Raw genomic sequence first — 131,156 nt, forward strand, 5'->3', positions numbered from 1 at the left:
TCGAGGCTTCTCCATTTATAGAGCTTCTCCAGCAGCGACTGTTACAGTAATCCCAGCTCTGCTCTCAGCTGCGGTTCACTTGAGCAGGAGCTAAGGATTCTCCACAGACTTTATTCTTTATAAAGCACAGAGAGAAATTCCCGGAGACTTCTGTATCTTGAAAAATCTAAGCTGCGGTAAATGTTTTGCTTTTTGGCGACAGGCTCTTTGAGTTCACGATTTTCTGTTTCATTTGGGGGGGATAATTTTTCACCTGGAATTTAAATATCACATTTATGTGACCGTGCACAGGGCATTTTAAAATGAGGTTCTGACTTGGATAGCCTGTCATCAGAAGAGTTGACAACTTCAGAGCAAAGGCCGATGGACCTGAGTTCAATCTCCAGGCCCCACGTGGCGAAAGGAGAACTGACTCCCACAGGTTTTTCTCTGGCCTTTACATGCATGCACGTGCACACATGCACACACACACACACACACGCCCCAAATGTAATTTTAAAAATTCAAGACTATTTAAGGCTCTTCTTGTCAAAACTTAAGAATGTATTTTTTAAGCCCAGAAGCTCCGTGCCCTTGTGCTACATCAAAATGTCAGTCGTCTTTAGCACTGTTTGATCTCGTTGTTTACAATAATCATTACTTATAAACATTGTAAACCATGTTGTTTGCAACTACTTAATTGTGTATATTTACAGCCACAGAAGAAAGGGAAGTCAATGCCAAACCCAGTCTTGAACAGTTCTTTCGTTCTACCAAATGTGCTCCTTGTTAATAATGCCTGCTGAAGCCAGTCCTGATGTGTTTTATTCCACCCTGAGTCATTAATACGATATGAAGTACTTAAAACTATAGGGCCCGTGCCAGTGGAATGAAGTTATGTACTACCTTCCTCTGTGTGTCATTTGCTCATGTGCTGGGTCGTTTGGAGCATTCTGGGTAAAGAGCTAGTATGCTACAGGGAGAGACACAGGAGAGAGGATTTGTTTACAGAAATTGTCTCCTATGATTATGGATACCAAGACGCCTACAATACACCATCTGTAAGCTGGAGAACCAAAGAAGGTGGCAACACATCTCAATCTAAATTCTAAGGCCCAAGGTGGAGAAACCATGATGTAACTCCATCAGAGGCCTGGGGCTCAGATGTCCAGTCAAAAGATGAGTGTCCCACCTCCAGAAGAGAGGAAATGTTGCCTCTCCTGTATTGTCCTACCTTAGCTTACTCTCAATGGATGGGATAATGCCATCCCTGGCCCCGAGTGAGGGTAGGTCTTCCTTTGTCCACTGATCCAAATGCCAGTCTTCTGGAAGCATTTTCATAGACAAACCCAGGAGCAATGCTTTACCACATACATGGGCATACATTTTTTTTTTCTTCCAGACAGGTTGACCCCTAAAACTTAAACCTCACAAGTATCTACCAGGTGTCAAATGCTGGGGATGGGTCCTTTTCCCAGATAAGATTGGATGACCAGACACAGTCTTGGCATAGCAATTGCTTGCCCGTTTCAAGTGCACTTGTGAGATACAGAAGCAGGACAAAATGGAAATGAGTCTAAGAAGATGTTCAAATGTCTACAGAGCCAGTTCTTGGACTCCCAACTCCCCCTATCAGTGCTCCTTCCAAAAAGAAGCAGAGAATTGACTGGATGTGGGGATGGTCCTAGTGTGCTGTACAGAGATGGGCTGCTCTCCAAGAGTACGTTGGCTATACTTTGCTGGTTGCATTCAGTTCTCAAGTGTCTGGTGAAGTTTCAAAGTGCAGTGATGCTCAGAACTTGGAAAGTCATGATGTCAGGGTACCAGGCTGTCTGTCCTCTTCTCCCTTAGTTCTCCCAACTCCACCAGCTCTACTGTCTCTCTACACAATACACAGACACACACACACACACACACACACACACACACACACACACATATACACACACACACTGCCCCTAGCTGACTTCTGGAATCAAATCTGTTTGCAATCCCCAGAAGGGAAATGTTCCTCTCATCTTTTTTAATGTGTAGACTTTTCCCTTGTGACATATTTAAGCCAATGAGTCTGCAGGCCTTGTCTTCAAAAATATCAATTTTCTGAAAGCTCTTTTTCCTGGAGGGAAACTGGGATCCATTTAAGATACGGAGACTGCTAGGAAAATTATAGGCCTGCGAGAGACTACTTTTACTCTGTAGACGTGGTTGAGCGAATGATTTACCATAGATTAGATGCCACACTGAGTTTGAGCAAGAAGCTGGCTGCAATTTTCTTAAAGTAACAAAATGGTAGACCTAGGGGAAAATGGAGCCAACTACCAGTGAAATAACTCTCTGTCACTTAATGAGATGGGAACTTTCAATTTTGCCTGGGACACTGGAAAATGAGACCAGACACTGACCCAGATATGCTAGATGCTCTCATGTCTTACTGGCCTATCAAGTGTTTGTCCCATGAAGTAAATAATGACAGGTGGCCTGGAAAAAAATTCCAGTCATCCAGAACTTTACAGAAGGGTTCAAGGGAGTATCCTTTATGCCTGTCACTTTGGTTGTTTTTTTGTTTTTTTTTTGTTTTTTTTGTTTTTTTTATGTTGGTGGTGGTGGTGGCTTTTTTTTTTTTTTTTTTTCCTGAAATGAAGAACTGAGTGACTCCTGAGTTTCATATGTAGGGGTTTGAAGAACTACAGTGGCGCCATGAGTCAATAGGGTACCAAACACTTCCTTCCAGGACCCATCACCGGTGACTTGTGGGAGAGATGAGATCTGGCTAAGCTGTGGGTGATAGCTGTGTTCTTAAATTTCCTGTGAATGTTGAAATGTTGTGTTCTCTGCCTACTGAGAAGATGCCACAGAGTGGGTAGCCATTACTGTTCTTTTTCAGACAGGATCTCAAACTCTATAATATAGCTGAGGATACCCTTGAACATCTGGGCCTATTGCCTCTACCTCAACAGTGCTAGGATTACAGCCATGGGTCACCATGCTCAGTTTATGTGGTACTGGGGTTTTGTGTACTAGGCAGGTACCCTCCAGTTACATCTCCAGCGCACAAAGCCCTCCCTGAAGACTCCCAAACTACTGTACTCTTAAAAGTGCTTATAATTTTTTTGATGTTATAATTATGTCATTTGTTCCTTTCCTTTCCTTTCCTTTCCTTTCCTTTCCTTTCCTTTCCTTTCCTTTCCTTTCCTTTCCTTTCCTTTCCTTTCCTTTCCTTTCCTTTCCTTTCCTTTCCTTTCCTTTCCTCCCTTCAGGCTCTCCCATGTGCCACCAGCCCTCCTTTCTCACTTTCAGATTTGTGTTAGAAATGTGTGTGTTCATACATATGTAAACACAACCTGCTTGGTGTGTATAATGTTACTTGTATGTATGTTTCAGGACTCATTGTTTGGTATTGAATACTGTGCTCTTCCTTGGGGAAGATTTTTCTCCCACACTCAGCCTTCCTCAGTTGCCTGTAGTTCTTGGTCTGGGGTTGAGAGTTTATTAGCTTTCCTCTGCCTCCATTAACCTGTCTGTTGGTGCCTTCCTTGTTCAGCTCATGTTTAGGCAGCCATGGTATTGAAGCTTCATCTCCAGGAGACAAACTAGCTTAGCAAACTTCCTGTACTCTGGCTCTTACTCTTTCTGCTCTGTCTTCCACAGTGTTCACGAAGTCTGAGATGTAGGACTTGTGTTAAAGTTGTATCAGTTGGGACTGGGTTTCAGAGCTCTGAATGTTTTGGTTTGGTTTTTGGTTTTGGTTTTGGTTTTGGTTTTGTTGTTGTTTTCTGTAATGGTTTCCTGTTGCAAAAAAATAATGTTTCCTTGATGAGGGGGGAGGTCTCCACTTATATGTGGGTATTACAATAGTATTTATGGTCTAGTTGGGGATAATGATTTAGTAAAGTAACAGTTGTAGGTTCTCCAAGACTCACAACATCACAACTACCTAGCCTAGGTAGTTGGCTATGTTTCCAGCACCAGGCATGGTTTGCCTCTTATTGAGTGGTTCTTAATTCCAATTAGAGAGCTGTTGGTTACTGTCAAGGTATGCCTACATGAGAACATTTTATTTATATATGTGGCTGGGCATAGTGGTACAGACCTTTAATCCCAGCACTTGGCAGGCAGACGCAGGTGAATCTCTTAAGTTCGAGGCCAGCCTAGTCTACAGAGAGAATTCCTGGACAGGCAGAGCTACATAGAGAAACCTTATCTCAAAAATAGATAAAAGTGGGCTGGAGAAATGGCTCAGCAATTAAGAGCACTGACTGCTCTTCCAGAGGTCCTGGTTTCAATTCCCAGAAACCACATGGTGGCTCACAACCCTCTGTAATGGGATCTGATGCCCTCTTCTGGTGTGTCTGAAGATACTGACAGTGTACTCACATACATTTAATTAATTAATTAATATGTATGTATGTGTGTGTGCAGATAGATAGATAGATAGATAGATAGATAGATAGATAGATAGACAGACAGACAGACAGACTCATATGTATTGTAGGTATTCTTAGGTAGCTAGAGAACAATGATTCCTCATAACCTTCAGCCATCTTTATGGTTATTTTACTCTCCCCCTTCTGTATTCATCTACCTCCCTCCCCTGTCTCTAAGTATCCCACCCCATTTCCCACTTGAGTTCCCCTATACCCTGCTATCGCCCTCTCCTCAGTCCATCTGCCTCCATTTTACTTTGCTGGTTTCTGCAGTTATTCCAGGTTATATATTCACATATCAATAGTTGGAGCCGGGAGCCTCAGATGACAGAGAAACTGCAGCGCTTGTCTTTCTGGGTCTGGGTTTCCTCATTCTATATGATTTTCTAGTTCCATTCATTTGCATGCAGTTACCTGTCTATGAGGTCATTTTCTTCCATCTGAATGGTATCCATAAAGTGCATGTGTATTTGCACCACATCTTTACTGTCCAGTCATTGGATGAAGGCCATTGTCTTCACTTCTTAGCTACTGTGAACAGAGCAGTGGTGAACATGGCTGAGCAAGTATCTGTGGAGTAAGATGTTGGTCCTTTGGGCAGATGCCCAGGAATGGTATAACTAAATCATATGGTAGATTTTATTTTTAACTTTTTTTGAGAATTCTCCACACTGATTTCCAGAGCAACTGGACCAATCTGCAATCCCACCAACCACATCCCCTTCAGCATTTGCCAAACCACTTTCCTCTTCTTTCTCTTGAGACTTGAGGAAAGATACAGATGTGATTTAAATGAGAAGCTTGCTAAATAGAAATCACAGTTCTTCATAATACCCACAAAACTCTTGATTAACACTTGCAAATGTGATTAACCGAATATATTATGTGTCAAGACAGAAGTGAACTTTCAGCAGTCCAGCCTTCATCTGGAGTCAGTGAGCCTAGCTCTAAGCTAAGAATGGGACAGGCTTAGGAACAGCCCTTCCAGGATTCGACAACTGTCTTAGAATCAAGAACTGAATCCTCGTGGCCACCCATCAAGGCTCCCCATAAACACCTCTATGTCTCAGTTCATCGGTGTGGTCAGCCAATGTCTCCTTTGTCTCATTAGCTGTAGGTCACTGTGAATGTCTCCAGACCTTTGTGATGTCTTGATGCAAAGGTACCTGTATAGAGGAAGCATCTTCAGCAAGCCATTCTCAGGTTTTAAAATAACCTTTTCTCCATCTGCAGATGACCTCAACTTGTCTGCAGAGAAAGGATAAGAATGAATCAAACTTACTAGAACACTTTGCAATTTTAATATACCATGACTCTGGCAAAAAGTTACTTTATGAATAATCAAGTCATGAAGGGCTTTCCTCAATGGCAGGGACAGTTAAGGCTATAGTTTTTAGTTTTCTCCCTTAATTTTTTTCTCCAAGGACATTTTTCTAAATCATTACTTTTATGTTGTTAGTGAATGTCAGGCACCTGAATACACAAGTATCAGTGGTAAATGTGAACACCAATGGAGCATTCCTTTTTCAGAAGTTTGTACCTGTGACTTACTTTTTTGTTGTTCTTTTGAAATAGGCTCTTACTGTATAGCCCAGGCTGGCTTTGAACTTGTGAACTTCTGGCCTCAGCATTTCTCATTCTGAGTGCTGGGATTCAATTCACCACAATCAATTTGTACTTTGTGATAAAGACTTTGGGGGAGAGGAGTAAGAAATGGAGAGGGAGTACATTGGAGTCTTCTGGAGTTGGTAGGCCTTTAACTTGTATTGCCAAAGCTAGCCTTGAACTCAGATCCGCCACCTTCCGGGTGCTGTGTTGACAGTCTTACAGTACTACTCCTGACCCAAAGCTTTTGACTGTATGAATTTTCTTCTGGCGTTGGCAGGGGTTGGAGGGTGTTAGTTTGCAAGATGAGAATAAATCAAGCCATCCTCAGTGTTCTTTTGAGAGCCATGGACTTTGTGTGTTCTCATACCCCAAGTGAAGAGTCATGGATCTCGGGTCTTCAGCTACAAGGCTGGTAGGTCTTTACAAACTGTGGATTGGAAAAATGGTACAGGATAGCTGAAAGGGACCGGAAACAGCAGACATCAGGATGAGGTCTAGAGAGCACGTGACGTCTGAGTGGATGCTCCAGGAGAAGAGTAAATACAAAATCTTTTAAAGTTTTTATTTTCAGCATCCCTGCAGTTTCCCCTTTTCCCAGTGAAAAGGAGAATGAAAAGCCAAACACATCCTGGTATCAACGATGATGTTGAAGTATGCACACATCAGATTCCTAATGGCAGCATCCTGAGGGGAAGCCTGAGGTGGACTAGCTCAGGCAGACACTTCCATAGAATTGTAAAGCTGTGGGGGGCCTGGAAAAGTCATGTGACATAATCATGTGCCTGTGTACACACACATCCTTTCTTTTCAAAGAAGAAGACAGTGGTCTCCACTAGGTTTGTGACATCCTAAGTTGTGCTGTAGGGCTGGAGCACCACCTTGTGGTCAAGTTCAGGCCAGTACTCTAAAAATAGCTCTTGTACCTTTCTTAACCAGACCTATATTTCTAGTACAGTCTCTTGTGGCTACCTAAGACTTTGAGAATAATGTTCTCCATTTTATGATGCATATAGTAAAACATGCATACATAAACACATATATGAATATTCAAAATAACATGACTTATGTATGTATCCTTAGAGGTTTGAGCTTCCATTTTTGGTGTAAGACCTTTCTGGCTTAAAAAAAAAATAAGAGTGAGAAAAGACAGGAGATGTATAATAATGTATAATAATATATAATAAGGTATAATATCTTTCTCCAATGCCAAACAAACACTGTCTTTATAGCTCAGTAATTCTCTTAATTCCCTTATGCTTGTAGGTTTTTGGTGGGGGTTCAAGACAGGGTTTTTCTGTGTAGCCCTCACTGTCCTGAAACTTGCTCCATAGACCAGGGTGACCTCAAACTCAGAGGAGTCTGCCTGCCTCTGCCTTCAAGTGCTGGGATCAAAGGCGTGCACCACTACCCCCTGTTTCCCTTACATTCTTATGATTGTCTATACAATGTGGATAAGGCATTGGTCAAGAAGCCAGCACTCTGGGTGAGCACTGGATAAACTTAGTCCCGTGCTCTACTCAGCATCCTTGTAGCCTGCATGTTCCTCTTGCCCATGTATAAAGTTTATTTTTCTGGGGTCAGGAAAAGTTGTGCAGAGATGGAGCCAACGTTTTAAGTGATTTCATTTGGAACTGTGAAAACATGCTGATTTTCCTACATTCCAGCCCATTGCTACATTTCAGTGGTTTAAAAAAAAAAAAAGATTTAAAAAAAAAAAAAAACATAGCCTAACAATTTGAGTTCAAAGATTTTTACTTAGAAGTGTGTTGAAAGTATATTCCTTATGAAAAATATGGATCTTTTTACTAACAGGCTATTTTATGTACTAAAGTTACATTCGTTCCTTGTGTAAATCTATCCACCCATATACAGGGTTTAGAAGCTTGAAAGCTGAAGGAGAGTGTCACAAGCCAGTTTTTACACCCAAACTGCTTCCTTTTGCCTCTCCCTGAATTCAGTCAGTATCAAGCAAATGGAAGTAAACTAGGAATTCAACTTCTCATCCCTAGTGGACTGGGAAGTTAAAGAACAGTGTGGTCTCAACCCTTCCTAATGCTGTGACCCTTTAATGATCCTAATGCTGGATCCTCATGTTGTAGTGATTCCCCCAAGCATACAATTATTCTCATTGCTACTTCATAACCTTACTTTAGATAGTTATGAGTCGTTGTGTAAATATTTTTGGAGACAGAGGTTTGTCAAAAAGGTCTCCAACCACAACTGAGAAGCACCGTTATAGAGCAAAGACCAGGGAGGGAGGCTAAGAGAAGAAATACCCAGGTGTTATTTGTTATGCTTTCTAGTCATCTCCATAGCCATTATCACTTGTCACGGTACCAGAAGACATGGCACTGGAAGCACACAGATGGGATCATAATGAAATTAGAGACGGGTAATCATTCCACTCTAAGTGAACAGAGATCCTGTACCCAAAGATAGGCAAGGTGAGTGTGGCTTAGAGTTCAGCAAGGTCACCAGGTGCTACTGGGGACTGAATTCTCCATCAGCCTTGTAGGCTAAAGTCTTGCAAACTTTCCTAAACAAGAAGTCAGAAAGGGATTACTAAGTTTGCCAGTGACATCGCCAAAGACTAAGAAGAATGTTTACTTAAAGAAACCCGCAACAGATTCTAGGTAGTCTGGCATTTTGCACATGCTGGGTGGGTGTTCAACATGCTTGTTGTCTTGTGTTACATGATAAAACTGACTCCATGGTGTTACTTTTGTGAAGCTTACTCATGGAGATGTCAAGCATAATGACATCTGCACTGCTGGGTTTGGTCTGTTACCCTTGTGGTTAACTGAAACTGAAGTTAAAGCTCAAAAAACCCCAAAACCAAAAACACTAAAATTAAAGAAAAACAGAAACAGTGAACCAGGAAGATGAGCTTCAGGCCAGCCTCAGCTAAAAACAAATTTAAAAATCAACATTTTTTCTAAACCTACTGATTTAGCCAACCAGATTCTTCTCAAGTGCCCTCTGGAAACAGTCTCTGTTATCCATGATACTGCGTCTGTTATATAAGACACAGGTTGTACCTTTCTGGCCAGTCTCAGCAAGAGGATTTTATTTTTCTGGTGGGTTGAGATGTGACTGAGCAGAGGATGAGGCTGCTGAGGCTTCTCCACCCCACTGTTTGAGACCTTCCTTGCTCAAAACAGACAGTGGCTTTAAAATATACTGTCTCTTGTCTCAAAGGCGTTTCTTTCTTGCTTCAGAATGAATGCTGGGTAGACTCTTTTGTCACAGGTTTGGGGACCCATGCTCTTATTTTCAAAGTGGGGCAGACCTACAGAGACCAGAAACAATACAAAACAAACTCAAGGTTTTATGAATTGGGGACAGAATGTTACTGCAATCCGTAGTCATCCCCTACCCTTGGAATCTTTGTGGAATGAATTTAGAAGAAACATAGGGCTTCACGTAGAAGACAGGGATTATCACAGAGTCACATATGGGCAATAACTCAAGTGGCTACTGAAGAAGAAAACACTGTCACAGGTGACTGGCTAATGAGACCACTATGGTGACACTATATGACACTGTATCACTTAAGAGGCTACATACTGTATTTTCTAGTGTCTAGAACAGTTTTCCTGAGGCGTGTTTTCCAGTTTATATGATCAACAGAATTAACTCTTGCTGTGTGTAGGGGAGGGGGGGAGGGAATGTTGTCTCTGTTCTTTGAGAGATCTCTGCTACATAGGAATCTTAGGACACTTAGGGCAGTGCAGAGTCATGTCTCTACCCAATGCCAGAGATAACTCAGATTCTATTTTTTCTTTTTAACCAGAAATCAAATAATAGGACAGAGGGAAAAGCAAGAAAAGGTTTTGTTGTGGGAGATATTTAAATCTCGAACCTGAACAGGACAGGTTAATGAAAACACAACTCAGTAATTATGAATATATTCTGTAAGCCTAGATTGGGCAGATACCCCTACACTACTCTGTTCCCCAGCTATGAGACCCTTATAACTTGAGGGTTTTCCAGACCCTGCGTCTGTCCTTCTACCTCCTGCTTCCCAGTCCTCTCCTCCATTGTCTTCCTCCCCTGCTCTCTTCCACCAACTTTTATTTCTCCACCTCCCCTTCCTCTGCCCAATCACTGGCTCCAGCCTTTATCTTACAAATTAAGATGGGCAGAAGGTTCACTAGAATTCATCTGTGTAAAGACTTCACAGGAAAGGGGAATTACCATCAAAATACAAGGCCAGGACTATCCTGGTTTTAAAGCCATTAGAACAACTGGGCTTTCTCAGGTGGAAATAGGCTTCTCGCTGTGGGCCCTGTCCAAGTACTGAAACCGATCCATGCACGGAAAACGTCCTCCCTTTCATAAAGCACTTGAAAGCCCACTAGTATTTCCCTCCCTCCTCTTTACCTATCAGTCTTTCTCACACAAAATTTGCAGTGTAGAGATACAGGTGGGCCTGGAAACTGATGAAGCAGGGGTCCTGCTGAGAGCAGGCTGTGTCCTGTAAATTACTCCATCTTGAGTAAAGCTTCAAAGACTGTACCTAGTCCTGAGAGACTCAGGTGTATTTTAAAAGATACATTCATTGTTTTAATGTATATGAACGTGTATATGCATGTATACTCAAGGAGGCCAGAAGAGAGTGTCAGACATCCTGGAACTGGAGTTACAGAAGGCGGTGAGCCATTACATCAATGCTGGGAACCAAAACGGGTCCTCTACAATAGTAAGCTCACTTAACTGAAGAGCACCCCTCCATGTTCTCGGGAGATACTGTACAAGCAGATTTCGACTGCATTTTGAGGATACAGTGTGACTACACACCTGTGTGAACATGAATAGCACCATCTGTCTGGCACCACCACGCACACAGAATAAGACAGCTTATTCCTGCAAACAGAGAAGTCACCATTGTATAATTTATTGGGAGTGAATTAAGACACTAGGGGCATATTGGCATATTGGAATTGTATCAGGGATACCAGACCAAGAACCTCCTGGATATACTGGAGGCAGGAGAGCCAACCTGGGATCTACTTGGGTGGGTTATGAACAGCCCCTCTCCTGATACACATGGTAGTCTAGTCTAGCCCCTTTACCTACTGTACTACCCACACACCCCTCTGTACAATGCACCCAAGCACGCCCCTTAGGAACTCAGCTCCTCCTTCTCTTGGACCCCTTAATGGAAAACTCCAAACAAGAATGACTACTGAGTATCATGTGGCCTGCTGCTCCCTGTAGGTTATTTTGATCTTTTCTACTGTTTTAAATAAAATTTCCTGTAACTTTGCAATCAAGGTGGGCTTTTACTTCAGTACTGAACAAAACACTAAGAACCCGGAAACAGGTAGTCCAGACAACAGCCTAGACTACTGGTACACACTAGACAAAGGAAATGGCCAGCCAGCAGGATTTACAGCCTTTTATACAGGCAGCCAGTCCATGGTGCCTAGGCCAGAAGGGAAGTAGGTGAACAAAAACCCTGATCTCATCCTGTTACTCTTCTGGGGCTCAAAGTAGCTGAAATCAACTTCAAGCCCAAAAGAACTCACCTGGACACTAGGAAGAGGCAGACACTTTTTGCTACAGTAGTCCCCATACCTAGCATCTGACTACCAAATATAGGCATCAAGGACCAATAGGCAGGACTCCCAACTGTCCCTGGGGCTCAGCTCAGTACACGATCATCATGTAGCCTGAGCCGCCACCTGCACTCACTTAGCTGTCTTGTTCCTCAGGTAGACCAGCCTGGCCCTCATCCTGTACCTTTGCACTCAAACCATAGCTGCTGCTTCAGCCTTTCTTGCATCAATATGAAAAGGAAAGATAATTCAAAGAATAGGTTTTTATTTATATTACAACAAACTTCACATATGATATATATTTGACTATACTTCAAAGCTGGAGGGGATAAGATACCTCTAGCTGTACAAATTATACACAGTAATAAAGCAGGATGTAAGAGAAACAGAAAAAAATGAAACAAACACCGGTCACCTGACAAACACCTGTTTAACTGTAGGGCACAGTAAGAGCAATGAGGCATTGCTCCCATATTCTGAGCTGTTTGCCTCTGGCCATATCTCATGACTTTGTTCACAGTGGTGATGATGTCACCCCCCTACTGCCTAGCTGGCAACACTGGTCTTCTCTGCTCTCGAGCTCTCTTTGGGCTTGGAGTAGTCCCAGGGCCGCCTGCTCTCCGTGAAGCCGTAGAGCTTCCTGAGTGCCACCCGTGCTGCTTCTTCCTCTGCAACCAGTACAGTTTCCCCTGGTCCCTCTGCAATCAGCTTTTTGTCACTAGGAAGAAAACAGACAGGGATCTGAACACCAGGAAGACAGAGCACATGAGGCAGTTATGCCTTCCATCTCATTACATATAAATACAATAACCTATGAGGCCCAGCTCCTCCAAGGCAAAGCACAAGGCGGCACAAGGATCAGGAGTTCACAAAGACTAGAGCTGGGTGGTGGCACACTCCTTTGATGGCAGCAGTTGGGAGGCAGAGACAGGCAGATCTCTGAGTTTGAAACAGCTAGATCTACACGGCAAGTTCCTTAGATGAGAAAATCTTCATACAAAGATTGGAAAAATATTTGCAGAAAATTTCATCTATTATCTTAGATACTCAATGTCCAAATCTACCACTCTAATTGAAGTCTCTGTCTCTTTGTGTCTGTCTCTATCTGTCTGTGTATCTATCTACTATCTATCTATCTATCTCTATGTATCTATGTATCTATGTATGTATGTGTATATATATATGTATGTATCTGGAAAGCATATCTATCTATCTATCTATCTATCTATCTATCTATCTGTATGTATGTATCTGGAAAGCATATCTATCTATCTATCTATCTATCTATCTGTATGTATGTATGTATGTATCTGGAAAGCATATCTATCTATCTATCTATCTATCTATCTATCTATCTGTATGTATGTATGTATGTACCTGGAAAGCATATCTATCTGTCTGTCTGTCTGTATGTATGTATGTATGTATGTATGTATCTGGAAAGCATTCTACCACTGAGCTACACTTCTACCCCACTTTAATCTTAAAACCCGAAATCAATTTCAGACAGGTTTATTTCTAACAAAACTGAAAGACTGTAAATGTGCTGATGCTTTGATAGACAGCAAAGCTCCTTTCTTCCACTCTGAGGCTCGGTTGAAGCTGCTGCCAAGAACAGATCAAGATAGAAATAATTTTTTTATATTTTTATATAAAAAATATAAGATGAGCTTATATCCCATGAAATTCTATAGCAAACCGCTGCCAAAAAGTGACTTAGCAGGAGCTGGAGGGAAGGCTCAGTGCTTAAGAGCACTGGCTGCTCTTGCAGAGAACCCAAATTTGGTTCTCAGGGCAAACCCAGCAGCTAACAAACATCTGTAACTTCAGTTCCAAGACTGACACCTTCTTATGGCCTCCACATGCATATGGTGCAGACATACACGCAGGCCAACACACATAAAATCTTCAAAAGTTACTATTAGCAAAACACAGATAACTTGTCTATTAGTAGCAGAAAGGGAAAAATAAAAAACCTACCACCACCATCAATAATAGAAACCAGATAATGACCCTATTCACCCTGATCCACCAAGGTCTCACTGTGTAGCTCTGGGTGGCCTCTCTATATAGACAGGCTGGCCTCAAGTTCAGAGATCTGCTTGCCTCTACCTCCTGAATGCTAGCCTAGGATTAAAGACATGGACCTTCATGCCCAGCTCAGAGATACAATTTTAATGCTATTAGAAGTAACACTTAAAAACTGGAAGTCTATCTTTAAGGCTTTCAATCAAAATTAAAAAGCGAAGAATGAATTTTTACTAACCAGTATAAGCCAACAAAATATAAAGGCAAAGCCGTTGTGCTTCCAGACTGCCTGGTGAGTCTAGACTCGGGAGCCGCAATGTTTCTCCTCTTCAGCTCCTCTACCAGGAGTCCCATGGGATTGACGACGGTCCACATCTCAAAGAGCTCTTTCCCCGTCATTTGTGTAATTAAAAAGTCCTGTGCATAAAATGAACGGTTATACACTTAAATTACAACAAAGAATATTATGGCCAGAATTCAAAATCCCTTTTTATCATAAAAACTGCAAAGAGAATGAATGAATGGCCAATGTACACATTAACCATGTACAGCCCGAAAATCTGAAATGCTCGAAAACTTGAAACTTTTTGTACTAAAGCATTGCTTGCAAAAGTGGAGACTATAGCGGATGTTCAGTTGCTGGCTTTGGAATTCCAGTTTGAGCTTCTCCCCACAGGCAAGGCCATGCACACACTTTACCAGAATTATACCCAAATGTCCCCATAGGCTGCCGTTGGTTTGTATTTTTAATAAAAACCATAGTAGAGTTTAAAATGCTTCAATTTCAAACCTCGAGATAATTATGTCAAGCAAATATAACCTATGAAAATTATTCAGGAGACAAACTCCTGCCTTAGAAATCAAGAGTCAAATTTAAATTTAAAATAGAAGAAAGCATGTATCTGTCTACTTACTAAGGACACACCCACGAGGACATGCCTCCCCTCCATGGTGGACTACATCCCCTTTTAAACCCTGAACTAAAATAAACATTTTCTCCTTAAAAATAAACCAAACCAAAACAAAAATCTTAAAAAGCTGAAAATAACGTAACTCTCCAGGACTCACAACCCCGCATTTATTCTTTGCTTTCAGGATACTGGCCAAAGAGAAGCGAACTAACAACCACCGATTACCATAAAGATAGTTTGGGTCTTTGTAAGTTTTGGGGTTAGGAACAGTCAGTTCTACCAAGATCTAGCAAAGGAATGCATGAGAAAAAGAAATTTCCCCGTCTATCCACATCAAGCATGTCTGAACAAGTGCAATTAACCATTACCCACCCTGATGAACAGTGCAGCCCTTTCAGGACCACTGCTCTGCAGCAGGGCTCCAATCACCGCAAAGAAAGTCCGACGTAATACGGGCAGGGGGACAGGAAACTCCGCACTGAGGGTCAACTGCTCCACAGCTAAGTTACTGGCCACGTGACAGACGACGGCCTCACTAGTAAGAAAGCTGACTAAACTCTCAATGCCTTCAGTGGGCAAGTCTGGGAACTCATCTTCAAGAAACTGTGTGAGGCACCGATGTGAAAAAGACAGCCCTTGTTCCGACAGTTCCTGATTGTCCTTAAGGTTCAGAAGAGCAGCTTCTTTCCCTATGCCGAGGTTCTGACGTTTCTCCTCTTCGCTTTTGATGTAGCAGCTATTGATAAATGCAGTTTTGAGAAGGTCCAACGAAAAGGTTTCTTGTAAGCGAGGTCCAAAGGCTTGTATCTCCGCATGGTAATCCCAGTTTGGCTTTTCTGAGCTGAGGAGGCAGAGACAGTAAGAGATGGTAAGGAGGATGGCATGGTACCATGTACGATGTGTTCTAACCTTATTACATAAAGGAACACAGTAAAGTTTGTTTCTTTTATTGTCAGGTTCTGACAGTTTAAATACAAAAAGTAATACAGGTGAACACTGGCAGTTCTTTCTTACAGTCTACATATAAGGTGTGGATTTCTTCCCTTTGGCATAACGGCCATATCAAAGAGATTGCTCACTTCAAATTAGGCTTCTCTTCTAGCTTTTAAGTTCCTTCTTTCTGCTCTAACAGTGAGATTATGCTTTCCACCTAAGTATGAACAAATTATAACTACACAAATCCAGGCCACAAACTAAAAGTAATTATACTTAGTTTATATCCTATGTATTTAAACCTCAGAAATGTCCAGTTGGAATTTCCAGTCATATAAGCTAGTATCAGGATTACGAGTGTGTGAAAATTTCATAACCACAGGCGAGGGTTGGGGCTGTTGTAATTCAGTGGCAGTGTGCCTAACTAGCAGACACAAAAGCCTGGTGTGTGCAGGTACACCATACAGACACACACACACGATTCCAGGAATTAAAATGTCTTTTCCTGGAGGAAAATAAAGCCACAATAAAACCCTTTAAAGTTAAAAGAGAGAGAAGAAAAAATAGAGATATCTAGGTGGAAAATCATAAATCTAAATGTGTTTTCTGTGGGGTTTTTTTTTCCAATCTTAATTCATGAATCTTAAAATACCCACCTGTCTATTGGGCAACGGAATGTAAATGAAGATATGATTCTGAATTTTGCTTATTAAGCCACAATACTTTGTAATAAAAGATGTGTTCTCACTGGTATTAGTGTGAACAAGATCAATATTCTCCTGGAAGGCAGTATTAAAGTAGTAATCAAAATTTCAGCTCAGGAATAACTAGCTAACTAGAGACAGCTCCCGCTTCTTTGGTGTACTAACAAGCTAATGGAAGTCAGAGTAACTGTATCTTGTACTTTGGTCCACAAAGACAGAGTATACAGAAAGTGCATGATGCAGGTTCATATAAGCATGATGCACTTTATCAAAATGTGTGGGTTTTTTGTTTTGTTTTAATTTGCCCTCCCACCTCAAGCAGCAGATTAATTAATCAAAAACCTAAACTTTTACCCTCTTACTCTGGGCAGTGGACACGAAATTCAGTTCCACACAGAACTAAATTTTTCTGCCCTGGTACGCAATGCTGTGGAATGAATGATCTTATTCCTCTTAAAGGTACCCAAATGGCCTGGGATTAGGAAGTGACAAAAGTGGGCCACGTCCAATCCCAAGCAGTTACCCTCTGGCAGACCTCATTTGTTTATTTTCGGCTAGTGAGATTCTGCAGGGGACAGCCCGGCCCCTGTCGCCCAGTTCCTCTACCCCAGGTCACTTGCGGACACGTCCCCACTGCAGCTGCAGTGCAGTGTCCTCACCGCCACCTTAGCCATTCGACCCTCCCGAGACGCCTACCGTCGCACGGGCGGCGGCGGGCAGCGTAGCAGGCGCCATCGCTCCAGCTCCTTCTGGAAGCGGAAGGCGGCACGGAATCCCTTCAGCACTCCCCGAACCGGAGGCGCCAGAATGGGGACGGCCGGAGCCAAGAGGCAGCGAGGGCCCGGCTGCAACAGCCGCAATACAACAGAAGCCATGGCGAAAACCAGGCAATGGGAGGCGGAAGGAAGACAGCCGGAGCGGTGTAGCCGGAACGCGGTTCCCTGGAAACTGGTGCAGCAGCAGAGAAAGGCCTGAGCACTAAAGGACACACAAGAGGGCTAGTCCAATGCGCATGCGCAAGCGCTTTTTTTTTTTTTTTTTTTTTTTTTTTTTTTTTTTTTTTTTTTCCTTTCTTCATTCTGTAAATGTGGGTGCAGAAATTACTGGGAAACATGGGAAACAGTTGCTTGGCCCTGTCAGTCTCTCTTGTGTTATTTCTCATTAAAGCAAAACAAAAACTAGTTTGGTTTTTGTTTTAATACAAAGGCAACAATGCCCCTGCAGTCACCCAGTTTAGACTCCAGGGTCTTTAATTGTACCTGCTTTCACAAATAGCTTGTTCTGGTTACTAAATTATTTTTTAATTTATTTCCATGGTAGGTATCACCTTTCCTCTCTCTGGTTATTGTAATTGGTTTCCAAACAAGACTAGTATCTCTCTTTCTGCCCAGGACATGCATTTTCACCTGCTATGAAATACAGATGGAGATGTGTTACTGCCTAGTTAGAACCTTCAATGCTAGGACTGTGCGGCCACTTTGAGCTTCTTCAAGACGAAGAATCTGAATGGCTTATTTAAACCTATGAAAGGGCTTCCAATAGATAACCGGTTGACGCAAATTCTCCAAAACAGATCAAAAATGGTATTAAAGGCATTGAAAGTTTGTGGACCATCTGATAAGTGGGTTTAAAGAAACCACAGGGAATTTTTCATTTCTGCAATGTTTCATTTATTGGTAGAAATAATCTGAAGCTGGTTGATGTAACTAATGAACCAGCCTGCCTACACCTTAGCCTTGAAAGCCATCTTATAGTAAACACAAGCTACTTTTGAACCTGTTTATGATTAAATCTCTGTTTCTCAAGGATGGGGTATGCCCCACCAGTCACCTTAACTACAAATGGTTCTGTACTGCCTGTTCCAAGGAATGGCAACCATGTCTTTGTTTCAAAAGGTTAGTATGACCACCTGTTGTTATGACTGCTTTGCTATGACCACCTTGCAACCATATCTTTGTTTCAGGAGGTTATTACAACCAATTTGTCATGCTCACGTTTTGCTTCTGTAACTCAGCCTATTTGCCTGCCAACCCCCCCCATTTGGAAACTCCTGGACTACAAAAAAAAAAAAATCCCTTATCTTCCCTAGATCTAATGCTGATCTCTTGAACCCCACCTTTATTGAGAGACAGCCAATGTACACAAATTTTTAAGGTTTTCTTTAATTAGGTGCTTTCTTTAATTAATTTGGCCATAATGGTTTGAGTTGGGGGTCTTTCGCCTCACATGTGTGGATTAAGAGAAATCTCAAGCCTCATAATGTTAATGAATGAGGTCCACACACAACAAGAGTTCCCCCTTCAGACCCCAGATCAGGAAGAAACCACACCCAAACACCTGCTCTCACAGAGAGATCCTTTATTAAGTGAAGAAAACTTAAAGTCGCTGCTTTCTGACTCAGGCAGAAAAACAGTAGCAAATGTTGTAGTTTAATTTTTAAAAAGAGAGGGCTGTGTTAGGATAGATAATACATTTTGATTGGGCATTTTAATTAGATGAGCCAAAGGGGGCTTATGATTACTGGACTTTAATAGTTAGGTAGCTGGACCCTGGTAGTCAGTCTCAGGAGGAGGAAGTGACCAAATTAGCTTTAGGAATGTAATCTAATGGTTTTTAGCAAGGCAGAGGGAATGGAGGAAAAGGCAAGGCCTGCTAGAGCCAGGCTGGTGACAGTCCTTTCAGTTTAAATGATGTCTCTATGTCCAGAGGCTCTCGGTGACAACTATAAAAATAACTTGTAATGTCTCAAGCAGTTTCTCCCACTAATGCCCCAAATGAAACTCAAAATTAACGTCTGCATTCAGCTTGCTGTCGTTCCACTGGTGTAATCACTTAAGACCTGTAAAGGCTAATCTGGTGTAACGGCTATTCTTGGTGGTCAACTTGACTACATATGGAATTAGCTAAAACACAGATGATTGGACACTTCTGTGAGGAATTTTTTTCTTAATTAAGTTATTTGAAATGAGAAATTCCACTTCTAATCCAGAGTTTTGAAGTGGGAAGATCCACATTTAATCTGTGCCACACCTTCTGCTGGCAGCCTATAGAAAGGACAAGGAAGAAGGAACCTCACTTTCTCTGTCTGATTGCTTTTGCTCTTGCTGGCAAGTCAACCTTTTCACTGGCATTAGAGCCCACTTCTTTGGGATTTCAGCATATACTGAAGACCAGCTGAGACATCCAGCCTTGTGGATTGAGCACCTTTGGATTCTCGGGCCTTCTGTTCATAGGCAGCTATTATTGGATTAGCTGAACCACAGCCTATAAAACATTCTAATAGATCCCCCTTCTTTATTATAGAGCGATCCATTCTAAGTTCTGTTGTAAGTTTTTGTTTTGTTTTGTTTTGTTTTGTTTTTCTTGAGATTTCAGTTCATGAACAGACACAACAATTACTTTTGAACCCATGGTAAGGCAGTAAGTGTGTATAATGGCACACTGCTTGTTCATTTCATGCCTAAGACATAAGAGAGAGTTTATTGAGGAGAAAAGGGCTGAGGACCCAGAATCTCCTTCAAAGGCCCATCCCTAATGATTGAAAATCTCAACAAATATAGGTTCCACTATTGTTTAGTAGTACAATCAACTACTGACCAAACTTTTATCACATAAGCTTTGGAGGAATATTACAAATCTCAACATAGAAAACTTGCATTTTTAAATTTTTGTTTCAATGAACATAGCAAGAAGACAGATACTTGGATCCATAATCCAATCCCCAAAACTTGAAAGGACAAAAAAACCCATTTTTTGTTGCATTTTTCTCTTAAAAACTTCATTAAGAAAATAATCTACTGTTGTTCCTAATTTTTAAAAGATTTATTTATTTATGCACTTTCTGTGTTCGGGTGTTTGGTGTGTATGCACATTTGCACAGCAGAGGAGGGCATCAGTTCCCATGGGAATCCAGTTATAGATGGTTGTAAGTCACCATGTGGGTGCTGGGAATTGAACTCAGGGTCTCTGGAATAGCAGCAGCCAGTGCTTTTACATACAAAACCATCCCGGCTTGATCCAAGCTTTACCAGTGTCAACACTGATTTCCAGTTGGTCAACATCAGGTGAACAGTGGGCAGAGTCATATTGAGGAAGAAGAGGGAGTGAGGTAATGAGAATTCACTTTACCCTTTGGTGTTGTTATACTGGGGACCTTGCTCACTCGGTCCTTCAGTGATGGTGTAGGCAGTTGGTACACAGTGCACAAAAAGATAAAAAATAACAAAGGAGGTAATGTCTGTAGTTGGCTTGCCTGCAAACTAGCAATCTCAACCATTTGAAGTCAGTAAATCCCTTGTATCAGCTAAGGAATCAGATCCAAAATGTTCTTTAAACTCCTTCATGAGGAAAATTGCAGATAGATATAATTGCCATAAAATAAAAAAAGACTGGAGTTAAAACTGCTTAAAAAACAAGAGTAACTCAGTCTTGATAAGGAATTAAGTCTATTCTCCTTAAGTTATGTTTGTAAAATCTAGTTTTAGGAAAGTTAACTCTAGATACAGTAGCCAAAGTGGAAAACGAATAAAGCTCACTAGTGAGTGGTTCACAATGATCTGGAACTCCATTCCTAAGGGATCTGATGCCCTCTTCTGGTCTCTGCAGGCACAACCATAGTATCCAATACACATAAAAGGATAAAATAAATAAATCTTTTAAAACCTATAAATGTCACTATAAATCTGATGTAAGTGTTTTAATATATAATTATACTGCAAAAGTCTTGATGTGGTAGCAGTTACAGAGACCTTCTGAATGAAATAGCTGTGTTGAGGGAACCCTTATTGACAGGGTGGGGGGTGAGGGGGTGGGTGACCAGTGCCAGGTAATATCCTGAGTAAAACTGCAGGAGCAGACACTCTGCTCTTACATCCTAGACTTTCAGAGGCTATGTTTTACCTCATACATTTTAGTGTAATTTGTTACTTGGGGTCAAATCAATTGGGTGAAAAGGCAACATAACAAATATTCCACATGGTATGTATCAGCTGGCTATACCCTGTGCTGAGTGACAGCTGTGGTAACATGTCAGGGGCCAGCTGAGTCCTCAGCTTCCTCCCACTCAGGGTGTTCATATGTGGCTGCGCACCAACTGGAAGGATGAAGGGGAATCTCGAACAGGTAGGGTCTGCAGGATCACTGTTTAGCTGGGAGTGAGTGCCTGAGTGCTGGGGGGGGGGGGGGGCGCAGGGGACACAAGGGGACAGGGGACAGAACTGGGGGTGGGATTCTTCTCTGAGAATCTTAGTGTTAGAGCTCTTTTAGCCTTCTCCAATGATCTCCAATGAAACCGCTCCCTTAGACAATCTTAGCTTGTGTGCATATCTTTATTTGGGGTGGGCTTGTACACATACTCCTTATTTGGAGTGAACCAGTGCTATGTATGAACCTTGGAGAGTGGACCAGGGTTCTTCTTCGGGTGAAGTTTCATTGGCTAGAGTTTAAAGTACTAGGACTACCTCCTTTGTATTCCAGTAATCCCTGCTGGGCAGGTTTTTATGGTGTTTAGGGGGAGGAAGTTGAACTTGTAAGTCTGCCAAGGTCTATTTTGGCCTTGCCCAGGTAGAAGGTATGGGGGATGGAGCTCCCAAAGGAGGTCAAAGAAGGGGAAGCCATGCTGGTAAAGGGAGTCCTCCATTTTGTACTGAGCACAGAAGAGCTGTCTGGACCTGGTAGACTTCCACCTTAATTAGCATGGTTTCCCCACAATTCCATATTTCAGAAATATATTGAAAGGTAGGTTCTAGATGGATACAGATTTGCTAAATGTGGAAGAGATGAGAAAAGAAACAAATGTTCTGTAGCTCGTACAAAGTCACAAAGGCAAGAACTATTAAGACTTGGTGGAGCTGAAAGGAAGGTTAAGTGGAGTGAACTAACAGTGGACATTCAACAGTTGAGAGGGCACGCAAATTTATTATGTTCATAGAAGCAAATCACAAAGCATAATTTCCCACTAGCCCAGCATGATTCAGACTGTATGTCCCTTCCCACCAGGAATACGCACAATCACAACTTTAGGGAAATGTAGATGTTGTGCAGGGGAATTCCCTGGGTGTAGAGAAACATAATGGCACAGGGTGAAGTTTCTTGAGTAGGAAATGAAGACAAGAGAGAGCAAGTGGCTCTCTTTGGAATAATGAGTGGTGCCCTGGAAGACAAGGACCTACGAGATCTGCCTGTCCAGGTGTGTTACCAGACTTCAGTCTTTCCCCCCAGAGATAGGCATTTAATGAAGGGCCAAAGGTAAGTATTTATTTCATTGGAGGTTCAGACTTTAGGCAGACAAGGAAGTCTCAGAGCAGTTTCTCCCACCATGTATTGAGGCGCCCTCTTGCTCTCTTGGTAGGGTAGAGTGTAGTTTGAGATGGAAGCCCTTGGATTATTAGTAAATCTCCATCTATATAGTGAAATTAGTGCTGCCTTTCAAGTCTCTATAGTTGCAGATTCTATTTCCTATTATTAAAAACATTCAAGAACTAAAAACTCTAAAAATAGAGAAATAGGGGATGTCGGGTACAGTGTCCCCACCTTCTCAATACTTCTTTAAACAGAGCAGGATTTGCACCTGAGTAAGAGGATCAACAATGGCTGTGACAGGAATCCCAACAAGAAACCAAACCAGGTGGCTGGAGAGATAAACGAGGAGATGGAAGACCATGTTGGCTATAATCTCAAAGCTCCCAACTCCATTTATGCTGATTTCCATTTTTAGTAAATAAACATGTAGAAGTGGTTTGAGCTTTAGGCAGAGTACAGTTTATGAACAGGCAAAATGGGTAGATAAAATCAATTTCTTTTCCTCTCTGGGACAGACCATGATATTAGGTCTTTGGGTGAAGCTAAGACGTGTTCGCCCAGGGATAAGATGACTTTGAGATTCTGTTTTCAGTTTGTGCCACAGATTTAACATGCTTCGAACAGATAAAAGTTTATTGGTCCATATAACAAATTCAGGGGGCTGGAGAGATGGCTCAGCGGTTAAGAGCATTGACTGCTCTTCCAGAGGTGCCGAGTCCAATTCCCAGCAACCCCATGTTGGCTCACAACCATCTGTAATGGGATCCAGTGCCCTCTCCTGGTGTGTCTGAAGACAGAATACTCATATACATAAAATAAATGAATCTTTAAGCAAACAAATTCAGGGAGATGCTGGTAATGCTAAACATTTCCTCTTAACTACCCAGATTATAGCCACTCAAATGACAAACGACCCCAATGCTTTATGCAAAGGCGCTTTCCTTTAGATGCCCGTCATTTATATGAATTGCATTGTTTATAAATACTTTAATACTTAATGTATTATAATGAAAACATATGCTGTCACAGTTCAGTGTCTTTAACATATAGTCCTCATATGCTATTGGTAATTCATTAGTATCACAGTGTTGATTCCATTTTGTCTTGTTTTCATTTGTCTCTCCTCCCCTCTATAGTGTGTGTGTGTGTGTGTGTGTGTGTGTTTTGTTTTGTTGTTGTTGTTGTTGTTTCTTGAGACAGGGTCTTACTTTGTCACTCCAGTTGGCCTCAAACTCATGGCTTTCCTTCTGCCTCAGCTTCCCAGTGCTGGTAGTACTGGGTTAGCTACCACGCCTATACCATCACAGTAATTGTATCAATTGGGGTTAATCATCGGATAAAAAGACCCATATCAGATGGCTTCATGGAGGAAATTAATAAAAGGAACTCATTTCATTTTATTTTGGTTGGGGTTCAAAAGTTGTTAGAAGAACCAAAAGGTCTGTAGGAGATCACAGGGGAGCTAGAGATTGGCTACAGCAGGGTTGGAAAGAAGAGGGGAGAGATGCCATCACAGCACTCTAGGAAGCCTGGAATCCTAGCCAAGACTGCCTGCCAAGAGCTAGGACAAGAGATGGAGCTATATCCAGTGGGAAGGAAAGACTTCTCCATGAGCAGAGAAAGCAGGCGAAATATTCTGGTTTTCCCTTTCTTCCCATCTTCTAGTCTTCTACAGCTGCTTGCCTCTGTACAATCATACCTGGTAGCAAAGTCACAAGAGTCTAGGAAGACTGTTTGCAGAACTAAGCCTTCTACGGCACAGACTGAGCAGGGAAAGGGTGGAGAGCAAACTGGAGAATGACCCTCAGGGAATTATACTCAAGAAGCAAAGATATGAAGGTGAAAGCCAAGACCAAAGGAGCATGCTGACCTACTAAGCCAACACATGTTTAATTCATCCAAATGTAAAATGTAGAGACTTTTTAAAACTGGCAGTCTTTGATAATTGCACCCATTTGTACCACTACCATTATAATAAAACTATCAAGACATTCCCTCAAGGAATCTAGTGTAAGACCTTAGAAAAAGTGATGATAAAATGGATAACTCATGGTGAGGTCCAAGGTCAGGAACCTGGGTTAACCATGGAGACTTCTGTTACATAATTTCTGCTTCCTACGTCAGCAGAACAAGTTAATACTGTTTTCACTGTAGAAATGCAATTCCTTGAAAATCGATCTTGCTTGCCAAAGATGTCTCTGTCACTGAACAGCAGATCTGATTCTAAAGATTGGGTTCTTTTTGTCTCTGGGATAAAGTGACAGCCAGGAGCACATGGCTGGCCATCAGTGGTAGAACGTTATTAACAGGCAATGCTAACTCAACAAGGCAACTCAGAAATCAATTCCTCTTGTGTATCCAGAGTCTGTCAGTTTCAAGAGACTGTTAATTGTTGCCTAATGCCACCTCTTGAACCCATTTTCTTCTGGTCTTGCCTCTACATTTCCAGAGGCTTCCAGCCAACTTTTTTGACTAATCTTCATCATTGGCCACAGCCAATCATTCCAACCTCCTTAAACTAAATGTCTTCTTCCATGGGCTCCACACTAACACACATTTCACCTAGTTTTCTCCTGAATCACTGGGCACACCCCTCTGTTCTCTTTCTGGGACCCCTATCTCTTTGATCACCTCTAAATGATGTTGTATACAACTATCTTCTTCAGTTAATACAGTTCTCAGCCTTCCTTATGTTACAACCCTTTCATATACTTTCTTATAGTGTGGTGAACCCCAACCAAAAATTGATTTTATTGCTACTTCCTAACTGTAATTTTGTTACTGTTATGAATTGTAATGTAAATGTCTCATATGTAGGATATCTGATATGTGACTCCTATAAAAGGGTTGTTTGACCCTCAAAGGGGTCGTGACCCACAGGTTGAGAACCACTGACTTACACATATATATAGAATAAAATTTTTTCTGGACTTAATTATAGTCTCATATCCATAGAAACAAGATGTATACTTCCAAGTTCGTGTGAATTTGAACACTGATTTTATGAAATATGATATAAAGAGGAGCTAAAATTAAAACTTAATTTGTTTGCATAAATTGCTTTCAAGGAATAATTAAAATGCTTTAAGTGCACATAAGCAAATGAAAAATAATAAATTGGAAAGCTTTGAACCCAACATGGCCTGAGTCTAAACAAAGAATCATAAATGCCAAAGAATCATAAAAAATGGTAAGTCATAGCTCTTAAGTGGCCTTGTTTGATCTGTCCCACTGGGAAGATTCTAGTTGTATAATTACAGTCTTGTTGGCTGCTTCTGATTGGCTGAGCTTAAGTTTTGTTTTCCTGTACTACAGGCATGAGTCATGTACCACAAGAAATGGGTCAAGTTAAGTTTCATGTTTACAAATCAAGAAGGGTTAAGGTCTTCGAAAAGGTTTAACTGGCTTCATGTCCTCTCATAGTCTTCAGGCCCAAGTAAACATTGGTCTCATGTAGCCCCAGCAGGGTTCAGACTCACCATGTAGTTAAGGATGCTTTTGAACCCTCCATTTCTCTACAACTGGGATTGCAAGTGTGTGTGCCACCATAGCCATTTTGTGAGGTCCTGGGCCTCATACACACTCACTACTAAAGAACTCTGCTGCCTAAACTACATCCACACAGCAGACTTAGAGACTAACTAACTGCCTTTCTTACTTACTTTTGAACCATCTCACTGCCCTCAGAACAGGAATAAACTTGGTTCCTCTTGCTTGCTGCCAACCACTTAGCAACTCTGGCCCTGCCAGTGTCTGCAAGACACACTCCATCCGTATGCCTTGACCTTCTGAGGTGGCATCTGTGGGTCAGGAAACAGTGCCACTCTTCCATACCGTGTGGACAGCCTGTATCTGTCCACTTCTTGCCTTCGCCTGGAGATCCAAATGATATCCTCATTCATTGTCCTGTAAATGAATGTAAACTGAAGCCCACACCAGTTTCTTCCTCATCTTTTCATCTTGGAAGGTGGTAACGTTAGCCAGTCTTCTAGTTATGAGGCCCTCGTTTTTTGATCTTTCTTTCAGAGTCCATGGGCTGTCCTAACTTGCTGTCTGTTGCTGTGATAAACAGCATGACCAAAACAAACTTGGAGAAGAAAGGATTTATCTTTCACTTCCACATCACAGTCTATCACTGAGGGAAATTATCAAAGCAGGAGCTGAAGGAAGGAACCCAGAGGCACAAAGTAAAGCAGAGGTCATGTACTGCTTACTGAGCTATCCCACCTGGCTCACTCACCTATATTTCTTGTATCACACAGGACTATGGCCAAGGGGTGGCACTATCTACAGTGTGCTTGGCCCTCCCCATCAATCATTATTCACACACACACACACACACACACACACACACACACACACACCAAAACCAGTTGTCTACAGAACCAGTCTGATAGAGGCAATTCCTCAATTGCTGTTCCCTCTTCTCAGATGACTCTGACTCGCACCAGATTGACAACATGTGAGCCATCACAGTGTCTAAGAGATCTCACTGGCTTCCCCTTGTAGATACATCTATCCTCTGTTGTCTATCTTTGGAATACCATTATCTCCAAGTTAACCTATTCCATTAACTTTCTGGGGGACAACCTTGCTACTATTCTTTCTTTTAAATTTTTGAAGTCGCTAGGCTTGGTGATAGAGGCCTAGAATCCCAGCTGTTGAGTCAGGAGGGACAATAAGTTGAAGACAGTGTTGAGTGATGGAGTTGGTTCCAGGCCAACCTGGGCAGGTTATGGAGCACCAGTCTCCAAATAGAAAGTAGAATTAAAGAAGTTGAGGATATGTCTGAGTGGTAGTAGGCATGACTGACATGTTCCACATATACACATGTTGTCCTACATATTGGTTTTATAACATAAAACCAATCATCAATCAATCAATCAATCAATCAATCAACCAACCAACCAACCAATCACTCAAATTAGAAGTAGCTGTACATGATGGCACACACCTATAATTCCAGCACTAAGGAATCTGAAGCAGGAGGACTGTGAGTTCAAAACCATCTTGGCTATTTAACAAGATTATCAAAACCAAAATCTTTACGAGGTCTCCCTGCTGAGTATTATCTATTCTGTCTGTTTTATCTTTCTTCCTCACACATAACAGATTGCTGTTCCAGAGCATAACAGGTTGCTGTCGGGTCACCACAGAACTCTGCTCACCTCTGGGGCATAGCATGTGCTATTTCCTTGTCTAGGAGAGCATTCTGCCCACATTCCACAGGGTTTACTGTTAGGTTTACTGTTACTTCAAGAATCGCTTGAAGGAAGACACCAGACTCAAATAGTATGCACAGGCAAAGAGCGTTTATTCTGCAGAAATTACCAGCATGCAGAGTCAACCACTCATCAAAATGGCAACCACTAGAGGGACTCGTAGACCCCCTTTTATGTAAGGCTAGGGGAATTTTCCAGAAAGATTAGGTAACCTCTAATATGATTGGTACAGGCAAAGCAGAGAGATTGGTACAATTTCTATTGGTTGCTAAGTTCGTTTCATTATAATTGGTGAGACCATGAAGAATTTTGGAAACCAGCTCAGCTCTGGCCTTGTTATCTTTCCCAACTAGGTGTCCTAGGAACTGACTCAGGTCCACACTTATCCTCTCTAAGTCAGAGTCATCACTGACTAAAGATCCATTGTCAGTGGCTCCCTCCAAGGAGCACAGTATGCTTCCAGGGGAATTGAAATTTCTTATTTCCAAGTCTTTCAAGGTTCTTGGATCTTTCATTACTTCTTACTGACATGGGAGGCCTGGTCACCTGTCTCAGATTGTATTCTCTCCAAGCAGAAACTGAGCTAGAGGTTGCCACCCAGGATGTTCAAGCCTAATACCTGTGAAGGGAAGGGTGGTAGCATTGTTAGGCAGGGATAGTTGTCAGTAATAGAGGGCTGATCAATCCCTACCCAGGCCAAGCTCTGGAGACAGTGTTGCCTAGCGATGTGTCCTGATGGCCAGTCGGATCTTTACGTTCTCGTCTTGATCAGTTTGTGAACTGCAAGGTACCCTGCGAAGGACATGGCTGGCACCTGGGGCCTCTCAGCAGCTGAAGCAGAACCAGAAGCACCTGAAGCTAGAGACTGTGGTCCTACTTCTTCCCTGAAGGTGGTTCCCTCTGGTCATCTATGCATTCTCCATCCCACCCTAGTTTGAATTCTAACGCTCTTACAGTCTCTGCTACCTCTCGTTTTCTTCACTGCACCTGAAATTATCTAATGTAAGGTATGATCTAATTTATTTCACTTATTACTCCTTTCCTTCAGTGGAATGCCAGCCCTTTCTTGCTCTGTTCTGTCTCTGATTCTCTGTTATTACTGTAGCTAGAGCTCTGTGTTATAGGACACATGAACAAATGTCTAAATACCCCAGATAGGGAACCAACAACACAAGAAACTAGAGACGTCACTAAAATCCAGTTTGATGAACCAATGAGTTTTATCAGGGTTACTTACAAGAACATATAGATAAGGGGTTATTTTCAGGAGCAGAAATGACTCAGAAGACAGTTTTATCACCCCAAAGTTCACTTGAGCACGGGTGACAGCTCACGCAAACTGGCACCCTGGAGCTCACTGCATAGCCTGCAGACAGCTCCACAGGTGGAGAGTGTGTCATCCTCAGGCAGTTTAGTTGCTATGCACTCTTCCAGCACACAGTCTCTGCTTCTTCTAGGCACCATCTTGCCTGATCTCTTTCTTCCAGGCAGCTAGGTTGGTCTGGGCTCCTCCCAGTCAGCTTGGCTTATCTGACAGTCTCTCAGTCATTCTTACTGCTTCTACACGCTTAGGGAAGAGACTAGATTATCTGGTCAGTTTCAGGAACTTCCTCGAGCTATTTTGAGTTGTACACTTCCTGAGCTCAAGGAGCTTCCCCAAATCAGCAGTGTATTAGCCTTTTCTTAGGACACCCTTTTCTACCTCCCCGTAAGGACCCTCTGTCTTACAGAGCTTCCTTCTCAGATGGACACGTTTAACCTTGGAGAAAACTGCTACCCAGAGCTCAGGACCTTGTAATTTCTAAGTAAGAATTTTACCACTGGATTAGTTACTTTTTTCATTGTTGTGACTCAAACTACCAGACTAAAGGCAACTGAAGGAAGAAGGGGTTGTTTTACCTCATGGTTTGTGGGTCATGAACCCATGATTTGTGTGTACTACAGATTAGGTAATAGTGGTAACGATGTGTGGGGGATGGAGGCTGAAAAGGGAACTGTCTGAAATTATGGCTGGGTCTCTCATTTACGGCCCTTAAAACATACTATCAGTGTAGTCCAGCCCAAACCCACCAGGAATCCACCTGCAGTTAGTTGAACGAGTGACCTTGGCTGTGTGTTGGCAGAGGGTGCCTCATGGGGAGGGAGCCATTTGGCATCTGGGTACAGGGCAACTGTAAAATATGGGTTGGTATTCGGTGATTTGGAGAAGGTTTAAGGAAAAAAAAGCCTTTCTCTGGACAGAAAGTTGGCAGGAAGTGATGGTGGGGGAGGTAAATACAAAATTGTATATTCTATCATCTTACTAGATGGAGGAGAAGCTGTAACGGGTGTGGGTGGAGTGGGATGGGGATGGGGAATGGGGAGATAGTCACAATCTCCGGGACAGGAGAGTGTTGCATCATGGTAGTTTGTACAATGTAGTACAATGATCATAGAGTAGAATTATGCACAGGCTATGAGCGTTTGGATGATGGTACCAGCCCCAGCTCCCAGGAGTTATAACTGCTTGTGTGTGTGTGTGTGTGTGTTTTCCACCTTTTAACAGGCCTAGAATTGGGGTGTGTCTTTCAAACAATGGCCTCTTAGGGTGGATGCAGTGTGGTACTGTTTGAGAGGCAGGTGCTTGTGATCGGCTACTGCTCAACACAATCCGTTTCCGGGAGGAAGATTTGGCTTTTTAACCTTCACCAAGGTCCGGGTTTTTCTTCTTCTTTCCCCCCCCCCCCCCCGGGGGTCACAGAATTATAACTGTGCGGCTTCACCAAGGAATACGGGAAGCTGCGGTGGTGCTCGCGAGTTTACGGCGGCGTGGCGCACACGCGGCCGGGTTGCCACAAGCAACCGGCGCGTCCCCGCCCGGCGGTCAGCTGATGGGCCGCCCGCGGGGGAGGCCGCGGCTCGAACATGGCGGCCGAGATCCATTCCAGGCCGCAGAGCAGCCGCCCGGTGCTGCTGAGCAAGATAGAGGGCCACCAGGACGCCGTCACCGCCGCGCTGCTCATCCCCAAGGAGGACGGCGTGATCACCGCTAGCGAGGACAGGTAGAGTCTGGGAGCACGAGGAGGCCAGGGCGTGAGGTGGTGACGACCACGAGGCGTGGGGATGGTGGGGTCCGCGGCTCTGCCTCCCTTCTTGTTGTCATCCCGGATCTAGCCGCCACCCGCTTTCCCACGTCCCCGTAGTCCACCGAGATCCTAGTGCTGTCAGGCGGATCTGTCTTACTCCTGTCGTCTGAGACCTATCCCCCCTCCGCGCGCCTTTCGTCCTGGGAACCCCAACAGCCCTGGACCGTCCCCCTGCGCCCTTTCAGTTCGGAATCTGGTTCTCCAGCGCCCCCTCTATCACGAGACCCTGAACCACAGACTCTTCCGTCCCTGGACCCTGTCCTACAGCGCCGTAAAACACTACTCCCCCCCCCCACCCCCCCCCAGGTCCCCTCCAGTCTCGGGACCCCGTCTCGAGACCTCCAGCCCGGGACCCTGACTCTCAGGGCTCGTCCAGCTCAGGCATCCACCCATCCTAGGATCCTGGATCTCACGGGACCTCTCTAGTCCAAGGTCTTCCTCTAAACGTCTTTAGTTCAGGACCTTCGCCACACCTTTCTAACCTGGGACCTAGTCCCTCCCTACCCCATCCAGACAAAACCCCTGTTCCCACCGCTGGCCTGCAGTCCAGGGTTCTCAGTGCACACCCCTACAACTCGGTACTTTAGTCGTCCTGCGTTTCTAGCTAGCCTCTTGCCCGGTTGCCGCCTGAAACCTGTCCCATAGTGCTGCTCCAAGACCTTTGCCTCCTGTGTCTTCCTCGCTGGAGTTGTCCTGGTGCTCCAGAGTTTCTTGAGTTCTCCTGGGTCCGTTCCAAGTCCCAGAGGACTAGAAGCTGATTACCTTGGGACCTAGTGTGGCTGTTTATTCCTTACAAGGAACCCCAGGGGCATTCACATCATCTTTCTAATTTGTTTGGGGGTTGAGGTTAGGGTGTATATTTTCCAATGCTTCTCCTCCTGGCCTCAGGATCAGTTTTGTTTTTTCTTTTTCCCACAGCTGCTAGAACTATCTGAACTCTTACTGACCAAATAGTTTTCAATTTTTTTTTTTATATATATAAAAGTAATTCGTTCTTTAAAAGGCCAGGCGTACTTATTCTAAAAGGACAATTTATTTACAAGTAAGTAATTTTATTTACAAGTAATTTATCTCCACAAGTAAGAAACAGAATGTCATTTACCACAAGACTAAAACAAGCCGTTATCAATGTTCCTACGGTCTGCCGGGTCACTTGCCACACTTTGGAAAAGATTTGTTTGGTCCAGTGATTTCATTTTACCCAAGAGGGACCCAAAGCCACAAAGGTGTTACTAGTTTCTCTCAGTCAAGGAGATAATGAGGAAGACATGACTGAAACCAGGACTTGTCATCAGCCCTCTGATTTTCAAGGCAGCTTAAAGTGACTGGAGAAATAGCCCTTGTTTTAAAATTGTAGCAAGTTTGAAACCTTGAAAGGTTTAAAACGCAGTTGAGGGAAACAGTTTCCCTGTCTTAGGCAGTGATAGGCCCAAACTGGAAGGGGCTTTGGGGAGCATATTCTACTTTGCTCTCTAAGCTGGAGGTAGAGGCCAGCCTTTTGTCTTCATACCTTTTGAAGGGAGTGAAATTGAGGGCCTGCCATGAATGGGAAATGGAAACTTGAAGCCCCAAGCTCCCCAAGAGCAGGGGGCCTTTGTATTTGGCTTCTGAATGAGCTTTGTTAGGGCCTTTTTCCCAGGTAGTGAGCTTCTTTTTTTTTTTTTTTTTTTTTTTTTTTTTTCCCCTCCAGTTTACATGTAACTGACCTGGAGGTGGTGCGGAACTGCTAAGATCCTTGTCTGGCTATGTGAAACAGAAGTGGTCAGGGAAGAGTGGCAACCTGAGATTAGAGAGCAGGGAATGTAAACAGGGAAAATGGCAGAATAGTGTTTGCGTGATACAAATGGGAATTGAGACAACAGCTTATTAGAGTGATCCAGCTTTATTTGGTAAAATATTTTATTTGTGACTCATGCATATTGGGTAAATTGCCTAATATCTGAGATTTACTGGGTAGGAACAGTGCTAATAAAGATTTTATGGATCATGATTACTAAGCTGCTTTTCCACACAGATGTTCAGGGGAGTCTCCAATCAGCCCCCTTTTTTTTACTCCTGCTCAGCTTGGACCACCAAGGAGTTGCTACTGAAGGCTTCTGATGTGTATTTTAAACTTTTTTTTTTGTAGGTACTACAATTCATGGGATTTAATGCAAGTATGAGCTATGAGTTTTGCTCTTGTTGGTCTTTTTCTCTAAACTGTCCTTAAATAGGATAAATTCATACTTGTCATCCATCCATCCATCCATTCATCCAGGAACACTGTATATTGAGTGTGAGGTCCTGGGGATAAAAGAGGGATCAAAAGCCACAGTTCCTATGCTCATATAACTTCTGATTTATTGTTCCTATGGCCCTTGACCTAAAAAAGCTTGTATATATACCCAAGGACTTAGAACACTGTTCTACCTCATTCAGGCAGGAATATGTCAGACATGCCCATTCATTCGTCTCCACCATAAACTGTAAAGGCAGCTGGCATTAAACTAGCTCTTTGCACGTGCTGAGCAGTTTACCAAGGACATGGCCCTGTGTGTTCAGCTCCCCAGATTCTGGGAAGACACAGAAAGAAGAAACTCCCTGGGCTGGATTCAAGAAGCATCTCTAGAGGGGGTCCTCAGGCATGAAGGGGTGGATTCTAGAAGGGGAGGTGCATGTATTGCTTCTAGGCAGAAGAAAGGACAGAAGGGGATGTGAAACCATCAAGAACTCTCTACTGGTTAAAGTGACCAGAGCGGAAGGTGTCAGGCCATGGCAGTAAAGGGCTGAGCCTGAAAAGGGCAGTGTCTGGTTTGGAAAAGAATTCTGGTGTGGCTCTTACTTAGGAACTGGATTTTGTTTTGGAGTCAGGGACAACGTTCTAAAAAGACAGGTAAATGAGATGATCAGAATTTATGTTTTAGAAATGGCAATGGTTAACCCTTAGAAAGCCCTTCCCTACCAGTGCAAAATTGGCCTCTGTGTGTGTGTGTGTGTGTGTATGTGTGTTACTACATCCAAAGTCATATCCCCCCCATGAGAACAGTGCAGTCCATTTCCCTCATCGGCAGTTCCAAAACTCAGTACATTTTCAAAGTAAGAAGTGCCTGGGTATGGACGTTTTCTCAAAGCTCTTTTGGTGCTAAAACTTGATCTGAATAGATGGACTGTTCGTACGGTCTTTATTTATCCCGTGCACTGTGGCTATTTGCCTTTTTTACTGAAAAGGTAGCAGTAGCTGAAGATGCCCTGTCAGGTCTTGCCAAGAACATTATGGAACATAAAATTAACGTAACATATTCTGGTGGCCGTTGGACAGGTGAGAAACCGGAGGTGCAAACTACACTGAAGTAATTACCAAGACCACAGAGCTATTAAGTGCTAGGACTGCGGTCTGAACCCAGTTCTACCACTTCAGGCCCAAGTTCTTTTAGTCATACAGCTCTGTGTGTTAGAAGAAACCAGCCAAGGCTGTATCAGTCAGCAGGTGACCAGCAGCGAATACAAAATGACAGGACTTCCTTTTTGCCTCCATGAATGAGCCTTCCTTCTTATTAATTTTCAGGATTAAAATAAATGGCTTGCCCCTTTGTAATGAAACTTGGCAACTTGTGCTTCAGTACTTACAAAAGTACCTTTTGTATACTTTTATTTGTATGTACAAATAATTTGTGTATGAGTGTAGATGCCTGCATTTGACTGTGTGCCTGGGGCAGGTGGATGCCTGCATTTGACTGTGTGCCTGGGCCAGGTGGATGCCTGCATTTGACTGTGTGCCTGGGGCAGGTGGATGCCTGCATTTGACTGTGTGCCTGGGCCAGGTGGATGCCTGCATTTGACTGTGTGCCTGGGGCAGGTGGATGTCTGCATTTGACTGTGTGCCTGGGGGCGGGGGTTAGGCAGGCTGAGCTTCCTCATCAGCTCTTTCTTCAGTTTGCTTTTTACTCAGGATTTTCTGTAGCCCAGTCTGGCCTTGAATACACCGTGCAGCTACGGGGAGATTTTAAACTCCTAATTCCCCTGCCTCTACCCCCTAAGGCTAAGACTCTGGGCATGTGCTGCCTTATTTTTTAATTTTTTTTGTTTGTTTGTTTTTGAAACAAGGGCTCTACGTAGCTCAGGCCAGGCCAGAACTGATGGTCATTTTGCCTCAGCCTACTGAGTGTTCAGACAGCAGTTGTCTCCTACCACAAATCTGCTTAGGAAAAGTGACTTTGAATATTTATAGCAGGATGCAGCTAAAGTTATTTTATTACAGAGAGCCAAGGGAATGAGGATGTCCTGAAAGGAAAAGCTAAAGAATCAAGGGGTTTCCTGAAGTCGAGGCCCACTTTTCCAAAGTCTCTGCCAGCGGTTCTACTGTCAGTAGCAGTCCCTGGGCAACATTTGAAATTATGCACAGTCACTTTGGCAAGGCAAAAGATACTGCTGGCATATGGGCCCACTCGAGGCCCACAGCTCAGCATCCTTCAATGCCACGGTGACTGCTCAACATCCTGTGGTACACAGACCCCAGTCTCTAGTCTTTCTGCTCTTTAGAAAGTGGTTCTCAAACTTGAGTGTTTATCAGAGTTACTTGGAGCTCTTGTGAAACAGTGGCTATTGGGCTCCACTCCAATGTTCTGAGGAACCGCCAGACTGATTCCCAGAGTAGTTGTACCAGCTTGCATTCCCACCAACAATGGAGGAGTGTTCCTCTTTCTCCACATCCTTGTCAGTATCTGCCATCACCTGAGTTTTTGATCTTAGCCATTCTGACTTGTGTGAGGTGGAATCTCAGGGTTGTTTTGATTTTCATTTCCCTGATGACTAAGGATGTTGAACATTTCTTTAGGTGCTTCTCAGCCATTCGAGTTTCCTCAGTTGAGAATTCTTTGTTTAGCTCTGTACCCCATTTTTGTTGTTGTTGTTTTTTTTTCGAGACAGGGTTTCTCTGTGTAGTCCTGGCTGTCCTGGACTCACTCTGTAGACCAGGCTGGCCTTGAACTCAGAAATCCACCTGCCTCTGCCTCCCAAGTGCTGGGATTAAAGGCGTGCGCCACCACTGCCCGGCCCCCATTTTTAAATAGGGTTATTTGGTTGTCTGGAGTCTAATTTCTTGAGTTCTTTGTATATATTGGTTATTAATCCTCTATTGGATGTAGGATTGGTAAAGATCTTTTCCCAATCTGTTGCTTGCTGTTTTGTCTTATTGACAGTGTCCTTTACCTTACAGAATCTTTGCAATTTTATGAGGTCCGATTTGTCAGTTCTTGATCTTCGAGCATAAGTCATTGGTGTTCTGTTCAGGAACTTTTCCCCTGTGGCCAGGTATTCGAGGGTCTTCCCCACCTTCTCTTCTATTAGTTTCAGTGTATCTGGTTTTATGTGAAGGTCCTTTGTCCACTGGGACTTGAGCTTTGTACAAGGAGATAAGAATGGATCGATTTGCATTCTTCTACATGCTGACCTCCAGTTGATCCAGCACCATTTGTTGAAAATGCTGTCCTTTTTCCACTGGACAGTTTTAGCTCCTTTGTCAAAGATCAAGTGACCATAGATGTGTGGGTTCATTTCTGGGTCTTCAATTCTATTCCATTGATCTTCCTGCCTGTCTCTGTACCAATACCATGCAATTTTTAAAATCACTATTGCTCTGCAGTACAGTTTGAGGTCAGGGATGGTGATTCCCCCAGAAGTTCTTTTATTGTTGAGAATAGTTCTCACTATCTTGGATTTTTTGTCATTCCAAGTGAATTTGCAAATTGCTCTTTTTATCTCTATGAAGAATTGAGTAGGAATTTTGATGGGGATTGCATTGAATCTGTATATTGCTTTTGGCAAGATGGCCATTTTTACTATATTAATCCTGCCAATCCATGAGAATGGGCGATCTTTCCATCTTCTGAGATCTTCTTTGATTTCTTTCTTCAGAGACTTGAAGTTCTTGTCATACAGATCTTTCACTTGCTTGGTTAGATTCACACCAAGGTATTTTATATTATTTGTGACTATTGTGAAGGGTGTCATTTCCCTACTTTCTTTCTCAGCCTGTTTATCCTTTAAGTAGAGGAAGGCTACTGATTTGTTTGAGTTGGTTTTATATCCAGCCACTTTGCTGAAATTGTTTATCAGGTTTAGGGGTTCTCTGGTGGAGGTTTTGGAATCACTTAAGTACAAGTTCAATTTGGGGGCCCTGAGAGAGCTGTCAAGTTCTGAGGGTTGCTGCGGATCCAGGGACCATGCTTTAAGCATCATTGGACAAGAAAGGGGGGCTGCACATCAGTCACTGGAGGAGAATGCTCTTTATTCCTCCCCTTTAAAATAGACTTGTTTTTAAATTGCGTGTGTACCATGAATGCAGGTGCGCTTGGAGCTCAGAAGAAGATGTTGGATCCATGTGTGCCGAACTCCAGTCCTCAGTATGTGCTCTTAATTGCCATCTCCCCCTTTTCAGCATTTTAGATATATTTCTCTAGAGTTATTTTATAGATACCCACACCCTAACAAGAACTCTGCCCGTCACTGTGACAGAATACCTAAGGTAGACAACTTGAAAGAAGAAAAGGTTATTTTGGCTCACGGTTTCAAGTTGTGGTCACTCAGCCTTCTTGCCTTTGGACCTTTGGCAGGGCAGTGTGCCATTGCAGGGAAAGCATGACACAGGAAACCGAGAACTCCAGTGCAGAGAGGAAAGTACAGAAGACGCAGGGATAGGTCTCACTGTGCTCTTCAAAGGTACACCCCCACCTTCAATGGCTTCCTCCAGCTGCATCCCAAGACCTCCAGCACCTCCTAGTAGCATCACCAGTTAGGGACTAAACCTTTTAGAAAAGTACCTTATGGGGGACATTCAAGTTATAAACTGTGGGGCTGAAGAGATCTCTTAGCAGGTAAGAGTACTTGCTCTATAAACCTGAAGGTCTGGGTTCAAATCTCCAGCTGGACATAAAAGGCTGGACATGATGGTCTGTGCCTGTAACCCCTGGTTGAGGGGCACAGACAGGTGGGTCTTGCACACCCATCACCCATGTGTATACAACACACACACACACACACACACACACACGCACACACACAGCCTGACACCCAACCTGCTTTCCCATAAAATCAGACCACACCTAGCAGTTGAATATGATCTACCTCTGAAGAGTATTAAGTCAATGTGGATAATAAGGCTTAATTGGGGTCCTAAACAGTACTGCATTCCTATTGAAGAAATGAAAGGAAGACCACCATCAAAGGAGGTTCAGTGGTAAATTCAAGAACTGTAGTCACAGCAGTTACAGTCTGGCCAGGCAGGCCTGGGATAGGGTAGGGTGACAGAAGAGATCCCTGCAGGGCAGAACTGAATCGTCTGAGGCAGGAGGGGCTGATTCCCCAGACACACGGCTGGTTTTGGACTCTGCTAGGGCTGCACAAAAACTCAGACAGTCAGCTGGTGAAATGATACAAGTTCTCAAAGATGCACGCGATTGCTGTAAAGCTTTCTAGCTAAGCAAAGGCTACAGACCTGCTGTCTTCATGTTGACGAGGTTAAAGATGAGCCTCCTTTGTTCACTGCTGCCACTGGAGCCTGCGAGGCTAGCATTGATTTCTGCAGGAAACTTGGGTTTCTTTGGCCTAAGTCAAGCAATTACAGATCTGTGTTATCAGGTGCAAAAAAAAAAAAAAAAAAAGTAAATAAAACAAAAACCCAGAACCCATCACCTCCAAGCTCCACCCTCCCCCCCCCCCCAAAACCCCACTCCAACGTTTAGATATTCTTGTAGTATTTTTCTTTTTCAACTTACCAGCTCTCTTAGTGAATTTGTTGCCTCTTAGACTCTTTAACCTGTTTTTTTTTTTTTTTTGAGACAGTGTCATGTAGCCCAGGCTGGCACTTAGCTCTTATGTAGCTGAGGAACTACTGACCTCTGGCGTCCACCCGAGTTTGTGGATTACAGGCATGTGCCAGCAAGCCAGGTTTCTGCAGTGCTGGAGATCAAATCCAGGCTTTTGCGCATGTCTCACAAGTACTCTACCAACTGAGCTATGTCTCCAAACTTTTTTGAACACTTATAAACATATTAAGATGGTTTGCAGAAAAATTTCTGCATTTCCTAATTATTTATGGGGACCAACTCTAAACCCAGTTTTTAGGTAAAATGCTTAGAAGGGCAATCTGTTGTAGATGGAAGCTGTTCCTTATCCAGAGCGGCTGTTGTTCAAGACTGAAAAGTAGATTCCTTAGTCTGTGTTATGTGATACATTGAAGAGGGAGGCGGCCGGAAGTGCAGGGACTCTCATGTCAGAGCGACCCTCGCTGGGGTAGTCATTCTCTTTTTATAGTGTAATTAAGAATGGAGGCTCCAGAGATAGAGTGCCAGAGTTGAAATCCAAGTCATGTGACCTTGGACAAGTTACTTTAGCCTCTTTGCATCATGGTCTCCTCAGCTGCAGAGTGCAGATGTAGTGTCTACCCCGTTGGGTCTTAGGAAGGGCTGACAGCTTGATAACATGAGGGAAAGAGCTTAGAGCTGAGCCTGGCACAAGGGCCAACAGCTGGGAGCTCACTCCTACTGAATTTCTTTTATGTCATCAAAAGCTAAAAACATTCCTGCCTTGTGTGTGTGTGTGTGTGTTACTGTGTGTATGTTCCTGTGTGTATGAATAAAGTGAAAATTTTTTCTTGCCCTAAATAAGGCCTTTGGGAGTCAATTACACATATAAACTTTTATAACTGACTTTGAGTCATTCCTTGTGTTTAGTTCCTTATTTGGTCAGGTACAAGCCTTTTCAATCATATTCATATCCCTCGTAGATCTCTCTCCTGCTGTGTCAGAGAAACCCAGGATCAGGACTCACACCTTACAACCATCCCCTAAGCCATGGCACGGTTGTAGTCTTAGGACACAGCATATGTGTAACATATGCAGGGAAGACAAGAAGACACCAGACTAAGCTTCTGAGAGTCCTCTGTGGAGTAATACAAGATGTCTAAATGCCTCCACTGCTGAATTATGTGACCCCTTGTGTTCAACACTGTTTACCAGGAGTTGAGCAAGATGGTATGCCAAGTATGCCAAGGGCTGGTTACATGTACATCCTCTTCATGTCATGTACCAAAATTTTGGACTCTTGAAAAAAACAAGTGTCAGGCATAAACTATATATTTTGTACAAACACTAAACAGCATAAGCCTCTCTTCTGAATAAGGGGATGTTGGGAACCTTCTAGAAATTCAAGGTCAGAGACACCAGCTGAGGGCCATCCTTGAAGGCAGGACAACTGTCTCAGGCCTGACTCTGCCTGTCCATTTTCGCCCCTGGGCTTGTCCTCGTCTCTTAACCACTGTTAAACCTTGATCACTACAGCAGCCTCCACAAGGAATTCTTGAGCCTTGGGATTCCCTGCTTGAATCTGTCTTGCCAAACTGGTATCCTCAAAATGGCTTTTTATAATATCATTTTCCTGTGTATGATCTTTCATTAATACTGTGAGGCATCATGTCTGTAATAGGATGTGGGGAACCTTACAACTGTTCTGTACCCAGCTTTCTTTCCACACCTATTTCTCACTTCTCAGTGGTTCTTGCCAGTGTGTTCTCTGTCCCATTAAGGTCTGACACCTTTCCCCACCTAGATGCTGTGGTTCACATGCACCCTCCTTAAGCCACTTTCCCTCTCTGCCTCCCACATCCTAGCCTTTTAGGGCTGCATCTGCTTCTCTTTCAGTTATGGAGTAACTCTTGTGTCTACCATCTCAGCCTTTCTCAACCCCTGCCCCCCACCCCCCACACTCCCACTAGCAGGTGCTAGCTGCTGTTGATTGGATTCATTCATCTGATCCTCCCACATGGCCAGTACCTCCAAAGAGCTGGGCATACAGCTAGCGACTAACTGGCATCATTGTGTTGGTGGACAGAGACTCACATCGCTGTCGTAGGCCTTTCTCCCTCTGGTTGACTTTAAACACCTGCAAGCTCTTCCATAGGAACAAAGTGGAATTGTAACGAATGATAGTGGTTTCTAGAACCCAGCTGTTTATCCTTCCTTCCCTCTGTAAAATGCACTTAGAAAATTATTTTCAAAGTCAAGAGGGCATGAATGTGGACTTACTTTATGGAGTGTTTTTTTTTTTTTAAATAATTCATGATGAAATAATCTCTTTTTATTTTTTGAGACAGGAGTTCTCTCATATAGACTAGGCTGGCCTCAGACTCATTGTTTACCCCAAGGATGGTCTAAAGCTTTTAGTTTCCTTGGCTCAACCACTTTGGTATTGGGATCACATGTGTGAGCCACCACGCCCATGTATGTGGTGCTTCAGCTGGGACTCAGGGTTTGCTGCATGCTAGGCAAGTGATCTCAAAACCATCTGTCTGATTACTCCTTTTCTTCATAGACAAACAACTTTATTCAGAACTGTTCCCTTTAAGATCAAAGTGAACTTTTGCTGCTGACTTTCTTGTACAGACTTTGGGTGAAAGGTCACCTGTCAGGGCAGCTTCCTCTTCTTATCTCATTTTCTTTGTTTGCCTGCAGGCAGGAGCACCTGAAAAGGCTTCTGGGGAGATTGGGGATGCTTGAAGTCATTGTTGATGGGTGTACTAGGTTATGATTGGATTGTAGAAAATACCACTTGGCCGGGCTTTCCTGAGGTACCTGGGTACTCTCAAAGGGCCTCCTTACTATGTTCCTCTAGCATTTCCTTCCTTGTGTGCTTAACTGATTTCCTCATACTCCCCGGGAATGGTGTTTGAAGGTCTGGACTTTGAGGGGTACAGTTTTGTGCCATCCATCCTGCTCCTGCATCCTGAGTTTCTGGATGTCGGCCCACCTTTCACCATCCCCACAGATTCAGCCTCATGACATTCTTCCCAGTTAACATGCTTGTCTTTACTCATCAAGTGCTGGCCTCTTAAATTCTTCCAGTGTTTAAAGCATTGTAAAGCTTATAGCAATGTGTGTAGTGTTGGTTTGATTGAATCATTAAATAAACCAATAAAGGAGCAGAGAGCAGAATTTAACACTAACTGTGCTTACTCAGGTTAGTTTATTAGTCTTAGGTTTCCAGAGAGCTCTGCTGGGCTATGGGAGAGCTGAAGATTTCTGTTGTTTGTATGTTTAGTTTTTTTTTTTTGTTTGTTTGTTTTTGATTTTGTTGGTTTGTTCTTAACCTTAAGAAAGAGTGTTCCCTGGACCCCATGCTGACCCCAGCCTGTCTAGATTATCACTGCCTTCTGAAGTTTGGCATTTTCCTTAGCACAGGAGTCACACAGAATCATTTTAAAGATTGCATCTAGACTGGTTTCTCCAGTCTAACAGAGAACCCATAGGAGGCATTTCAGCCAAGTGTCCATGGATTCTTGGTGGTGGGGGATGCTACTGGCTGGGGTGGTACAGGGACCGAGGTCCCTGAGAGCCGTCTTCTCTGGATGAAATGAGCAGGCTGTGAGACTGTGCCCCACAGACCCTTGAGCTCTTCTTACTCGTTCCTTAGTACAGGCCAGTAAATGCATTCTTCTTTGCCTCAGCCAGGCTAAGCCCTGTGAAAATGAGGCCAGTTCCTAGACTTTTGGTTTTGAGATCCACTCAACAACTGTTCACTGTTTTGCTTCTGTTACCAAAGGAGACACTTTGTTCTCCCTCAGAAATGAAGAGGTCAGAGTTCTAGGGACTTGGTTGGAAGGAAATTGCTATTTATTTGATAAAGGCAGACTGAAGTGATGATGCTATCATTCCCTCTTCCTTTCAGGCTAACATCTTAGTGTTCTAGAAACCATCTTAGGTGCCAGAATTAAACATTTTTATTTGTATCCTCCGGAAGTACAGTCAGACTAGGACGTGATACCCTTTGTCATAGTGGCAGAAGTGTTTAGAGAGTCCTAAGTCTCAGAGAACCAGCATCTCTTGTAGAGGTCACAAAAATCAGCTTTCTACCTAGTTACTGTTTATCTGGTGTTTAATACAAATTGGTACCTTGGACTAACTTGTATATACTGAAAATTGCTTTTTAATTAATTGGTTGAACACTACCTAGTTATCAGCATAAAATTAGAATTTAAAATGGTTAAATCGCTTTATCCCTTTTGTCTTGGGAGGAAAATTGGTGAAAGACACCAATTGGAGGTGGGGTGTGCTTGACTTCGTCGGCCTTTTCAGAAACGCCTAAGTTCTGTTGGAGGCCACAGATGGGCACGTGCTCTTCAAGGTCACCGTTCAGGTGTCATAATGTGTTCTGGAAAATATGTAACACACCGAAATGTATGTCCTCATGGCTGTTGCCACATTAAGAATCATCCTAATTAGTTCTACTAGATGCTTCCTGGAGTGAGAGTCAGTGCCTTGAAGAAGAGAACCATGCTTTGTGTCCATCTTTATTCTTACTCCAGTGTGGCTTACAAGGAGGAAAGTTCATGGGCTGCATAATTCCCTAATGTATATTTTAACCTTGGTTGGATTAAGTCTTTGAGAGCATTCGAAGGAAAGAAAAGTGAGCCCTCCTCTCTGATCCTCAGGTGTGCCTTTCTGTAGCTCCTACGTTGATCTCCATGGTATGAATGCTTAGTTCTGACTCAGGGCTGTGGCGTTGAGTCTGCAGTTCACAGGAAAGTAACAAAATGCACATAAGCCTTCTCTTGGCTAACAGGTATTACGAAGTGCTTTCCTGTGTCCTCTTCAGATGTGAGAGAATTTAGTTTGGATGGGTACAAAGTGGGGATTCTGTATTCCAGTGAAGAATTAGCTTGAGATGCTGGCACACAAAGTATGTTTGAATCTTTTTTAAATTTCGAAGTGTGATTCCTAAGTATTTTGAAATATATTCTGTCCATCTATATTAGTTAGCCTTTGGTATGCACAGACCTCCTCAAAACAGCTGCTTAAAGCAGCAGTTGTTTCACTGTCATGAGATGTGGGTCAGTGGCATGGTTTCTCTGACTCAGGCTCACTCATGCTTGTGACCAGCCTGGTGCCTCAGCCACTGAGGCTTGTTCCAGGCATGGCAGGGTAATTCAGCAGGACACCAACCTCCGCTCCCAACACACACTTCCTGTTATCTGTCATTGCTCCTCTGAGGCAGGCTATACCAACCCTCACCCTAGCAGGAAAGGCCTTTCTCAGAAGAGCTCCACCATCACTTGAGATAACCCATCAGCCATTATAGACAGCAGGCAGCCTACCAAGAGGAGTCAGAGAGAAAGGTTCAGTCCCCATGGGAAAGGCTGTGCAATCAGCGAACAGAAAGGGGTAAAAAGTGGAGCACACTTCAAACACAGTTACCTGTCACAGATGTCGCTTCTCATGCTGGGTCCAGCTCAGTCCACACCTTGAGGTAGTGAGGATTTTATTAGAATCACCATTCCTGTTTATCACAAAAGTCAGATTTTTTTTTCTTTGAGATTTGGAGCTCAAGCCTAGTTCAACCTAGATCTTTCTGTGCCCTGAATCTCTTTTAAAGGGGACCCCCCCCCAAAAAACACACACACTATTTAATGCTTTGCTGAGGGTCATGTAGGAGGACTCATGGAATTTGGCCCACCAGTTAGCACAGCCACGATGGGTGCAACCCTGAAGACCACATGTTCTGAAGACTTCATGCTGTTACGGAGTTCTGCTCTGCTCTGCTGACCTCACATCCCTCTTAATCTAAGAATTGTATGGAGACTCTAAGGGGCTTCCAGCCACTCACTAGGCAGTATCTCTGGCACTCACAGTAATAATGCTTGATCTCTTTCAGGCATTGTTGCTAGAGCAGATTAATGATTCAGTCACCACCCTAGGAAAGAACTTACAGATGTAGATTGTCAGCAGTGACCACCTTAGAAAACATTTGGAAAAAAATAAAATGATAGTGAAGTCAGATTAAGATGTTTTTGCTACTGGCTTCGATGTAGAAAATCTTAGGAAACAATATGAAGCTCAGAAAGGCACACTCTTTTTTTTTTTTTTTTTTTTTTGGTTTTTTGAGACAGGGTTTCTCTCTGTAGTCCTGGCTGTTCTGGAACTCACTCTGTAGACCAGGCTGGCCTCGAACTCAGAAATCCGCCTGCCTCTGCCTCCCAAGTGCTGGGATTAAAGGCGTGCGCCACCGCCGCCACCACCACCACCACCTGGCAGAAAGGCACACTCTTATTAGTTAAATTAGGGACCCTTTGTGGTCAGAGAACAAGAACAGTGGCAGCAGCCGACTCTCACTGAGACCAGACAGGTGATGATTGATTCCTTCTATCCATTTTGCCCGTAGCTTTCTGATATTATTTAATTGCTGATGAGTAGATATGCATTCTGAGGATTTAAAGTAGGTATGACTGATTTTTATATAAAAGTTTAGACTTGTGATTCTTTTAAGATTCTTATAAGATTACTTTTAAAGATAAATAATAAAATAATCCTTTCTTTGTAACTGCAGATTGCTGGCTACCAGTAAGAGAAATTGGTTGAGAAAACTACCTTGCTTGCTCACACTTTGTTAATCTATAACAAGTTGCTTAGTTATGAGTATACATGGGTTCTTGGGAATAATTTGTTTTCTTTACCTGTACTATATAATGTTATTTTTTGTAAAGGTATTGGGGAACATACTATTTTTCATAGTCATTCACTAGAAGAAAACTAGAGTGTGATCACATTGTAATTTTTACTGCTTGAAAGATTTTGCTGGGATATATAAGCCATGGGAGAAAGAATATAGTTGTTGGAACATTGTTTCTCCTACCCCCATCAACTATGTATGTATGTATATATGTGTAAGGTATGTATATGTGTATGTATGTATGTATGTATGTGTATGTATGTATGTATATGTATATATGTATGTATGTATATGTGTAAGGTTTATGGGAGAATGTGTTGGAACTCTGTTCCAGCCATCAAATCTGTGTATATATAAAGTTTGTTTTACATGTTTTTGTGTTGGAGCTTGTTCCATCCACCAACTGTATGTGTTTATGTATAGGTATGTATGTATGTATGTATGTATGTATGTATATGCATGCTTGGAGCCCACTTGTTGGAACTTTGTTCTATCTACCCACCAAATATGTGTATATATGTGTATATATGTATATGTGAAATGCTTGGAGCCTGCTTGTTGGAACTTTGCTCCAGCCACCCAGCGTGTGAATACGTATATACCTGTGTGTATGTGTGTGTGTGTATCTGTATCTGTGAAGTTGATGGAGCTTGTCTTTGCCTCAACCATTCTCTGTATATATGTGCGCATGCTTGAATTTTCTTCCTTTTCTTCTCTCTAATCACTGGCTGCCATCAGCTGCAGCCCTCTTTGGGTGTTATCGGCACTGACACCGTCAACTGCCATCAGCACTGACTCTGATTGTAATCGACATACTTTGGTGTCAAAGCTGGTCTTCGGCAATGCTTCATCTTCCTTTGTTTAGAAGTTGCTGCTTTAATGGAAAATATATGGAAATATATAGAAAGGCTTGTTTACTTTTTAAAAATCATGCAAAACTGCTTTTTAAAATTGAGTTGTATCTTTTATGAAAGATTTTGTACAAAAAGTTTTACATTGTGAGAGTTTTATCAACTAGTAAGAGCTGGATAAAACTGGACAAGGCAACTGGATAGTCAGACATATTGGCTTGTAATTTTTAAAGGTGACTTTCTGCTTATTTCTGTCCCCTAAAGCATAAATTGGAGGTAAAAATGTCCATCGTCTTTGCCAGGGTAGCTTGCTCTTTGCAGATCACGAGCTTTTTGGGAATATATGTGTGGATTTAGAAAGCAAGAAGTCTCTATCTACATAGTTGAGTGCTTTGAACTTACAGGAGCTCAGCAGAGACAAACAGGGTAGAAGCTTATTATCTTACATCTTTCAACCTTTTGGGAGAATCTATTGCCCAGCCTTCTTGCATCTGGTTTCTTAGGTTTTGTCTGTAGGCACTGTGTTCTGCTCCTTTGGGAGTGATCCTATCTGGGCCTCATCCATCCACAAACCTCTAGCTGTTCCTTCCATGCATGTCTTCTTGTGGAGGCCAGGGTCCCTTCCCTGACCTTAGTGGCCTGCAGGAAATGTAACCTCTCATACACTCGAGGGTGTCCCTGACTCCCAAGCCTGTCCTAGGCACAAGTTCACCTTGATGGCCAACAGACCACTGAGTTCTTAGTCCGACACATAGAAGTCTCTAGAGTAGTCTTGTTAGGAAGGGAAAAAGTATTCATCACTTACTTGAAGTTGCCTCTGATTCTTGTGTCTGAGGCTGCAAACAGCTTAATCCTTCTCTCAGTTTGTACTCCTCAGCTGTGTTTGCTCTTAACAGTGATGTTGACAGACACATCCTTAAGGCATGGAGTATTTTTGTGTTTGCTATTTTAGATAGCCACACTTGAATACTAAGCAAAATCCAATCCTGGCACTCCTTCCAAAGTGGGTACTTGTGAGTTTGCCAGAAGGTCCCGTGGGCTCTGTGTTGCTGTCTGCATATCCTAACAAGGATCTAGAGTCAGGGCTTGCTACTTCACAAGTGTCCCCTCCCTCGCTGTCTATCCCTCATTCGTCAACCTGATAGCTGCAGAGCTAAAGAGTGTGCTTAGCTATTTAACTTTAACTCAGCTCTTTTAAGGTAAACTGAGTCATTTTTCTCTAAAAGATGGGTCAGTAAATGAAAACACTTGGCACCAAGCCCGAGAAACCACTTTGGGTCTCCAGAATCCACATAATAGAAGGAGCGACCTAACTCCCATAAGTTGTCTACTTCTGACTTCCACCTATGTGATGTGTGTAGGGCGGTGGGCTGTGAGAAGCAGCTGGGCGCTTGGTCCAGAACGAGCTTGGAACCCCATTATTGGACGGTAGGAGTTCCCTCTGCTCCCAATCCCTGGTTCTTTTCACTTAGCTTCAGCCCTGCAACAACCCCTCCCACAGAGAGGTTGCTGACCATCAGTCAGGAGGACCAGTGCCTCAGGCTCTCCCACATGCAGATGAGGTATCTTCAAGCTCTCAGACTGAGCCAATAGACATTATCTGTTGTCAGACCCTAACCACCCCAAAACTGTATATAAGGGCTCTATTTAGGGGAAGTAAAGTGCGCTCAAGAATCATCCTGGTGTCTGAGAGTTTCTGTCACAAGAGCTGTAACACTTGGGGAGAGCTCTGCTCTCCCGGAACCTGCCTGGGACACTAAGCTGCCTCCTTGCCAGCTAGCCGCCTCCTTATCGGTCCAGCCTGGGCCTGGACCAGCTCAGCTCGGAGAGACAGGTGCAGCACCTGGGAGAGACCGGTCATCGACAGCGATGGTGAGAAGGCAGAGGCAGCCGTGGGGGCAGTCAATCTCCCCTCCTGCTCGCACTCTGTGTCCTTTGGCTTCCACCTCCCGCATCAGGCTGGGCCAGAGATCTACAGACAGTGGAGACATGGGGGGGGGGGGGGCAGCAGCACGGAGACAGTATCGAGTCCTCCGTGCTCTCACCCTGTCCCCAGTTGGCAGATCTTCGTGGGACACCCTCCAGAACAAGGGACCCACAGATGTACACACACACACACTTCAAATAAAAGTATTAAAAGAGAAAACCACATTTTATTCACATTTTCCCATACCTCCTAGTCTTCATAATTATTTTTAGCGACTAAACTATTAAATTACTATGTCATTTGCCAATACATTTCATTATTTACCTTCCCCCCCCCCCCCAAATCCTTGAGTCTGTTTTTTCAATTATTTCTTCATAACCAGTTATCAGGCCTAAAATCCTTAAGTCTAACAGTTTGTCATTTTTGAAAAGTAGTAAACACTCATTTGTACTGGTTGTTTCTCTTCTTCCTCTGTGTGAGTTCTGAGGACCAAACTCCGGCCGTCGGCTCAGAGGCAAGTCCTCCATCCAGGGATCCATATTGTTGATCCTGCCATTATTTTTTTTCTCACCTTTTATGATCGGGCCAAACTCTTGCTAAAAGATCCTAATTTAAAATGCTGACACAACCTCGGAGCCTGCAGTGGGCAGTCACTACTGTTTGAGTTGTTCCTGCTTTGTTCCCCACAGCCGTGGAGGACAGACACCTAGTGTGGGAGATTTACAGCACAGCAACGCAGTCTTGCACGGCAGTGGAAGGGATCTCAGGACTGCACTGTTCATCCTCTTCTATGTTGGTGGTAGAGCCCTCCACAGGGATAGGGCTGTGTCAACCTGTAAGCTGTTTGTATAGGCTTAGAAAGATGGACTTCCGTCCCAAGTATCTTTGGAAAAACAGACTATTGTTTGAAAACAGGCATTGGAAAAAACTCTTAATGATTCTGAGATGTTTCTTTGAGGAAGTTTCTCTTTTAGGCTCATAGGTCTTGGAGGATCAGAGGTGATTCAGCCACTAAATGAATAGAAAAGGTGTTGAGGAAAACAAGACCTGACTTTAGGTGTGGGAGTAGAGAGCTGTCAGGTAGTAAAGAAATATTCTGTTAGTTTAGTTCATTACAGGCGAGGAAACAGCTTCAACACAGGTCTTTCAGAAAGCACTGGGCTTACGGGCCACAGAACCATCAGATCTCAGTACTTAGTGCAGCTGGCTTATTATGTAGTTATAAGATTTTGAGTAATTCACATTTAGTAAAATATCACATAACTGTTAGTGTTGCCTGCAACTTATGGAATAGCAGGCCTTGCTTCTAATTTGCTAAGTGTTCACTTTTTTTTTTTAAAGCCTGGGATTTCTTAAGCTTTTAATAACTTGCACAGTTGACGCCTATTTTTTATATTCCTGTTAAGCCAAGGAGAACCACTGATCATAATATGGAACAAATTCCAAGGTAACTTGTGACATTGGAAAACTTGGTTTAACATGTAGATTCTTGAGAATCCCAGGGTAAGATTTAATGTTGGTTTGATTGAGCCAGAGATATGAAAGATTTTAGCAGCACAGGAAGTAAAAGGTGTGGTTTGAAGACAAGCAGTCTGGGTAAAGGTCATGAAGCTGGATCCTAGTCCCAGCAAGGTTGTCCTTTTCTGTCCTTACGTGATGAGTGGTTCTCAAAGTCAAAGTTTCAGTTTCCTAGCTTGCTGTTTGACCCTACCTGGGTCAGATTTGTACCAACCAAGTTGTATGCTGTTTGTTCTACAAAAAAAAAAAAAAAAAGATTCCATCTTCCAGATGCTAGAGTCTAGCTAAGTGGGATCTGAGTTTGACTTTGGGCTAGGTTAACTATCATTCTGAAGGTCGGTTTTGGTTACAGGGTCCAGTGATGTGTGGAAGAGATGGGCTGTTAAGATTATTTCCTCAACACTGGGTTTCCTGATATCTGAATGTTGCCCTTTCTGAGCACAAAGGGCAAAGTATATTCCACTAAATCCATGACCTTTGTGGCAACAGTTTTAGTGAATTACTAAAATCATCTTCTTCCTTAGGCTTAGAAATGATGTAGTCAGCTGCCAGAGTTAACCCTGTGGTGGTCCTGTTGCAAATAAAGCCAGTGAACTTAAAGCAGAGCAGCATGGAGCACCCTTGATCTTCAGGTGTGGCCTTTGTATCTTTAGGCAGGAACTCGGATAGTTGAGTGGACATTATATACGACTTGGAGTTGGCCTTTTGTTTATTACACTGCCTTGGTGACATCTGTTGTGCTGACATGTAGCCATAATATTTCTGCTTTAAGCAACTATATGGAGTCTAGTCAGTACAGGTAAGGCCCCTTTGGTGAATCAGATCTCAGGCTGATCCTTGTATGCTCCATTGCGTCTTTAAGAGAAGGATTTGTGTTGAAATAGTATCCACCCTATCATCTACCTAGAAGGACCAGTCTGTAGAGAGGAGTTCATGGTAGAGTGGTGAGGAAGAAGGGCGTGGGGCGTAACCTGAGAGGACCACATGGAGACTTGAGAGTCTCAGGGCCTGAGCTGGAACGTCATGGGATCTCAGTTTGTCACTTGGATCCTGGGTTTGAGATCCCCAGGACTGGATGCTGAGTACAATAGTAGTGGGCTAAGTGTGGCCTTTTGGGCTGTGTAGTTGGCATTGGGTATACCAGAGGTGAGCTCTGGGCTGGGAATGAAACCGAAAGACACCGTGAGAGGAGACTAGGGTGGAAGTGACAGGCCCTGACAGTGGTGGCCAAGCTGAAGACAGGAGAGAAACAACACCACGATGCTTAGGAGTTGCTCTTTGTTTCTTGACAAAACGTTAGCCAGGCATGGTGTACACACTTGTAATCCCATACCCCAGAGGCCGAGGCAGGAGGATCCTGACTGAGCCAATCTGAGTAACATAGTAGTAACAACACCATGTCAAAACAAAACAAAACAACCAACAACCTCCCAAACAAAAACCTAAACAGTGGCATAATTACAATTGTTATAATTAAAGAAAGATATAATTATTTATTAATTATTTTTAATGTCAGCAAATGTCTACTGTTGCTCACATTTCTGATTATTTTATGGATTATTTTTAGTTTTGTTTTTTTTAAAATCAGAATTAAAATAAGACTCCCACATTGTATTTTTGGTGTATTTCTTAAGCTTGCCCTTATGTCTTGGTTCGTTTCCCTTTCAAATTATTGTTGAGGGAATTGCATCTTTCCTGTGTAGACTTTCCCACAGCCTTGCTTTTGCTGAATTACCTTTGTTTTGGTGTTTAGCAGGTTCTTCTGTCTTTCTGTCCTCTCCATGTGCTGAAAGCAGTAGCTGGATCTAGCAACCTGGTCAGATTCCACTGGGCTTAGCACGTATATAAAATAAAATAGGGTTATGTGCTGTGTCCTCATGTCATCTAGGAAGTGAAGATCCCTTTAATCACACACAGTCGTCTGCAGATTTGAGAGTAGTCGGGCATGCTGTGCTGTGTGGACACAGCTCTAGTGACCATCCCCAGAGCCTCCTCAGTTTCTTTGGTGGCAGCTCCCTCACATCTCTACAGTCTGCCCCCTTCCACAGAATCCTAAGCCATTCCTGAGTTTTGTCTCTATGGAACAATTTTGTCTAGAACTTCAGAAAGAAATAACTAGGTAAATAGATGGAAATTTGGTCTAAACATTTTCAAACTGTTATGTTGCTGTTAGAAATAGACATTTATTTGTCTCTGTGTTTCTGTGTATGTCTGTGTGGGTGTGGCACAGGGATGGAGGTCAGAGGAGAACCCATGAAGTCAATTTTCTCCTTCTATTGGGTATCAAGGATTGAACTCAGGGCTTCATTTTTTTTTGTGGAAGCATCTTTATCTAGTGAGTCACTTGCCAGGCTGTTATTAGGAATAGAAACATGACAGTCTGAGAACAACAGTGGGTCATGAGAAGCCTATGGCAAAGCAGACACCACTAGAATGTCGGACCGCAGGAGACTGGGGAAGAAGAACCTGGCTTGGAGGTCCTGAGGAGGCTGGTGGGGCCCAGGCTGGCCCTGCTTGGCCCTGGTGCTCGTCTCTGCAGTCCATGTGCATGCTGCCCTTTGGCTCTGGTCTCCTTTGTCACTACTGCACACACACAGGATATCCTCAGAGCCCATGTGTGTTCTGATGAAAGAGAAGCCAGAGACAGTGCAGGACAGTTTCCTCCAGGGTAGGAGGCTGGGAATTGAGGATAAGCCAAGCCTCTCACTGACTGAGGCACTTACACCCCTGCCCCTTCCTCACCCCTGTTGCATTTCCATAAGCATAATCCTTTGTTTTTCTGTTTTTGCTTCTGTGAGACAGGGTTTTGCTACAGTGCCCTAGGCTGGCCTCTAAGCCATGGTGACCAATCCCATGCTCTAGCCCTCCACTACAGGGCTTGTTGGGCATGTGTCCCTGTACCCAGCTTTTCTTCTTTGTGTCCCTGATGCTTTCCCCAATGTCTTCTAGTGAGACTGACAGTGACTATGTTGACACAGTTTGTTTTACCCAGAAAAGTAGTTGAAAGTTCTGTTCCCTTTGTATGTCATTATACAATGAACATTTCTACATTATTAAAATTGTTTGACATCTTGACTTTTGGATATTATATAACTTAAAATAGTCATACTGTGTATAATTTATAATATACTACTGTCTGTATATATTTCTCTTTGAGTAACTTTGTAAGATCAATTAGAGGATGTTAAAATTTTTAATTAAAAACAAAATTGTACTAAAACACAAACAAAGACAGCTCAATTATATGCTGAAGAATCCACTGAGAGTGCCTGTTCTCATGACTTGGACATCTGTTATGCACATTTTGGAGAATAAGCCTTTCCAAAAGCATTGTGACAAACTTGCTCTACCGAAGTCGCCGTGCTTCGCACTGAATCTGTAGAGATGGGAATGCTGTGTGCGCGAGGTAAGAGCTGATGTGTGTGGGGAGCCCAAGGCCACTGATGGCGATGTTTAAAGACGCCATATGTGTCTGTGAGTCCTGGGCACAGGCATTGGCTCTCGTATGTGTCTGTGAGTACTGGGCACAGGCATTAGCTCTCGTATGTGTCTGTGAGTACTGGGCACAGGCATTGGCTCTCGTATGTGTCTGTGAGTACTGGGCACAGGCATTGGCTCTCGTATGTGTCTGTGAGTACTGGGCACGGGCATTAGCTCTCGTATGTGTCTGTGAGTACTGGGCACAGGCATTAGCTCTCGTATGTGTCTGTGAGTACTGGGCACAGGCATTGGCTCTCGTATGTGTCTGTGAGTACTGGGCACAGGCATTGGCTCTCGTATGTGTCTGTGAGTACTGGGCACAGGCATTGGCTCTCGTATGTGTCTGTGAATACTGGGCACAGGCATTGGCTCTCGTATGTGTCTGTGAGTACTGGGCACAGGCATTGGCTCTCGTATGTGTCTGTGCTGATTTTCAGTGTTAGAGTGATCAAGTCTGTCCAGTTCACTATTGCATGCCATTCAGGAGGGTTTAAATAAAGATAAAATGACTAAGCACACCCCTCCCCCCTTTTTTGTCTCCACAGAACCATCCGAGTATGGCTGAAGAGAGACAGCGGCCAGTACTGGCCCAGCATCTATCACACAATGGCCTGTAAGTCATAGACTTTTCCAATTAAGGACCTTGTTTCTGACACCTTGGATGATTTAAAATTTAAAAGACCTGGCTAAAAATTGCCACTGGATTTCAGAATGAGTTCCTTTGTTGCCCAAGACCTCTGATAGGCTATAATAAACCACAGGAAAACTCCTTTTACAGAGGCAGTTGGTCTACCAGCCTAACTGAAACAGGCCCAATACTAGAAAAAAAAGAATTAAAAAAAAAAAAACCCCAGGAGTATGTAGAGTACATAGGCCTCTTTGTAACTACCCAGTGGACAGCCACAGCTGTGGGGCTGCTTGAGGCACTGTTCCTTAGTGAGGGGTTTCCTTGAACTAAGGGCTTCCACTGTCAGATGACCCCCTAGGAACAGAAGACGATTTGTTTTGAGCTTAATGGTTTGTTCCTGAAGGTCACTGTGAAGTTCCTCTGTAAGAGGGCTTGTGACACTTGTCCTAGTCCTGGTGACACTGGTCACAGCATGGACAGTGGGAGTCATTCTTCCAAACACCTCTCCTCTCTCAGCATTCTCTCATGTATTCATTGTGTGTGCAGTGTTGGATCCTGTAATAATCTCTGCCAAAAGTCTGTGGTTTATCAGTGTTAGACTGTCCAAGAGCTTTAGACAGCTGGTCAACTTTCTTATGTTTATAACATCACTAAGTAAAAATGAAATCCTGCTTAAAGGTAAGTTTGCAATGGAGTACGGAGCCTATCGGAAGACTCCCTGAAAGGCTGCTCACAGAACGCCAGATAGTAGAACCTTCTCATTGCCTGTGTCTGCATGTGTTGTGGTTGTGTAACCTTGGTTTCTTACACCAAATTCTCCCCTTGAAATAGGAAGCACCTGATGTATTAAAGTACTCACGGAGCCTGTTTAAGCATCGGGGCCACAGGAGGTGATATCTTCTGGGCCTCCTTAGCTACAGCAGCCACCCAATAGGCTTCTTCTACTTCCCAGTGGCCCAGCCACAGATCTGATAGCTGGAAGGAAGCAATGGTCTGGGAACTCATCCCAGTACCAGCAATGCTTTGTCATCATGGCGGGACACCTCTCAGGCACTGTTGGTGTTATTCCTCCCACCTCCTGTTTTTCTCCATAGTTTATATTTTGGTCATAATAACCTCTTAGGTCCTGAACACTGGGGCCCATGCTCCCTAGAGCCATAGACTGAGATATTTTTGTCCCTCATTGTTGTTACTCTCTGTAAGTTGTATCCTTCACACCCACCCAACCCCAACTCTACTCGCAGTGTTGGGAAACTATGTTCCTAGCCCTCCAATCTTCAGTTATTTTTTACAACTTTATTGTGAATTACAAGTAATACATTTCATCTATTTATTTTGTGTGGAGGTCTAGAAGACAGCATGTGGAAATCTGATCTCCTACCATGAGACAGCAAGTGCCTTTAACCACTGAGCCCTTTGCTGGCCCCTGTTCTGATTAATGTCCCCCCCCCCAACCCCCCCAGGGCACCAGCACCCAAGCATGGCTGTTAGATCTTGAGCATGTGACCATGGTGCTCTTTGTCCCCATCCATCCTTTACTGGGCTTCACTGGCTTTTCTGAGGTAGTTCCCGGTTACAGAAGGAAGGGCTGAAAGAATAGTCTCTGAGCTCATGCTAGCTAGCACCTGCATGTCAAGTGTGCTTCTGTACATGGTCAGCTTGTTTTCAGCTGCTGCTGATGCAGTTTGTTGTTGCAGTTATTATTTGAGTCAAGGTGACACTCTGTAACCTGGCCTTGAACTCCCAGCGGTTCTTCTGTCTTTCCTCTCATGGCTGGGGTCTGAGTCATGAGCCTCCATGCACAACTCAGTCACTCTTTAGTGCCTATGCTGCAGTAGCAGCGCACTAAAGATAGAGCAAATGATTTATGAAAAGTAACTGCTATTTCAAATGACATTTCTTGCATAAATAAGTTCAAAATACAAGAAAAAATGTCGTTTCTACAAACTATCTGCAGATTACTGGATCTGAGGTGTTTAGTGGCCATCTACCAAGTTCAACTTTCCTGTGACCAAGGTAACAACATATTGCCCTGCATGGCCAGTCTTGCTCCGTAACCTTACTTCCCTCAGCAAGAGTCACCTTCAGAATCTGCTGTGGCTGAGGAAAGATGATGACTCAGTTTCTGTCTTACTTTATGCACCAGGCCTTTTTTCCTTGGCAAACATAATTTGATGATGTCATTACAATAGCCATTTTATGGATAAGGAAATTGAGGCTGAAGAGATTTGAGTCAATTGCTTGTGGCTGTAATTGTGATCCACCACTGCTTATGACTGTAGAACCTTGCTGCCGACCAAAAGAATGAGGTGGATCCACAAATGGCTTATGTACAATGTTGGTGGCAATATTGAGATTTCATGGACCAGACGGTCTATGGCAGCCACTCACTCAGCTCTACATTATAGTATGAAAGCCATAGTGACCAGTGAGAGGTTCTCCTGGCCTCCCCCACCACAGACTGTGGATGAACCTCAGTGGGTGCATCTGGCAGTCTGCTCTGAGCTTTACCTGTGTGATCTCAGACTCGCAGGTGCCTTTCATGTATATGTTGCCAGTAGTTTGAAAGATGGTCTTGTGTTTCTCCTTCTTGTAAAGCTGTGTGAGTAGTTGACCTATCCACCCTTGTTTCTAAACTGAACATTGCTTACCCCAGTAGAAACCTCAAATCCAGGAAAGATAGGTAGGTAGGTAGACAGACAGACAGACAGGCAATGGTATTACTATATCCAAACCAAACTAGGGAAGCTTTTTAATTCAAAAACTGTAGGTCTGTGGGATGACTGAGGGGATAACTATATCTCAAACGAGCCTGACCACCTGTGTTTGGTCTCTGGAGCTCTCAGTAGAAAGAGAAAACTCCTGAAGGTTGTCTTCTGATCTTTACATGTTCACTGCCTCACATGTGCCCCGAATTACTCACACAAGACAACAACAGCAGCAAACATAGCAAGTCTCTAGCGTCATAAAATTACTTAGCGTGACATTTTTACAAAATGAGGAATTTTACATATTTATGTGGTTTTATGACAGTGTCAGGCATCAGAAGAATTGAGCCTTGAAGCCAATACCAAAATTTATCATTAGCTGATAAGAAAGCAAAACTGGGGAATCTTAAATCATCATAGCAACTGCTGTTTTAATTGTGAGATGTCATGTATGTTTGTGTGTCTAGCAATGTATTTGTGTTTATAATTATCTTTTAATTCAGACAACCTAACTTAATACATGTTGCTGGCCTCAAACTCTCAGAAATTCTCTTACCTCTACTTACTGGATATCGGGATTAACGTCATGTGCCTCTGTGCCTGATAGAGACTACTGGTGATATCTGTCACCAATTTTTTTCTCTTTCTTTCTCTCTTTCTTTTCCTTCCTTCCTTCCTTCCTTCCTTCCTTCCTTCCTTTCTTTCTTTCTTTCTTCTTTCTTTTTTGTATAATGTCAGTATCTACCTTCACATACAGCTCTCCCAAATGCAACTGAAGTAGTCTTAAATGTAATTCTACAATTGTCTTTGGGTACAGTTTTGTGTTATATTTTATATTTTCGTGGGCAGAGTATGAGCTCAGGAACTGGAGAGATTGCTCAGCCTGTAAAGTGTCTGCCACACAAGTAAGACCTGAGTTCAGATCCCCAGAACCCACAATCTGGGCATAACGTGCTGATTGCCTGTAACATCAGCATTGCAGGGCATGGGATAGAAAAGTTGGTGGAAACAGGCAGGTCCCTGAAGCTCACTGGCTAGTTAGCCTGTGAGGCCCAGTGAGAGATGCTGTTTAAAAACATAAAGCTAGCCATCAAAGAACGACACCTAATGGCTACCTCTGGCATGTGCATACATGTATACTAAGAGGTATGTACTGCTGCTCCCCCTGGCCACCGTACCAGATAGACAGGTAGGTAGGTAGGTAGGTAAACAAACAGACAGATAGATAGACTAGATTAAAAAAAAAAAAAAAAAAAAAAAAAAAGACTATTGAAGTGAGAAAACTTCCTTTGAAGTTTTTTTTCTTTTTCTTTCTTTCTTTTTTTCTTTTTGACTTTTCCTTTTGGGCTTTGAAACAATGCTCTGCATGCAGCCCAGCAGGCATGGGACTTGCAGTGTATGTAAGCAAGTTGGCCTTGTGATCTTCCTCCCTCTGCTTTCCCACTGCTCAGTTACCAGCTTATACTTCCCAGCCCGTCTTTCTTTTATTTTAATTCAAGCCATGCACATCTAGTTCATTTCCTCCTGGCATGTGTTTTCGTGTGTGCTTCTTTCATTGTTAGCTTAAATTATTTATGCTGAGTGAACTCAAACAGTTCTGTCTCCAAACCGTCAGTTTTAGGAATCTCGTTCCTTCCAATTTTCAGAGTACAATTTGGAGTTTCTCTTGTTTGAGAAGTTGCCCATGATTCCTGGAAGAGAGTTGGGCTGGCTGCAATGGGTGTGTTTGTGAAGGAGGCCGATACTGGTAATACAATCATAGCTGTGCTCACTACGATGGCTGTGTGCTGTTGCAAAGGGGAGTAATTCTTTTTTTTTCTACTGGGAAAAAGTAATCCTGTGGTGGGTTACCTGGCTTGCTCACACATGCCACAGGATTGGAATTCAAATGCCAGTACCCTTCATTTTTAGAGTCCACTTAATCATTGGTCTTCTCTGGGGAAGGGCGGCAGGGCAGCGTGATGAAGCACCGGTTCCTGCAGGCATCCGTGCTGCGGTAGGAGTTCCACCCAGACAAGACCTTGTGCCTCCTCACTTCACCAGAACTCTAGAAGTAACTGTGAGAAGACTCAAGTGTTCCAGTTTAGAATTTAAATCATGGGGAACTTCAGTTATATTTTCAGTGTGCATAATTTATTTTTCATAAAGCATTTTTGTCTAGTTTTTAACCTAAGCCACATAACTCTTCTTAATAGCGATGTACTTTAAACAATGGTTTCCAGTGCTTAGCTTTTCTCATGATGTAGTCTTGATCTTTTCCACAGCTCCTTGCTCTTCTATGGCTTACCATCACGACAGCAGGCGGATATTTGTGGGCCAGGATAACGGGGCTGTGATGGTAAGTAGGGTCCATGTATTTAGTATGTCCTGTGTAAGACTACCTCATGCTTCCTTATGCTGAGCAGGTTGTTTGTCATGAGTGGTGTCTAATTCATTATAAATGTTAGACTGAAGATGGGTTCAATTTAATTAGGGCTTATAAATCAATTTCCACATGTCTCAAAATGCTCTCATGGTTAGAGTCTCAGTGCTTGGTTCACCCACAGAGCACAACCCTTTTACAGTGGACTAGAGAGACCTGTAGCTGCTGCCACCTTTAACACGGTGGGTGGAGAACCTCTGTGTATGTGTGTTTCTGCGTAAGACAGAGCTGAGAAGAAGGCTCAGCTATTCATCCAGGAACTTACGTGACTCTGGGGAAAAGCAGTGTACCTTGAACCACCTTTGGTGAAGAATGAGATATTTAAATTTTCAGTCTGTTATTGACTGGTGTTTTTTGAGTTGTGTGTACATACCTATTTGTTTCCTGAAAAGAAATATAACTCTGTATCACAATGACCATCATTCTACATGTACATTTTCATAGTCTATAGTGTTGTATATTCATTAGATCAAGTCAGCAGCACCACTTTGGAATTGCAGAACATCTGCCCATCCCCCAAGGAACCCTCGGCTCCATCAGCAGTTCCTCCTGGGAGCATCTCCCCCAGCCACCTGTCTCTAAGCTACTTTCTCAGCATGTTTATCCCACACATTTTATGTGAATAGAATCATGTGTGTGTAGCTTCTTAAGTGTATCTTGAGGAGTCTTCCCTGTTGCAGTTTGGATTAATTACTTCAAACCTTTTTATGGTGGACTAGTATTCTCCTAAATTGAGCAATCTCACTTTGTCCACTGATAAGTTGGTTGGCATTGGGATTATTTTCTTGTGGGACTGTTTCGAACATGGCTACTGTAGCATCGTGGATGTCTCTGAATCTGCGTTTTTCAGTTTGTTGACTCTATAGGAATGGATTTCCGGCTCATGAGGTGACTATTTAGTATTTCAGGAAATCTTTTATTCACTTTACTTTTATTTTTGAGATAGAGGATACATGCTTTATTGCCTAAGATACTCAGGAACTTACCACCTTCATGCCTTTACCTCCAAAGTGCTGACCCAGGAGGCAAGTGCCACTATCCTGTGTGCTGGGTTTACTTTCTAAGTTCTTGCTTAGTACTGGACACTAGACTCCAATCACATACACAATTTGCAAAAATCTCTCTTGTCCTAAGGATTGTCTATTCAGTCATTTTTAAGTTTTGTAAAGTTCAGTTTGTCTTCTTTTTTCTCTCTCTCTCTGTACTTGCTTGTACTTTGGCTACATTATCTATGAAGCTATTAATTACCAGACTCAAGGTCATTTTCTAGTTTTCATAGGAATACATTAATCTGTGGCCATATTACTCTGAATGTGCCTAATCCTGTCAAACAGATACTTTACGCTTATCTTTTCTTGTAAGAGTTTTCCCTTGAAGGCCCAGGTCTGAGTTGGAAGAGGGCATCTTAGATGAGTGGCACTGAATGATAGAGGAAGGACCCAGGCGTACCTAAGACGTGGATAGCGGCCCAGTCATGCAAAGCCTACGGATAAAGTTTTATATCTTATTATAAATTTAGTGAGAAGCTATCAAGAGATTTTTAGACAGGCCAATGCTATGGTGTATTTCACATCCCCCTCTACCTCTTTTGGATAGGATTTTACTCCATTGCTTAGGCTGATCCCAGAACCTACTGTGTAGCCCCCATTGGCCTCAAACCTGTAATCTTCCACTTTACCCTCTAGAGTAATAGTATTGTAGAGTGATGGGATTCTACAGTCATGGGATTCTTGTGCTTGGCTGTATTCTTAAAGGACTGACTCTGTGCTCTATGGAGATTGGATTGGATAACAAAAAAAAAAAGTCAAGTTACTATGTCAACCAGGAGTCTGGGCTCAGGGACAGTGGCATCAGAAATGGACAGAGTGGAGTACTTAACATGCCTCCTGGCATGTCTGAGAGGATGAAGGAAGATGTCAGATGACAGTAGATTTGGTGCTTGAACTAAGTGGGCTGTGGTGCCATTTACAGACAGGTCAGTAATTGGTGAAGGGAGAGAGGAGATGCTTGGCAGAGAAGGTTGAGATCAAGCTGTAATTAGCTGCCTGTGTTTATATATAAACAGATGTAAGAGCAGGTAATCTCAAAAAGCTAGAAAGGAGATCAAGATTGGCAAAGGGGGAAGGTTAGAGCCTGGGTACAAAGACACAACGGTCATGAGAAAAGAAAAGGGACTGAGGTCACAGAGGGGTGGCAAAATGCTGGAGCAGGGAGAACCATAAAAACACTGTGTGTTGGAAAATGTCCAAAAGATTATCTAGTATTTTACATGTTAATTAAAAAACAGATAAGTAAATACATAAGGCAGCCAGCAGGGATAGGAGGGAGCACACTCTCCTTGCAGACAGAAGCCTGGAGCACAGCGATAGGAGAGGGACCTTGGTAGGAAGCCTGTCAGTGGTTAGTGTAGCTGATCATAAGAAAAGGGTTTTACTGAGAAGGGACAAAGAGTCTTGTGTAGGTCAAAGAGCTTCATTGTTGTTTTGTTGATTTGTCTTTTAATGTAAAAATGCCTTGATTATGTCTAAGGACTAAGAAGAAAGCCAAAAGGAAGGGTATAGGCTGCTGCCCTGGGATTCATACAGCATTGGCTGTGGGTCAAGGGCTGCTCTACACAGAGTAGCAATCAGTGGCAAAGCTCTGCCTGTCTCTTTCCAAAGACTTTCTAGGGATGTCATGATGATGCACATGCTCCCGTGAGATAAGAAACCCTCAGGTGTAAGCTGCAGGCACCTTCTCCAGGTGGCGGTGTGTAGTCTCCGTACATCTTCTGAGGGATTCTTCGAGTCCTGCTTTTGGTTGAAGGGCAGGGTGCTGTTACTGCACACGGGGAGTTGTGACTCCAGCACAAAGGGACCGTGCAGATCTAATCCTGCTGTAGTCAGCAGTTGATCCCCAGGTGGGCCCGCCTCTGTCTAGATTCTCCAGATTCTCCTTTACGGTGCTCATGAACTTTGGTGTCCAGCAAAGCCAGACAGAGGACAGGAAGTCTGTCTTTCTTTCTGTGTGCTTTTCTCACTCTTGGTCTACAATTTATAATGCGTGTGTTTCATAGCACCTTAACAATTTAACATTGACCAGTAGGATTCCTAGTTAGTGCATACTCTTCTGACTTTCATTTATTCTTTGCATTACAAAAGTATTTGCTTTTTTTCCCTCCTAGTTATTTGGAGAATAGCAAAAGACCCTCCACAATCTCAAACTCATGTTTTATAGGGTATATTTATGCACACAACGTGCATATTTTCCTCATTAAATTGCTGAGCCATTCCCATGTCTATTCTGTAAGTCATCAGCTCTGTTGATAACAAGTCTTTAATGTTGTGTTCCTTATCCATTATTTTGAGGGGTTTATTAATTATTTTTGTAGAGCTGAAGCAGCAACATACACAAACATTTGCAGTTAGAGCGTGGCTGGTCTCTGGAGGAAGCACTGCACTCAAGTCTGAACTGGCCAGCCACAGTTTGTAGGAATTCAACTGTTGAAATCCTCCTTGAAGGACAGGGGACCTAGGACAGGTTCCCATCCCTCTGTAGCTCATCCTGAGCGCTGTGTCTCTTTGGACCTTGCTTCATTTTTCAAGTTGAGCTCCTGTCATTTTAAGAACTGTAACTTGTCTTTTTGTTGCGTATGCTTGCTTTTAGGAATTTCACGTTTCTGAAGATTTTAATAAAATGAATTTTATCAAGACCTATCCAGGTAATGACACACACTCTGGCACGTGTACACATTTAGATACATACACATAAAGCTAGAAATGTCCTCTCCTATGATACAAGGTAGGTTTCCATGCTAACATTTCCATTGTATTGCACTAGTTATATGAGAGATAAGTCATTTATCATCCTTTCCTGCTTCCTGGCATTTACATTTTTGTATATTGGGTTGTGGTGCAAGAGTTAATTTCACCATTGTTTCTATTATTGGAAGAAGGTATGCACTGTTTCCAGGTTTTGGTTAACATACAGCACAGTATACATGTATGTGTTTTTGTATACATGCACATATCTGTGAGTGTAATTAATAGTTACATGTGTAAATGTGTGTGCCCTCGACTGTGACAATGACTCTAGATGTTTAATCTTGATGACTTCTACTTAAGACCAATTCCTGCAAGCAGAATAGCCAGGTCAGACACTAAAAAGTTTCTTCAATGCTACGAAAATGTTTTTGCAAATTCTTTTCAAGCAAAAGTGCAGCTCCATGGGGAGCCCTCTTGCTGGATCTTCCCAACACTACTGCCTTATTATTTGATACCAGAGCGATAGAAAAGTTCACAGGTTTAAAATGGCCTGAGCTTTACTTAGTGTTGGTCATTTGTTTTCTGTGAATGTCCATTCGAGCTGTGTGCTTCTGTTCCCATGGAGGTGCAGTAGCTGTAGCTGAGTTAAAAGGTGTTCTTTGGAACAAATGTGACACACGTTTTATAAAGTGTGTATTAAGGTGGCAGAGTTCTCTGTGCGCTATATGTTTTGTGGTGGTTTTCATGTTTGCATTTCATTGGTGACTTATGACATCTTAAAAGCCATGTAGACGACTGAATATGGTTTGCCACATTCTTAATTTTACCCCAAGGGAGAATTTAGAAACTGTGGGTGAAGCAGATTAAGCATTCACCATCCTGTCCTAAAGAAAACATTGAAAAACTTCAACAACAGAAAGGATCTAAGCCTGTGAACAGGACAGCTCTTCCTGAGAGTCAGCCTGAGGTCTTGACTGTGAGCCAAGATACACCTTGTCTTTTCCCAGTTTGACAGCTACAGATCTAGTGGGGAAAAAGTGGGGTCAGTCAAATCAAACTCATCTTTTACTTAAAAGATTTATTCTATGAATAAAAGCCACGTCTCTCAGTGTTTGTATCTGAAATTAATAAGCACCCTGTGTTTGTGGAAATTAGAAATACCATTAAATCAGAAAAAAGTAAAACAAAAGCCACTCAGCCACCCAGTCACCTAGAGCTCAGAGCTGCAGCACCCTTGAAGTTTCGGGGTCTTCAGGCGCATGTGGTTTGTGTGCATGACAAAACTGATTCTCTGTGTTCCTCAGTTCTTCGGGAGCAGCTCACACAGCTGAGGCAAAGGTCGCCTGTTTTCTTTCTCGGCTCTAACTTCATTAACTAGAGCATTTATTAGATACCAACTGTGTGCAAAGTTGTGTGCCAGATGAACCAGAGTCATGCCATGGCCTGAGGGCGGCCTGGAATCAGCCAGAAATATTTCAGAGGCTGAGTTATAGAAAAGCTTTCTTCTTTCTCAGCTACTACATCAAAGAACTTTACAGATGGTCCGTCTTTACAAATAATAATAAAAAACTATACATAAAAATTTTAAAAAACTTACTGATAATAATTTGTTTTAAAATGGGTATATTTTATACTAGACAAGTACAAAAGATATTAGCCAGGTATATAATTTACTCTTCTGATTACAGTGACCAAAGACCTAACAAAAGACAAATTAAGAGAGAAAAGAGGGTTTGTGTTATCTTAAAGTTTGAGGGTACATCCATCCTTCATGGCAGGAAGGGTCATACATTGTAGTAATCACCAGCTACAACCCACCTTTGCTCTGCTGAGAAAACCCCATAATTGTCATATATACAGGATATTAATGTTGTCAGAACAAAAATTAAAATGTTCCTTTGAACATAGATGGGCAGATAATTTTTTTTTTGTTACTGGAATCTTTCTTGAGAACAGATGGTTCCTCAATGGTTCCTGGCTTCTGATAGTCTTCCATTTGGGGTGGTCCAGGGCTTTGGGAAGAGGTAGATTCTCTGGAATCTTCCTGGGATCATGCCTGCACAGTCACTTTCATGCTGGGGAAGCTGAGCCCCAGCTCTGTCCGCGGAGAGGTATCCTTCCTGAAGGGCACTGACCCTCCCTTTGTCTGCCTACAGCCCATCAGAACCGAGTGTCTGCTATCATCTTCAGCCTGGCTGCCGAGTGGGTGATCAGCACTGGCCACGACAAGTGTGTGAGCTGGATGTGCACACGCAGCGGGAACATGCTTGGCCGTCACTTCTTCTCATCATGGGCTTCCTGTTTGCAGTATCCTTCAGAGTGCCTGACCCCCTCCTCCCTGCCCCATCTCACCTTGCTGCTTAATTTGGAATTGAATTGTTAGCTGTTCGAAGACAGTGACCCCTGTGGATTTATCCTAAAATCTAAGAACCTCTGTGTCTCCTTTTCTTTGGTATAGAGCTTGTCTGTGAAAAATGATGACATAAATGTGTTTTCTGTGGGTGCTGTCAATTTTTTTATATATATATACAAAGTTGTAGGACCTGGCTAATGCAGGCCCTGCCCTTCATTTCTTTATTACAAAATGGAAGACTGTGCCTCACTCTGTGCTTTACAAGTGGCCGGTCAGGAGCGGCATACAAAACTTCCTTTTATGTTTGTAGTTATTTATTTATTTAATGTGAAAGGGGGCTTTAATTCTTACAGTACTCTCACAGGTGCCTCAGATGTCCCAGATGATGATAATCCTGCTTTAAGGTTCCAGCTTTACCCATAGTGCACCTGTGCTCCAGGTGACCTCTGGTTGCTGTGTGCACCAATGCTAACAGGAGATATACTGACCTGATGGATGAGGGTGATCAACAGCAGGCAGCTCCCTGGATAGTTCTCTCTTATAGTTGAATAGAAGAGCGAAATTCCTTCCCTCCCCTCCCTGCCTGCCCTGCCATCAAAAGTTTTCACTTAAAACATTTGTTATGAGCCAACAAGATGGCTCAGCAGAGCAGGTCTTTACAACCAAGTCTGACAACCCAAGTTTGATCACTGGGTCCAACATGGAAGAGAACTAACTTGCGAATATAGTCCTCTGACTTCTGCATGTGCCCCATGGATAGTACCCTGGTACACCTCTCCCACAAACAAATGTAGCATTACTTAACTAATTTTTGTTACAAATGAATACACAACATGAGATAGTTAAGATAAAAATTTAAAATAGCACCATACAGTTTAGGCTCAAGGGAGAGGTGCTCATCTATTATATTCTGTGAGCTTTTCTGTCTCGTATAAGACCTCTTATATTGGCTTTGCAGAGCACAGCACAAGATCACAGCCATGGCTGGCTTGTCGTTCTCCTGACCTGTGCTGTAGAACACTAGCCGTCACTGTGTTGTTTCCTAGCCAGTACTGGTGTCCTATAAGTGTCCATGGTTACAGAGTGAGAGAAAAATGAATTGCTACTGGTAATTAATATGCTTCAAGATGGCTGTCACAACAGATAGCTGAGTCCAAACTATGGAACTATCAACCCATAAAGTAAGCCATTGTTATCATTTAAATTTGGATTATCTAGGCAAAAAGGAAGATAAGTCCATATCCTGTACTTGCTGTCAGTATGACATCATTTTTATAGATATTTCATAAAACATCTGGTTCCATTGTGTGTGTGTTTGTGTGTGTGTGTGTTTTAATGGTTTCTTACAACTTGACTATCACTGCCTATGTGCCATCTCTACCGGCTCTCATGAGTTTTATTACTGGTTCCTATGATACTGCCCTCGATGTAACAACTGTTGGATGGATTCTAGCTTTGCTTGTGAATCTGATACTTAATTTTTCTTTCAGTGTATACCTATCACCTAATTATCATTTGCTCATTGCCTGTCACATTGTGATTTCAGGTTTGCGGTCTGTGGCTGGCTTTGCTTGCTGTGTGTGAATGTATTGAAATGGGTCCGGTTACCTTTCCTTGACTGCTTCTCCTCAGGTATGATCTGGATACTCAGCATGCCTTTGTCGGTGATTACTCGGGACAAATCACTCTGCTGAAGCTGGAGCAGAACACCTGTTCGGTTATCACGACCCTCAAGGGACATGAAGGTAGGCTCCACTCATGTGTTTTTCACCTAGGTCAGGCATCCAAATTCAGTCGTCAGCTCTGTGGGCTTGGGAGTGGTCCACTCCTTATGAGCTGCCGTAGTATTTCAGTTTGAGTTCCATGTGCTGAGATTGAAAAGAAAACTTAGGGTCAGGTCAGCTTCATACATCAGAAATCTTGTCTGGATTGTTCATATGGGTGCCTTGTATTGCTTACCTTGTTTACTGATTGATTGGTTGATTGATTGATCTGTTTTAAGGCAGATCTGATGCTAACCCAGGCTGACCCCAAACTTAATGTGCAGCTCAGGCTAGCCTCAGTTCATAATAATCCTCCTCCACCAGTCTCCTAAATGCTGGGATTACAGTTGTGAGCCACCATACCCAATAACCTTTAAAATTATTGTTTCCATAAGAACTTTTTTTGGGAAGGGTGGGCACAGTACTGGTTTTGATCTCAGGGCCTGATTCATGCCAAGTGAGGACTCTGCCACTAACCTATGCCTCCATCCCCAGACCATTTCTTTTAAACAGACCTTGGGAAGAATTCTCATTACTGCCATTCTGATTTTGGTAGTTTCTAGAGTGGTGCCATTAGAGAAACTTCGAGGGCTGGTCAGCCTTAGACTTGGTCACTGCGCTCTGGGTCAGGAGTAGATTCACTCATGGTAATGGTGGCTTTCTGTGGAGGAACGTAAAATTCCCGTTGGCTGAGTTGGGTGAACCTTCTATGTACATATGAGTGTTAAGTTCATTTCATTGACCACTGAGCTGAAATGCAGTGTGGTTTTTATAGAGGTTGTTGGATCCCATTTCTGTTGTGACACAGATTGGAACTTTGGGGGCCTATAGTTTAGACTGAATTGCTGAAGACTTGTTGAGGATTGTTGTGGATCTGTTTAAGATGGTACTTGTACTTAGTAACTTAGGCTTTCAAGTGCAGCAAGCTGGGTATATCACACACTTTAGCTAAACTGTTTAGATGACCTAGACTGTCCACCCACTATCAGGGACTCTGGGGAAAAGGTGAAAGGAAAATGAACTGTGCTTTGGAAAAAACTTAGAAACTCTGCTGCAGAAAAGCAAGGCTCCCATAGCAGCCCCCTCCCAAGCATGGCGGATTCTCTCATGAGCTCTGGACCCTCCAGGGTCTCTGAGCTTCTGATGGTGGAATGGGTGCTAAAACTACTTAGTGGTTTTCAGCGTCAGTGTGTCTGTGATTCAGGCTGCTCACTGACACATGAGGGCCATAGGACTCAACAGAACTCATGGGGAAAAAATAAGGCCACTAAGCTCATTTCGCAACTACTTTTTGTTTTGTCTTTCACTTTTATTCTGTTTTGAGAAAGTTTATGTGAGAAGCTGGCTTTTCTTACTTGCTTGTGCATGTGACCTCTTCACTTTCTGAATACCTCCAGGAGAATTATTAGCATATATCACTGGCTCAGAATTACTGTTGGTTAGCAGCTAGTGCCTAGATTAGTAGTACCAACTGAAGACACCCCTGCAAGAGAAATCTCTAGAAACAAAAGATTTCCCTAAGGGCATTCAATTTGATAAGTTAGCAGTGTGTGAAATATAAAGGGTGAGTCGAGTCTTTTCTTTTCTTTTCTTTTCTTTTCTTTTCTTCTCTTTTTTCTTCTTTCTCTTTCTTTTCAAACTTCTTTGGCATATTTACTTAATAAACTTACTTTTTTTCTTGAGGCAATAATTTTCAAAGCATCTTAGAGTAAATGTCTATACAGTCTCGTGGGTCAGGAGTAACCTAGATTTCTATCTTGCATAAAATGTGCACCACCAACTGTGCATGTTTATTCATAGAATATTGGGATTTTTTTCCTCTTCAGAAGTTTTGTGAACTGATGTTTTATATCTAGCTACTTTATAAATTTTGGTACAAAACAAGGAAAAACTTTGAAGGCCTTTGTATTCATAGCTGTGTGGCTCAGAAATCCTCAACTTCCAAGTTTGGATAATGGATTTACAGTGTGTTCTCCATGACACATGAGATTGTGGTTTGAATGACCCTTTGTATCCCAAAATAGATGTTTTACTCAAAGGCTCAGCTGATGGTGGGGTTTCCCACAGTCGCGCCTGTGTGTCCTGATACTGAGTTCTGTTTGACTCCTCTCTCACATCCCTAGGTAGTATCGCCTGCCTTTGGTGGGACCCTATCCAAAGGCTACTCTTCTCAGGAGCATCTGACAACAGCGTCATCATGTGGGACATCGGGGGACGGAAAGGCCGGACACTCCTCCTTCAGGGCCACCAGTATGTCACCATTTGGAGGGGGTTGGGGGTGGGGCGTCAGAGGCAGGAGGGGAGGGCATTGGTACTCTGTCCTGTTGTGTAAGATAGCAGCATCCTGATCGGGCTGAATTCACTTTTAATTGCTTCTGCCAGTCCTGAGTAAAAAGAAAATGGCATGTAAGGTGTTCTTCCTTCTTAGTCCAAAGAGGTCACTGCTCTTCTTTCCCCGTGAGTAACTACATGGATTCGAGACTGGACGTGAAAACTTTGACTGTGGCAGGTTGTGTGTACTAAAATACTGGGCTCCTCCTGCACTGGAGGCATGAGCATTTTATTAAACCCTAAGATGTAGTTCATCAAAAAGTAATGTGTGTGTTGGCAGCCATGGCCACTTAAGCTCTGACATTGGAATACTTAGTGTGTGTCCTCTAGCCTTTGAAAAGCAGCACCTCCTTTACCCCCTCACCCCGATTTTCTTTCTTCCTTATTGCTGGCCAGACCATAGCTGTTTACTGTAATTTAGAATCAAGTTGAAATTTAGCCAAAAAAAAAAAAAAACCTAGATGCCAAAGTTAATAGGTCAGGAGATTACTTTCCTGGCACCAGGAAGAGGGCAGAGTTCCCCTGTCTGTTTGTTCACGTGTATCACCTGTGGCTGTGTGTGCAGATGGCTGTTCATATGAACTTCTTCATATGAACTGAGTTTCAGTAAGAGTGCCATTCCGTCTTGGTTTTGAATAAGTAAATAGATTGTGGTGATGGACACACATATCTGCAGTTTTTTCATCCTCTCCAACTTGTTGCTTAAGTGCCAGATCCAAAAGGAGTGGCATTGTTTATTTCTCTCTACCCATGGTAATTACATGGGTAATGTGTTAAAGCATGCTGGGTGTGGTTCATGATACAGTCCTCGTTACCATACCAAATAAATAGTGATAAAGCAACAGCCAGTAATAGAAGGAAGGCAGAGTGCTGGGCTCCAGGGACGAGCTTCTGGTTTTTCTATGTTGACATGTGACTTGTGTTATTTGCAGTGACAGGGTGCAGTCACTGTGCTACCTGCAACTTACGAGGCAGCTCGTCTCCTGCTCGGCGGATGGTGGCATCGCAGTGTGGAACATGGATGTTAGCAGAGAAGAGGTAAGAAGCAAGATCTTGGTGGGTGGGCAGGAGGGTGGGCAGGTCAGAGGAGAGCCCACACTGGCTTTTCAGTTTTTCACCTTGCAGGCTGGAAGGTGGCTGAGGTGTGAACAGACACCGGCTTTCCCACTGCTCCACCTACGGATTATTGTCTAACAAAGTTAACTGTCTTTTAAACTTTTTCAAATTAGTTCTTTTACTTGTATGTGTGTATGTGTGTACATATCTATGTAAATATGATGTATGTATTGTGTTCATGTATATATGCATGGATGCAGGTTTCATGTACATGTGAAGGCCAGAGGTCAAAACTGGGTGTCTTCTTCTCTTGCTCTCCATCTTGGTGTTTGGGACACCAAGTCTGGTGCTCACTGATTTGACTAGACTGGTTGGCCAGCAACCCCATGGATTTACCTGCCTCCAGCTCTCCAGTACTGGGATCACAGGCATATACCACCATGTCTGACTGTGTGAGCACCTGAGATAGGAGCTCATAGGAAGAAGCACTTTGTTGACTCAGCCATCTCTCCAGCCATCTCTACTGTACAGTATTCCGTCCTAGGTGAGCGTTTCTGGCATTGAGAAACAGTCTAAAGAGATGGGAAACATTTAGATTGGATAGCAGCTTGGAGGACTCTCTGCAACCAATAGCATTCTAGCTCATGCATGGATTTGGATTCCTGGCGGCCTTCCGAAGTCTTCATGTAGCTCCAGAGCTTTGCAGCTTGGAAGCCCTGAGAAGGATGTCACAGGGCATTCATAGCCAGGCAGTTGTCTTCACAGGGAAAGTGCACCTCTGTTCTCTGCTTCTGGTTTGCATTGTGCTGTCTTCTACTGAGTCCAAACTGATACATTTTTCTTTAAAGGCAATCTGGTTTTTAAATTTCATTGAGCCACTAACTAGTGTGGATAAGTCTAGATAAGTGTTTTAATCTCTGAACATCTATTTCCTTTTCTATAAAGTGAAATCATTGCTTGAGAGGATGTCTAAGGTGCTCCCATTTCTGTATAGTCTAATCGTCTGCTCATTTGAGTGGCACCACAGTGACTCTCCTTGACCTTGCCATTATGAGGTTCTTCAATTATTCATCCCATGCAAATTTCTGAAAATAGATCTGCTAGAGGGATGTGTACATCCATAGGCTTTTTATAGCTGTTATCAGATGGTTTCCAGGCAAGATCTTCTACTCATCTCTGCTGGCACCTATGAGGTCTGTCTTTGCTCAGTGAAATCTATGGCTTGTAATGGTGAAAGCAGAAGTGGATCTAAAGACAGGTCCGCTCCAGAAACATTATCAGGCACTTACAGGGTGGCCATACTGTATGATAGCTTAGAGGAAAACACATGCTAAATGGTTTGGTGTTGAATTAAATGTGCGCACACACACGCATATGCACACACACAGATGCACACGCACAAGCAGGCATGCGCCCATACAGATGCACATGTGGAGGATAGATCAAGAGCCCTGATCTATCCTCTCTGCTTTATCCCTTAAGAATGGTCTCTCACTGAACCTAGAATTCACAGGTTTTGGCTAGGCTGGCTAGACAGCAAGTGCGAGCAATCCTGTCTCTCTCTTGATCACCTCTCACTGGAGTTCTGGGTGTGTGACTATGTCTGGCAGTTGTAAGAAATCTGTGGATCTGAACTTGGGTCTTCACGTTTGTATAGCAAGGCTCTTACATGCTTCTGGTAAATGAGTTTTGTTTTCTTTTTCTTTTCTATTGTTTTTGATTCTGTGTTGTTATAGTATGTGTTATATGGTGTCAAATGTATTCCCTGTACTGTCATATAGTCGTTGTGTGGTTTGGTGTGTCCTTTGTGCCATCACAGTGGGTGCTGCGTTAATCCAGAGTCCACCCTGTAAGGCTCTGCTTTGTGTTGCTTCATAATATCTATGATTCTCACTGAAGAAACTTTAGTTTTTAATATGTCCCATAAGTGCTAATCAGGGGGTTCAGTCTATAGGAAACAGTTTTCAGCTTCTTACCACAAGAAACTTGCCAACCTGTAAAGAAACTACCAGGTTTCATGGCAGCTTTGTGTGGTAAGCCAAACAGGAAACTCTGGATACATGGCTGCTGATTGACTTCTGGTTTTATATGTTCTAAAAATCTTTTGGTAGGGCTTGGAGTGGTGTGCTGCGCCACATCCTTAGTACCGGCTCTGTGTGGCTGCATGATAGGGCTTTCCTTGTAAGAGGTCTGCTAGGACTCTGTTCTCTGTTTCTCAGCCTCTAGCTATATGCACCAGGAATGGCTGGTGTGCCAATCTGTTTCCTGTTTCCTGTTTCCTGGGTTCTGGGTCCTGGGTCCATCATTCCCATCAGGGAGGATGCACTTCCTGCATAGCCAGGCATAGCTGTTGGGATTCTCTCAGGGGTTTAACTACTCTGCTTTCACCCACCTTTGTTATCCCTTGTACAATCTTTCAGAAAGTACAGTCAGAAAGTGGGAACAGTACCCTTTCTTCAGATTATGTAATGGTGAACTAACTATAATTGTACATTTAGGAAACGAAAAATATAATCCTGTCTATCAAGGTGCTTCCTGTGTGGCAGAAATGACTTCCTGTTAGTCATCTCTCTAAGAAAGCAGGGACCAAATTATATCAAAAGAGGCATTATTTTTAGTAGATACTAATTTTTCTTAGCTAGGGAAATGTCATGCAAAGGTGAGCAGCCTGCCACCTGTGAGGTCTGACCCTGTCAGGGACCTGTCCAGTGTCCAGGTCTTCCTTAGCCAGCGGCCAGAGGATAAAGCACAGTTCTCCAGCTCCACACTGCTCACCTGGAGTGTCTCTGGACTGTTTCTAGCCCCCTCCCACAATAGACCATATTTGCTTCCCTGACAGAGTATATTTTGAGCTGTTCCTTTTGGGAAGTATGAATGAACAAATAATTATAGTTATGGAGAATGTTTAAGCAAGCAGACTTCAGAATGTAGAATACTGTACTTTTCCATCAGTCCAGTGCAGATGAGTTAGCAGTTAGTGGCAATAATAAAGTGGGATTATTAATGTGTTCCCTCTGCTCATATCAGACAGATGGATAAGGATGTAGGAAAGAGAAGTCAGTGCTTAGTTAATATCCTCTTCTCTGGGCTGAGAATGCCACTGAGGGGTAGAGCATTTGCCTGGTGTGGGCGGCTGGGTCCTGGTCCACCATCCCCTCATTGTAGTCTCTGAAGACAGAAATGTAGTGCACACCAGCCTGGGACTCTCTATGTGGGCTGAGCATGGCCTTGGCCTCCTGGTCTTCCTTGATTTCACTGCCTGAGCAATGGAATTATCTACAGGCATGCACCACCACACCCGACGTCTGCAGTGCTAGGGACCACACAAACTCAGGGCCTCCTCCATCCTGGGCTAGCAGTTAGCAGCTGGGCTTTGTCCTCAGCTCTGCTTTGCTCTTCTCAGTGCAAACAACCCCTGTTTTCTATAGAAAGCACTCTCAGAGCCAAATGGCTCGTACTAACTTAGGGCTTAACAACAGCTTCTGAGTATTAACAAAATAAAATGATGAATTTTCTTATTTCAAAAATTTTCCAAAATACATGCTTATTTATGCATTGATTATTGTTTGATATCTCAACATATTAAAAGCATATTTTTTCCTTCTCTTGTGGTCTTTCTTCTGCCCTTTAGTTCAACAAAATAATATGCTATCTTTTTAACCATGGCTCTCTGAGACCAGAGCTCAGCTATCACTTCACAGTCCCAAGTTTTGAGACCCTGTGTCATAAAGGGAATAGAGCCTTTTTTCACAGGCTGTGGGGAGCATGGTGGACTGTCAGGAGAGATGGACCAGCCTCTTAGATTTCCTGTGGTCTTCAGCTTCTGTCTGACTGTGGACAGTTGCTCCAGGCTGTAAGCCACAGTTCCATTGCCTGAACAATGGCAGTCATGGTGTTCTAGATCCCCAGGCTCACTGCATAGATTCAGTGCGTTTAAGCACATGAAGTGCTGTGTATTGCTGGGACTTATGGCTCCTCTGTACATCAGACACTGTTGCGAACACATACACATTAATATCCTCTTAGTCATACAGCCTTACAAGGACTATACCAGATGAGGAAACGGGACACAGCTACCAAGTGGGATGCTCGGGTTGGCATGTTTGGGATCTGACCCTGAGGCTGTGCTATTGGAACCACTCTGACTGTGAGAAAGAAATGGAGAATTCAAATTGAGTCACTTGAAAGTACACTTAGATGTCTGGGAATCTGTTGACAGGTCGTTTGACTAACATGTGAAAGGAATATCCAGGTGACTAAGCAGAGCTCTTCAAATGCTGAGCCCTCCTAAGGGATGGATTTCGAGGGAAATGTCCGAACTGGACATGCCTCCCTTGTGCCTGCATGCTACTGTTTAACTCTAAGATTGAGGCTAGCCTGGTCTAGAGAGTGAGTTACAGGACAACCAGGGCTACACAGAGAAACCCTGTCTTGAAAGGAGAGAGAGGGAGGGAAAGAGATATACTTTTATCATTAATAGCCAAATTGGCAGTTAGTGCTAAGGAGAATGACAATTCAGCATGCTGTCTGTGAAATGAAATGAAGCAGGTTTCTGGAGCCTGTGAACAGTAGAAAGTCACCCATCAAAGCTCTTACCCCACTCAGCCCTTCACTAAGGAGGTTGAACATTGACTTTTCTGTAGCTTTCACGTGCACTTGTCCTGCTGTAACGGCTCTCAGACATACAGGTCTCACTGGATTTGAACATAGCTGTAGCGATAAAGCCAACGTTAACCACATCCACAACTGCAAGACCCGAACTTGACTTATGTTTGTACCTGCTTGTCTTCCCTTATTTTAAATGCTATGCCTCCCAGAGGAACACTGTCCCCAGACAGTGTCCCCAAACCTTACCCACTCTGTCACCACCTGTGTTGGTCATGCATACAGACGTTCTTCCATGTCCAGGTGGTGATCTCCCTCACACAGGCACACATCTGTCCATCATTCCCAGCCTTCCTCTCTCATTCCCAGCATCTAAAGACTGTCTTCTGTCTCAACTGCCTTTGGGTATTTGTACCCTCCCCTTCCTAAAGGCTGTTATATATAGAAACATTTTAGTGGCATATCTAGAATAATAACTGGGAGGCACAAAGTTTTGAAGAAGTAGGAAAAAAGATGTAAAAGGCTACCTGACTGAGGTCACCTTTCTCTAGGGCATCACTGTCACTGCCTCTCTCCCAGCAGCTGACATGGCTCAGGACCTGTGATGCTGTTACCCTCTCCTCTTCAAATATCTTTTTTTCTGGGGTGGTAACATTAAGATCAAGAAAATGATTTTTTTTTCCCATGATTGATTTTCCCATGACCTTTGGATTCGCTTATAGAAAATAGTCATTACTACCATTTTTATTTTACCCCTGTACCATCAAGTGCTTAAACACTTGTCTTAAAAGCAAGTATACTTTCTATCTTTCTCATTTTTTTGTTTAGAGAAGTAATTGTTACATTCCTAATAAGTGTATTGTTTCAACAAAAATGCATTGAGAAGAGCCGTGTGGCAGGTGGCAGTTTATGAACATAGACAGCATACTTGTTGGTCAGTGTGGGGGAAGGGAATAGCAAAGCCCACTGCTCAGTGGTAGGAGGAGTGGACCTGCTCCCGAGGCCTGGGCAGTATGGGGAGGAAGGTGTGAGTCTGTCTGACGTGATGACCAAATAGAGCAATGAGAAGTTTGGTTTTTTGCTCTGTCTTACAGTGATCCTACAAACATTTCCAGGAGGTAGTTCAGGGAAAAGGGGATGGGGGATGTGGAGAGATGGCTCAGTGGTTAAGAGCACTGTCTCCTCTTCCAGAGTTCTTGAGTTCAATTCCCAGCAACCACAAGGTGGCTCACAACCATTTGTGGTGGGATCTGATGCCCTCTTCTGGTGTGTCTGAAGACAGCTACAATATACTCATATACATAAAATAAATAAATCTTTAAAATAAAAACAAACACAAGAAATGGGTTTTGATTCAAGTGGATATAGATTTCAGATAACTTTAGCAAAAACAAAGAAATATATAATATATGTTAAAGATTCTAACTATTCTCTTATTTGTAGATTACAAATTGTACGACCCTATAAGCAGTGCTTAAATTGTCACAGTCAAAAAACAATCATGAATTGGGGACGGTAGTGCACACCTGTAATTGTGGCACTCGAGAGGCTGAGGCACAAGGGTTGCTACAAGTTTCATGCCAGACAGTCTATATAGTGAGACTGTCTCCTAAAACCAACCAGCCATATAAAAACAACAGGAGAAAATCTAAACATTGATCATGGGAGCCTCAGCTGAAATACGTTGTGGAATTTAAAAGAAACATCAACTCCAGAACGTTGTAGAACTCTGTACTATTTGCCTGAAATGCAAGTGTGAACACATGGATGTTGGCTTTGCCTCCCTGCTGCCCCCAGGCTCCTCAGTGGTTAGAAAGTGATTCCTGTCAGAAGTGTGAGCAGCCCTTCTTCTGGAATATAAAGCAGATGTGGGACACGAAGACGTTGGGGTTGAGGCAGGTGAGTAGCCAGCTTTACTTCTCAGCGTTTATTTTGCATCTCATCATTTTTATCATTAACTTGAATTTTTAGAAAATCATACTTTGTTCTTACAAATGTGGTTACTCTGTTGTTTTATATCACTGCCATGTGACTGACAGTGAGTGTGGCCTGGCCTGGGGCCTGGGAGACCTTCCCTCACTGCTCCACTGCTTGTCCTACGTTAGAAAACTCAGGGTGCTTGGAGAACCCACAGAATTTTTTATTAAACTGCGGAACTTGCTTACATTTAAGACTAGTACCTATTAAAGTCAGTGTTTCATAGTAGCCCGACTAAAATTAGAATAAATGAGGAAATTTAGTGATATGTCTTAAACCTTTACTAATAAGTAAGTGATGGCCTTCCCAGGGTGCTTTCTGGCCCTGTGACTATTAGCTCATTTTAAGTTGGGCCTGTATAATACACCTGGACCATTTTCATTAAGACTTTCTCAAATAGCTTACTTTTTTTTAACTGAGAAACTTGTCCCCAGTAGCCTGTTTGAGTCACTGATAGCACTGGGTACTCACTCATTCAGTGCCTAAGTCCTGCTGTGCAATGCATCTAGCTGAGCATGAATTTGGGGGGCTATGTGAGAGTGTGGTGATTGTTCACTGTTGGTGAGGGATTAGCCTAGCATCCGTGTGTGTTACTAACTTTTCTTTGCTTTCACTCAAAGAACTGCTCCTCAGTAAGGCCCCATCCAGCCTGGCAGTCAATGCTGGGCTTCTTTTATTTCTTATTACCCTGAAATGCTCTAACATAGCTGAATCTGTGTGATGCTTGTGTAGCAGTGATCAGCACATTATAGTTGGTGAAGTAGTCCGTCTAAAGAACACACCAAAGAATGAATGTTACTCTTATGCATCAGTAATTAATAGGAGAAAGAAACAGAGATAGATAGATAGATAGATAGATAGATAGATAGATTAGATTAGATTAGATAGATAGATAGATAGATATTAGTGGTTTAAGTCTGTTACACTCCATAGTAATAATTGGAATGTCCTAGAAAGTTTTGGAGCATATTTCCTGAATCAGAGCTTTAAAAGCCAAAAGAATATTATTCTTCCATCAAGGCTATTTAAAACTCACTTTAGATTTTTTCTTTGAAGGAGAAATAGGTTTTTCTTGCCAGAATTTCAGCCATTGGGTTCCTAAACGGGCTTGAGTTTGGTTTGAATACTGCTGCTCCTTGTGAGCCTGACAGTGTGGAACAGCAGACGCAGCTGTTGTCTAGCAAACAAGGAAGTTTTTATTTGAAGACCCTTGCATATTGGGAAAATATGTGTCCCAAGTGTCAGTGATAATGCAGTAGATTTTTGGGATTTATCAAGCACATTCTCCCTGCTTTTATATGAATGCAAAGCTAACTCCTGTCTCCCTCCTCCACCCTGGAAGCATCACTGCAGGAAGTGTGGGCAGGCTGTCTGTGGGAAGTGCAGCAGCAAGCGGTCCAGTTACCCCGTCATGGGCTTTGAGTTCCAGGTTCGAGTTTGTGATTCCTGTTACGACTCCATCAAAGATGAGGAGTGAGTGCCTGCTGGTCTTTGTCTTACTGCATCCTGCCCTCTCTGTCTGATGGGCATCTAAATACGGGCAGCCCGAGAAGGTTCTAGAGAGATTTCTACCCATATACATATCTTTGGAATGTCTCTTGAAATGTTCATTTGTTTGTTTTTAACTACATTTATTTGTGGATGAGTTGGGCATGTGTGAAGGTTCAAAGACAACTTGTGGAGTCTCCTTCTACCATATGGTTCTTAAGGATCAGAGTGGTGGAAAAGTACCTTACCTTGATGAGCCACCTCGTCAATCCACATGAACCGTTTTAAGAGAAATTTTTGTCCTAGCTTGTGCCACTTTGTGCCACTACTATTTATCTCAAGCTGCTTGACTGGCTGGGGCAGATTTTTTTCTGAGGTCGCTAGGAGTAGTCCCGCAGATGACAGGCTCATCCTACAGGGCTCTGCAGAGACATAATCCCTGTGTAAGTGGACAGCAGCAATTGAGCTGGCTGACTTTTGTCCACTCATGCCAACTTAGATATGGAGAAGACTGGAAAGATCTGTGCTCTTTCTTCAGATGATCTTCTATAACTTCATCAGACGTTCCTGATGTGGGCAGATCCTTGAGGAGAAAATCACTGTTATTTTTCCTTTCTCCTGAGCCATGACTGCAGTAGCAGAGACCTGTGTCCCCACCCATGATGGGTAGTGAACTAAGGAAGGGAGGGCTGCACCATGGCTCTGATGGTGGCAGACATTCATTGGCATTGTTTATTACATCATTGCTCATAATCTCTTCCAGTGCTATCCTTCCTTTGTGCTGTAGGTTCATGGTTTTATGTTTGCGCACCAGTCTTTCCAGTGGAAATAATACATTATTTTTATGCTGAGTGTCTTAATCTTTTTGAGGTCCTGGCTTTGGGACCAAAACCTCTACCATTGAAACCTTTTGTACAGCCTTGTTATTATCTTGCTTTCTGTACCCCTTTAACTAGAAAACCATTGCTATACTTTTAGAAGATAATGTTAACACCATTATTGTGTGTAAGTCACCTATTGCTAAAGGATTGCCTTTCTTTGGCCTGGGTACAGTTGGTACATTTCAATTCTCTTTCTCTTTCTCTTTCTCTTTCTCTTTCTCTTTCTCTTTCTCTTTCTCTTTCTTAGCCGGACTTCTCTAGCAACCTTTCATGAAGGAAAACATAACATTTCCCATATGTCCATGGACATTGCAAGGGGACTGATGGTGACCTGTGGGACAGATCGTGTTGTAAAGGTAAACTGGTTTGTTAGCATCTGAGCAGAGACAGAGCTATCCTCATACTATGAATGGGCTTCAAGGCATTTCTAATACCATTGTCATTTGCCTTTGCTTTTTATCATCAATTAATTGCCTGTTAAAAGCCCTGAATGACAAAGCAGATATTTTGTTATTTCCTAACCCCGATGGGGACTCACTGTGGACCCCATTGGGGTCCCACATTGAGCTGGCCTGAGGGTTTCCCCTCCCATCTGTCTTGAGTCTTTGTTACTCTTTTTCTATAGCCTCTTCTTTCTTCTTGGATAATATAAATGTTCCTTTACATCTTATTCTATTTGTGAGGAATAATCACATTTTTTAATTAAATCCCTAGATCGCAATCAGAAGTTGAAAGTAAATGTTTATACTTAGTTGTGTTGTGAAACAAATAGTTTATATTCTTACACATTATAGTAAAACATTGTTTTCAGGATTCAAAATGCTACCTAGAAGTGTTTGTTGTTCTTGTTGTTTGGGGAGTGTTTTGTTTTTAATGTAGCTAGTAAACTACATTGCTTTATTTGTATATGAGTCCTAAGGAGGTTTTCTAGCCACAAAAAGACAAAGCTGTCAGTACTGACTTTTGAAATTAGACCCCATCGTAAGTGTTCCTTCTCCATATGCCTTCCTTGTAGATATGGGATATGACTCCTGTGGTGGGCTGCAGCCTGGCAACTGGATTTTCTCCACACTGATCCCGGAGCTGGATGATGTCGTCTACACGTTCCGCACAGCAACCTCCATGAACCGAAACCCTTCGTGTAGCTCAACAGCCACTGTCATGTAAATGGACAGTAGTACCTTAAAAAAAAAAAAAAAACAATATTTTTAAAAAAGAAAAAAATATATATAAAGGTGTGTTTTGGGGTATTTGTGGAAATTATCTTCAGGAACTAACACCTAAAAAGTCTGTCTACAATGGTCTCCTAAGGAATGGAATTTCCTCAGCAAAACTGCCTCATGAACATTGAAACAGTGGGTGAGGAGGCAACAGCCAGCAATTGAAGGGTTTAGAAGGAAATTTTTGAACAAAAAAAGGGTAGTGCTTAGAACTTCTTAAATGCAAACCCATGAGCACACGTGGAGTCTACTGAGAGGGTCCTTGAGGCCCCTGAGAGCACTGGCTACACAATCAGGAAGAGCTGCCGGTCTTTCTTCAGGAGAGGTGACCAGATGTAGGAAACCTAAGCTGGGCATACTAATGTTCTCTACATCAAGTCGCTTGTAAACTTCCTCAAGATACTTGTTCTGTCAGGATGTGTCTGAATCTGCTCTTGGGTTTGGCTCACTGCAGTTGTATCTGTCCCAGCCAGTGTCCCATGGGTGAACCTTTACAGCTGTCACATATTTATAAATGAATTAATAAAAATTGAAGACATTTATGAAAACATTGCTGATAAAAAATGAAGCAAATATAAATAAAATTTATGAAAGTATTGAAGAAATTTATGGGAAAAATACTGATAAAAATATAGACAAATATTAAAAAGAATTTATAAAAAATTGAAAATGTACAAAAATTTCTGATTAAAGATTGACAGGGAAACAATTTCTTAATAAATTGAACATGATTTTAGAAAATTTCCTGATAAAATTGAAGGCATACATTAAAAAATTACTGATAAAAATGAGAATATAGAAAAATTAATGAAAACAACTGAAGATGTTTATAGAAAAATTACTGATAACATTGAAGACAAATATAGAAATAATTTATGAAAACATTTAAAATATCTGTAGAATGATTTCTGATAAAAGTAAAGATTGACATGGAAAAAATTTCCTAAAAATTTGAAGATGACTATAGAAAAATTTATGATAAAATTGAATATTTACATCAAAAAAATTTCTGATAAATTTGAAGACATATATGGAAAATTTACTGATAATAAATGAAGACAAACATAGAAAAATATATGAAAATATTGGAAGACATTTATGGAAAAATAACTGATAAAAATGAAGACATTGAAAAAATTGAAAATATTTGTAAGAAAATTTCTGATAAAATTGAATATTTACCTGAAAAAAAAATCTAAAAAGAAATTGAAGACATACATCAAAAAGTTACTTATAAAATTGAGGACAAATATAGAAAATATTTATAAAAGTTGAAGATATTTCTGGAAAAAATTATTAAAATAAATGACGAAGTAAAAATTCATGAAATATTGAAAATTTTTGTAGAAAATTTTATGATAAAATTGAAAATTAACATGGAAAAATTTGTTTAAAAAAGGTGATTCTAGAACATTTTTTGAAAAAATGAAGACATACATCAAAAAATTACTGATAAAAATGAAGACAAATATAGAAAAATAATAAAAAATAGAAGACATGGAAAAATTACTGAGAAAAGAAGATAAATATAGAACAAATTAATCAATTGAATTTTAAAAATAAAAATTGACAAATGTAAATTTATGAAAATATTAAAGATGTTTATGAAGAAAATACTGATAAAAATATACAAAAATGTTAAAAATTTCATAAAAAAATTAAAAATGTCTGTATAAAACTTTATGATTAAATCAAAGTTTGACACAGAAAAATATTTTTAAAAAATTGAATATGGTTTTAGAAAATATCCTGATAAAGTTGAAGAGATACATCAAAAAATTACTGATTAAAAATTAAGACAAATATAGAAAAATTGATGAAAAAACTGAAGACACTTATGGAAAAATTACTGATAAAACTGAAGACGTAGAAATAATAAATGAAAATGTAGAAAAATTTCTGATAAAATTGAACATTGACATAGAAAAAAATTTCTTAAAAATTTGAAGACTATTGTAGAAAAAATTCTGATTTTGAATATTTACATCGAAAAAATTTCTAGTAAATATGACATACATTGAAAAATTACAGATAAAAATACATCAAAAAACTGGTAAAAATGAAGACAAATGTAAAAAATTAATAAAAAACCTGAAGACATTTATGGAAAAATTACTGATAAAACTGAAGACATGGAAATAATGAAAATGTAGAACAATTTCTGACAAAATTGAAGATTAACATAGAAAAAATTTCTTAAAAATTTGAAAGCTATTGTAGAAAATTTTCTGATAAACATATCAAAAAATCTGATATATTTGAAGATATATATGCCAAAATTACTGGTTAAAATGAAGACATATAGAAAAATGTATGAAAAAATGAAAATGTAGAAAAATTTTTGATAGAACTAAAGACAAGTTATGACAAAATTGAAAATGTAGAACAATTTCTGTAAAACTGAAGATTGACATTAAAAGAGTTTCTTAAAACTTTGAAGATTATTGTAGAACAATTTCTGAAAAAATTGAATAATTACATTGAAAAAGTTTCTGATATATTTGAAGACATCTAAAAATTACTGATAAAAATGAAGACAAATACAGAAAAATGTATGAAAAAATTGAAAATGTCTGTAGAAAACTGTGATAAAATTGATGATTTACCTGAAAAAAATTCTAATAAAATTTAAGACATCAAAAATGTACTGAAAAAAAATTGAAGACAAACATACAAAATGTTTTTTAAAATGTAAGACATTGCTGAAAAATACTCATGTAAATGAAGACAAACAGAAAAAACTCATGAAAAGAAATTGAAAATGTCTGTAGAAAATGTTCTGATAAAATTGAAACCATGGGGAAAAAAAATCTCTTAAAGATGATTTTAGAAAATTTATTGTAAAATTAAAGACCTACATCAAAATGTTTTTGATAAAAATGAAGACAGATATAGAAAAATTAATGAACAAATGAAAGACATGGAAATATTACTGATAAAAATGAAGACAAATAGAAATTTATTTAAAAACTGAATGTCTGTAGAACAATTTCTGATAAAATTGAATACATCAAAAAATTTTCTGATAAATTTGAAGACAAGGAAAAATTACTGATAAACAAAAAATTGCTGAAAAAAATGAGAAATATAGAAAAAATAATGAAAAATTGAAGTCATTTATATACAAATTACTGATAAAAATGAAGACAAATGTAAAAAATTTATGAAAAAATTGAAAATATTTGGAAAAATGTTTCTGATAAAATTGAAATTTTATATTAAAAAATTTCAGATGAATTTGAAAACATGGAAAAATTACTGATAATAAAGACAAAATTTGATGAATTTGAGGATATTCATGGAAAAATATCTGATAATGAAGACAAAAAAGTATGAAAATATTGAACATTATGGAAAAATTAAGGATATGAAGAAAATTTAGAAAATGTATTAAAAAATTGAAAATGTCTATAGAAAAATTTCTGATGTAATTAAAGATTTACCTGAAAAAAAATTCTGATAGACTTGAAGACATACATTAAAAAAAATTACTGCTAAAATGAAGACAAATATAGAAAAATTAATAAAAAAATGAAAGATATTTATAGAAAAATTACTGAGAAAAATAAAGACATATAGAAGAAATTAATAAATATTGGCATGAAAACATACAGATAAAAATGAAGACAAATATAGAAATAATTTATGGAAAAATTGAAAATGTCTGTAGAACAATTTCTGATAAAATTGAAGATTGACATGAAAATTTTTTTTAAAAATTTGGAGACTTGTAGAAAGTTTTCTGATAAAATTGAATATTTACATAGAAAAAAATCTGATAAATTTGACGACATGGAAAAATTACTGATAAAAATGAAGACAAATATAAAAAATGTATGAAAAAATTAAAAATGTCTATAGAAAATTTTCTGATAAAATTTATTATTTACCTGAAAAAATTCTGGTAAAATTGAAGACATCAAAATTTTTCTGATAAAATTGACAAATATAGAAAATGTTAAAAATTGAAGACATTGCTAAAAAAACTTACTATAAGTGAAGACAAAAAAATCATGAAAAATTGAATATGTCTGTAAAAGTTTTTTGATATAATAGAAAATTAACAAAAATATTAATAAAAGGTGATGAGTTTAGAAAATTTTCTGATAAAATGAAGACATGCATCAAAAGATTACTGATAAAAATGAAGACAAATACAGAAAAATTAACAGATGGAAGACAGAAATATTACTGATAAAACTGAAGACAAATAATTTATGAAAAAGTTAAATATGTCTGTAGAACAATTTCTGATAAAATTGAAGATTGACATGAAAATTTTCTTTAAAATTTGAAGACTACTGTAGAAAAAGTCTGATAAAATTGAATACTTACATCAAAACATTTCTGATAAATATGAAGACATATGAAAAAGTTACTGATAAAATGAAGGCCAATATTGAAAAAAAGGAATGAAAAAATTAAAGACATGGAAAAATTAAAGATAAAATGATGACAAATTTTGGAAAAATTGAAAATGTATATTGAAAAATTTCTGATAAAGATTGAAAAGGAAAATTTTTTTCTGATAAATTTGTAGACGTGGAAAAATTACCGATCAAAATGAAGACAAATATAGAAAAAAATCTGATAAATTTGAAGATATCCATGAAAAATTTACTGATAATATATAAAAACAGATGTAGAAAACATATATAAATATTGAAGACATGGGAAATTACTAATAAATACATAGATAAATCTAGAAGAAATTTATGAAAAAATTGAAAATTTCTGTAGGAAAAATCTGATTAAATTAAAAATTTGCCTGAAAAAATTCTGATAGAATTGAAGGCATACATCAAAAAATTACTGATAAAAATGAAGACAAAGCTAGAAAATATTCAAAAAATTGAAAACATGCTGGAAAAAGTATTAACATAAATGAAGATTAACATAGAAAAAATTTATGAAAAATTAAAAGTGTCTATTGAAAATTTTATAATAAAATTGAAGACATCAAAAAATTGTTGATAAAATTGAAGACATAGCGATACAATTTATTAAAAATATTGAAAACTTATATAGACAAATTTCTGGTACATTTAATATTTTGGTGGAAAGATTTCTGATAAATGTGAAGCCATATATCGAAAAATTATTGATAACAATGAAGGCAAAATAGGAAAAGTTTCTGATAAATTTGAAGACATTTATGAAAAAATTACTTATAGAAAATGACAAATATAGAAAAAAGTTATGAAAAAAATTGAAACTTTCTGAAGAAAAATTTCTGATAAAGTTGAAAACTGACATGGAATACTTTCTGATAAAATTGAAGACATTCATGAAAAAATTGCTGATAAAAATGAAGACAAATACAGAAAAATGAAAATATTGACAATTATGGAAAAATTATAAAAATGAAGACAAATATAAAAAAATTAAAAATGTATGTAGAAAAATTCTGATAATATTGAAGATTTATGTGGAAAAAATTCTTAGAACTTTCAACAGTAATGTAGAAAAATTTCTCATAAAGTTGAATTTTTACATGGAAAAATTACTGATATATTTAAAGACATGGAAAAATTACTGATATAAATGAAGACAAATACAAAAAATTAAGATACAGAAAAATTACTTATTAAAAAATAAAGACAAATTTAGAAAAAATGTATGAAAATATTGACATTATTGGAAAAAATACTGATAAAATATATAGACATAGAAAAAACTGAAGAAATTGAAAATGTCTAAAATTTGATAAAATTAAATGTATACATGGAGAAAATTAAAAAATAAATTGAACATAATTTTAGAAAAATTTGTGATAAAATTGAAACATCAAATAAATCATTGAAATGAAAACAAATGCAGAAAAATTAATGAACAAATGGAAGACACATATGGAAACATTACTGATAAAACTGAAGACAAATAAATATAAAAATAATTTATGAAAAAATAGAATATGTCTGTAGGACAATTTGTAAAATTGAAAATTGTCATGAAAAAATTCTTAAAATTTAAAGATTGTAAAAAAAATTACAAATAAAATTGAATATTTACATCAAAAAAAGAGCTGATAAAATTGAAGACATGTATGGCAAACTTACTGATAAAAATACATAAAATGAAGCAAATATAGAAAAAATTAATAAAAATATTGACATTTATTGAAAAATTACTGATAAAATTTTGAAGACAAATATAGGAAATTTATAAAAATTTGAAAATGTCTGTAGAAAAATTTCTGATAAAATTGAAGATTTACCTGAAAAAAAATCTGATAAAATGTATATTGACATGGAGAAATTACTTAAATATTGAAGATTTTATAAATATTTCTGATGAAACTGAAGATTTATGTGGAAAAATTTTCTGATAAATATGAAGGAATACATGGAAAAATTATTAATAAAAATGAAGATAAAAATGTATGAAAAAATTTTCTAATAAACATGAACATATACCTGGAAGAACTACTGATAAAATTGAAGATAAATATAGTAAACATGAAAATTGAAAACATTGCTCGAAAAATTATTAATATAAATGAATACAAAAATTATGTAAAAGTGAAAATTCAGAAAATTTTCTGATAAAATTGAAAACATGGAAAAAATTCATTAAAAATGATTTCAGAAAATTTTCTGAATAACTGAAGACATGTCAAAAATTTACTGATAAAAATGAAGACAAATATTGAAAATTTAATGAAAAAACTAAAGACATTCATGGAAAATTACTGAAAAAATTGAAGATAAATATAAAAATATTTTCTGAAAAAATTGAAAATGTCTTTAGAACTATTTCTGATAAAATTGAAGATTGACATGAAAAAAATTTCTTAAAAATTTTAAGACTATGACAAAAGTTTCTGATAAAATTTAACATATTTACATAGCAAAAATATCTGATAAATTTGAAGTCAGATATGGCAAAATTACTTATAAAAATACATAGAATTTACTGAAAAGATGAAGAGAAATGTAGAAAATTTCATGAGAAATTGAAGTCATTTATGGAGAAGTTACTGATAAAAATGAAGACAAATATAGAAAACAATTATTGAAAACATTGAAAATGTCTGAAGAAAAATTTTTGATAAAATAAAAATTTTACATCTAAAATATTTTCGATAAATTTGAAGATATGAAAAATTACTGATAAAAATGAAGACAAATATAGAAAAACTTTATAAAAAATTGAAAATGTCTGAGAAAATTTTCTGATAAAGTTGAAAATTTACCTGACAAAAAATTCTGATAAAATTGAATACATACATCAAAAAATTACTGATAAAATGAAGACAAATATACAAACATTAATGAAAAAAATGGAAGACTTTTATGGAATAATTTCTGATAAACATGAACACAAATATAGAACAAATTAATAAAAATTGACATGATAAAAAAGACAAATATAAATAAAATTTATGAAATTGTTGAAGATATTTATGGAAAATACTGATAAATATACACAAATATTATTGATAAAAATTATTGATAAAATTGAAGACAAATATAGATACAATTTATGAAAAACTTGAAAATGTATGTAGAAAATTTTTTGATAATATCAGACTAATGTGGAAAAAATTAAAAAATTTGAAGATGATTGTAGAAATATTTCTGATAAACATGAATGTTTACATGGAGAAAACTGATAAATTTGAAGACATGGAAAAATTAGTGATAGAGATACATCAAAAATAACTGATAAAATGAAGACAAATATAGAAAAAAGTATGAAAAATTGAAAATGTCTGTAGAAAAATTGATAAAATTGAAAATTTACCTGAAATAAAAATACAGATAAAATTGAAGACATATATCAAAATTTTACTAATAATAGAAAAATTAATGAAAAAACAAGTCATTTGAGGAAAATTACTGATAAAAGACAAATATAGAAATAATTTATGAAAGCATTGAAAATGTCTATAGAACAATTTCTGATAAAATTAAACATTTACATCAAAAAACTTTCTCATAAGTTTGAAGACATATAAAAAATTACTGATAATACATAAAAATTACTGATAAAATGAAGACAAATGTAGAAAAAAATTAATGAAAAATTGAAGTCATTTATGAAAAAATTACTTATAAAAATGACATGTAGAAAAAATTTATGAAAAATTGAGAATGGAGAAAAATTTCTGACAAAATTGAACATTTACATCCAAAAAAAAATTGAAGACATTTACACAAAAGTTACTAATTAAAATGAAGACTATAGAAAATTTATGGAAAAAATTGAAAATGTAGAACAATTTCTGATAAAATTAAAGGTTTACTTGAAAAAACTGATGAAATTGAATACGTACATCAAAAAATTACTGATAAAAATGAAGACAAATATAGAAAAGTTAATGAAAAAAGGAAAAACATGGAAAATAGAAATATGAAGACAAATATAGCACAAATTAATAAAAATTAAAACAATTATGAAAAATTACAGATTAAAACAAATATAAATAAAATTTATGAAAATATTAAAGATATTTATGGAAATACCAATAAAAACATACATAAATATTAAAAATGTTAAAAGTACAAAATTTTCTGATTAAAGATTGACATGGAAAAAAGTATTTAAAAAGTTGAACATGAATTTAGGAAATTTTTCTATAAAATTGAAGACATACATAAAAAAAATACTGATAAAAATAAAGACAAATATAGAAAAATTAATGAAAAACTAAAGACATGGAAAATTTACTGATAAAAACTGAAGACAAATATAAAAATAATAAATGAAAACATTTAAAATGTCTACAAAACAATTTCTGAAGAAACAAAAATTGACATGGAAAAAATTTCTTAAAACTTTGAAGACTTGTGGAACAATTCCTGAAAAAATTGAATATTTACATTGAGAAAATTTCTGACAAATTTGAAGACATGTGGAAAATTTACTGATAAAAATATATCAAAAACTTACTGATAAAATGAAGAAAAATATAGAAAAAAGAATGAAAAAAATTGGAGACATGAAAAAATAACTGATAAAAATGAAGACAAATATAGAAAAAAATACGAATAAATTGAAAATATAGGAATATTTCTGATAAAATTGAATATTTGAGAAAAATTCTGATAAGGACATCAAAAATTATTGATAAAATTGAAGACAAATTTAGAAAATATAAAAATTGAAGACACTGCTGGAAAAATTATTAATATAAATGAAGGCAAACAAAAAATCCATGAGAAATTGAAAATGTAGAAAATTTTCTGATAACATTGAAAATTAACAGAGAAAATATATTTTAAAAAGATGATTTTAGAAAATTTTCTGATAAAATTGAAGACATACCTTAAAAATTACTGATAAAAATAAAGATGTATATAGAAAAAATAGTGAAATATCTGAAGAAATTTCTGGAAAAATTACTGAGAAATTTATGAATATATTGGAAATGTCTGTAGAAAATGTTTTGATAAAATTGAACATTTATATTTTAAAAATTTCTGATAAATTTGAAGACATGGAAAAATATTGATAAGAGTGAAGATATATATAGAAAAATTTTCTGATAAATTTGAAGACTTTAATGGAAAAATTATAATAAAAGAGAACAAATATAGAAAATGTATGAAAATATTGAAAACATGGAAAAAGAACTGATAAATATGAAGAGAAAGTAAAATTTATGAAAAAATCGAAAAGGTCTGTAGAAAAATTTCTGATAAAATTGAAGATTTACCTGAAAAAAAAATCTGATAAAATTGGAGACATACATCAAATAATTACTGATGTAATTGAACACAAATATAGAAAGTATTTATGAAAATGGAAGACATTGCTGGAAAAATTATTAATATAAATAAAGACAAAAAATTATGAACAAACTAAAAATGTAGAAAATTTTCTGATATAATTTATCATGAAAAAAATTTGTTTAAAAAGAAGATGATTTTAGTAAAATTTAAAGACATACTTCAAAAACTACTAATAACATTGAAGACAATTATAGATACAATTTATGAAAACTATTGAAAATGTATGTAGAAAACTTTCTGATAAATTTAAGAACTGGAAAAAATTTAAAAATTTGAAGATGATTGTAAAAATGTTTCTGATAAAATTGAATGTTTGCATGGAAAAATTACTGATAATTTGAACACATATATAGAAAAATTACTGATAAAATAGAAGACAAATTCAGAAAAAATTTATGAACAAATTGAAAATGTCTGTAAAACAATTTCTGATAAAATTGACATGGAGAAATTACTTAAACAATTGAAGATGATTTTTTAAAATTTTCTGATAAAATTGTAGATTTATGTGGAAAAAAGTCTGATAAGTATGAAGCAATATAGAAAAATTATTGATAAAAATGACAAATATAGAAAAAAATTCTGATAAATTTTAAGACATGGAAAAATTACTAATAAAAATGAAATATAGAAAAAAATTATGAAAAAATTGAAAATATGTAGAAAAATTTCTGGTAAAATTGAAAATTAATATGGAATAATTTCTGATAAAATTAAAGACATTTATGAAAAATTGCTGATAAAAATGAAGACAAATGTAGAAACTTATAAAAATATTGAAAACATTAAAAAATTACCAATAAAAATGAAGACAAGTATAAAAAATTATGAAAAATTTGAAAATCTATATAGAAAAAAATTCTGATAAAATTGAACACTTATATGGAAAATAAAATAAAAATAAAAGTAAATAAAAATTGTGATAAAAAAAGAAAATGGAGAAATAACAGAAACTGAAGAACTTCAAAAAATTATCAGATCCTACTATAAAAGCTTATACTCAACAAAACTGGAAAATCTGAATGAAATGAACAATTCTCTAGACAGATACCAAGTACCAAAGTTAATCAGGATTAGATAAACCATCTAAACAGTCCCATAGCCTATAAGGAAATAGAAGTAGTCATTAAAACTCTTAACAACGGAAAAAAAAAAAAAAAAAAAAAAAAAAAAAGCCCCAGGCCAGATGGTTTTAGTGCACAATTCTATCAGATGTTCAAAGAAGACCTAATGCCAATACATCTCAAACTATTCCACAAACTAGAAACAGAAGGAACACTACTCAATACATTTTATGATACATAAACCACACAAAGACTCAATAAAGAAAAAGAACTTCAGACTATTTTCCCTCATGCATATTGATGCAAAAATACTCAATAAAAGTTTCACAAACCAAATCCAAGAACACATCAAAATGATCATTCACCATGATCAAGTAGATTCATCTCAGAGATGCAGGGATGGCTCAATATACCCAAATCTATCCCAGCAACCCATAAAATCCACTATATAAACAAACTCAAAAAAAAAAAAAAACATGATGATCTTATTAGGTGGTCAAAGGGGTTTAACAAAATACAACATTTCTTCATTCTAAAAGTATTAGAGAGTTCAAGAATTCAAGGTCCATACCTAAACATAATAAAAGTGGTATACAGCAAACCAATAGCCAACATCAAACTAAGTGGAGAGAAACTTGAAGCAATCTAACTAAAATCAGGAACAAGATGAGGCTGCCCCACTCTTTCCCTATCTACTCGATATAGGACTTGAAGTTCAAGCCAGAGCAATTTAGTCAACAAAAGGAAATAAAGGGATACAAATTGGAAAGGAGGACTGTGGGCCTTTGTACTGGAGACTTTCCACAGAGATCTCTGGCCCAGCCAGGTGTGAGGATTCAGGTGAAGGGAAGAGAACCCTGCAGGGCAGGGGAATTGTCTCTGCTGCCTCAATTGCTGCTGCTGCTGCAGCTGCCTCCACCTCTGCACCACTGTCACTTCAGTTTCTCCAAGAAGCTGCACCAGGTCACTCTGCTGAGTGGCCAGAATGAGCAAGTGGGAGGCTGACTAGCCAGCAAGGGGTGTATGGGAGCTCCTGGCGGTGTTTTGGGGAGAACAGATCTCTTTCCCAAACAGTAGTGTTACAGCTCTTATGACAGAAGCTCTCAGACAACAGTAATTCTCGCACACCTTTATTCTTTCTGGATAGGTTTCTTATATACAGTTTTGGGGTGGGTCATGGTCTGACAGTATATACTTCGTATTAGCTCAGTCTGAGACCTTGGTGATACCTTATCTACATGTGGGAGGGCTTGGGGTGCTGCTCCTATGTGACTAATGGCCGCAAACCTCTGGGGTGGGAGGGGGGGGGCTGTAGCAGGCTGTATCTCCGTGACAGGAGCCTTGGTGCCCAGGAACAGGCAAAATACCTACCATCCCTGCAGGGTCATCAGGGTTTCTAGCCTTAGCTTAACTGGGATTAACCAGGATACCTTTCACAGCCTACCACCCCACAGAGGAAGTCAAGATATCACTATTTGCAGATGATATGATAGTATACACAAGCAACCCCCCAAAAAAAATCCATAAGAGAACTTCTATATCTGATAAACAACTTTGGCAAAGTGGCTGGATATAAAATTAAATCAGTAGCTTTCCCCTACTCAAAGGATAAAGGGGCTGAGAAAGAAATTAGGGAAATGACACCCTTCACAATAGTCACAAATAATATATCTTGGTGTGACTCGAACCAAGCAAGTGAAAGATCTGTTTGACAAGATCTTCAAGTGTCTGAAGAAAGAAGTCAAAGAAGAAATCAGAAGATGAAAAATCTCTCATGCTCATGGATTGGCAGGATTAACATAGTAAAAATTGCCATTTTACCAAAAGCAATCTACAGATTCACTGTAATCCCCAGCAAAATCCCAACTCAATTTTAATGGAGATAGAGTAATTCTCAAATTCATCTGGAATAACAAAAAACCCAGGATAGCAAAAAACATTCTCAAGAATGAAAGAACTTCTGGGGAAATCACCATCCCTGACCTCAAGCTGTACTACAGAGCAATAGTGATAAAAACCTTCTTTTCCTCAGGCTCTTCTCCATTTCCATCTGTACAGTTCTTTCAGACGGGAACAATTATGGGTTACAGTTTTGACTGTAGAATAATAACCCCATCCCTCACTTGATGCCCCATCTTTCTGCTGGAGGTGGGCTCTACAAGTTCCCTCTCCCCACTGTAGGGCATTTCATCTAAGTTCCCTCCCTTTGAGTCCTGAGAGTCTCTTACCTCCCAGGTCTCTGGTACATTCTGGAGGGTCCTCCCAACCTCCTACCTCCCAAGGTTGCCTTTTCCATTCTTTCTGCTAGCCCTCAGGACTTCAGTCCTTTTTCCCCACCCAATACCCAGCAGGCCCAAAGTGGGATCCAGCTAAAGGGGAGGTCCCAAGGCCTGACACTATTATTGAAGCTATGAAGCACTCACAAAAAAGGGATCTATCATGACTGCCCTCAGAAAGACCCAACAAGCTGCTGAAAGAGTCAGATGCAGATATTTGCACCCAACAATAGACAGAAGCTACTGACCCCTGTGGTTGAATTAGGGAAAAGGAGGAAGAAGCTGAGGAGGAGGCCTACCCAGTAGGAAGACCAACAGTCTCAATTAACTTGAACCTTGGAGATCTCTCAAATCCTGGGCCATCAAACAGGCAGTAGCTGATATGAGGCCCCCAACACATATACAGCAGAGGAGTGCCAGGTCTGAATTTAGTCAGAGAAGATGCACCCTCAAGAGACTGGAGGTTCCAGGGAGTTTAGAGGTCTGGTGGGTGGAGAGTGGGTGGTGGGGACATCCTCATGAAGACAGGGGAAAGGTGGGGAGGTATGGGATGTGGAACATTCAGAGGGTGGACCAGGAGGGGAATAAAATATGGAGTGTAAAAATTAGTGATAAAATAAAATAAATAAAATAGTGATTAAAAACTGCATGGTATTGGTACAGAGACAGGCAGATAGATCAGTGGAATAGAATTGAAAACCCAAAAATGAACCTACCCACCTATGGTCACCTAATCTTTGACAAGCTAAAATCATCCAGTGGAAAAAAGACAGCATTTTCAACAACATATGGTGCTGGTTCAACTGGTAGAAGAATTGATCCATTCTTATCTCCTTACACAAAGCTCAAGTCCCTGTGGATCAAGGAGTTCTACATAAAACCAGATATGCCAAATCTAATAGAAGTGAAAGTGGAAAAGAACCTTGAAACACATTGGCACAGGGGAAATTTTCCTGAACAAAACACCAGTGTCTCATGCTCTAAGATTAACAATTGACAACTGAGAACTTACAAAATTGAAAAGGTTCTGTAAGGCAAAGACAACTGTTAATAGGACAAAACGCAACCCACAGATTGAGAAACAATCTTTGCCAACCCTACATCCAACAGAAGGTTAATATTCACAATATACAAAGAACTCAAAAAGTTAGACTCCAGAGAACCAAATAATTTTATTTTAAAGTAGAGTATAGAGCTAAACAAAGAATTCTCAACTGAAGAATCTCAAATGGCTGAGAAGCACTTAAAGAAATGTTCAACATTTTTAGTCATCAGGGAAATGCAAATCAAAACGACCCTGAGATTTCACTTCCCACCAGTCAGAATAGCTAAGATCAAAAACTCAAGTGACAACAAGTGCTGGCAAGGCTGTGGAGAACAAGGAACACTCCTCTATTGCTGGTAGGACTGCAGCATGGTACAACCACTCTGGAAGTCAGTGTGGTCATTCCTTAGAAAATTGAAAATAGTTATACCCGAGGACCCAGTTGTACCACTCCTGGGCATCTATCAAAAAGATTCTCTGACATATAGTAAGAACACATGCTCCACTATGTTCATAGCAGCCTTATTTATAATACCCAGAAGCTGGAAACCTCCCAGATGTCCCTCAACAGAGGAATGTATACAAAAAGATTTACAGAATGGAGTACTACTCGGCTATTAAAAACAATAACTTTTTGAAATTCACTGGCAACTGGATAGAACTAGAAAATATCATCCTGAGTGAGGTAACCCAGACACAAAAGAACACACATAGTATGTACTCACTGATAAATGGATATTAGCCAAAAAATTTAAGCTTTTAATACCCATGATGCACTCAAAGACAATATGAAACCCAAGAAGGAAGACCAAAATTTGGATGCTTCCGTACTCAAAAGGGGGAAGAAAATAATCTCAGGAGGTAGATAGAGGAATCTGGGAGGGAAAGAGGAGGGGTTGGGAAAAGGGGGAAGGATCAGGTATATAAGGAGATGAGGGAGAAGTACAGAGGGTCCAGAATTTGAACTCAGGTGTGTAGCAGTGGGAAGGGGGAACGGGGGTAACCACTAAAATGTCCCAGATGCCATGGACCCAAGAGGTTCCCAGGACCCAACAGGGATGACATTAGTTGAAATACCCAACAAAGGGGAGATAGAAACTCTAGAGACCATATCCAGTGGATAGGCACAGCCCCCAGTTGAGGGTTGGAGCCATCCACCCATCTCAAAAATATTAATGCAGAATTGTTCCTGTCAAAAGAAATACAGGGACAGAGTGAAGCAGAGACTGAAGGAAAGGCCATCCAGAGGCTGCCCCACCTAGGAATCCATCTCATGTGAAGACACCAAACCCAGACACTATTGTTGATGCCAAGAAGTTCTTGCTGACAGGAGCCTGGTAGAGCTGTCCCCTAAGAGGCTCTGCCAGACCCTGACTGATACAGATGCAGATGCAGGAAGCCAACCATCGGACTGAGGGTGTGGACCCCAATGGAGGAGTTAGGGGAAGGACTGAAGGAGCTGAAGGGGTTTGCAACCCCATAGGAAGAAGAACAATATCAACCAACCAGACCCCCCCCCCCCAGAGATCCCAAGGACTAAACCACCAACCAAAGAGTACTCATGGAGGCACCTATAGCTCCAGCTGTATATTTAGCAGACAACTGCCTTATCTGACATCAATGGAATTGGAGCCTCTTAGTTCTGTGGCGGCTCAATGACCCAGCATAGGGGAATGCGGGGGGGGGGGGGGGGGGCGCGGGGGGGCGCTAAGGTGTGAGTGGGTAGGTGGGTTGGGTAAAACCTTCATAGACATGGGGGTGGGGGGGAGAAGGAATAGAGGTATTGTGGAAGGGAAACTAAGAAGGGGGATAAAATTTGAAATGTAAGTAAATAAAATAACCAATAAAAGGGGAAAAAAAATACCATCCTGAGTAAGGTAACCTAGTCACAAAATGATATGCATGGTATGTACTCACTGATGCATGGGTATTGGAAAGATGAACAAAATATGTATGATATACCTCACAGATCCAAAGAAGGTAAACAAGAAAGGACTATGTGAAGATGCTCCAATCATATTTAAAGGGGAACAAAGTAATCCTGAACGGCAAAGGGAGGTATAAAGGGACTGACTGGGTCTGAGAGGGGAGAGGAAAATGGTGGCAGGATTAGGTATGGGGGAGACAGAAGTCCCAGAGGCCCAGGAGAATAAGTGAAAATATTCTGTTGCCACAGGTCACTAAGTTGGGCATTCACTAGGAATTCCCAGAGACCTGGTATGGAGGAGGCTCCTGGGACTCAATGTGGGTAACCTTAGCTGAAGTGCCCAACACTGGAGAAATTGAACTTGAAGAGACCATCTCCAGTATACAGACAGGGCCCCCAGTGAAGGGATGGGTCACAAACCATCTTCAAATTTTCTGACCGAAATTGTTCCTGCATAGTAGAAATGTAAGTATAAAAATGGAGCAGAGCTTGAAAAAAAAATGGCTGACCAATAATTGGTCCTACTTGGGTTCCATTCTTTAGGTGGACACCAAACCCTGACATTATGACTGCTGCTATGTTTTGCTTGTAGACAGGAGCCTATCATGGCTGTCCTCTTGAAGGCTCTACCACCAGCTGACTGAGACAGATGTAGATACTTTTAGACAACCATTGGACTGAGGTTGAGAACTAATATGGAAGAGATAGGGGAAGGATTGAAGAAGCTCAAAGGGATGGAAACTCCACAGGAAGATCTTCAGTGTCAACTAGCCTGTACCCCTGGGAGCTCCCAGAGTCTAAGCCATAAACTAATAAACATACACGGGATAGCCACAGGCCCCTGGCACATGTATAGCAGAGGACTACCCTGTCTGGCTATAGAGACCTGTTGCTCCAGGGAATGGGCATGTCTGGGGGTGGCACTCTCTCAGAGGAGAAGGGGATAAAGGATGAGGGATAGGGGAGGAGCTCTCAGAGCTTGGATAGGGATGTGTAATTAAAGACAATAAGTAATAATATGTTCATGCCAAAAAGTTATAATGCTTATTGTCTTAAAACTCAAAAATGAATGAATGAATGAGTGAATGAATGAATGAATTATCCAACATAGGATCTAGAGAGATACTTCCATAGTTTAGTATGTTATATACTTTTCCAGGTAGCTCAGGCTACATTTCTATTACTCATGTGACCAAATACCACTGTCTGTAAATCCAGTCCGTTTGAATTCTTACATTCTTTATCTCTAGAATTCCTCCACTTTGAGTTTTCCTTATTGATTCTATTTCCATTTTCAGGGCTTATACATTTTTATTTGTTTCTTTCCCTCATTGTTTTCATTTTCTGAACAAATGTATAGATTTCTTCCAATTTCTGATGTTTTGAATTTCTTTGAGGGCCTTTTACTTTTCCTACAGTTGCTATTTTTTTTATTATATATTAACATATAGTATTTGTTTCTGAAAATCCTGGTTCACAACATCTATCATTTTCAATAATTAGTTGAAGGATTTTTCCTTGTATTTCAGCTACGTTGGAATATTCGTGGTCTGCTATGATAGGACAACTTGGCTGTAGTGGTGACTTATTGTCCTGGATGTTATAGGCTGTTCTTACACTGGGTGTCACTAAGTATCTGTTTGATTTTACATAGAAGTGCTGATTCTTAGTTTGTCTTTGTTGTGTAGGTGTTTTTGGTTTGTCTTATTTTCCACCTCTATGTATTTTCAGCTAGTAAGATGGCTATGTGTTTCCTGATTTACTGGCCTATTTGGCTGGTGTGTTCACAGGGGATACATGCTGTTTTTCATTGCTGTGATGCAGCGAAGGTAGAAGGATGGAGACCATGTGATCCATCAGGTTGTGGTTAGGGATTTAGGGATGCAGAAGTTGGTGATATATTGCACTGCTCTGGACAATCCTGAAGGATTGTTGTCAATGGCAACAGAGAGAGCTGACACAATCTGCTGGCCAGTTACCTGGTCTTCTGGCAGACATGTCTTGAGCAGAGATGTATGCCTCAATAGGGTGGTGCAAAACAGAGATGAGTAGGCAGGAAAATGAGGCCAGCAGGGGATTGTCTGTGGAAATCATGAGAGATGTAGAAATGGGGGAAGGGAGACTGCAGCTAGTGTTGTTTCAGCACTCCAGATAAGCCTGGGATATTTGGTCTGTGGGAGCAATGAGATCATTAACTAATTTTCGATTAATAAAAAAATTTCCTTGTTCCTGAATTATTTGACTAATGTGCCTGCTTCATAGCAGAAAACAGTCTCTTCAAGTTTCACTTTTTGTTTTTTAAAGACATGCAATAAAACTCATAGCTTTAAAAAATAAAAGCATAAACATTGCAATATAAGATCTGGAGAGATGGTACATTGGTTAAAAACCCTGGGTATGCTTCCACATACTACAGGCTCCACTACCAGAACCTATGTGACTATGTACCTTGCCTTTAACTAAAGACTTGGATATATGATGCCCACTTCTGGTGTCTACAGGCAAGATACACATACATGTTGCACAGACAAATGTATAGGCCAAACATACACACATACATACATACATACATACATACATACATATAAATAACATAAAAATAAAGAGTTACACATGCTTATTAATTAGATAAATATCTACATTGAAATTTCACACTGCTCCAAGAAAAATGGCTATGATTTTTTTTTTAATGATAGCAAATGCTTCTATGGATGTGGGGAAAGAAAAAAAAGTGTACTATTTTTTGGAGTACAAATTGCTGTGGTTACTGTGTCTACCTTAGAGAGTGTAAGTTCATCCACAGATGAAATAGATAATATGAGATCAGGAGTTGATTTCAACCTAGGAAACAGGTAACCTGAGAAATCTAGACTATATGAGATGACACCCTTCATTTTCCTTATAAATATTGAGTGTTGTAGCACATTTTATTCAGAATTTCCTGAATTCTTTTTCAAATAGGATTAAACTTTTAGATTTCTCTCTGCAACTTTCAGTACTCATTTTTTATTATCATTCTTGTTCTTTCAATTCAGTGATCTGACATGGCTGATTTCTTTCAATATTTCATAAATTCCTCACCTTTACATGTACCTAAAGTGTTTTCGATCACCTTGACCAACTTCAACAGGAAGCTACAATATCCCCATATGTTAATCTTTAAGCTTATTACTTTTATACCAACAAAACCTCAAATTGTGCCCTTCCCCCAGGCCCGAGCAGGCCTGCAAGTCATTTACCACACTAGACCAAACAACAGGACATGGGATGCATTGCATTGCTAGCGTTGGCACCCTGCAGTTTACTACAGAGGCTAAGAATGGACTGCCTGCTGAGCTTGCCTTGACACCTTCAGGCTACTATCTCCTTACCCAGCCCCTGGGCTGAACTGAGAAGAGACTCTGGGGGGTGGGGCTTACCCTTTATATGTGAAAGCAAAATATTAAACTTCGGGCCTTCATCGGAATACGTTGTCTTGGCCCCAAGCTTCTCTTACCCTCCATTCCCCTTTCATTCCCAGCCTTCCTCTCAGGTGAACCCGGTTTCCCGTAGCCGCTGGTGGCTACACAATGGCGCCTACCCATGGAACCTGGGAATGGAAGACCAGCTGAGGAACACTGTCTTGGTGGAGCTCCATGGAAAATGGAAGAAAAAGCAGAGTATCCGGAGCGCTTGGTAAACAACGAACAGCATCGATGCTAGCTAAGTTATGGCTGTGTTTGCAATAAGTGTGTTTAAGGTGGATACAGGTCTAGATTGAGTGAGCATTGACCCAACACAAGCTCATCTAGGAGATGACAGTGATTCGGGAATAGGAGAATATTCAGCATTCGCCCGCAGCCCAAGAGCTGCTTCATGCAAGAGGAGCAGGGTTAAAAAGAATTGGAAAACTAAAAGAGGCAGAGCACTGGGCAGTATACATAAGTCTGCCTTCCTTGTTTGTTTGTCCTTGGCACGCCAATGTCTATGGTGTCTCAGTTGTCTGTTTTTTGTTTCATTGTCTAAATGATCAGTGTTCTATGTTTGATGTTCAAAAGATTGTTAAAATTGCTTGATCCAACCCTTGGTCTAGTTCAATTTGGTTTCAAAGGCAGTCTTAATACGTGGAGCAGCAGCTAAGTTTTCTTAACACCTGTAGCTAAGAGCCAAGCTGAGCTGGAAAAGCCTTTCTAAAAGTCGATTGTTGATATAAGCTGCTTTTAAAGGGACCAGCAGGTTTTTAGATTCCTTAAGGAAGCTAAGAGTTGTTTGTCATAAAAAATTTCTGTGACAAGGTCCTTTTATCTTGAAATTATAGCTAGAAAAAACAAGAAAATTTTTTTGGTCTAAATATATAAGATGTGTTGTAACTTCATTTTTGTTTCTGATTGGTTTTAAGATACAAATATGTTCTACATGCCTTGGTTATAGATTATGGGCCTCTAAGTTATTGGATATGATTAAAAAAATATACAACCTTGGTAACAAAAAGTTGGCTTAAGATTGGTAACTCAGGGTTGGAGTCATTCAGAGACCAGATGTATACAGATAAGATTTAAAAACAATGCCTCTTTAGTGAGATATTAAAAGCTACACTATCATGCATTCATATATAAGAACTGGCAGAAAAACCTTGTAACATAAAGGTAATTACTTGGTGTTGATTTTAGAGAAAACAGATTGCTTAAAAATTGGTTTTGTTTCTCAAATTTATGGTTATACTCTAATGTTGCAAATGAAGCGTAAATATATATTTAAACTGTCAATATTCCACTGGCTAATGGCTACAGTTGACAGTTCAATTGTGAGTTTGGGATTTTTTGATTTGCCCATGTTTATAGAAAAAAAGATACAGCACATAGAGTTAAATTAAAGCTTAAAAAAAACTTGCAGTACAGTTCAGGCCTCAGAAAACAGGCCGTGATTAAGAACAATGCAGACTGAGCTCAGCAGAAGTTTAGGTGCTGAACATTCCTTTTGTCCTGTGTCTTCACGACCAGCTCCTAGAAAGGTGTTTCTTGCTGGGGAGGAGGAGTAAATCTAAGACCCAAAGACATTCACAACAAAGAGTTTATGGGCCAGGAGTTACAACTGTACCTGCTGACAAAGAAAAAAAAAATGTTCAATTTGTTTTGTTCCTTTGTGTCTGCTTCCTTCCAAAGTTGTCAAAAATGAGACGCTTTTGGTTCCTCTAATGTATATCAGATTCAATTTATTACTAACAAGAGACCTAATCTTAAGTTATGTAACAATATTTAGAGGACAAGTTTGCCTTCATCTTGGCCTTAATCTGATACTCTCACTCAGCTAAAACAGATTGGTTATTGAGTTAATCCAAAACAAAGTTCAAATTTAAGATTTATACAGCCTGACTTGCCTACTCCAGCTGCCATTCCAGTAAATACATATAGAATTATTATAGATCTAGAAGATGTTTTTATACTATTCCTTTACATTTCTGGTAAAAGTGGGAGGTTTGCATTCAGTAAATTTATTCATAATTTTTGAGAGCCCATGAAGCGATATTGTTAGAAATGTTTGCCTCAAAGAATGGTTGTAATTGTATATATATATATATATATATATATATATATATATATATATATATATATAGTTGTTGTTGTTGCTTTGATACTAGAATTTAAGAGTTTGAATCTTTTAGTGTATGTTATTCATTGTGTGATACTTTATTAGCTGATCTCTCTAAAGAAATTTTTCTGCAAGCCTTTTCTCCAATATAACTAGCTTTAAAATTTTTGGAGTACTTGTTGCTCCAAAAAAGATTCAAAGGCAGTATCTTTTCAATATTTTCAGTTATATCCTAAACAGATTGTGACACAGAAAATTCTAATAAAAATAGATAGTTGGGGCTAGAGAGATGGCTCATCAGTTAAAGACTAGACTCATAACTAAAAGTATAAAAATTGAATTCCCAGCAACCACATGGTGGCTCACAACCATTTGTGGTGGGATCTAGTGCCCTCTTCTGGCTTGTGAGTGTACATGCAGAAAGAAAATGGTTTGCTTTTAATTTTGATTTGCGTTTAATGATTTTCAAAAGTTGTTAAGTGATATTAATTGGCTAAAACCTCATCTTAAGCTTACCGTAGGAGAATTTGAACCTCTGTTTGATATTCTTAAGGGGATACAAGTCCTAATTCCCCTTGAAAATTAACTATAAAGGAGAGATAGCTTTGCTGAAAGTAGAGTAAGTTGTTAGTTATCAACAGATAAATTATTTAGACTATAAAAAATTGTTGGCTGTTTGTGTTACTACTACTCATATGCCCACAGCAGTCCTTTGACAAAAGAAACCATTAATGTGGATTTATCTTTCTTCATCTACAAATGAAGTTTGAACGTCCTAGTATAAAATTATTATTGTGTTAACACAAGATTATAAGATAGAATCCTAAAAACATTTTGGATAAAAGGTTTATTCCTCATTCCAAATAGCAATTAAATTGGTTATTAAAAAATAATGATATTTGGCCTATTACATGGCAAACTTTTTAGGCAAATTTGATGATCATTATCCAAAAGACAAGTTGTTACAATTTTTCTCAATACATGCTTTTATAGTTCCTAAAATTTACCACACATACAGCCCATAGAAAAAATGTTTGCTATATTTACTATATTTACAGATGCCTCATCTATTAAAAAAGACAGTATATGTAATTAAATCACATGTTTATTTTGTTAAGTTTCCCCTGCTTCAACACAAATAATTAAATTATATGTTGTAGCCACTGTTTGAAATGCTAAAAAAAAAAAAAAAAAAAAAAAAAAAAAATCAAGCTTTCAGTTTATATACTCATAGCCAGTATATGGCTCATGATTTATAATTGCTTAAAATTGTTCCTTTTTTAGATATTGCTAATTCTCAAATTTTATAGTTATTTATAAAAAATAAAGCTTAATTTAAGAAACATGTACTGTTTCTTAACTTTATAAGACATTTAAAAGCTCATTGGATTGCCTGAACCCCAGGACAATGCCAGAGCAGATTTGTATACTAGGCAGATTATAGGCCTCTCAAAAATAATTGGCCATACAGTCTTATTCTTTACAACATCAAAAGGGTAATAGTTTAAGACAACAATTTGTCATTTCTAGAAAGTATGCAAGTTAAATTGCAAAAACTTGTTCTCAATATCTTCAAATTTTTCATAATGGTGTTAAGCCTTGAAGACTTATATGTAATCAGTTTTGGCAAAGAGCCAGATGTCATTATTCAGCCTTTTAATGCAGATCAGAATACTTGGTTAAAGCAGCATAGTACAGATTGGTTGCTTGCTCAAATAGGATTTAATGGCATTATAGACAATCATTATCCTCCAGATAAATTGATACAGTTTTTAAATGTACATGAGGTTATATTTCCTAACATGACTTCTTTGCAGTCTCTACATGATGCTCTTTTAATTTTTACTGATGGATTCTCTAAAGGACAAGCAGGGTATCTCTTAAATAATCAACAAGTAGTCATAGAAACACCTAGACTCTCTGCTCAACTAGCAGAACTGACAGCAGTTCTAAATGTTTTTCAATCTGTAAATGATGCTTTTAATGTTTTTACTGATAGCCTATATGTGGCTCAGTCTGCAACCTTGTTAGAAACTTGTGGTGTATTGCAGTTTAATACTCCAGCCGGATCTTTGTTTTCATGACTACAAAACCTCATTCTTACCAGGAAAAATGCCTTTTATATTGGCCATACAAGAGCTCATTCTGGCCTTCCTTTCTTTAGCTTCAGGCAATGATAGTATTGACAGAGCTTTAATAGGAGAAGCCTTAATTTTGGATCCTGTTGCTTTGGCTAGACGAGATCATAATAAATTTCATCTTTCTATTCATACTTTACGGCTCCGACATAAGATCACTAAGGAGCAGGCTAGAATGATTGTTAAACAATGTCCTAACTGCCTTACTTTATCTCTGGCTCCCCATTTAGGCATTAATCCAAGAGGCCTTATGCCCAATCATATTTGACAAATGGATGTAACTCATTATGCAGAATTTGGAAAATCGAAATATATACATATCTGTATTGACACTTGCTCAGGATTCCTTTTTGCTTCTCTACATTCAGGAGAAGCCTCTAAAAATGTAACTGATCGTTGCTTACAAGCCTTTAATGCTATGGAATTACCTAAAGTCCTCAAAACGGACAATGGGCCAGACTATACTGGAAACAACTTTAAATCATTTTGTAAGGAATTTAGCATTGAACATAAAACTGGAATTCCTTATAACCCAATGGGACAAGGAATTGTTGAATGTGCACATCGCACTTTTAAAAATTGGCTTGTTTTAAACTAGAAAGGGGGAATTATACCCCCCAAGTTCACCAAAAGCATACCTTGCTTTTGTCTTGTTTTAAATTTTCTGCAAACTGATGCTAAAGGTCAGTCTGCAGCAGATTGCCACTGGCATCCAGTTACTTCTAGCTCATTTGCCAGGGTCTTGTGGAGAGACCCGTTAACTAATACTTGGTGTGTTCCTGATCCTTTTTTTAATTTGGGGTCATGAGTCAGTCTACATTTTTCAGAAAAAGAGAATAGAGTCTGATGGCTGCCTAAAAGACTGGTCTGTCAAGTGGACACAGATCTTGAGTCTAATAATTATGATTCTAATGATGAAGATGGCTCAAAATCTTAATCAGCCAGCTGATTTAACTTGATTTAACAGTCTCCACTCTTACTGGAGAGTAAGTAATTTTTATTAAGCCACCTACCTGGTGGCTAGACTTGTTTCTGATCCCTGCTAATTACCAGTTGGATTAGACTGGAATACTCCCACTTCCAACCTTATTTTCTACATTGCTTGGATAATCATGTTGCTTTTAACCTTTGAACCTTTTATTTTAAGCAGATTGATTGCCCTCACATAGGATCGATTTCAGCAAGCTCAACTATTCATCATGGCAGATACACATCACTGTGAAGAATTGCATCTAGTGCATGCCCACAGGTCCTTTGGTCTGAATGTTGTCTTGGTCTAAAGAGTGTGCCAATAATGGCCGGTTAGTCAATGATGGGTAAGAGTGTTTTGAGCTCCTATAAACCCAAGACAGAGGTATACATCAATATGCTATGTATGTTTTCCTCAAAGAAAAAGTAATATAAGAGTAATATAAATGCCAACCTAAGCCAGGCACGGTCGCCCGGCCACTCTAGACCCTAGACGGGATGAAATATTGTGCCCCGTCCAGATATTGGCACTGCCATCTTAAAAAATTAAGGGGGGAACTGTGCCCTTCCCCCAGGCCCAAGCAGGCCTGCAAGTCATTTACCACACTAGACCAAACAACAGGACATGGGATGCATTGTATTGCTGGCCTTGGCACCCTGAAGTCTACTACAGGAGCTAAGAAGAATGGACCACCTGCTGAGCTTGCCTTGACACCTTCAGGCTACTATCTCCTTACCCAGCCCTTGGGCTGAACTGAGAAGAGACTCTGGGGGGTGGGGCTTACCCTTTATATGTGAAAGCAAAATATTAAACTTTGGGCCTTGATATGTTGTCTTAGCCCTATGCTTCTCTCGCCCTCCATTCCCCTTTCATTCCCAGCCTCTCAGGTGAACCCGGTTTCCTGTAGCCGCTGGCAGTTACATCAAATATTTTTGCTCTTCATCTGTATAATTTCCATTTACATATAGTAGATTCTGAGAGGATTTCATTTTTATTTTTTTTTTGCTCACAGGGAAAAGAAATCATGACATTGTTATCAATGCCTATGGAGATGCATTCCATTGATATGGGTTTGTTAACAACAAACACAACTGATATTAATGATCATTTGCTTAATAGTATCAGATCAAATATTTTGAATGCAAGCCCAAGATTCTACAGAGCAGACTCTTTCTAACATTGAACCATTAATCTTACTTGTGAGTTCCTTCCAGTATTTTTAAAATAATTAATCCCCACCCCCATACATACACACAGCATGGATGAAGGAACATATCTAACTACTGTTTCTGGGAGCCAGCAGAGTTCCTCAAACATAATACTATGCCATTGCTCAGTCTTTGATTAGTGGGTAAACAGGAAATGCTTCCATGAAAGGCAGTACCTCAAATTCCTACACTCCTCTAGAGCATAGGGACTTGATTGTTTGGCCAACTCATCTTGGAGGGAATACCACAGATGGTAAGAAAGGAAACTGACCATTGGTGTCATTTACCCAAGAGTGAATCTAATTGGTTTGTCTGAAGACCTTTGAGTTGATATCTTGAACACAGGCCATTCTCTCCACTCTATTGAACAGCACAGCAAATGCGGTGTGGAAAAGGAATGCGGAACTTCTGCCTTAAGTTTTTACAGAGGTCTCATGAAAGGAAAAATAATAGGTTTCTTGACACTATTAACTCAGAATATCACCCACGAACACAACCAGGTATTGTTAATCTATGCTTGTACATTGCTTTCAACATTGAGGGTAGAGGTTCAAACCTTACTGCTTCCAGCAAATGGTCATAATTCTAGCCCCTACATCTTCTGCACAAATACATTGCTCTGAGCTAGGAATCCATGACTCATTAAGGAAAAATCGAGCAAATCATTTGTTAGGGAGGCCAAAGAATAGTAAGATTGAATACATTGTTTTTCTTGAAGGTCAATTAATTCTGAACAGGTTGAATACACTGTTAGTAAGCAGACTAATCATAAAGATCTCAAAGCACATTGCTTTTGAGCAACTTGGTTGTAAGTTGGGTGAGAGTTTGATATGTAATGGCAAGCTTCAAACGACATTTCTTAAAAAAATCATTCACAGTTTCTTCTCTTGAATCCACTAACCTGGATTTGCAGAGCTATACAGTGAGGAAGTGCATCAACATGCCTACATTTCAAACTGGGAAAACAAGTCTTTCAAAGTAATCTGAGCAACCATATGAAGAAAATGGGCATTCAGCCAGTGTTCCCGAATGTAGGAGAAATGGCAGGCCTCATTGACAAGGCTATGGCCACTTCCACATAAACAGTGAGTGGGGCCCACACAGCCGCAGACATAACTTTCACTTGAGGGCCAAACTGAAGCCTGCCTGAGAGCCTGGTGATGTAGACAATGACAGCCAATCGGGAACTGCCACTTGGAGGACATGCTTGCTTGGAACCAATGGAACATGAATAAAGGTCACTCCCCAAGAATAAATGAGCTTGCTGCCCCATTCTCACCTGCCCCAGGAGTCTGAGCTTCATGCCTTCTCATCCACTGCACCCAAGGCAGGAGATAGAGGACTCAGGCAGCACCTGAAGAGGTTTCTCTGTCTCATATATTGTGCCATACATCAGGACAGAGATAAGGAGCAATGTCCTTCATTAGCAATCTAAAAGTAAGAGAAAATACAACAAACATGGAGTGTGGGAGTGGGGTGAGGATAACAGTGTTGCTGTAAAGGAACTGGGGCCTGGAAAGTATTGCAAGTTAGTTCAGGAACGAATACTTTTCTCTATTCAGATCAGGGAGAGTCCTCAGCATATGTCAGCTTTAGAATATGAATTCTCCTTTCCCAGTGGTGATGCTAGGCAGTCCAGCTCAGCTATTTTAGCTAGACTTCAGACAAGCCATGGAATCAACTTTCCTTGGATTAAAGATATGGTAAAATCATCTTTTGAACCTGGATTCTTTCTCAGGATTTATCAGATCAGAAGCCCTTCACTATCTTGACACACTTCATAAATCCATTTGTAATTACCAAAAAAACCCAGTTATCCTAGGATTTATTTCAACACTGTTAGTGATGGTAGAACATCCCAAAGTGGGAGGAAAGGGACTTTAGAGTTCAGAGTAACTGATGGGCAGCCCTTCCCATGGTATCCACCTGCTCAGAGAATAGGGAGACTTCTTTAAAAAAGTAACTAGGATTATAAAAGGCCATTAGCAGGGTGTCACTGTATGAGGCAAAGTCAGAACATTTCTGGCTGAAAGTTGAGTTCCTTTGGTGAACCATCCATTGAGGAATGTAAGCTCCAGGGATGTGGCACAGAGGCTCTCTGTGCTCCTACTTCCTGTGGTGCAGCAAAAAAGATGTTGCAGATATGCAGACCTTAGGGTCTTTCCTGGGAGATTATTTCTCTTCCCTCAGCCAGGGAAGAATCTAATTAGTCACCTCCTGGGAAAGAGCAAAGGTTTGTGGGGCTAAGATATGTCAAGTTGCAAACATTTTAAATTCAATTACACAAGACAAACATGTAAAAAGGACAAATAAACTGTTATAGAATAATGCTTTTTGTGCACATTTTTTCTGAATGAGTTTTTTTTTTTCTTTCTTGAAACAAGAAAATTGGACCTAAAAGGGGGTTAGGAGTTATGTAATCTGACCATCATTTGATCAGACCTGACATATGGACAAAATGCAATTTCTTTGGGTGAATATGTTAACCTCATTGGTACTCATCAAGGGGAGAAGTTTTATAGTTCCCAGCTTCTCTGTTTTTATTAACTTCATGTTGCTTCTTAACTACATTCCCTCATTTCCCAGAGAATGCCAGCCAACATGAATAGTATTGCAAATTCATCTTGACTCAACTTAGTATTAAAGACAAATTAATAACCACAAATGTCCTCAGGCATGTTCAACCCTGGTCCTGTAGGCTGGGTACCAAATCATCAACTTACTGGGAACATTATGAGATGTGTGTGTGTGTGTGTGTGTGTGTGTGTGTGTGTGTCTGTGTGTATTCGTGCTTTAATTTTGTAACTGGATTGCGTGCTTCTTGAGCACAAATTTAGTAGATGGCAACAAGTTACACCATCAAAGATCAGACTAGTTTTCAGGCTAACATTTCAGAAATGTAAGGATGAGATTATGTGACAGACCACTTCTGCATCCATAGGACATGGCTTATATGCTGTTCAGCTGGGCATATGGAAGGCACTCAGTGCCTCAACCAGAAGCCCAGGTTTTTCCCAGAACAGACCTGGGCCATCTGTTCCACCTTCTTCTTGGCTTCCAGAACCCTAGGGTCTATGCTTCAAAAACAGCTTCCCTGAGTCAGAGATAACCTCAACAGGGGAGGATAAGCATAAACTCACTGGGCACTTTAATCTTTAGTATATGTAAGGCTATCTGTGGTCAGTAGTTCAGAGATGTCTTAGTGTCAACCCCCTTTCTCCTTAAAAATTATTGAACTAATATCCAATATATACAAAGAATTCAAGAAGTTAGACTCCAAAGAACCAAATAACCCTTTAAAAATGGGGTAAACAAAGAATTCTCAACTGAGGAATACTGAATGGCTGAGAAGCACCTAAAGAAATGTTCAACATCCTTAGTCATCAGGGAAATGCAAATCAAAACAACCCTGAGAGTCCATTTCACACCAATTAGAATGGCTAAGACCAAACACTCAGGTGACAGCAGATGCTGGTGAGGATGTGGAGAAAGAGGAACACTCCTCCATTGTTGGTGGGATTGCAAGCTGGTACAACCACTCTGGAAATCAGTTTGGTGTATCCTCAGAAAATTGAACATAGCTTTACCTGAGGACTCAGCTATATCACTCCTGGACATATACCCAAAAGATGCTCTAACATACAACAAGAACATATGCTCTACTATGTTCATAACAGCCTTATTTATAAAAGCCAGAAGCTGAAAAGAACCCAGATGTCATTCAACAGAGGAATGGATACAGAAAATGTGGTACATTTACTCAATGGAGAACTACTCAGCTATTAAAAACAATGAATTCATTAAATTCTTAGGCAAATGGATGGAAAAAGTAAATATCCTGAGTGAGGTAACCTAATCACAAAAGAAGACACATGGTATGCAATCATTGATAAGTGGATATTAGCCTAAAATCTCAGAATACCCAAGATACAATTCACAGACCATGTGAAGCTCAAGAAGAGGGAAGACCAAAGTGTGGATGCATCAGTGCTTCTTAGAAGGGGGAACAAAATACTCACAGGAGAAAATACAAAGACAAACTGTGGAGCAGAGACTAAAGGAAAGGCCATCCAGAGACTGCCCCACCTGGGGATCTCTCCCATATACAGATACCAAACCCAGACACTATTGTGGATGCCAAGAAGTACTTGCTGACAGGAGCCTGATATAGCTGTCTTTTGAGAGGCTCTACCAGAACCTGGCAAATACAGAGGTGGATGTTTGCAGCCAATCATCAGACTGAGCACGGGGTCCCTAGTGGAGGAGTTAGAGAAAGGACTGAAGGAGATGAAGGGGTTTGCAACCCATAAGAAGAACCAGCTGCATATGTAGCAGAGGATGGTCTTGTTGGACATCAATTGGAGGAGATGCCCTTGCTCCTGTGAAGGCTTGATGCCCCAGTGCAGGGGAATTCCAGGGCGGGGAGGTGGGAGTGGGTGGGCTGGTGAATGAGCACCCTCATAGAAGCAGGAGGAGAAGGGGATAGGAGGTCTCCAGAGGGAAAACCAGGAAAGGGGATAACATTTGAAATGTAAATAAATGAAATATCCAATAAAAAAAGATGTTTAAAAAGTTATTGAAAATTCTAAAGATCTTTGTAAGTGGAATATGTCTACCAGCTCTACCTTATTATAATTTAAAATGTGGACATTTAAAAGCATTAAGTTTAAAGGCAATAAGCCTGCTACATCGATACATAGTCATACAGTCCAAAATTCTATACATCTCAGTGAGCTTCTATACAAGTTTTCCTGTGAGCGGCTACCTTGATCTAGCTGTGTGATGTCTTTGTGAGTTCGTCAAAAAAAAAAAAAAAAATATTGGATAAGATAAAATGTTAATTTGCATAAACTTTTTTAATTTCAAAAAATAAAATTTATATCTACAAACGTAACTTTTTTCAAAAGGAAATAATGTAGCAAGAAAAATAATGGCTGGATTCCCATATCTGCTTTGGTATATATAGTAAATAGAAAAATGGCAGTAGTTAAGTTTTCTTCTAGGGTCTATGACCTCTCCATCCATGGGGAGTTGGCTCCATTTACAATATTTTTATTGAAGCTGATGAACTCTGCCCAAGCCTGCAGGCTTACAAGATATGTTATTATACACTGGAGTAATATTTTCATACCTTATTAAAGTATATGTGGATATTGATAGCACAATGAACCCTTATGAGCAATGACTTTTATATTGTGACATGAAAATTCCTCCATCTGTCTTATGTATTATCAGACTCTTCATCCACACAAGATTCTGTGACACTAGGACTGGTCATGTGGAAAGTCCACTTCACTGAGTTACTCAGTCTCCCAAGTCACCACTGATCTCATCAGAAAAATCTGCAAGAAGTGGAGAGCCATTCAAGTTTTCCAAGATTTCAGCTATTAGTCACAACCTTTGGATATTGTTGGCAACAATTATAACTACTTGTTTTCCTTGAAGTGACATGCTTTGTTTATTTTTGAGAAAATATCTGCCAGATAGTCAGTTTTAAGTAGCCATGGTTTGCCATTTCTAATAAAAGTGGTGTTTAATACAGAAAATCAGAGTTTGACAAATCAGTCATGTAGGGGTTCTTCCCAAGGACATGTGGCTATGGAGTGCTGATGCTGTGACTAGGTATCAGTAGCTTTGCCTACCACTATTGATTAAATGTGGTGTGTCCCTGCTGAAATGGATGTTGGAGTTTGGTACCCAATGTAGCAACATCCAGAAGTGGTGGTATCTTTATGATCATGGGTCATGTGGACTCTGTTATTACAAAGAAATGAGTGTTGTTCTTTTAAAACCAAGCTAATATGACAACAATAGGTTGCTGTAAAAACAAAAATAAAGTTAAGCTTCCTTAACATCTGCCTTCCTCTATCACCATGTGACCTTGTCCATACATCGCCTTTCTTCTCTACTGCTCACAGAACATTCATAACTCTCACCAAAGGCAGAGTACAGGCTGGCTCCTTGCTTTGGGAAAAGAAAGCACTTTATAAACTATGCATTCTCAGGCACTATCTTCTAGCATTGCAAAATGATCAATAAGAGCCACTGTTACTTTTGCAAAAATGACAAATAATGACATCACTGTAAAATTACTGTTTGTCCTTCAGACTTGCTGAAAGGCATACATAGATCCAGGTTTTTTTTTTGTTTTTGTTTTTTTTTTTTTTTTTTTTTTTTTAAGAGCTGAGGACCAAACCCAGGGCCTTGTGCTTGCTAGGCAAGTGCTCTAACACTCAGCTAAATCCTCAACCCCACATAGATTCACTTAATAAATGACTATACCACCATGCATAGAGGCCAGAAAAATAGAATTTGATTTTACAGCTCCTTTCCACTTTGCTTTTTGGGAGAATCCTTCTGCACAGCGGCTGCTATAAGAACAAATTTTTGTTTGCCAGTTAGGGCTAAGAGTCTGTTCCTAGCTGGGCACAAAGGTGCACATCTTTAATCCCAGCACTTTAATTCCACATCTTTAATACCGGACAGGTATATTTCTGAGTTTGAGGCCAACCTGGTCCGGAAAGTGAATTCCAGGACAGCTAGAAATAGAAAGAGAAACCCTCTCTGAAGAAAACAAAACCACCACCAACAACAAGAATAATATGTTCCTTTGCCACATATTTGACTTGTATTGAATAAAATTTTTTTGGTATGCCTATTGTAAAAAAAAAAAAAAAAAAAAAAAAAAGGCCTGTCCCCATGTCACCCATATTTATGTTTCCTGTTGCAGCACAAATATAAGATCATAACATAAGATAAAGCCCAGTCCCATTCTGCACTGCCTGTGCTAAGAATAAAACTGACAACAAGGGAAGGAAGTAACAAAACACATTGCTTCCTATCAAATGCTACAACACTTTAGGGAAAGGAGTTACATGTTCACTTGAATTTCTAAAATGTGCTGGACACAGTCTTAGGTAAGGAGGATTTGAGAAAATGAGGTTTAAGAGCTTTACATCATGAATTTTGAAAGCAAGCAAACATGTAGATTTGTCTTGGAATGACAGGTGGTGGTGGTTTGAATGAGAATGGCCCACATGGGTTCTTAGGCTCTTATGTTTGAAATCTTCAGAAGGAATAGGAGGTATGGCTTTGTTGGAGAGGGTATGTATACATCACTTGGAGTAGGCATTAAGATTTCCAACGACTCCTGACATTCTCAATGTGCTTTCTGCCTCCTGCTTTTGGTCCACGTGAGCCCTCAGCTATTCCTGTCACCACACCTTCACGCTGTCATCATGGACTCTAACCCTCAAGATCCATAAATCCAATTACACATTTTATTTTATAAGTTGTAGTGCCAAGATGTAGTATCAGAGCAACAGAAAAATAACTACTCCAAGGTTGCATACAGTAAAGAAAACTGAGACAGGATGGGATGTAGGGACAGATGGAACAGGATTGCAGGACGGTGATGTTTCAGGCACCGACGCCACATGTTAAAAATGGAGTCAAGGGCACCTTAAAAAGAGATACAATTTGAATTTATGATTCTGTGATAACTGAGACAGCAGGTTGTCACAGGGAAACATGAGTTACTGGGCAGTGTATGTCCTGTCCAGAACAACAGAAGCCCTGCAGAGATGTGTCAGACAGTTAATAAGGGGAGGGTGGCTCAGTGAGAGGTTCCAATTTGGTATAGAGTTCTTTGAAGGGCTTAAGTTTAGAAGGGATTCAGACTAACTCAGCTTTGGGAATAAACCCGAAGGACAGTGGAGTGTCGGCATCCACAGCTGCTTCCTGTAGCTCACGAGCTTCATTCCATGTCCTGAGACCTGGTCCCACCCAATGCCACGTCTCAGAGCCATGGACCACTTGTAATTCTCAGAGCAAATGCTGCTGCCTCTGTCCTGTGGAATCCCACCTTCCCTCTGCACGCTTTCTGCAGAGGGAATCCCACCTTCCCTCTGCACGCTTTCTGCAGAGCCATGTAGACGTTTTCAATGTACGCATGGGTACTGACATTGACTCTTTACACCAGCTTGCTTCTGAGTATTGTTCAAAGGGAGTTTCACAGCTTTCAGTATCCTGTAAATAGTCTCCCGTGCCTGTAGGTATTTCACACTTAAGTTCTAAGTTGTGGGCATGAGTGATGACTCTGAGGTTATGAGCAGGGGACCACTTCCCAGCATCAAAATGCCTGCTCACAATCAGCTGAGGTTTCAGTCGTAGAGAAACTACACATTCTAATGACCTAAAAAGGGGTCCTGTTGATACATGTGGTGTACGTGTGTACACCCAGGCACACACATACACATGACTTTTTTTTTTTAAAGTTCTAATGGGTAGATTTAGTGTCAAGAGAGTTCTGATTTTTTTTTTCATTTGTTGTAATCATTTTTAAATAGCCACTCCTCTCCAACAGTTTTGACGTTATTGCAATACAATTCCCTTGAGCATCTGGTGCTTTTAGGGCTTTCTATACTACTCCAATAATGCACTTACTCTTTTTCCAGCGTCAAAGTATTTTAATAATTTAAAGCTAAAATTTAAGCTTTATGACCTAGTGTCAGGATTTAGACTGATCATTTAATCAATAGCAATCATATACATTTTCTTGCTTTGTAAAAAAAAAAAAAAAAAAAAAAAAAAAAAAGACACAAAACAGCTTGGCCTCTTCCCTAGTCTGAAGAAAACAAAGGCAGGGAGTGTTGCTCCAGTACACACTGCTAATTTCCTCACATCCCCATCTCCAGGATGTCCTCACGGCTGCTTAGTGGTCCTAGCACCTCCTGAGGAGATGGAGTGAAGTTGGAAGAGGAGGGTAAGCTAAGGATCTCAGAAATCCAGAGCACCCACTGACTTTTTTTCTTACCAGTAAGAATTACCTCTCTGCACAGACTCTAGCACATTTACTCTTCTGCTCTGGGGGGGGGAAAATATGTTTCTGAAACAAAGCCATAGCTTGACATTTGCTGCTCTGGGTCTGGCAACAATGCTGCCCTGACCTGTGCTTTTTTTCCCCAAGCCCAATTCCTAGATGTGAGCAATATGCCAGCAGTATTATCTGAGTAGCTGAGTCACCAAGTAACCTGATTGTATCATTTGTTCAAATGTAGGGGGAAATTAAACATTTTGTTCTCTCCTTTAAATAGTTTAAGATCAATCTACTCCCCCAGGATAATTGCCTTGAATCATGCCTTAAAGAGACAGTAAGATTAATATCTTTAGCTGCTGCTCCCCTCTGAGGAAACCTAGGTGGAGAAATCACAGGAATTGCACGGGATTTAGATTCCGTTCATGCTTCCTGTAGACCCAGCTTCTAACTTACCCTAAGCATAAGGTGAGAAGAGAGTAGAAAGAAAGCACCCTCAGTGGGTGTCAGGTGCAGGCTCTGAGTGAGGGTCAGAGAGGAGCCTACCTCTGAGTTCTTTTAGAAGAAAAAAAAAATCTGTAAGTAGCAAATAATAGTATGAACCGAACAGCTGGTGACTCCCCCTCAGCAACTGAATGAGGTCACTTGCATCTGCCTGTCAGCCACTCTGCCCAGAACAGAACTCAAAGGCTTAGCAGACCTGAAGAATTTGCTCTAACTTGTACTGAGTCTCTCTGAAGGTTCAAGGCAGGGAGTGGAGGGGTATATCCCCCTCACCTCTTTTTTTGAAAGATTTCCCCAAAAAAGCATTTTAAAAGTAGTTCCAACAGAGAGATTTCAAGGGATTCAAGTTAAACCTGAGGTCAGTAGAGTAACTCCTGGTATTTCATCACACATGTGCACACGCACACACATCCATAACACACACACACAGACACACACACACACACACACACACACACACACAGTAAATTTTGCAATCTTTTGTCACCTGCAATATTTGTACTCTAGAACCACACAACTGAGCTTTTTAAAAATAGCACAAAAATCTCATACAGCTTTAAGTACATCTATGAATCTGTGTTGGGCCTCACTCATTTGTATTGCTACTGTGGTATGCACATGACCTATGGGCCAAAGGTTGGACACACCTCATTGAGAATCCATTATTAGGTATATGAGAGAAATAAATGGATAGACAGATGAACAAATAATTACCTAAAGAAAGAAATTACAAAGACATATTTAGGAAAATGGATGAATTGATAAAAAGGAAGGTAAATAAATCAATCAGCTAGATGAATTGATGATAGAAGATGGATGGATGGGTGGATGGATAAATAGATGGATGGATAGATGATAGATTAGATTGACAGATGATAGATAGCACGTTCCTGATTTTTTTTTTAAATGTATTTTTAGGCCAGAGAGAAAGATGAGAGGCTTTCAGTTTTTTTTCTAAATGTAATCCTCTGTTCCCCAAGCTCCTTCCCAGGACTTACTGTTTAGATGTTTATCATTGTGTGTCTTCACCCCTTATTTGCACTTCTCTGTATCCATATACAATGTTCAGCATCTCTTTGAAACTTGTCCTTCATGTAACTGAAATATGCCCATATTTTATATGTATAATTCTGGTTCATTTTTCACTAATTTGTAGTGTTGCATTATAAAATTAAACTACAATTTATTATTCACCCTCCTGCTAAGACACTAGGTTGTTCCCACATTTTAAGGTCATTTAAGCAATTGTGGAATAAGTTTCTAGTGTGCAGACATGTGTGTGTATGTTTTTGTATATATGCATGTGTGTTTGTGTCATTCTCTCTCTCTCTCTGTGTGTGTGTGTGTGTCTGTGTGTCTGTGTGTATGTGTGTATGTGATTTACTTTAGTCATGTTTATGTTAAGCTACAGTAGATCAGTCCTGACCTTCAGTATGCTTTGACTTCTCTCTCAGGCACAGGATAAACTGCTCTAATCATCTACTTTGGTCTGCAATGTGCTGAGTCAGTGAAGAAATATGTTATAAAAACTTCTCAGAACCCTCAAGATCTGTAATCTGAATCTATCTATCTACAGGGAGAATGGAGGGAACACTTCTAGGTTGAGTTGAGCCTGTTAAGCCTGTGAGACTTACAGAATTGATCTCATGGAGATAATAGCAACAGTTCTAAATTGTAAGACAGGGACATTAAAAGGAGATAAACAATCAGACCAGGAGATACTTTCTTAGTAACAAGAATATTTTCTGGACTAAATTATGAATGGCCAGGAGGATATATGCATAGGAACCAGTCTCATTACTGCCCTGCTCTATACTTGGGAAGGTGTTTCCTAATGTTAGATTTCTCCCTACTGTTACAAAGAAGAATGGTGATGTTTAATCAACAAAATATTCTGACAGGAATAAATGAGAAGTGCTTTGTGGGAGAGTTAGACATCAGCTCTCAATTCTTCTGTTTCCATATGAATGAACTTGAGAACCCAATGGTTTTGATCTGTAGCACCAATGGTGGTTTTTTTTTTTTTTTTTTTTTTTTTTTGCTACCTGTGTTTATTTAAAGCCTTAGGATTCTCTTGGCTATCCATCTAAATTGGGCAAATACTGAAGTGCCTGTGACCAAGTTTGATAAGGTTGTTTCAGAACCAGTCTGTGGATTTTGTTCCTGAATTCATGTTAGTTCTAAAATTTACACTGGTAGTCATTATAATTAGGAAAAAGTTTAAAGATACTTACAGTGTATTTCATATAATTCTAACACCTCTCTGGATGTTTTAACATTACATAGTGAGCTTATGAATTTCAAGAATGCTACTCTGCTGAACGTTGATGCAGTAGATACTGCTGATAAAATTACCCTGGCCTGAGGTCAGTATTTCTATTTTGATCAAGCTTCAAGAATTGCATATATAGCTTGATCATGCTTTTTGTCCTGGAAATACTTTTATTCCTCCCCATTGTGTTAAGGCTTGTCTTTAACAACATCAACATGTTGGCAACCAAAGTACATGGCTTGGACCTGAAAATGGACCCCCAGACAGAGTTATTAAATTAACAGGCTGGCAAGCCAAGGTCGGTAAGATTCTGCAGAGAGCCTTACCAACCTAAGACAGAAGCACATTGCTTTTGATAATGCATATTCTGTGATGGGTAAGAAAGGCATTCTTGTCAGAATGACCTAAGACAGTTACAGTCTTGTTAATGAAATAAGAATGGGGGAAACATAGAGAGCTTTTGGGGCTGCTTGAAAAGAATCTGACATGGGCCTAGGACAAGGAAATGGGCTGCTTGGCAGGAATATGACATTGGCCAAGGACAAGGAAGTAGGCTTCAGGCAGGTATATGAAGTTTGCTCAGATATTTTGGTCATCCTGATAAGCCATTAGAAACAGTGATCATGGGAGTGTTCATGGAATTATGTCTAATGCCTTGCTGTGTTCTTTGACTATTTGTGTTTATTGTCTTGCTTGTTCCTTGACTATTTGCATCTATTGTATTGCTAGACTCTCAACCTAAAACTGACCTTAATATATGCATGTAATCAAAATGGTATAAAAGCAAAAAAAAAAAAAAAAAAAGGTTCAAGCAAAAAGCACACTCACACGTGTATACACCTTCTTCATTCTGTGAAACTGGTTTCCAACCAGCTCTAAGATCTGTCTGTCTCCCTCATACTCCACAGTACTGAGGTTACAAACACATTGGCACCATGCCTAGTTTTCAGGTGGGTTCTGGGCATTTGAACTCAGGTGCTCATGCTTGCACAAAAATCATTTCACCACTGACTCATCTCTTCTGTCCCTTTAATTTGCTGACCTTAGACAAAAGCCTGACAATTTAAAACAAAGGTTTTGTAGAATGCATTCTTCCATCAGCAGACTTTCAAGATTTTTCCAGCCTTTTAAATCTTTAATTGGTACAGAAAATGAACCTGATCAAGTCGCCTATTTTTCCTTTTTTTATTGGATATTTTATTTACTTACATTTCAGATGTCATCCTCTTTCTCCATTTCCCCTCCCTAGAACCCCCTCTCCATCCTTGTCAAGCTTTGATGCTGTCCTCTTGGTACGTAGCCCTGGACAAAACCCATCCAGAGCCAAGCACAGTGAGAAGACAGACTCCTGGTTCCCAATAAAATCAGAGAAATCAGGGAGCTACTGCTGGGCCTTCCTCAGGATTCCTAAGGGATTTTGACTTGCATTATCCTTTACAGTCATCTAATTGGGGTTATTCTGCTATAGTATCATTCACCTGATAACAGAACTTTTTACCTATGACCTTAGATGTCTTTGGTAATCAAGTGAACAATTGTAATGATGGTAGGAGAACTATTCTACACCAACCGTTAATCCTGAGATTGCCCAGAAAAATCAGCTCCACCATTTTGGGCCAAATTGAAAGCAAACTTTAAATATTAAATATTGGCCAAGGGATAGCCTTTACAGGCCCATTTCCTGGGATTTCCCGGCTGAGAATGGCCTCTAGCCATGTGTTGCTGGGGTTTATAAGGACAAGCCTATAGGACACTTATTCTCCCATGGGACTTCATTATTTTCCAAGAACTACAACTTCCAGCATTCTAGGAAGTTAACTGATTCCTGGGCAGGTGAGGCATACAGGTTAATTTTGTTGTCATCATTATCTCTTTGTCTCTATCCATTGTTCCTCTAGCAAGTAGTGTGACATCATTTATTTATTATAAATGAGGTATTGCATATCAAGTAATGGGTATAAACAAAATTTCTATTGCTACCATCCATTACTAGCTTGAGTCCATTCTCAATGGATTTAAATGAAAGCTATATATTTATGTGTGTATGTATGTATGTATGGTATATGTATACCATATATATATATATACATATATATATATGATATTAAGCACTTACCATATTATATATATGGTATATTTTATATATGTGAATATATATGATCTGTATATGGTATTATGTATGCTCTTATATTAAGAGCATACAAGATGACAAGATGATTTCTATTTGAATAGATGGACATGTTTTATTTGGAAAATACTGGATTTTCCCATGTTTGTACGATTCTACACTAATAGACTAGTTCAATAATACATATGAGAACCCTTCTGTTTAGGGAAAAAATAAGACCAGGCAGATTTATTAAGGCAACTTATTTTGGTAAGTTCAACTTCTCATTCCTACAAGACTGTGTGACCTGAGTTGGGGCCTAGTTCTCTCAACCATAACACTTGGTGACTTTCTAGATCTAGCAAAAATGTTTTAAACACAGCAACAAGGGGGAGCGGAATTAGGGGGCACTGCCCTTTAGGAAAAACCAATAATTAATTCTTTGAGAAAGGTAGAAAAAAAAACTTCTGGAATTTGAGATGGACAGTGTTACTGGAATTCCCAACCCCAATAAGCCATATAAAACACACACAATCCAGTTACTATAATTATAAGTTATATGCCTAGATTGGGCAGCTACAATACTATACTAAATTATTCCCCAGCTATAAGACCCCCCTTTCTACTTGCAGTTTCTCCTGGTCACATGGTTCTGGTCCATCGTGCTTCCTCCTCCTGTGTTCCCTCTCCTTCCCCTCTTGTCCTTTTCTCCTTCTCTACCTGTCCCCACTATTGAACCTCTAGTCCCCTTTCCCCTCCACTGCCCAATCACAGACTCTATTTTTTTGACCAGTTAAAATGTGGGGAAGTTTTACACCTAAGTACTTGGTGGACTGCTCTCCTGGGGCAGCCCTCTTGAGGAAGCAGAATTAACATCAGAATATGAACAGTATCAGGATAACCCACAACTGGACTGAACAAAAAAGGAGTGTTGGTTGGGAGAGTTGGAAAGAAGAGTGCAGTGGATGGGCAACTAGTGGATACAAGAGGGGATTGGAGACTTCACAGGACATCCTGGCACCTAGAGAAGGGAGAGTCCAGATGGAGAAGAGAGAAGAAATGGGAAAGTGAAGAATGTCAGTGACTGTAGGCTCCTTGTGGGCACTTGGCAGACAGAGGAGGCAGCCCCATGTGGGTGGAAAACATGGATAGAAAGCAAAAAATCCCCTTCCAGACGGCTTGAAGGACCTTGAACACCACAGCAAACACTTGGGATTTCTATCTGTAAGTCATTCTGAGCCTTGAAAGTTCTGTGATCTATCTATCTATCTTTCTTTCTTTCTTTCTTTCTTTCTTTCTTTCCTTCTGTCTTTTGTGATTTTGTTCTGTCTTTCCTAGGAGAGGTCCTGGGAATAGAAGGAAATCATAAAAATAAAGTAGTTAGTTAAATTAAAAATTTAAAAAAATTGGAGAGGGAAAAAAAAGTTAAGTTTAGCCTATTATATAAAGGGAAAGGCATCACTACTACAGAAAAGAGAATCTGTTTGAATGAAAAGGTTGTCACACATGCATGTGGTATGGCATGCCTACATATCTAGAGCTTGGGAGGCTAAGGCAGAAGAGTGGACAGTTTGAGACCAGCCTGAGCTACATACTGAGACCTTGTCTCAAAAATAAAAAAGAAAGAGCAGAAAAGAGAAGGATACAAAAGAGGAAAGAAAAAAAATGGGAGGAAAGGGGACTGCTTTTAAGTGAAGATAGCTCTTATAAATTAATGGTTGAAATTAATTGTCCACACTGTCAAAGTTTACAGAAAGGGTAAGAACATGAAAGCGAAATAAAGATAGGAGATTTGAATGAAAAAAAAAAAAAAAAAAAAAAAGCAATTTGGCTTGTGTTTGACCTCACATACTTCTTGTAACAGGCTGGCTCTGCTGTATTTTACAAGTACCAGTAACTAGTCCTTGTAAAACACAGAATATGGTTTGGAAAGCAAAACACTTTTCCTTAATGCTTCAGACTCATAAACATAATTCTGGGGAACACATAATTTGACTGTCCTATTAGTTCCTTGTTAGGGGAGGTGTTCTTTGTAATAAAAAGTCATTTGTCTCACGCTACTGTCTTAACTTTATTTTTCTTTTGAGTTCAGAATTTATGGTTTGACTAGAAAATTGAAGATAGGGAAGAGGAGGAGCTAGGGTAAAGATGTAGGAGCCATGGAGAGCCACGCATGTATCGAGAGCAGTCCTGGGTAACAACTTATGTCTAGGTTAGTTAATTGGTTAGCACTTCTAATTGTGTGGTCATGTTGTTATTTGAGCATTACCAAATATATAAAGCTATTGGATAATCTTTTAAAAAAAATAAAAAATTAAAAAAAAAGAAAATTGAAACTAGAGCATTTTTTTTAATTTAAAGAAAAAAACTGATGGAAGATAATAGTAACAGAAATATAGTTACAGGGAATTAGCATCTTCCACTTTAGCAGGACAGCTACTAGAAGGAATAGAGCTAGAAACAAGAAATTGGGGACAGAGGGCATTGCCTCACTTCTACAGGACCATGTGGGCATTGGTCTTTGCTCTCATAAAGCTGCCATCTACACATCATTGCAGACTGCTTTGCAGATGGTGCATGACACATGCATATTTTCACTTCAGGAACCTAACAGAGATTGTCATTATAAAAAAGCCACATAAATTTCCAGCACAGAAACACTGGAAATACTAAGTCAAGGTGCCATGTTAGGTGTCGGCTGAGGTCCACAGATGTCCACTCCCTGATTGCAATCTTCCTGCTGTGTTCCCATGTCAGAAGGAATGCCGGAGCTCTCGGGGTCTCTTTTCTTAGGATAGAACCACACTCATGAATACTCCATGAGGAGTACATACCTGTGACTTGATAATCTGCCAAAGACTCATAATCACATTATCCTGCGGTCCCAGTTATCATACACAGATTTCAGGAGGACATAAATATTCACTCTACAGCACGGAGTATCTAGTATTTCGGTGGCTCAATCTCAAAACTGAGAAAGAAATCTGAGTGTCTAGGTCTTTGGAGTAGACTGGCTTAGGGGCTAATGCTGATAATGTAGAAGGAGCAGATGGGTCCCTGGTCAAGGCTTAGGCTGGAAAGATTGTTCCATGTTTATTCCTGAAAGCAACTTCTAGAAAGCTATGCAAGGGCTGGCAACATGGCTCAGAGAGAGAGAGAAAAAAAGCACTTACCATCCAAACCTAAGGACCTGAGTGTGACTCCCAGAACCCATGCAAAGGTAAAAAGAGAACCAACTCAGGGCTGGAGAGATGGCTCACCAGTTAAGAGTGCTAACTGCTCTTCCAGAGGTCCTAAGTTCAATTCCCAGCAACCACATGGTGGCTCACAACCATATATAATGGGATTCAATGCACTTTTGTGATGTATCTGATGACAGTGACTATATATATATATATATATATATATATATATATATATATATATCTTTGGAAAAGAAAGAAAGAGAGAACCAACTCCACAAAGTTGTCCTGGTCTTTACACATGTGCCATAATATGTATGTGCTCACACATTCATCATACATTATACACACAATAAAAATTAACAATTTTTGTCAAAAACTTTAAAAATAAATGTTATATGAACATCATATTTTAATACATTGGATCTTATACAAATTGTACTACAGATAACTAACGTTAGTGTAGCAATCCCTTTGCATGTTATTTAGAGTAGTAATGTACATATTGGCCAATATGATGTGAGTCGTAAAATTCCTACTGTTCATATGAGAGAAGTAAAGCTCTCAGAAGATGAATGGAGAAGTGACATAGCAGCATCAGAGGAGTCTACAGAAGAGTCTGAGTACCACCTGTTTGTAGTCCAGAGAGGAAGGGGCTATCAATGTGAAAGATAAGTAGCAGAGCTAGTTGGTACTCAATAGACAGGAAGTGGGAGCTTCAGAAGCTCAGAGAAGCGAAGTGGGACCAAGGTGGATGTGGAAGGCAATCTGGGCAATGTAGGTGATCCCTGAACAGCTGTATGACATCTGTGCCATGACTAGCTTAGGAACAGAAAAGCCCTCAGCACAGTTTTGTGCTGTCGTTCTTGGTCTCACCTAAGATGTAAACCATCCCTTTGTCTTGTATCCAGTCTGTAAATGACACCCACCCATCTGATGCTCCATCACTGTCTCTGTCTCAAATCCACTGTCACTGCAGCTCTGTGTTCAGATAAGCCTTTCATAGAAGTTCATTGCTTCCACAGTGCTTGTGTTTTCTGGCTACCTTTATCTTACCATGGAGTGGCATTGCTATCTCACGTCATCACAGGAAGAACAGTGCACGTAATATTTTAAGGGTAAAACAGCCAGTTTGCATTGCTTTTACTGTAACATATAGTTAAACATTACTGTTGACCTGTTATTGTGTTTAATTCATAGGCTAAAGTTTATCAACATTCATGTACAGAAAAACAGCATGCATAAGGCTTGGTGCTATTCCACTGGCGTCTCGTCATGCATTTCCCATGGATAAGGGATTGCTAGCACTACTGAAGGACAGAGCACAGTACAAAAATACACACTGAACACACTTAGATTTAATATGTTTGTGCACACACACAGTCCAAAAGGAGAGCATGGCAACCTTCACTTAATCAAAGCCTCCTTAGTAAATGTGTTTTCCATACATGTACAATATTCAGTCAACTAAAGCCTAAGTACCAAAGTATTTTTAGTTAAAGCTGTTTTATATGGGAATATTTCTACAATGAGATAATCCCTATAAAGCATGGAACACAAGTCCTGGCATGTAGTTCAATAAGTGTTAGTAATTTTTACTGTTAATTAAGTGTATAATGGAGGTGCCTGCCTTAGGGATCAGAGTAAACAGAGTATAATTACTCCTCTTGATGGCCCAAGGTCATCATAAATATTAACTACATAATAAGGATATGAGCACAAGAATATTTTGGAAGTTACCAGGAATTCTGGGGTTGTTGGCTTCTGCACAAAACAGCTCCAGTGTGAAGGATGGCTAATGGTAAGACTCACAGTCAGCTAACTACTACTCTCTCTATTAAGCTGTCGGTTCTTATGGCTGTCAGTGTGCCCGCACTGGCTATTTCTCACCTCACAATTTCCTACCACTAAGCTTCTTTGAACTGAGACATTGAGCCAATTGGATATTAGAAATACATGCAAACAAAGACTGGTCTATTTAACCTACCTCAACCCATTTCCTGATTCTTCAGAAACCCTGAAGTTTTCAGAGTGAGGTCTGTGAATCTAGCCAGGTGCGATGCTGCAAACCTATAATAACAGCAATCAAGAGGCTGAGGCAGGAGGATTGCAAGCTTGAGGCCAGCCTGAGCTACATAGTGATATTCTGTCTCAAAAAAAATAAAATACAGGAATAGGCAAGAGGTCCACCTGCCCTCAGAACTTTTCCTCACCCTCAATTTGGGTCCCGGGAAAACCTAACTAAGATCCCTAAAATCAATGCGTAGTATCTTAGTTGGGGTTTCTACTGTCATGAAGAGACACCACGGACATAGCAACTCTCATAAAGGAAAATATTTAGTTGGGGCTGGCTTACAGTTCATAGGTTTAGTCCATTATATCATGATGGGAAGCACAGTGGCATTCAGGCAGACATGGTACTAGAGATGTAGCTGGGACTTCTACATCTGCATTAGCAGGCATCAAGAAGAGAAAGGGAACAACTAGGCTTGGCTTGAGCATCTGAAATCTCAAAGCCCATCCCGCAATGACAAACTTCCTCCAAAAAGGCCATACCTCCTAATAGTGCCATCCCTTATGGGCCTATAGGGGCCATTTTCATTCAGACTGTCACAGGTAGAAAGAAACTGCACAGCTTTAAAAGATGTGTGTGATTGTTAGCCACTGTCCAGATTGGGGGGTGGGGTGTGTGTGGAGGGAGGTGCGTCATGGGGACTATGTAGACTGAATGTTTCTGAACAGGTATGACTTCAAGACTAGAAATACTTTCTTAAGTAAATAGTTTGCTCAAATGTCCACATGTCTCTTCCTTTAGAATGCAGAGTTGACATTTAATCAAGATTCTAGAGAAATTAGAGCCCACATACTGCCGTGCTGGACTTGTGGTAGATGCTTGCCTAACCTAGTCTTTTCTCTTATTTTTTTTTTTTCAGCCACATCCTTTAATAGCTTCTTCTGAGAAAATAATTATGCATTTGATTCTTTTGATATCACACAGGCGCAGGCAGGAAGGAAGAAGGGCTGTGGAGGCTGCCAGCAGAGAACAGGCGTGTTATTGACAGGAATGTTGTGGGGCCTGGTCCTTTCTGTTCCTCCCGAGGATGCTATTTTAAAGAAAACTCTGCCTTGTGACTGAAGGAGATTTTCACACATAAGACATAGACCAGCAGCCGGTGTGTCAGTGACATGTCATGGCGTCACTCTACACATAGGTATATGGGCGTTCACAGATTGTGGATGTGGTAGAAGAGACTGTTGGTGGGTGGTAGGTGTGAGAATCACAGTCTCTTGTTTCTACCAGGATCTCTATTTCTATTTTCTTCCACAGTACTGAATGACTCATTCCCACTGGTTCATTTCCTCTTTGTTAAAGTTTATGTTTTCCTGTTGAACTCGTCTAACATGGTGCAGCATTCCTAGAGAAGTCTACTTGCTAGTGTCACTTTGTGTCCAGGACACCTTAAGTAGGACACAAGTGGAAGACAGTGCTGAGGATAACCCCTGGTGGCTTCTACTGAACCGATTTCATATAATGAGATAATGATGAAAGACTAATTCTGAGAAAGGTGCTATACTGTGTACAGTAAATTTCCTTTAAACATATGTTCATGTGTGATACTTATTTTATCTGAAAAATTTTATAATGGTTTTTATAAATAATTTAATTTGATTTAATGGCTATATTACATATTATATATATATAAATCTTAAAAATACAAGATTTAAAATAACAATTAAATTAAAAAAGTTTTAATGGTCTTTAATTTTACAAGAAAAATTGTTTCCAGATGATTGAATCTTTGAAGCACATTTTCAGTAGCCTATTATCGAAGTGATCAGTACTGTAGCTGAAGGACAGGATGTGCAAACTTGCTCAACTACATGTATTTTACATGGCTGTTCTCTCACACAAAACGGAATATTCTGATCTGCAGTTTAGGTGCTAATTAAAGCATCTAGGTAACGCACCATCTTCTTCAAATAGCCTTAGACCCTTTTGCCATCTCAAGTAAATTTCACCTACCTTCTTAGGGAGAGGAGATGAGAATTCTTCTCCCTTTTTTGGGCAAGGCTTTTGTACTTTTATTCTTAATACAATTTCCCAGTATCACTATATCCATAATTCAGTTAACATACTTAACTTTAGTTTTCTGATAATGAACAAATTTATAGTAGATCAAGATGACTAGATGGAAGAAATACACATTGCACTTGACAGTTTTCAGCAGCAGACTCTGTTAACTGTGAATGTGAGCATCTGAAAGCTGCTCTCCTAATTTGCTGATGCAAAATTCATTGCTGAGAACACTCCGGAGAAATAGCACTTTCTAATTTAATGTTTGCTAGTGCAAATTTCATGAAATACCAAATTGAAAAGGTGGTTTTACTGTACAATGTGCTTCCTGTGAGTTAGATGGTCAAGAGGTGATACTGAGCAGCCACAACAGGTAGTTGAGTTAAACTACACCCAATGCGCACAACATTGCGTAGTAATATCAGAGAACCTAGACATATTCTCCTTACACTGTAAATCAGCATAGATGTCCTATAATATTCATTATAATGTTGATTCTAAGAAAATACATTGAATTATTAGGAAATCATGATCTCTGCATGCACATTAAAGATCAGAATTCATTACCTGTTTGCCAGACATTACCAAGGAGAAATGATGCAAGACCCCAGAGACCAATCACAGTTCATGATTTTCATGATGTAGAACACAGGAGGGAAATCTTTGAGGAAAACCTGCAGGACTTTTCTTTCCATGCCCATCACTAACCTAGCCAAAGGCACTCTAGTCATGGTGTGTTCTTTCTATGAACCTTCCAAATTCTGAAGAAGCTTGGAATCAAACATTTTGAAAACTAATAGTTGCATAACAGTGATCTTTCTGGAACTGCTTCAATGTGTCAGCAGCAGATTCCATGTTCTGATGCTCTGTTGAATGGCAAGGAGGTTGACATGGAGGATGGTCTAGAAAGACTGCCATGTGAATCTTAAAGATACCCATCTCTACCTATCCAATATGTGTCTGTGTTTAAATAAAATAAACACTATCAGAAGCTAGAGGGGAGCACGTTGGAACCCTCTCTTATACCTCATAACACAATGGGGTTGGTCCTCTCTGGCCAAGGATCATTGAATCTATTAGAGCATCTCCTGGAGTCCTTGTCTGGCTTGAGAGGGCCTTTACTGTGCTTTAAGCTCTAGTCCCTCTTGGTCATTTTTGGTGCCTCTTATTGTCTCAAGTGAAACAGGCTGCTTTAGAACTAATGCCCAGGCTTACTCTGTATCCCTGTAGTACTGAGCTTCCAGGAGCTAACAGAAGTGGAGGCATGGCTGTGCTGAGTCTATTCCTCAATATTATCATCACCTTAGCAATTTCCTAACGATTATACAGTTAATTTGTAGCTCAGGGCTCCACATCCATGAATTCAGCTTTAAAAACCTGGGCATGATAGACACACCTATAATCTCAACCTTCAAGAGGTAGAGATAGGAGGATTTTCAATTCAAGACTACCCTGGGCTACATGTGAGATTCTATCTTAATACATCACTGTTCTCATGGGACAAAAAAGAAATGGAAAGGAAAAGGAGATGTAGAAGGATATAGATGAGGAAAAAATGGAAGAGAGGAGAAGAAGGAAGAGGAGGCTATTTAAAAGATGTTATTTCTGTACCAAACATATATAGATCTATCTGTTTGTTATGATTTCCTAATAATCCAATGTGTTTTCTTAGAATTAACATTATATTGAATATTGTAAAACATCTAAGTTGATTTACAGTGTAAGGAGGATGTGTCTGGGTTCTATGCTATTACTGTAAGATCCCCACGAAGGGAGAACCTCACCCAAGCCTCAGGAATTAACAGACACTAATAACTCACAAGACACTGAACTTGATGTAAACAGCAAGAGGAAAAACAATATTGTCTTTTCAAAGGGGACATAGGATGTGGTCACTGTTGATCATCACAAGGACACACTGGTGAGCTTCTTGACTTAGAACGGCACACAGGTTCCATTCTGGAAGATCAGCAACTGTTCTTAATTTTTAGTCATATCTTCAGCCCCAAATGTGGGTAAATTTAAAAAAAACTGAACAAATCCATGCTGAATAAGGTAACGTAAAAATATTACTAAAAGTAGAGAGTAGAAAGGGACAGACGGTAAAAAGGCAAGCGGAAGATTTCTAACCAATGGATATATTTAGGTTAGCTGTTTCTCTTCCCTTAGGTGTCCCATTTATTCTGTTTTCCTGAGTAAACACTTTATTGCACCAGGATATTTTTTTCCCAAGACAGGATTTCACTGTATAGCCTTGACTTCCTAGAACTCGCTTTGTAGAGCAAGGTGGCCTTGAACTCAGAGAGAGATCTACCTGCCTCTACTTCCGTAGTACTGGGATTAAAGATGTGAGCCAACACCACCTGGTTACAACAGGATTCTTAATGCTTAATTATTTTGCTTAATCTACAGTCAAAATATGACTCAGTTGCAAATACTTACCTGATAACGACATACACTTTATCACTAGAATATATTTTATACTGACAGGTACTGTAAAATGTTGACATAAATCCGTGAGCCTATGACTTTAATGGGACTACCCATTTCTTAGGGGACACTCACTGAAGCCCATTGTAGTCTTTTCTTGGAATATGTTAACCATTTCTAAACTAAAGCTCTTAGTTGAAGTATTAAAAAGAATTTGAAAGCTAATAGTCTTCTTTTCCCTTGCCTTAAAATCTGATGAATATAGTCACTGCTAGAACTTCAGTTCATAAAATGTATCCACTACAACTTTCATGGAAGTAAAAACATCTTTTCTTCTTTTAAACATGGCAGCATGAGACATGCACAAGCAGCTTGACAAACCCTGAATGACATATTAGTTGTTACTGAATGAATGGCTTTACAACTGTTTAAGTTTTGAAAGCAAGTGTTGTTTTTAATTTTAGGATAGATTCATTAAGAAACACTATCAAGGGCTGGAGAAATGGCTCCAGGGGTCAGGAGCACTGACTTCTCTTCTAGGGGTCCCGAGTTCAATTCCTAGCAACCACATGGTGGCTCACAACCATTCGGAATGTGATCCAACGCTCTCTTCTGTCAGAAGACAACCACAGTGTACTCATGTGCGCAAGATAAATAAATAAGTCTTAAAAATGTTCTTTATAGAAAAACATTATCAAACCCGTTTAAAAGATAATTCTCAAAGCTATTTGATGTGTAATAATGGACTTAGTGCAGTTCTTTTTGTTCAGAAACACTGTACCCCTGAGATTTAAAAGGAAAAAAAACCTGGAATGAAAATTTGCTTTTGGCAAGCCACTGAGCTGCTGTGCATGCTGGGTTTTTCTCTTGTTTGTTGTTGGGCTTTTCTGTTTTGTTTTTTGTAGCGCACAGCCTCTCCGATAAGGAGAATGCCACACTCAGGATTCTTCTGACAGCATTTATTGAACAGCTCTCAGGATGGCAAGATGGAGGGAAGGACACCGAGCTCAGAAAGCCCGCTGCTTAAATAGAGCTTTGGGAGACGTGCAGATCCCTCATTGGCTCAAATCTTTCATCCAATTGTCATACTCGGTTTTCGAGCCATGCACAGGCGCATTCTCAAGTAAAGCTTCCGTGAAGAACCAGGAAGCAGAAGCCTGCGCCATCTTTTAATGGCGAATGCGGCTCCTCACATCTCCCCCTTCCTTATTAAACTGCAACAACAATCGAGGGCTGTTAGGTTGCCGATCTAGCCCACCGTTCTACCGATAGGCGTTCAAGGCAGTTAAACAGTACGAGACCCTCCACACCTTTTATCCCGTGCAATGGGAACCTGAGCCCCGGGAAGTGTGGAGGACCACCACTAGGATACCTGGTGCAATGGGAACATGAGCCCTCAGGATATCCTGTTAAGTGATGGTGTCTCATTGTTTAAGCAGATTCAACCAGGCTTGAGGGGATGTTCCCTGCTCCACGGCAAGCATTGTGTGATCACCACCTTATCCTTTTGATGTTGTTGTTTTAATTTACAGAGCAACCAGAGGGTAAGCAGCACTCCCCCAAAGATCATGCAGCCAAATAACCCTACCCCCACCCATTCCTTAAAGTAAGAAAAGA

At 40.1% G+C, this 131,156-nt stretch overlaps 2 protein-coding genes and 1 long non-coding RNA gene across 6 annotated transcripts; 2 read left to right on the forward strand and 1 right to left on the reverse strand.

Moving 5' to 3' along the window:
• Positions 1-11,820: 11,820 nt before the first annotated feature.
• On the reverse strand, positions 11,821-17,061 carry Mrpl44 (mitochondrial ribosomal protein L44). Its single transcript, XM_034521096.2, has 4 exons — positions 16,845-17,061; positions 14,884-15,352; positions 13,839-14,017; positions 11,821-12,290 (listed from the first exon to the last, which is right to left on the reverse strand). Exons 1-4 carry the CDS (start codon positions 17,021-17,023, stop codon positions 12,119-12,121), a joined length of 999 nt encoding a protein of 332 aa, XP_034376987.1. The 5' UTR covers positions 17,024-17,061; the 3' UTR covers positions 11,821-12,118.
• A 13,429-nt stretch (positions 17,062-30,490) lies between these two features.
• On the forward strand, positions 30,491-80,769 carry Wdfy1 (WD repeat and FYVE domain containing 1). 4 transcript variants are annotated; one of them, XM_076914943.1, is made up of 13 exons: positions 30,518-30,711; positions 53,592-53,659; positions 55,632-55,690; positions 58,647-58,720; positions 62,450-62,504; positions 64,704-64,854; positions 66,533-66,645; positions 68,787-68,913; positions 69,927-70,032; positions 76,453-76,554; positions 77,975-78,105; positions 79,249-79,357; positions 80,017-80,769. In XM_076914943.1, the coding sequence occupies exons 2-13, from the start codon at positions 53,604-53,606 to the stop codon at positions 80,074-80,076; spliced, it is 1,143 nt and encodes a 380-aa protein (XP_076771058.1). In that variant the 5' UTR covers positions 30,518-30,711; positions 53,592-53,603; the 3' UTR covers positions 80,077-80,769. The 4 variants fall into 4 exon arrangements, with proteins under 4 accessions (XP_034377689.1, XP_076771059.1, XP_076771058.1 ...); XM_076914945.1 differs by lacking the exon at positions 55,632-55,690 and adding an exon at positions 58,029-58,129 and having other exon boundaries at positions 30,548-30,711; XM_034521798.2 differs by lacking the exon at positions 55,632-55,690 and having other exon boundaries at positions 30,491-30,711.
• Positions 80,770-96,123: 15,354 nt separating this feature from the next.
• Positions 96,124-105,771, forward strand: LOC143434830 (uncharacterized). The gene is made up of 2 exons (XR_013104629.1): positions 96,124-99,945; positions 105,127-105,771. It is a non-coding gene; the product is annotated as an uncharacterized LOC143434830 (long non-coding RNA).
• Positions 105,772-131,156: the final 25,385 nt, after the last annotated feature.

This window comes from Arvicanthis niloticus, chromosome 17, assembly GCF_011762505.2.
Source record: "Arvicanthis niloticus isolate mArvNil1 chromosome 17, mArvNil1.pat.X, whole genome shotgun sequence".
In the NCBI taxonomy this organism is placed as follows: Eukaryota; Metazoa; Chordata; class Mammalia; order Rodentia; family Muridae; genus Arvicanthis; species Arvicanthis niloticus.

Coding starts and splice junctions, on each gene's coding strand:
- Mrpl44 (XM_034521096.2), bottom strand. CDS start 17,023: ATGGCTTCTGTTGTATTGCGGCTGTTGCAGCCGGGCCCTCGCTGCCTC. Junction 14,018..14,883: donor GGGCTGCACTGTTCATCAGG/GTGGGTAATGGT, acceptor TTTTATGCACAG/GACTTTTTAATTACACAAAT. Junction 12,291..13,838: donor TATTTTGTTGGCTTATACTG/GTTAGTAAAAAT, acceptor TTTTCTTCCTAG/TGACAAAAAGCTGATTGCAG.
- Wdfy1 (XM_034521798.2), top strand. CDS start 30,575: ATGGCGGCCGAGATCCATTCCAGGCCGCAGAGCAGCCGCCCGGTGCTG. Junction 30,712..53,591: donor ATCACCGCTAGCGAGGACAG/GTAGAGTCTGGG, acceptor TTGTCTCCACAG/AACCATCCGAGTATGGCTGA. Junction 79,358..80,016: donor GGACAGATCGTGTTGTAAAG/GTAAACTGGTTT, acceptor CCTTCCTTGTAG/ATATGGGATATGACTCCTGT.